Raw genomic sequence first — 144,179 nt, forward strand, 5'->3', positions numbered from 1 at the left:
CTACCCCATCTACTGCTAGACACACATCTGCTGCCTCTATTCTGAAGTCTTGGGAGCTTCAAGTGCTCGGTATCACAACCAGAAAAAGCACCACAGTGAGGGCCATTACTCTGTACCTGACCAAAATTATCACTTCTGCACAGTGACTTTGATTTTAATTATTTGTGTGATGCCAGCTCGTCATGTTTTATCGGTTGTATGTTTTAATGATTTATAACTTCCCTGTAGCTCAGGAGAGGAGAAGAAAAGCTCTGTAGACATGTATTATGAAAATAAAATCTTCCTGTTATAATAAATACTAGCTATAGTGGGTTGACCTTGGCTGCAGTCCAGGTGCCCACCAAACTGCCCTAGCAGTCCCCTCTCCATGAGGACAGGAGGAGAAAATAAGATGCAAAAAACCCTAATGGGAAAAGATAAGGGCAGTTTAAAATAGCAAAAGCAAGACTGTATTTATTTTTTACTTCCCATCAGCAGGTGATGTCCAGTCCTTTTCTGGGAAGTAGGACTTCAGTACATGCAGCATTTGCTCCAGAACACAAATGTCATCAATAATTAATCCCTCCCACCTCCTCCTTTCTCTTATCTTTCATGTCTGAGAAGATATCATATAGACTACCCCTTTGGTCATCTGTCCTGGCTATATCCTGTGCCAAGATCTTTCCCATCCCCAGAGTACTGTTGGGAGTGGGAGTGTGCATGGAATATTGGGGAGGCAGCGCTGATGCTGTGCCAGCCCTGCTCAGCAGGAGCCAGAACAGGGGTGTGTTATCAGCACCTTTCCAGCTACCAGTGCAGAGCACAGCACTGTGAGGCTGCTGTGGGGAAAATGAACTCCATCTTAGCCAGACCAAATACCCTGGCACTTACACCGATTTGTCTGGGAGAAAACAGCTCTTCAAAAGTGTTTTTATTCTGTTTCCAATCTTGATTGAAAAGTTGTGTTTTTAAGAAAAGTAAGAGTGTTCTTTGCCATTCTCAGATTGCTGTATTATTAACATCACTGAATAGAGTAATTGACAGATGTGTGCAAGTGTTGCTAAAATGATTAAAAGCTCTGGAAATCATAACCTGTCAGTGTTCCCTGGGAAACAAAGACCTTTCCGTGTGTTAGGGGACTCTGTAAAGGAATGTAATGAGTCACCTTTAAAATGACAGCTGTCGCCCTTAAGATTTGAGCCTCAAAGGAAGTGCAAAAAATATAAATACATATAAACTGTCAATCAAAATATCCTTAATTTGTTATTATTTTGATCACCTCACTCTGGACAAGGTGTGATAACTTGTAATTTTTCTATGATCTCTAGTGTCTGGATTAGGTCCCAGTCAATAGGAAAGCAGTTATGTTTAGCAATGTCATAGTTTGATAAAGCACTATATCCCTGCATATGTCTTTGCACATTTTCTGTCACAGTCTTCACAATGAATAAAATTTTACAAGGATAATGGCATGTGATAGCAGCACATTTGAAAATTATTTCTGAGTTTTGGAAACCCAATAAAATGGTAACTGAGTGATGGAACCGAAGGTTGTGAGGGGATTGGAACCCTTTTAGTTCACTTGCAAAGATTGTATACTCTACACATACCGCTACACCTTCCCCTTTTATGTTTAAGTTGTTTTAGTAAATGTAAGTGGTTGTCATTCTCTGCTTATACCATTTTTCCTGTTTCTGATACGTTTTCTGAACTAAGGCAGGTGGAGTCATAACATTTTCTGTGAAATAAAATGCAAATTCTGTTATGCTAATGGACCACTAAGTACTGAATTAGATTAAGCAGTGGTGGTAAATCAGCAATTATACTGCTTTTATTTTTCATAGAAAGATTTCAGCAGAAATAAAATTCAGTGGTAGTCACAACCAGAGGAGAAAGCCTAGGGCTGTTGATGTGCTTTACTGAATTTAGTATACATTTTACCACTACTCAGATGCAGTCTTTAAAACCAAGGATGCTGAGCAAAGTGCTTTGAGTCAGCTGGTAACACAGTATATTAATTACAGCTCATAATAACTTCCATTTTTACATAATTGTTGCATGGTTGTACACATTGTACCAAATAAAATCCTCAGTCTTGACTGGTGATTGTGATTAATATTTATGCTGCTGTTAAAAATGAACATGCTTTTAGCTTCACTGATGCTGAAGATTTTCTGGATTATTTATAAAATGCAAAAAAAATAATAACTAAAGAAATTCCCAAACTTAGGAAACAGGTGGTTCTTCAAATAGAGGTCTGATTTTTTATCTGTCTGCAAGAAAGCATTCTCTGCTAACAAACACAGGCATTGAACCAGGATTGGTCTTTCTCCAGACCACCCTTCAAGGCTTGGAAGTGTCAACTAGCATTTGCTAGTATGCCTTATAAACACTCAGGATGAAGGAAATAAAGTGAATGAGGGGAGCTGGCACGCACTTACAAGAAGCTATGGGATTCAAGATTTGGCAGCTGCACCTGGTGGCTCCTTGCAGTTGTGTGTTGTCACTGCCCATGGAAGCTTGAAATTTTTCCAGGCAGGAGGTGATGTGAACATCACCTTAGACTACAGGAATTACTGGTTATCAGCGGAGCTGTCTCAGGTTTACATTCTTGATCCCACAGTAAGCTTGGCAAATCTCCATGAAAGCTTTTGAACAAGAAGTGCTTGAATCAGACGTCCTCCAATTGTTTGTACTTCTCCTCCTGCTGCCATAATATGATGGGCCCCTGACATTTCACCTCTGATAAAGGGATAAGATGTAATAGGAACTGGAAGTCTGCCTAAAGCATAGTATTCATTTTCCTTCTCTCTCTTGATTTGTACTGCCAGCCACACTAATAATGCAGCCGCAATAGTTTTACAATTTAGGAGTGCACAGAAGGTTATTAATAAGTGCAGAAGTAGGAATCGTTTAAAAGAGATGATTCATTTGGAAATTAAAGGACTGACTGTGCTTGCTATCGTTATAGAGGGTTTTTTTTTTCTTTTAAAAATGTGGGTGTTCTTTTCCTTTAGAAGGATTGATGTGTCTTACTTTGACATATCCAAAAAGATAGACTAACAAAATTGACCTTCTGTCCATATTGTATCCCTAAACGTTTCACCTAAACAGACTCTGCTAAGGTAATGTCAGAGTACTGAGTGGCAGTGTGGCAGTAAGCTGGTATACACCAGGGAACTTGCTTCACTTACTCTGGCTGATGGAGGTGCAAAAAATTATTATGGAAGCATAATTACCAGCCTCGAGTCTCTTCCAGAAGAAGACAGCACAAAAGTAATCTAGAGTCTGAGCAGAACCCTTATTGTGGTACTCTCCACTAGTACTACAACCCTTAAAATGAGGCAAAGCCACAGTGCTTTTAAGAAGCTTATCTTGTGGTCAAAGATAAAGGCTTATTAACAGCTGCTAATCTCTGTTCTAAATCTCTTATAATACAACGGTACTAAAATGGTGTTAAAATAGTTTCACATGTAGTCTTCTCTGCTGTATTTACTATATTCACATGGTATTCTACAAATCCTTATTAAATGATATAGGAATGCTTATATAACTGTTCTCAATTTAAAATGAGGCACAGGAGAATACAGAATCATTCATATAGCCAATGTGTCTTCAAGCACAGACACTCAAAGGGCATTCAGAGTAAATATAATTTCTCATCCGGTCTAAGATAAGTCCCTAACATATGCTCATAATGAAATACCACTACTTTGAACTGCATTATAATTAGAGGATGTTAAATGTATTAGTTATCCAGAATACACATATCAGATTTTTTTTTCATAATTTCAGTACAAAAAATCCCAAAATAAATTATTTTTCACTGAAAATGAAAAGGCTATATGTTTAGTTATCAAGAAAAGATTCTTATTTAGAGCTGAATAGTTTATTGCAATACTCCTAATGAGATTCCCTATGGAACTCACAATAGTGAATGAAGAATTTCTTCGTAAAAATATAAGTATTTTAATCAGAAAATAAAAATATAGTTTCAATATAGTTCAGCGGCTTTAATCAAATTTTAAATCAAAGAATTTGAAGAAATAAACAGAGGTCTTATCTACAAATATTATGATGAATATTTTTTATTATATGGTAAGAAGTTTGAAAACAAATAAGAAATCTACTTTAAATTCTCTACATTAGATAAATTTTCAGTGTAAAGAATTTTAAATTGACATATAAAAAGAAAGCAGTGGTGACTAATAGGGTCACTTGTAGAAATCATTACAGCATGCAGCACCATAATTGATGTCTGTTGTAAAAGGCTTAAAAAATATATGCATGGAACATTTTCCTATAGACAGTAATAACAGAAATAAATGTCATTTCCTGATGGTCAGACAGCTATGGTGTTTTTATTTCAATGCTGATGCCAGCCTAGTGATCCATTTTTATTGCTCTCAAATCAACCCAAAAAGTCTTCTGTGTATGATTGTCCTCAAAAAGATGAAAAATGTATAGGTATTACAAAATCTAATTGCAAATTTTTTAAGGAGCATTTCTTGTTGCAGACATTTATATATTGCTACAGCAATCAATTGATTTCCAGATACAACTTGAGTATTTCTTTTAATTTTGAAAACATTGAGGATTACTGGCCAACTGTTCCCCTAGTTCTCTGGTAGCAGTTCCATAGGTGCACTGTAATAAAATTTCCATAATGTTAGTGTTCAAAGTATTAAATATGTTTCCAGAAATTGAATTTTTACTATTTCTTTCCTCAGTAGGTCAACATCTGAATCTGCTGTCCAATCATCTATGTTTCAAGCTAGTCCTATACTATTAACTCTTACCAAAATAAGTTTCAGAATGTTTACAGAAATTCTGTAGTCTTGCCCAAATCAAAGGTATTATCTCTAATGTAAAGAATCTAAAGGGGGAAACCATATCATAACACCATTTTCACAAAATAACAAATGCCCCAACATTTTACTAGTCTGTATTTAGGAAAAAATAAATCTTAAAAACATTAAAAATAATTTGTGTCCCAGACACAGAAAAATGTTTCCCAAAATTTGAACTAAGTATTTTTGTAAGCCAGTCATTATCAGGAACCATCAACAATAAATAAACCATGATGCTGTGCTCTTTTCCCTGAATCATAACATATGCATTATGGAGTATACATCTCAGAAAATTCTTAGATGGCTCATTAATTCCCTGATCCATTTCTTCATGCACTACTGAAACTAAGGTGACCTTTCACAAATCAAACTATGTGCATAGCAGACAGTCGTCCTTTCTACTGGAGAAATTTCATTTTTAGGGAAACATTACTAACTGAAGAAATCAGCTTTCAGCTGCCTTCATGTGTTAGACTCAATAAAGGATAAGGATAGGGTATTTATCCCATGAGTGAACACCCTGAAGCAGTAATACGTGGTTGGCTTAAAGGCGATCTAAGAATCTCTGTCTGACGGACTGGACACTTTCCAAATGAGAAATCAATGACTCTGTATTCTGGGTAAAGAAGCCAGGATGGTTTATGACTTGCTTTACATATACTGTGGATCCAGCCAAGCTCTGAATCACACACAGTTGAAGACAGTAAAAGTAACATCTCATGTCCAGTGAGGTCATTAGCAGCATAAGGTACATTCTGTCAGGACTCTGCACAGACAGTGACTTGCTAGATTTTAGAAATTAGCCTATAGGAAGACAGATATATGTAGTTGGAAAAGGGGAGATAACATTGTTGGGTTTCAGTGCCTAAGATGGGCAGCTAACTAGATGCAGGCTGGTTTTGTTTCTGGCGAGGAGATTTGCAAAAAAAATGAAATGGATAAAAGGTAATTCTGTCTACAGGAATAGCACGCACCTTTATAATTCCTGTATTATTCTGAAAAAACTGAAATTCTATTTAGGTGTCCAAAGCAATGCCTGTATACTATTTTTTTAATTACTTTAAAAAAGAAACACCCAAAAAATCAAACAAAAGTCAAAAAACTCTCCACTGGGGAAAAAGAAAAAAAAATACAAACCCCTAAAAACCTAAAAATTCTGGTTTACAGCCTTTACACTATTAGGTATGTCATTGTTACAGTCACACAGGAGCAGACAGAGAGGGCCAGATATTCTGAGGTATTGATCATAATGCTCAAATACATAAAATCCCAACCAAACAAAAGAGGTTAATGAAAGTGTTAAATTATTACAACAAACTCAAAAAACAGACATAGGACTTAGAAATATTTTTCCCATCAGTTTGTCACATTGTTTACAGCAACATGAATAAAATTACTCACACTCTTAAGAAAGACACAATTAAAAAAGTTAAAAAGCAAAAACCAATTCCTTGCATTCTTCAGGTTGTCCTCCACTTGTATACTCAAGCAGTGTTTTGATCTCTCTTCCTAGGCTGACAGTCTGTAAGAACTTACAGCCCCACCCCATTTATGTTTCTGGTGAACTCACCAGTGTACTAAAGCAAAATATCCTTTTTCAGCTCTATGTTTCTATGAGCAAATAACAGCCTGTAGGGATTCAGTGCATCAACTGCTTAAAAGATAAACCTACCCAGCTTGATGAAAACTCTTCTTCACTTTCCTGTTGAGAGAAAACAGTTACACATTTCCAATAAATGAAGCAGGAACTGTCATTTTTTTGGCAAACTGATAACTAGCTGTAACAGCCGCATTGCCACAAGTTGCTTTTCCAAAGTAATTACCATCAGACTCCCTGTGGTATGCAGTGTTTAACACATTTCTTCTGTGTTAATGAATGCAAAAGCAGGCAACACCACTATTAGTAATCGCTTTTTATTCGTAGTCCTCATTTTCCAGATAGGTCACATTAAACACAGCCATTAAACAATAGCGGTTGAGAAAATCCATACAATGTATGCTGCTTTTGTTTGGTTTTTTTGTGTCATTCACCAGTCATTGGTGCAACTTTGAGCCATATGGGGAGACAGGGGCTGATAAATGAGAATGCCAACCTGTATCACAATTGGGCCAGAGAAGTCAAAACCTTAATCAGATTTCATTCAATTACACTTCAAGTCAACAAATCTTGATAGCCAAAACTCCCATTTAAATTAATGCAATAATAACTGCTGCCTGATGTCAAAAGAAAGTAATTAAACAATAATGAGTGGGTGTATGTTATGCTAGGCTTCAGACTGCCCCTTGACCTCAGCAATTTCCCTTCCATTTGACAGCAAGCAACATGAAAGCTTGTTTGAATGGTGTATCTTGCTCCACAATGAACAAAGTTTGACTTCTAGGGGTAACTTGGATTTGGAAACCTCTATTCTTAAGTGGCAAATCACAGTTCGGGAGATTTTTGTTTCCTGATAAATACACCAATTTTTTAAAAAAGGGAAAGCAGAAAGGTCTGATTTTGAGTTCTGATTTGATTGGCCAATTGTATAAGGAACTCCCAATTGCTGCCTTTTTTTAATTAAAAAAAAAGATACAGAATGCCTTGTTATTCACAGTGTACAGTACAAATTTATTAGTTGCTTTACTTGATTCCCTTAACTCCAACTTTCCTTTTATAATTTTGTGACAGATATTTCCTTTTAGTCTTATAAAGCATATGTGTAAAAAATGAGAGAAATAACTCATAAACTTTATCTTTCATTGCTGCCTCTTTCTCCACTGGTGATAGTAGAGATACCACAGAGAAAAAAATACACTTAAAATTCTTCTGTGTGCAGTACGTCCTTCACACACAATCATGTTAATTTTGACTGAACCAGCAAAACTCACATTGTACAAGCTCTTCTGGTTTGCTGGTTCATTATGTATCCATTCAAAATTGTGAAATAAATTTTTTAACCTGGGATAATCTTATACTGGGAAGCAGTATGCCAGAGTTCTACAAAAAAAGGCAGTTGAAAAAGAAATTAAATAAAAGCAAGATTTCCTAAACTCCTCTATAAAGCTGTGAGTCATGAATTCTGAATTACCTCAGTGGTAAATAAATAATCACTACTAAATACAGATAATGTGTTAAACAGCTAAAGCTAGTAAATCACTAGTGACAGAGAGCCTTAAGGTAAATTCCTCTTACATTGGCACAGCCCTTTCTCAGAATGTTGTGGTTTTATGTCTTCAGAAACATACAATGAATTGTACAATTGGTTACTCAGTGTTAAAATCATTTATAAAATACACAAATCTCCATCACTTGACTGCATTTACATACTGGCGTAGATTTTGCTGAATAATGGATCTCACTGGCAGAGCTAAAGACTTGGTGCACGGACACTGAAGTGATGGGCACCACAGAAATACTCAGAAAAGACTGATCAAACAATAAGAATCCTCTCTACTACGGAATTTCAAGCTATCAAGCTATCAAGCAAAACCAATCTCAGGTCTCCTGGCCAAAAAAAAATAAACAAAACAAAATTATATAACACAGACAACACCACGTTTTAGATACATAAATTGTCCAAAACATGGAGAGTAGCTTGATAAGACATGTACAAGATCCTTCATTTTGCATGTAATTGTAGACATTTTTTAATAGGAGGTAAAAGCAAACTGTCAGAATTGGTATCTCCCAAAGACAATTCATTGTAGGACTGACTAGCTAAAATCACCATCTAAATGCAATCCCAAAAGCAAAATAGGCTGTTGGGTCAACTTTTGTTCTTGAACTGAAAAAAAACTATGGCTTGTGGTATTTCAGATTGCCAACCCCTTTTATAAATGTTTTTTATAGTAAAGATTAAATTTAAGAAACCAAATTCATAGTTTTTAAACAATGTGCCATAGTGGTATTTCCAGCAGAGTATCTAAAGTATATAAGGGACAAATCCTGAGCTAAACATTTTATTCTTCTGCTCCTTATTGTGTTGTGGAAGTTCATTTGTTATTTTCCAAGTTTCATCTGAAAGTAATTTTGAAATTTTAAAATGCAATAAAAACTTTCTTAGGAAACAATAATAAAAAGTAGAAACGATATCCCAAGTTGTAAGTTCTAAGTTATTCTGCAAATATTATTCAGATCAAGTGAAAACCTGACTAAAAAAAAACCCTCAGAATAAGCAGTATTTATCTAGAACTGCAGTAAGCTATTGCACACTCTAAAGAATCAGATAAAATACTGCTCATGCCACATTGACACTGATATATTTTTCAGCTCTATAAACTTAATACCAAAACTTTTAAAATCGTGGCATCTCTGAAGAATTCAATCAAATATCCTACATTGAACAGGCTGGCTGCATGCGTTGGGGGGAAAAAAATCCCAAGGAGGTTCCAGATGTTGGTTTGAGTGTAATTTTTGTTATTAAACACGGGTTTGCAATAGAAGCTTCTACAAGGACTTGCACATAACCATGACTGATGGATGTATTTGTAGGCTGTTCAGTTAGCTCCATCAGCTCACTCAAACATATTTTGAACAGATTATGTACTGGAGTACTTCGTAGACCATACATTAAACAAGAGACTTTGCTCTGAGGCACTGCTTCCCATATTCCATAGGGAAAAGGAAGCAGGAAAAAACAAAACTCATAGAGTTCGACAGCTACTGAGGCAACACTTGCCATTTACAATATAAGCCCAAATATTTTTGCAACACAACTATATATTAATTTAATAAAATACACAATATAGCTCTTATACACTCAACAATTTGGCTCATATGCACTGAATCTGCAATAAATCAATAAAAATATGTCATTTGATGTAAACACACTGAATCTTCTTACATTTGCACATTTAAATGACCATGTGATTTTTTGTGGATGTCTGACATTTTCACTTTCCTGAGCTATTTTAGTGTCCACAAATGAATAAAAAAGTGTTAATAATGTTAATTTCTTTTTTGTATTACCATTAAGGTAACACTTTTTTTCCCAAACATTATTTCACTTCCTTTTCTTTTTTTTTTTTAACTTATCACTAACTATTTATAGCTTTGTTGGACACTAAAATGCTAAATAGATATTAAAATCTTTTTTTTTTTTTCATTTTATCAAGTGAATTAGCTTATGTGTGTGCAGGACAAGATGGACTATATAATTTTACATTTAACCTTAATATGATATGTAGTGTTTCATTAATGATGAGGATATGTTTTTTTGAATAATGATCTGGAATGGTTCTTTTTGTTTTATTGTTCTTTTTTTCTTTTTTTTCATATTTCATATTTGTGGCAGATAACTTTGTACATAAATGTTTACCACAAATGAATGTTAATGTTTGGTGTCACTTGGACTACTACAAGGACTCTTTATAGGACTTTCAGTAGAAGCCTGTGGTGGCTGCTGGAAATTCACCACAGATCAACATTATTCAACCCTGTTTTTCTTGGGGTTTATACGTAAACAGTAAAGTCAGCATCAGCTATTGAGGACAGTCTTAAAGTATCAGATGTATTTCCATTCCATCTTTCTCACACCTTCCTATCAGATTGTCAAAATGGCACTGTCTTTCCTTCTTTCATTTTTGTTCTTGGTGTACTTGACTCTGTCCTAATGAAAGTTTGGTCAAAATGAAACCAGTGTTATCTGTCGAAAAGAAAGAGCAGTGAAAAGAACATACTTGTGGGCACTTCAGATGTTCACTAAAAGCCTTAAAGCAGCATTGGTCTTCCTTCATTCCTGTAATTCTGTTACAACCAGGGAATTTATTTATTTAATTACTTTCAATCAGCAGAAGAGGAATGCAACTGCCAGCCTGTCCTTATTTTCCCCCTCACTTTCTGATGGCCACAGGGTCGCTTCCCCGACAGTCCTGCAAGAGCTTGTCTATTTCTCTCACAACCTCCTCGGCATCCACCGACTCCCTGCCTAGATCCCGGGCTGAACGGTCTAACTGCTCCAGCACAGAGTCCATCTCACTCGAGTCTCGGCTCACTCGGGAGTGCACGTCTCCAAAGGCCCTAGCCATCTGATCTGATGCAATGAAGGAAGCGTCCTTTGACTGTTTACTGGGCGATAGATACTGACTGTCAGTTGACAAGTACTGGCTGCTTGGTTCAGCCAAGGCTCCTGATTTCACTTCACAACCATCCAGTGGTCCTTTTGTTGAGGTGCAAGGCTCAATGCATGTCTTGGTTGGGCTGCTCGATGCTGAGGGAACCTCCTGAAGCAGAGGACTCAGGGCACGTTTGGCTTTTAAGTAAGGTTTAACATTGGCAATGAGAATAGTGTGCTCTCTCTTGTCTTTCCCAAATGTACAAAAAGTCTTTTTCCCAGTGGGATTCACAGTTTCATATGTCTCAGTCTCAACGTTAGCTTCAACTGTGGGTACAAAGAGATTTGTGCGATAATCTGCATTCTCAGCCTGACTGGCTGCAGGGAACTGTGGCATCCAACACCTGTCAGAATGACCAAGCACTCTGCATTCATCTGTGCAGTTAACACATTCTTCTTGTTCTGCAAAACAAAGGAGAAAGAGAAAAAATTCTAATTAGAGGTGGATTTATTTAGGCTAATGGATAGTCTATGATCATCATATGATGGGCTTACTTGACATCTGGTTTCTTAATTATGGAGAAAAAGAAGAAGCTGTAATTAAAATATTTCAGAAGGTTTGCATAAACCTGTTAGTTGAGACAATAGATTTATTTAACTCTGTTCTCCACATATTAAAGCATTCACACAGCCCAGTGGAAGTAAAAAGGGGTCATTAAATACTCATTCTCAGTGGAATTGAGCTTCATCTGTAAACTAATCTGCTGTAGAAATCTTTTAGGCTTTATTCTGTAAAACTCATACTAGAAAAGAGTGAACAGTACTTAGGGAACTCAAAAGGAATTATAAGGATTAATTTTTCAAATCAAATAACTGAGCAGTGACTGCCTTTCTGGAAATAAAACACTTCATAAAAATCAGCAAGCTGTTTTTTCTTTTTTTGTCACCTCCATTTCATTTGTAATTGTTATGTTGTGTGACAGTCACAAAATAAAAAGGTTTTCTTGAAAAGCCTACTTTTCCTGCTGAGAACAGAGAACTAGATCTTCCATCAGTATGCATTAAATATAAGCTTGTCAAAAGTGCATATTGCAATTTTATTAGACATGAGTATGGATCATGTAATCAGTTTTCCCCCTTTTTGTTTTGGTGCAACTAAGTGAAAATGGATTTGTGCAATACATACAATTTGGAAGAATGACAAATGGTGACACACTATTTGAACTGATGATGTTTTCAAATAGGATTCCTATATCCTTGTTTCTTTCAAATAATATAGTTAAATGAGATTCCTTTGCTACACTTTTAAAACAGTTTTGGTACTTCCTGTTCTACAATTCAAAGACAACTTTCTGTTTTAAAAAGCTTGGCTTTTGTGTCATTTGCATTAAATAGGTTACATTTGGGCCAGTATTTACTGTCTTACAATTGTACTCACAACTCTAACCAACTATCAGGAATAAAAAAGAAATAATAGAATAAATAGTTTTATCATCTTTAGGGTTTAGTTAACTATAGATTTATCTTAATATATTTTCTTTCACAAAATGGAAATATGGGTTCAATACTTATTCTTTTGAGGAATTTAGTATTTAAAAAAATGCTTTGTATTCCAGTTAGACCAAAAACTGTTAGCATACCTTTAAATATAAGGATGAAACACACATACAGACAAGCAGAACAAGTCTTCAGAAAAGCAGAACAAACATTTTAACCCAAAGAGGGGGAGAATTTAAGCAATCATCATCTTTCTAAATTAGAAAATACATTCCTAGTAATCTTGTAGCACCACCTGATTAATGGATGATTGCACTGCAGAAACATGACAAAAGAAACATCAAAGGTGATCTATGGGAATCCAAGAGTATAAACTGTTTTTTAACATTTCTAAAAAGATATTAATAAATAGGACTTAAATTATGCTAAAATTCTATTATGTCAAAGTGCTGTTAAATTAGGATTATTTGTTCAGAACTGATACTTGTTAATGATCCTGTGGTGTGGAAAAGTGTCATTCTGTATATTTGCTACCTTCCTTGAAGACTTTAAAATCTAAATCTGGTGTAAACCCTGAAAAAGTACCAAAAGCAAGAAAGAATTAGGTACAAGGACAGCAGAGAAAAGTGTTCAGGAAAAGGATGTAACACAGAGGCCTTAAATATAAAATTCATAGAGGTGAGTCAGCCTCAGATGTATACCTGGTAAAATAATGGAACAGAACCTCCTGGAAGATGTATCAAAACATATGGAAGATGGGGAGGTGATTAGACACAGAAAGCAAGGTTTCATTGCGGACAGACTGTGTCTGACTAATCTGGTGGCTTTCTACAACAGAGTGAATGCATCAGTGGTCAAGGTAAAGTCTTTTGTAAGGCCTTTGATATGGTCAAATATTGATATGGCCAAAATATTCTTGGTGCTAAATTGGAGATTGATGGATTTGAGGATGGATTGTCAGATCAATAAGGTAGTAGCTGGATGGTCACATAAAAGCAGCTGTAGTCAATGGCTCAGTGACCAAGTGGAAACCACAATGAGAGGTGTCCCTTCCAGGGTCCACATTGGGGCCAACATTATTTATTATCTGCATTAATGAGATAGCCAGTGGAACTGAGTGCACCCTAGAATCACAACAAGATGAGGGATGCATCTGGTTCGCTGGAGGGGAGGGATGCCATCTAGAGGGACTGACAGTCTTGAGAAGTGGGGGCCATTATGAAGTTCAACAAGTCCAAGTGAAAGGTCTTGAGTTGGAGAAGTCAGTATCAATACAGAATGGGGAATGGACAGATTGAGAGCAGACCTGTTGAGAAGGATTGGGGCTACTGGTGGATGAAAAGTTGGACATAAGCCAGCAAAATGTGTCCTGGGCTGCATAAACTGAAAGAAAGCAGATGTAGACCGTACATGACATAGAAGCTTTTTTATATAACAGGGAGACACTGGAATAGATTCCCCAGAGAAATTGTGGATGTCTCATCACTGTGAGATTTCAAAGTCAGGTTGCACAGGACCTTGAGCAATGTGATCTAGTGAGGGACATTCCTGCCCATGGTAGATATTTCAAGGTCCTTTCTCACCCAAACCCTTCAATGATTCTATAGTCTCCAAGGAAAGTTAATCCACATGCTGCTTTTAGTATCCTATAAAACTAAAATTATCATGATGAAAAGCAGGAGTAAAATAACCCAAACTCTAGGACTGTAATAAAGTGGCAGAACTGAAAATATTTTGAGGAAGAAATTTAAGTTTGTTGTAATTGATTTTATTTCACTTGAATGAGATGGCATTGGTATGCAAAACCGCAGAGACAACATATGTGTGGCAATTGCTTACTGAAATGGGAGCCATACAAATGAAGGACATAGCTATACACCTCATTCCACCCATTAGTTCACCTCCACTAAAATTCTCTGTATCTAGTTTTCTGGAGTTTCTACAGCATCAAACAGATGCTGCTTTAAAACAGCCAAGGGAAACTGCTACTCTCATTCTCTCTAAAAAAAAAAAAAAAAAAAAAAAAAAAAAAAAATCCCCAAACCACCAAACTACCTCCTCCTGCTCCAAAAAAAACCCACTCAGAAACAAAAACAACCCAAATCAATATATTTTTAAAAACACCTTCATCTTCCTTCAGAGTAGACTTGTGGCAAGCTCAGCCTCCAACTTTAAAAGTGGATTTACAGAAATAGGATAAACAGGTGTTTTCTTCCAGATTTTCCTTAACAATATGTAAAGCTATTTTTTCTCTCATATGGAATTCATGACAATTATGAGTAAAAGCTTTCTGGCACTTTTAAAAGTTTACCTAAACAACTAATCAGCTTTCCAACTAACTTTTATGATAGTTATGTAAGCTTAAGCTTAACTATCCTTTGTATGGATATTTGTAAACTATTTTGTTGTTTTATAAGAAAAGACAAAAATAAAACCCTGCTGCATGTTATCTACCATAAAATTCTCAGAATTGCACAATCAATGGACCAGTATCTGCTCCCGTCTCTGTCAAAGCAAGATCCCTCTTTGCTCCTTTCTTTCTCACAAAAAAATAACCCAAACATTACAGTCTATTTCATTATACCACAAAAAAGCCATCTATAGCAGAAAAATTCTTTCTGTCTCTCTGGTAGTAGTTCTATGTCATATTATCTTAAAATAAATTAAATAAATATTCATATATATATATATATATATATACACATTAAAAAATCTCTACTTTGTACATTAACAACACACATATGTATATATGCATATATATATATTTATATTAAATATAGAACTAGGAATTCTATTTTGACACTGACTCTTTTTCTAAAACTTGACTGAAGTGTATTTTTTAAAAAATAAGTATTCCCTGAACTAAGATTGAAACAAACAAGCTCAGATGAAAGGTAAAGTTCAGAGAAGTTCTTACTCACTGGAAATAAGTACTGCAAATTTATTCAGTAGGTATTCTGTTCTGTGCCAAAAACTATGTTTTGAGATTTTCAACACTCATTAGGTTAATTTATTGCAACCAAGTTATGTTTGAAGATCTATATTTTTAGCTCTCACACATGTGCATACACGTATACTGCTGTGAGGAGGGGCCTTCCACATTGTTTAGATTATTCGTTACTGCCAACAAAAATACAAAATTTGCTAGCAATCTCTAAGTAAAAGAGATATATGTCATATAGCATATATATGTTATATATATATATATATATATATTGCATGCTCTATATTCTTTCCTCTTCTCATTTCCTGTCTTTTTAAAAGCAATTATTATACTTGCATTTTACTCACTGTATTGACTAACTTTCTATTTCTGGTCCCTGGACATTGTAGCAGTGATTGAATTAAATATGAAGCAAAAAACAAACAAAAATACACAAAGTGACATTGATTTGAAACCCACCAACATTGCATGAGCTTTGGTTCTCTAGCCCTGAAAATCTCTGCCTTTGCATTTCATTATTTTATGTCACATCATGGGGAATGGATTTTGAGTATTGATTATCATACATTATAAGCTGCTTGTCTCACCATTAGCCTGTAATTTTGACTGCTACATCTACCACACAGTGAAGAAAATCAAACAGGGATTTTTGTACTAGTAGCAGAAACTGCAAACACAAAGTGAACTATCACCACCAAGGGCCAAATTAGTATATATGAGAAAATAGAATCAATTTAAAGGTAAATATATAAATATATATATGTAAAATATGCTATATTCTGTGCTGTACAGCAAGATGTGCTGGTAGAGTGATATGCACCATCAGTCTTTATCTCTGTGCTTGTCTCCTGCCTGTTGAAAATAAACCCTTAACAGTGCATGTGTGTACAATAAACAGAAACAGTCTAGAGGTTTTCCTAACTCTCTGGAGCATTAAGGGTAAACAGTCAGAAGTGCTTTGTGCACTTAGGGGAGAACATACACTAAAATAGAACTGCTAAATTATCAGCAGTAGAAAGAAAAGGGAACAAGATATCTGTAAACAACAGTCGCCTAGATAGGAAGCGTATTCTGGATGGAAATTGTAGGATGAAAGTTATATTGGCAACATATAAAATGTAATGCAAGGTATGTATTTTGGCACAGCAGAAGACAGATCTTACATAGTTCATTCTATTACCAGATGAGTTATAATTAATATCTGCCTTCTCTAGCAAGTTTAAGAAAAATAATATTTTATTGTGGTATCTACAATTTCCTACATTTTCTTTATAAATATTGAACAAAATTAATTATGGGCACTGATTTCACCCTAAATATATTGCACTATGAAGTTAATTAATTAATGCTTTAGATAGCTGTCTGCTTTCAATGGCTAAACAGATATCTTATTTTGACTCACTAATTATAATAAATTTGCATAATGATAAAAAAGAGGAAGTTCAAGAATTATTATTTTTTTAAACAGTAACTCGATGGAAAAATCAAGTCATTAAATACAATGTTTACTGCAATTTAACTGGTCCCTAATTATTTAAATTATACACACATACAAAGCAAAAAAAACAAATCTAAGGTAAACAGCATGCAAACAATTAAAAAATATTTAATGTACTATACTTTTAGGATGAAGAACACTATAGTATGTATTGAAGTACTCCATATAATATGATACTAAATGTCAAGATTCCCATATATGGGAAATCAGACTATAAATATATTTATATACACATATACATATATGCTTTTATATATATGTATGTAAATAAATGAATCTATATATATTTAAAGTCTGATTACCTCTATAAACAGATCTGGATATAGAAATAGTCATAGACTTAGGCCTACAGCTAGATCTATGCCATCCTATTCCTCACAAAACCTGAAAACTGTTTTATCAAATTTTATTCAGAATTAAACAAGGCAGACAGAGTTAATATCATTATAATTTATAAGACTTGAAATGATTGTCATTCAAGTACATTCTTTCCTAAGAACTTCTTACGAGATATTTAAAAATGTAGCTTTTTATTGCCATTTGTTCATTGATGAAGACTAAATAAGAATATGGCCAGCTAAGTACATGAATAACACTAAATATTTTTAAATATTAAAATTTTTGTTATTTTTAATTGTCCTAAGAAAGCCTATCTTTCAGATATCCTTTTTTTCCTCTTTCAACAGGGGATGTGTAATTTTTGCTATTGCATAAACACCTTCTTCTAACTGACTATTTTTTAAATTCATTTCTATAAATGTGGAATCTAAAAATCTCTTAATTGTCAGGGATGCTTCATAGGTTAATTCCATTGAGTGGAATGATTATCAATTAACAAGTCCAAATAAAAAATAAACCAGAGGACCCATTTCAAAATATATGCTGCCTTCTTTTTGAAAGCATGCAGTTTCACAATACTTTCGCTCTTTAAATGCTCTATTCTTCATTGCATTGCAGAGAATGGTAAAGCACATCTTTGATGACCCTTTTTTCACATGACAAAGATCTGTCTATGAATGAATACATAGAGAATGCATACACACTGATTTGTGTAGGAGATCACCCTTGATGTTGTGAATTTTTATTCATTATTGAAAGTATTTCCATTTAGAATTTACTCAGTTATGAAAAAAAGTGCAAAATTCTCTGCAGCTTATATTTCCCTGGTCTAACCACAAACACAGTATTCTTTACTCTGAGGGTGGTGAGGCATTGGAACAGGTCGTCCCATTCCTGGAAGTGTCCAGGCTGGATGGGGTTTTGAGCAACCTGGTTTAGTGGATGGTGTCCCTGACCATGAAAAAGCAGTTGCAACTAGATGACCTTTAAGATCCTTTATAACTCCAATCATTCTATGATTTTATTTAAAAAGCTTCCTCCAACACCAGTAGGTTTTAGGCTTATAAAATAATGCTATGCTTCATATTTTTAATACCTTAAATAGATATGAAAGATCTCTATTTTCTGTACATATGTGTAAGCAGATGGACAACAAATGCCACATAATATCTAACAGAGGATGTAATTAACTCCGTTTTTCAGAACTTCAGTAATTCCTAAAATATGACCAGAAAACCTTACAGAACTTGCATGAAATTTTTTATTCATTTTTAGTTTTTAATTTTTAAAAAAATTTGAGACAGGCAATTGCCTTTACTATAGAGCTGGAAAGGCTATAAGTAGATATTTATTACAGGAGATAAATCATGTGTGCTTCGGCATGTCCTAAACACTGGGTCTATATGACATTTCTATTGAGAGCAATCAACTAAAGCATTACCTCTGTGGCTGGATTTCTGTTTAATTACAATTGATTTTGACATAAATGAGCAGAGATAAACAAATACTTCTATACTTCTCTTGCTGTTATTAAACAGAGCTGTCTCCTATCTGAGTATTTATATTGGCTTGTCTGTTAAAAGGCTCCTTTCAGTCACTCAAAGCAATTATGTAGCTCAGATTAGCAAAATAACTGGCAGTAAAATGAGAGTGGACTGCAACATTTGTAAACCTCTTGGATCTCATGTTTTTCTTCTGATATTATAAATACAACTTTCTGAGGTCTATAATCCTCACACAGTTTACCACAGGTGGTGTAGTTTTTGTTTAGTTGGCTTTGTTTGCTTGTTTTCTAGACACAGTATAAAGACAATATATATTTTATATTATTATGACATAAAACACTTCAAAAGCCATAAAAGCATGATGACCTATGGATTTAATTCTAGTTCACATTTGTCCCAGCAATAACTATTGGAGAAATATTTCAGGATTACAGGGAGCAATATGGAAAATTTAAAACATTTCTTACAGAAGTATGCTTTTATGAAATGATTAATGACAGTCACATATCTATATTAAAAACAATAGAAGAGAAAGAAAGTATTTGTGTTACCTGAAAATTTTCCATCCTCACAGCGGGCTGGTCCACAGATCCCAACAATGGGTCTTTGGCCTCTGCCTTGCTGTTCTGGAGGCAAATCAGACCTGTGAGTCACAGACAGGGATAGGCTCTGCTTCCAAAATTCACAACAATGTCAAAACTTCTTCAGCAGAAAAACAGCTTCTACCTGTGATCCAGACACAGCTCATGGCCCTCGAAGATTTTCATGAATTTTCTCAATGGTACAAACACACAATTCTATAGTTGGCAATGAACTGAAAATGTCTAACTAGTAACATACTAAACATACTAAAAAAGTATGTCTCATTTCTTCCTAATAGAGGAGAAAGAAGAAAATAGACACCCAGTCTTGATTTTCACTGTTTTCCATAAGTTGACAAGCCCTGACTCTAATTTGCAGTGAAAAGACCATACAACAGTCATGAAACAGTCATTTTGATCTCTTCCCCATCCCACATAAGAAAGTCTTCCTAGCCCAGGGCTGCAGGTAGAAAATATACAAAGGCTAGTTGTGCCAGCCCTGCACTTAGCTGAGAAGCTACTGGGAAACTTTAGCAATATGACACATTGATAGTTTTAAAGAGTAAATCTTTGCTGTAGAGACCCAAGGTGTTTCCTGAGAAAGAAGAATAACTAAACTGCAGTAATTAACAGAAGAGGACAGCATTGTGTATCTTTTAGAAAGCATATTTTTAATATAGCATATTTTCAGTCTTTATCAAGGCAGTGCAAAAAATATTACAGTGGAATTGTTTCAGCACTAGCATCTACAAAAGCAATGATTCTTAAATCTGAAACTTAACTGAATTTGTGTAATCATTTGCACAATTTGCATGATATTCACATTCTTTTTACTAACTTTATTCTGAGCTAGTCATAATTATAGTATCAATGATTTCCATATCTAATTTGCAGCACTTAGTAAATGCTTCATATTGTAATGTGGCAATGCTTATAATCTAGTCATTAACCAGGACCATTGTGAGCCCGTCTATACAAATATTAACAGATTGTATAGTTAGAGACAAAAGGTAGCAATGATTATGACAAACAAAAGCAATGAATGGGAAGAAAAGACAACATTAATGAAAATATAATCATGCTATTGACATTTCCTAAAAATACCAATATAAAAGCTCCATAATTTAAAGTAGCTATCTCCATCTGTCAGACCATCAAGCCACCAGCAATGAGCTATATGCTACACCACTGAACTTTCCTTGCCAGTTGCCAATTATCTCAGCATACAAATCTTTAATTAGAAGGTACTAAGCTTTTTGCTTTGTAAACTTGCCTCAAATTTGGATATGACAACTTGTTTACAGATATTGACTGAGGAGGGTGCCACTGAGGAGAGAGACATGACAGGTTTCTGAAGGAATCTCTATGTTCTTTTGATGGGTCTGTTTACATCCTGACTGTAGGTAGACTCTGTTGAGTGGAAGTCTGTCAGCCTCTCTGTAAAAGCCTGGTTTTTCCCAAAACAAAATTAATTCAGTAACGCTCTTCAAATGCTACCTGTTTTCCTTTGCAAAATCTCATAAAAATAATTACAAAAGCTGCATGGATGCTGAACCATTCAGAATCTGAATGGCCACTTTGGTGAAAGAGAGTATTTTTCCTCCACATTCCTGCCAGTATGCCTGGATTTACATTCAAAATCTCTTTTAACAGCCATAATGAGACGATGTGGGCTTTATACAGACAGATGGAAAAACCTACTGAGTATCATCCTCTGCTTCAAGGGTTGATGTTGTAAGCGAGTCTTATACTTTGGACTTCATGGAAGGTTTACAACGCAGAATAAAAGGAAGAACACTTTTCATGATGCTGATCTCAGAAAAAAACTTTAGGTTGTCTAGACATTTTAAGGAGCTCTCACTTGGACATAGAGATGCAGAAACACTTTATAAAAGAAATAAACTTTTAAGAGTTTCATGTAGAGCCCTACCCATGCTAAGTAACGTATTCATCATCATATGATTAGCAGGTCCCCTAGACTATTATTTAAAAGATTGCTGCTGTGTTGTTACCTCTTTCCAAAGAGATTTACAGAATGCGATTACCCTTGTGTCACTCTATGAAGAACCCAAATTCTCTTAGCAATTTAAGTTTCATAATGCTATCCTACTTAACTTTCTGCCTGGATAGTGCTCCAATTAGATCAATCAGAAAGGATAATTAAGGATGTCTTTTTCAAATCTGACTCTTTAAATATAACCAGTTTGGCAAGAAGAATTATACATGTAAACAGATTCAGTACCATATTTGCAGATTCTCCATGAACAGTGGATTAATTTCTGAAAGACACTCTCTGAAGATATCTTAAGAATATTCATATCTTCCTTTTCCCAGATCCTTCATCAAGAACTGTGGTACAGATCACCTTCTTATATTTCAAGGATTGAGGAGATTATAGATATTAACACCATTAATACAGAAGAATCTCCTCTACTAGTTAGTTTTATGTGCAGCAGTTCAGCTGCTCAACTGAGACTCACCTTTTTACATGTCACCTTTTCATTTGTAATAGCTTCAATTTCTGTGCTGATGTCAGACTACTTTGACACGACAAAAGACAGCTTTAAGAAAAATTGTCAATTTGGGGAATTATTTCCAAAGATGTTGTCATTATGTATTTTTTGTTTTCACTAATATCTTGACTTTTTAAGCCTGGTATCTATTGGAAGCTATTTTTCTGGTGTCTAGCAACCTCTAATCTGAGCCATGTTATAAAAAGTGTGTTCTAGTCTTGGAGATAGACTTAAAAGCTAATTACAAATATCACCACCAAGTAAAATGCAGTCAGGGTAATTTCTGTTAGCTGTGCCCTCAGCTTACTTATCTGAACATCCTACAAAGGAAATCAGCAGTGAGGTGTTAGATAAGTTAAACACTGCTCTGGTAAAGCAAGCAAAAGATGCAGCTGCTAAGTTTAAAGCCACAGAAGGATTTGGAATAAGCCAGTTAACATCAAGCTATTGTCATTCTTTAAGAAAATCTTTACTCTGTAGAGATGATGAAGATACTACATCCTAGGAATGGGGAAAACTTGCTATAAAATGCAGTAAAACTTATGCTCGGTATGGATCATTGTCAATTTTCTCAGTGTATTTTAATTTTAAAGCAATATTTTAATTTACTGGAATTCATCACTATAATATTTACTTCATTTAAGGTTTCATGTATACTTTACAACATTATTTTAATGGGTCCCCGTCCTTCCAGACTTACTGGGGATTTTTTTGAGAAAAAAAGTAAAAGACCTGTGCAGTTATTATTAGCTTGAATTCTGATTATTGTAGATAATGAAAAGCAGAGAAATCTGAGCCCAAGTATTCACTGCATGGTTCTTCAAAAACAGCCTCTGGGTTTCCTAATAAAAATGTAACTTTACTTTGTTTTTCCTTAAGAAGAAGAATTTCTTTAATTCCCAAGGAGACAAAATAAAGCACCATATCTGAAAGTAAGGCTCAGACTGACCTTGAACAAATTCTGTAAGGAATTAAAGTAAAAAAATTGTCTTATGGGAGAAAGAATCAAACTTTTTTGTTGTTGTTTTGTTTCCACCTGTTTCACAGGTGCCTTTGCTAAGGCTCGGTATGTATGCCACTTCTCAGGTACATAAGAAACAGTCTAGCAGAGCTCTAAACTTATTTGTAAGCTCTCAAGTGACTCTGCAGTTCCAGCTGAAGATGGATACAAGGCAGCTAATTTGCTACCACCAAGGGAAAATGTTATAACATAAAAACATTCCCTCCCTTAGCTTCAAAACTGTGGAGTGCCTAGGGAGCCTGACTATTTGCAGAGCTGATACTATGCATATGCTTCCTCTGTAACTGTTACATGCATACATCTGGCATCTGTCTCTGTGTTAAACAGACTTAATTGTCCCCACTACCGCTATGTAGAAACCCTCTAACCTAGATGGGTAATGTGAAAGAAATAAATGAAAGGGTTGATATGTTTTGGGGTGTTTTTTTTGTTTGATTGTTTGGGTTTTTTTTGTTTTGTTTTGGTTTGGTTTGGTTTGGTTTTTTGTGGCATTGTTTTTGCATTATTGGCAAGATTTCCAATGACCTCTGGACTACAGCTATAATAAAAATATTTTAGCTGTGACTTCTGAGTGACTTTGGGTAGAGATTATGTTCTTGTCTTAGCATGACATTTGTACTTTGAATAGTCTTTTAATAAAGTGGGGTTGTTTTAACTGAAACTCTTTTTATATATTTATTCCTCTTTTATTTTTTTTCCTTTCTTGGTTGTTTATTACCCATCTTTTATCCACATCAGACTTCAGAGCTTTTAATCATTTGCTACACATAGCTGAACTGATTCTGAAGATATTTCATTTTTTTTTAGGTGTTATTGGGGTACTCTACATGCTGTTATATTATTCAGGTCACTGTTGCCAGCAGAGTCAAAACTCAGGCAAAGCACTTGATTTCAGATTTCAAGATATTTTTAAAAGATCAAAGAGCATGGAAAATCTTGTTATTTGGTTAGACAGACCATGCAGAACAGTAATACTCTGAAAGATGGAGGTGGATGCATAGTACTAATACTAAATTGAAGGCCTTTTGAAGTTACTTTAACCTTTGTGCCAATGTTCATCACAAAATCCCCCAGCAAAGTAAAAAAAAAAAAAAATATTCTAATTGAGAAAACACATAGAAATGAGTTATTCCTGTAAAATAAGAGAGGAAAGAAAACAAAAAAAAAGTTGCTGGTTTGACATCTGAAATTAGTCATGATAGCAAAGATGAAATATCCTAAAGGTGCTTCTTCTACTAAGATTTATTTCTTTGAGCAAGACTATAAAGCATAGACGTTCCTAATCAACTGTACCTGCCCAAGTCTATTTAGGACTTAGAGTAAGGCTATTCTTAGAACTGAGATTCTCTGACGAGCCTGACTTCCTCCTAGCATGCGCATTAAACTGTAGGGAGTAGGAAAACAGGCCTCAAGTTTTTCACCTCTCCTGTTAACTTTTATTATCATGCAACAGGAAAGCAAACTAGAGAAGAGCTTCTATTTAAACTCCTGTTTAAGGGAGCATTCTTGTCAGTCAAGGGATTGAATAAAAGCCCACAGGACATAGATTCAGACACTGCATATTCGTTTCATCAGTGATGTAGCAGCAGCTATAAACAGAATAATTTCATTCAATAAACAGAGAGCGCCACATAATCTAATTTCTGACAATTAAAATTAGGCTAAAATTCTTATATTATGTCTGGAGACAATGGAGAGGGATGGATTCAGAGAGCCGTTTAGAATGCCACTGAAAGGCTCCAGACCTAGAACACTTCATAGGCAGGTCTGTCTATCTTCACATGCATAGAGTTGACGTCCTGAAGTTGTCTTTGTGTTAGGGATATATACCAACTGGTCTGACTTTTCCTATAAGCTAAGCTTTTCAGCACTCAGAAAATTGTCTGCTTTGAGTTTAAGAGCCCAATATTTCTTTTAGGAATGTAGGTGGGATTGATATGTGTAACTCAGCAACATGAGTCCCCTTTTCCACAATGTGCTCCTAATGAACATTGTCCTACCATTGGTAAAAAAATAGTCCCTTTGCAAACTAATAGCTAAGTGATACCATGCACATATAAATCCTGGGAACCCCACAGAATATTTGTCAGATCAAGTTTGATGGTATTTTTCCACTGAGCTATTTTCAGGAAAAAGCAAACAAATTTTCTTCTTCCGTTATACTGTGCTACCATGCTTATAACAAGCTACTGCTTTTTTGTTTGTTTGTTTGTTTGTTTTTGTTTGTTTGGTTTTTGGGGTTTTGTTTGTTTGTTTTTTTTTTTTTTTTTTTTTTTGTTGTTGTTGTTTTTTGTTTTTCAGAATTAAGACTTGTGACAAATTGCTGCACTTTGAATGCCTGAAGAAACACATTGGGATCTGATGTTCTTCATTGAGGAAAATTGTAGCTGATCCAGACCCCTCCTGCAGCTGCAGCCCTAACTCCAAGTTCATACCAGAACATAGCAGGGAGTGACTTTGCTGATGTATAGATTCTTCCACAATTACAAAAGATATTTGACATGGTGTGAAGTGGCCTTTTATTTTAATTCCAGAAATTTAGTGAGAGAAGTCCACATGAGATGATTAATTCTGTCTCCAGAGCAAGCCAGTGTAACGTTGCCAACTTAACCAGAACATCATCCTGTCTCCTGAAGGAATCTGGGGGCAGAGCCAAATATTCCAGCCAGCCATACCTGCTTTGCAGCTTAGGCTGTGCTGGCTCACAAATCTGGCCAAATCCTAAACACAGCAGAGTATTGGACATTTTGCAAATCTATTGATATAGAGCAGCATATTTGGAATTCCTATAAGTCACTTATTCCATTCTCAGAAATCCAGTCTCAAAATTTTTATTTTAAAGGCTGAGTGGGACAGAGCTCTTTTATTCATTAATTCTGTTGCTTTCAAAACCAGCCCAAGTATTCCTTCTTTGATAAATTCTCAATTAACATTTGGCATGTGATTTTGACACAGCAATGTTAAGATGGTATTTCTCAGAGAGTCAGACTATGATGATAAACAACTGTCAACAACTTTGCTCATAAAATACCAGTCACAATCCTCTGAAAAACTAATACACTTATTTAGCAGTTAATTTTTCTTTAAACATAATCAAGTGGAAAACCAACGATGGTAATCCTGTAAGCATATCTGCATTATCAAATGATCTTGAGAAATGTTACCACAGCTAGATTTAGGCACTCCAGCCTATTGGTCTTCTTGATATACAAATAAATTCAATTCCAGCTTGATATTACAAACTGTCTTCAATGAGTTCATTTGCAGTTCATTGCACCTGCACTTCAAGAGGCTTTTCGGAGCCTTTACTTGACAGAGAAATAAGGCTAATATTCACAAGATATACTGGGATAGAATCTGCCAGGGTAGATATTTTCAGGTTTAGACCATGGTTTTTTTGGTAGCTAGGGGGTATTAAAAAGAAAATAATCATTTTTTTAAAAAGTAGAATTAGTATGGGAAAAGAAAGGCAATTCTTTGTTAGGCTAAACACTGGATAAAAAGAATGTCTTAGTAAGTCTGATTTTTAAGAAAAAAGAAAAGAGAAGAAATAATAAATTTAAATGTTTCTGTAAACCATCATCCCTAAAGTTTACTATGACTAATTAATTAGAAATTAATTTGTTTGAAATCTTTATTTGAAAAAAACATTCTAAAGTAATATATTTATTTTGCTTACATTGAAAATGTTTTATAAAACCATGAGCAAATGTTGTTCTGGAATGTGATTGCCTATTAGATTTCAAAGAAGTAATCAAAGAGGGGCAAAAATACAGGATAAATAATTTCACACAATGAGGGATATGTATATTTCAGTCACTTTTTATGTTTTGACTTTGGAGAGGAAAATACAGTATTTTCTATAAGCTTTCAGTGTCCCAGTTAGTCTCCTCTAACTATGATGACAACATGCATCTTTGATGACATGGATGAATACATCTAAAATTCAAGGCTTCCTTCTAGCAAAACTGTAATCCAGTACAGAAGGTCGATGACAACCTGCCTTTTAAGGCCAATTGTTTGGGAGTAATAAAGCAACATTTTTTGTTAAGATTTTTCCCTCTGCTTTGCTTTCTGATTTCTGCAGGGACATGTATCTATTTACCACACTAAATCCTGTCATTCATCTTTTGTATGTAACATGTTCTTTATTCATTTACTAGAAGTAGACAAACAGAACTGGCTTTTTTGCCAGAAGTCCCCAAAGACATAGTCAAGGCAGACCTAGCTAATCCCCTCCTACTTATTATTCAGCAATCAGTGTCTGCCAGTAGGATTTGGGAATCCCAAAAGACAATGTTTAAAGGGAAGGGTTAAATTCAGCCTGTGTAATGCCATTCTCTGTTTGTGGGATAATTCATCATATCCAAGGAATCTGTTCCATGGAGTGACCAAAGGCTGCCAATTAAAATAAATTAAATTAGATGGACAGCCATTTGAGTAAGTGAGATTTATGCCATGATCTGAAGCAACTTTATTAATGGTGAGAAGCTATGTTGGTAGAGACAACTATTTAAATCTGCTTTAAAGGCCCTCATATTCCTTGCAGAAAGTTGCGTTTGGGAGGTCTAGAGTTAAGCTCCCTGAGAAGCAAGGATATTAAGAGAAACCTGCTGGGGTATTTTATTTAACATTAAAGTGAATATATCAGCTGCTATCAACTTTTTGAGAGACTAATTGAATTATCAAAGGCTGCAATGGGGAATGTAAAACCATCTGAGAACAGATTTGTAATATAGATAAAATCCTTAACTCATGCCATGTGATTATCTTAAAACGTAGAAACAGCCCAGGTGCTAAAACACACCTGAATTTTAGATTTCTTTTTCCTGCCTAAAGCCTCTCTCTATCCACCAAAATTATGGGAAAATCAAGTGTTTGGAACAGGAAAAAAGACAAAATTATTTTAAAACATCTATGTCCCCTTTCAATGTCTTCAGGTGTGCTAAGTGGTGACTAAGGTAAGGTCTGTCAAATTTGTTGCTCAGCTGTTTATGGCACAAATTTTAATCTTTCTGTTTTTAAAGCTTTCAGAAAGAATATACAACTTCCCTCCTTTTCAGTGAGACCTCAAATGACTAAAATCAGACATGAATGCATCATCTGCATGTACTTGGGCACATAATAGTGACAGAAAAGCTGTTATTAGACTGGACAATTATTTTGTCTGTGAAAATTCAACATTTTTTAAAATTTTGAAAGATAATTATCTGAAAATTTATTTTTATTTTTTAATTATGTCGCTTCCATATACATAATGGTGTGGAATTGTGGAACAGATCCTGACAAAAAAAAGACTAGTGCTTGGGAGTGTGTGAGTCTGAAAAAGTTAAGGACCAAGGGCAACTTATTGTATCCCACTGACATTTTGAAATAGATCACTTTCATATGCATGCTCACAAGCATGTTGTTGGATTTATATCATCAAGTCAAAGCTTTTTGTACAATACCTAACTTGTCATATGTTTCTCAAGAAATGTATGACAAGTACTTAATTATCCTACTAACAATTATAAAAATACCAATAAAAGTAGAAAAAAAGTAATGTTAAAATTGAAACTATGAGTAAAGCTTTCAATCCTTGCATGGCAGAACAAAAGATAATTTTGCACCTGTTAGCCTCCTATGCTTCAATCAAGTGCAGTTACAACAAACTGGAGGAAATCTCTGCATGAAGAGGTGAAAAGAGATTATTCTAAGAAGTGTGAATACAATTCTGGATACATAATAAGTTCATTTCAGAGTTCAAGGATATTTGTTAAAATGCTTTCTCTTACCAAGCAGCTTTAGAGATATTTGAGAAAAAGCAAGTAAAGAATCACAAGTAGAAGATAATTTAATAAGATGCTAGAAGGCATCAGAGAGAACATATACTGTAATCTTATTTAATGAAAAAAGTGCATCCTGTCCCATGAATACAACTGGTGATAATTGTAATTACTAATTATACCAAGAACCAAAAGCTTATCTCTTATGCACAAAGCAAAGCAGTCTCAACACATGCTGTGTTGTTTGCATTGTCTCTTTTATGGAGACCTTTATTTATTTCTAATTTATCTCCCTTCTTTTATATCTCCCTTTTATGGAGACCCTTTTATTTATCACCCTCTTATGGCAATGTCCTAGAGAAGTGCAAAATCCATCATTCAGTAAAGAGGACCCGGGAGCATATCAGGAGAAGTTGAGGGGCTATTAATATCCCCATTTTTTTCTTATAAATAGAAATATTCTGGTTTTATGAGAAGGGAAAGAAAGGTGCAACAGCCCCCTGAACTCAATTCATGTGTATTCTTTCAATATATGTAAATCAAATGTCTTTCCAGAGTTCCAAGAGCCTCAGAAGTAAGTTTACTTGTTCCTGATTTTTGGAGAGTCATTTCACTGACAATTACAGATTTCACAGAATATTCTCAGTTGAAAGGGACCCACAAGGATCTTTGAGTCCAACTCTTAAGTGAATGGCCTTTACATGGATTGAACCCAAAACCTTTGCATTATTAGTACCATGTTCTGACCAACTTCACAAATCTTAGTGTCTCATATCTTTTGACTTTCCATCTGTCACCAAAGGGAAATTAAACTTTTTCAAAATTTTGAACATTTTTTGCAAGGCTGGGTGGGGCATTGAGCAACCTGGTCTAGTGCAAAGTTTATCTGTCCATGGCAGGGGGTTGAAAGTAGATGGATCTTCAAGGTCCCTTCCAGCACAAGGTATTCTATGATTCCCTGATTCTACGATCTTTGTCCCACTAATATACCTATTCATGACAGTTCTGTCCTCCTTGTGCTGTTCCATGGGACTGTTGGTGTCCCTGTGCTTTGTTCTGTTCCCTAGACTGGTTTCTGTTGCACTGTCTACAAAGATAATGTGGTTCCAATAACACATAGTGCCATGAGCAGCGGAACTAATTAAAGTTTCTCTTCTGAAAATTTTTGTATTGACTAACATGTCTTGGAAGGCACAGTCTGCTTGAAGCTTTCTAAATAACTGAGGCCTTGTTAATGACTCTCTTCAGTCAAGAGGCTTCAGCATCTAATAATCTGTGACATCAGTTTTCCACTGATATTGAACACTTATATAGTCCATTACAGCTGTCTATATCCACAAAATTTGTGGAAACTTACTTTTGTGTCCTGTGTCCTTGGATAGATACTGGTTCAGAAGTTATGAGTAATCAGGGAAATGTGCAGACACAGAATGTAATTTCATGGATTTATTACTAAAAACCCCTGAAAATATATCTTTAAAAAATCATGTTTTCTTTCCATAACTGCTGTTGAAAGACTGATTTCCCTACATAGGATTTATTTTTTTTTCCTTGAATATCTGGAACAGACTTAGAAAGTCATTAATGGTACCACAGGCTACTTATTGGCTAAGTTTTTCAAATATGGCTTTCTAAGCAAATCAATGTAAAATATGTATAAATGACTATTTATGGAGAAGCAGATTATCCTGATTATCCTGAAGAAACACACTAATTATCAGATTGCCCTGAAACAATTCAAGAAAATGTCCAGGTTGACTCTGACACTGTGAACAATCTCAGACACTTCCACTCAATGTGCAGTACTACTTTGTGTTGTTTAGAGGTACACACATTTACACCTTGACAAGGAATGTCAGAGAGAAACAGCACCAGATTCTGATCCTTGCATGCCTCTTAGGAAGGTGTCCATGTGTGAGAAAGCATATGGAGTTCTACTCAAGAGAATCAACATCCTGTGCATGCTAATGTAGATATTTACAGTTGATCTAAATTCCTAATTAGGTGTATGAATATGGATCAAATTGGCACTCCAAATATCTAAATATAGATGTAGGTTACTATCTTTTGGCAGAATTACTTGAAAATACTTGGTTCCCTACCCTAAATACAGTCTTCTGTAATAAGACACTTTGCAAATATTTTGTCAGTGATTATGAACAGAGCTGCAGAAGTGGCTTTCAATTGGTTTCTTTTTGTTTCTGAGTTAGGCAAAGTCCTATTTTGATTAATCACTCTTGCTACAAAAATGTGCTATTTTTTCCACAGCAGTTTTCAAGAAAGCTGTCTTGAAATTTCTTAGAAGACATGCTCCAGCTTGTTGTGCCCATCTGTTTTACATCACGTAACAACACACTCACACATGATTAATGAAAACCGTAGCATCCTACACAAGTCAAGAAAGAACTAATTTAATTCACTGAAAAATTCTTTTCACTTTCATAAGGAAAAAAGGTCTCCTAGTGTTAGTTTAAAAATAAAGCACATTAGCTTTTATAGTCGCACTTGGAGCAAAGGACAAGAAAGAAGTTTCAAGAAATAACAGGGGAAAACCACAAGAGGCCAACATATTTCCATGAGAGCAAAACATAAATATTAGGGGGAAGAAAAAACCAAAACCTGAAGAAATATTTCTGCTAAGGAGCAATTCCAGCCTTCAGCATGAACTATATTATAGAACTCCAGCCAACAATAAATATCACTTTTTGGATACAATTTTAATTAAGTACCATCCAAGATCAGTTCAACCAAGGAAGGAAAATTTATTAATAGAAATGTTCAGGACAACAATTTTTAAATCTAACAAGCTTAAGCATGCCATTTTCTACATGAGTAAAAAAAAAATTACTTTTAAAATGGAGAATTTGTATTTGGTCAATATAAAGAATTCAAAGCACAAGCAAAAATGTACAAGTATGTACACAACATGTGATGGCAAGCATGCAATAAACGGAATGTGGAGTATATACCTGCTTTGTTTAAAGGCAACATCATATTAAAACCAAAATAAAATCAAAAAGGAATCTGTGATTATAAAAATCTTATAGTCTGCTTCATAAAATATTTTAAACTAAACTTTTAGTTTATCTAAATGGTACTGGTTAAGTTCAGCTGTGTTAAGTATGGCTTTGCTTGATTGTTTGGGATTTTTTTCACCAACTGATATTGAATAAAACTAGTGAATAAAATGTTATTTGTCTAATTAGCTCTATACAAGACTGAATTTCAGCACATTTTAACTTGAAGAGTGTTTTACCAACATTGGTTCTGTCATAAATATATAGTGAAATTACATGTCTGTAATCACTTCCATAATCTCAAGTAAGGAATTAATTCTTGGTGGAAAGGAAAAAAAATGTCTAAAAGTGGGCTCTGGTTAAGGTCTAATTGAAGTTGTTCCACACATCCAGAGTTTTAGACAAAAGGAGGTGAGCTGAAATAAAAACATCAGGAATTTTTATCCTATGCACATATAGAGGATCTCCTTTTAGTAATAAATTTGGATATCTGTGGTGATGAACAGGAGAAATACCTCCTGAAATGTTTGCTTTAATGAAATATAATCTATTGTCAAATATGTAAAAGAAATATGTTATTAATAACACATTTAGCTTATATTTTATTCTTCAGTCTTTTGTTTCTCATCTCGATCTTATGTTTTTTCTGCCCATGTTTCTCTTATTCTGTTCCTTCTGCAAAATGTGTAATGTTCTATGAATGCTATTTAGAGATCTGGCATATGGTTTTCTGAAGTCACCACAATTTTATTTTTTCATTTAAAAAAATATCCAAAACTAAAATAAACCATAGAATTAATCTCCAAATCTGAACGAAAGCTTGAATGGTTACTACCTTTACTTATTTTATTTTGACTACTTTAATGAATTCTGGGGGTTTCCCTCATGAAGTACAGATTTAATAAACTCATAATTGTATATTGCAGCTAAATGACACCAAATGAGTCAGTCACATTCACTCAAATAAGGAAAAAGCAGTAATACTCTTTTCAAGCTTTATGTTTTTGGTGAGGTATAGAATTTCTCTCAGCATGAATAGGCAGGTTGTAAATGAAAAACTTTCTCATTCTCAGCTGAAATTTGTGTCTTTCAGTAAAGTAGGTAATAATAAGACAAAATATTTCATGCTTTAGCAAAAACTGCCTTTTCACTACATTTAGACTAGGTAGTAATGAGCTATATTGTTCAGGGTTTAATATGTTCTTAAAAAAAACTGGGAAGTCATTCTTCTGCCCTGCTCTCAGGTATTAAGTCCGTACATCTTTTATGTTGACAGTTCAGCTTCAGGCTATAAAATAGAAGAACCTGTTCTACATCTACTATTTAAAACAAGAGCAGAAAAACTAAACCTCCATCAATCTGCTGTCTTTGTCTTATGGCTTATCTGTGGCAAAAAATGAATCATAAGAAAGATTTGTTCTGATTCTACAGACAGATCCATCAAGCTACCAGTACCCGTGAACCATCCATTCCTGCAGAGATTGGTATTAATCGTATAGCTGGAATTTTAAACCTAATATAACATCAAACTACTGCTATTCACTTGCAAGCTGTAATAAGAATATATTTAGAGAAAGCGCATGCACACAGCGCACCCAAAGTAAATGGGTTCGCATGGTCTGTTTTACACATTTTTACTTCTTTCAAATAGCATGCTTTCTTTTAGACCTCTATCAGGACCAAAACAAAGACAGAGATGTCCTGTTGAACAGGTTTTTTATGTTCAAATTTCTTAAATGCAAAATTAATACAAATATGCCATTACTTCATGAAATTATTTGTAAGGTCTTCAAGAAATAACTGTCTATCAAGCTCTGATGTGTGGTTTTTTTAAGCTGCAACTTTTCAAAAAACAAACCCTACACATCTTTATAATCTCACACGTAAATTTTGGATCGTATGAGAAGACTGCTAACAGATGAAGTATTTGCTCACCTGAAAGAAGCAGATCAACAGAATGAAGTCTACTTGTGATGGTATGTAGGGTGAGGATAGCAAAGGAAAGCAAAGTCAGGAATGCTTGAAAAATAAAATATTTTTCGTTAACAAGAAGAAAATTAAACTTTGGAGAAAGGATTCATTTCACATCTGAATCCCTCTTCCAAAATGGTCTCGTAGCAGTTGCAATAAAGCACATGATTCTTGCAGTCAATACTGCAAGTGTGTATTCAGGAAAAACTCTCATTCAGGTAAATAATCCGGGTAAAACAGAGCATACAGTGTAGCAGTGATGCAAATGATTTAGTGTAGTGCCTACATGTAGTTTCAGCCTCCATTTTTAGACAGCACTATCCAGAATTTTTTTAATGCAATCAGACCCAGTACCAGAAAATACATTCTCCACTCAACTTAGTGAAGAAAAAGAATAGAGACATTCTTAAAAAACTATAGTTGCATTGGCTTTAAAACATAACTTAAGTGTGAGAAACATAGAAAACACACAAGTATAGTTTGATGGCATTTATTCTGTAAAGATTGTGAAAAAATAAATCTTGTATGGATTGTTTGGATACTTGCAAAGGATGAAAAATATAGCTAATTACATAAGGTATCAACAACTTCCCATGAAAAGAGCTTATAGGGTTTCTGACCTGATATGATATTCATTTAATCTAATTTATGAAACTGCTTGAGGAAACATTCAGCTGCTTTCTTGAAAGACTGACTTGGGGATTATTGGAGCTGTATAATTGTTCAACTGATCAGACTTGAAAAGAAACATTTTGTTTTACATTAATCTTGCAGAAATGGGCAATGAATTTGAGAAATAGATTGCTGTCTAAAAGTCTTGCCAAAAAATGTCTAGCTGTGAGCAACCACAACTATTTCTTTCTAACAGTCTCATTTTCTTATTTTCAATCTTTATTCAACATCTGTTTCCCCCCTCCTCTGTAACGCAATTATGCAGAAATCCAGCATAAAACAGGTTGAGCAGTTAATAACAGGCAGCTTAAACATTTTTTTCCTATTGATGCACTGCAGATGTTTCCTTCTCTTTTTTTCCTTTGGCTTGTCATCTAATTTGTATACATTTTTATCCTGATTTTGAATATGCTCTCATAACATATGGAAGCACCTGAAAGTAAGTCTGGAAAATGCACATGTTTATAAGGTTTTATTGGATATGTAGCACACTTAGCAGGAAAGCAGAGTTCATCCAGATAACTTTGAAGGAATTTGACTGAGATCGGTAATCTGCCACAATAAGAAAGACTTCCAGACCTTTTAAAGATATTCTGTAAAAAGGTTTGTAGTTGTTCAGTACATATCTATGTATATGTATTCTTTTTCCAAGATAAATTACTTTGTTATTTATTTGACATAAACTTATCTCAAAAGTAACCATGGCTCCATGACAATTATTTCTCACTTTTGAAAACACTTAATTTCAGCAATCAGAACTTGGCATCTAACTTAAAAGAGACAGCAAAATCTTATACTGTCAGATATTGAAAGCTTCCACTAAAATATAAGGGCTTCTCCATACAGAGGAACAGGTACAAATGCTGTTTCCCCCTTGATTTCCAAAGGGTATTCTTATTAGGATAAAGAAAGTATTCTAATTCACCTGGAATTTAAAAAAAAAGTGTTTAAACTTGTTGAAGCTAACTTTGGAAAAAGTACTAAAATTCTAGGAAATCTTCACTTCACACAAAAAAAAAATACCAAGACACAAATTACAAAAGACAATACTATGCAGAATTAGAATTTATTTCATTTTATGTGGTACATGTAAACAAAACACATTGAATGTAATTCAATGTACAACCTATTTCAATTAGAGGATTCTATATTCACGTTCACATAAACACCATAATTGGAATTATTCCTTCAATGTTGAATGAATTTATATGAGATGAATCCTAGCAAGCCTGGTAAGGAAAAAAGTTTTCCCTATGGGTTTAATAATGTGTAACTGCCCCTGTTTGAAAACTGAGGACTGAACAACTTGTGGGTTTTATTCAAAATGTCACTGATTTAGTTCTATATTCTTGGTATGGCAGAAAACTATTGAATATTTTCCATATATTCTGGATGCTCGTGCAAAAATGTTGATTTTAACATTTTTCAGCCTGTCTACTGCATGAATTTTTTACATTTATTTGCACTCCATATTTAATGTATTATATACAATATGGATGAGATACTACCCTTTGTTACTGAGACACCACATAATTTGATGGCTGCTGCTGAAGGAAAAATACTATTTGCTTTCATTTTTCCCACAAGACATGATGAATTGTTAAAAATTAGCTCAGAAGACACGTAAGTTCCTAGTTTATCTATGAAACATTTATTCTTTAAGAGGGTCACAAACCTGCAGCTTCCAAACTCTTGTTTTAAAATAAAAGAGAAAATCTGCCATTGAGTAATGGCATACCTAGTAAAGTAAGTTTGACAAAGATGAATAAAAGGATGGTTCTTAACTAAATATGAGTTTTAAAGAAATCTGAAACATTAGCATCTTTTTGAGGGACAAAATTACGTTCAGGAAAGTTACAGATTATGAAATTATTTAAATTGCCTTTGTTTCTCTGAAAGATGGCTAGTTTGTCTCCAAGGCATAAAGTTAACAATAATTTTCAACTTAAGAAGAAACTCCAAAGAACAAAAGACCAAATCCAAAAAAAAATACTCAACCAAAAGCAAACTCCAATTTCAAATGTCCCTATTTCAAAAGGTAAGAAAAAACATTTGATATTTTTAACAGCTATCTAATGCTAGAAGCTGCTTTAATAATGAAAGATTACATGGATAGCTTTTGTAATGTGCCCAGTCAAGTTAGCCATAAATATGTGCATACAAAACAGAAAAATTCTTTTGTAATGCAAAATATTACTTTGTGAAAAAACATTATTTTCATGAAGGAATACTTCAGTGTACTTGAAAGGCCCATCTTGATAGGTGCACTTTTAAATTATCAAAGTTGCATAAAACTCTTGTTGTTCCACATTGTCCTCACCTGCCCCCAGCGAAGGAATCAAAGCAGAAGAGGAAGACTGGAAACAGAAGTGTGTGGGAAGAAAGTGAAAGACATCCAGCATATCCCAAAATTGCCCTGGAAATCTGCTTAGAACTACCTGCCATGGAGTGTGTTACAACTTACAGTGCCCTCCTGCATGCCTAGAAAATTTGGAATCTTGGAATTAATCCATCCTGCAGACTGCAGTTTAATGAAGTTTATTAGATCAAATGGGGGGTAGGGAGGGAAGAAAAGTGAGAAAGAGAAAATAAAAACCACGTAGCAGCATTTTCAATACAAACACAGAGTTTTTTATATGGGATTGACAAGACTGTGCTATGGGTTACGGTAGAGTTTTTCCTGCACACCACCATCATACCTGAAGGGAACCTCCAAGAAAGATGGAGAGACTATTTACAAAAGCATGTAATGACAGGACAAAGAGGAATTTCTTCAAACTGAAAGAGAATAGCTGTAGATTAGATACAGTCTTCACTGTGAGGGTGGTGAGGCACCAGCACAGGTTACCCTGTGGATGCCCCCACCTTAGAAGTGCTCAAGGACAGGTTGGATGGGGCTCTGAGAAACCTGGTTTAGAGGCAGATGCCCATGGCAGGGGAGTTTCAAGTTTTCTGATTTTTAAGAACCATCCTGAACCATTTTATGGTATTGTGAAAAATATATTTTACACGGGTTTTATTTATCTGTTCTTTCATTTCCCTTCTCTTTCAATACATGGAATTCAAGATTTTTTCCTAGTATTCACCAACAACAAAGATTTTGTAATTGATGCTAAGTAATGTTTCATGCACAACGTAAAAATATAAGTACTACATATACACAAGATCACTGCAAGGTTCTACCAAGACATGATAGTTCTCAGAATAATGTCTTCCTGTCTTTGCGAAGGGAAATTTTCCTGACTTTGAAATATGCTTTTTACAATATTGACAAGACTCAGTTAAAGTTTGCTGATATTTAATTTAAATTATTTTCAAATTTCAATATTTGTGCTGTTCTATGTATTCTGATAATTCTCTCCCTCCTCATGAGACCTGATTTGTTGTCTTACCTCCAGATTTCACCATTTTAGGGTTTTCTGACATTTTTGTAAAAGTTCCCAGGAAAAATTTTATCTGGTATCTGTGGCTTGAATCTCTAGTCTTGTAAATATAACATTCTGCACAACACTGTTTTACAATATTAATATTAAAAAATATGTATTTATATACAGAACTAGCTGTTCTGGTATGGTACTTTAAAATAATAGTGCCGATTTACAAATCTTTTAATAAATAATAGAAAAAATAATTTAATTTATGTGTTGTTTATAATTGAATCATGCAAGGATGCAAGGTATGTGTCTACCAAAAGTCTCAAACTTCAACATGGCTATTCACAAAAAAAAACAAAAAAAAAAAAACAAAAAAACAAACAAAAAAAAAACAAAAAAACAAAAAAAAAAAAAAACCAAAAAAATCATGCCTAAATAAATGTTAATCAAAAAAATCAGAATTATGCCCTTTGCAGCTCAGGAAGACAAATAATGTTGACTGGAAGGTGGCTGGTTCCAATCCTAGCTGGAACCGACATTCAAATAAATCATCTTTCTTTTCTTTACAGAATGAGTATTCTAAAAAATGCTGAGATTCACCAACTCTATCCAGTCATCTAAATCTTGAGTAAGCTCAAGAAGATGTTAATTAATTAAAAAAAAAACTAAACAAACTTAATATTCTTGGAAACTCAGCCTGGACTTGGGTCAAGGATTAGACTTGGCAGTACACTGGGTGTTGATCTAAAGAGAAAGATAAGACATTAATTCTGCTTATACTTCTCTACTTCTGTGTTGTTAAATACTTTCAACAATGAGATCTGTCTAGCTTCCCTGATCTAGGGAGAATGTGCTATACCTTTATGTCAGAAATAAGCAACCATATCTAACTAAGACCCACACTTGTAGTGAAGAGTATAATTATCAGTGTACCTTCAGGTCTTACCTAACTATCATCATTAGATCATATATCATGTATATTATCTGATATAATTCACGCAATATGGAGTGAAAAGTGAACAGCTTGCATTAGATGACAGCTTTTTCTGTCTTTATCTCAGGAAAATGATGCTACCTTCACCAGGGATATACGTGGAAAACATCAGCTTATGAAGGCATATTTACTAGTTCAGCAGAGCAAATGGTCCTAAAAGACTCACAAAGGTATTGTGCAACTCTCACAACTATATTCTAGTCTCCTGTGTGGAAATTCTACCAGAATAAAGAATTAAAAAAAAATTGTGTTCTGGAAGGGCTAAATTGCTTAGGTATGTAAATTGAGAAGTTGGCGTTTTTATGCTCCCTACCTAGTATGTGGAAAAAGAGAGGCTCTGTCAGAGAGAATTTCAGTTTAAATCCTTAATATAGAAATTCAAACACTATTTAAGTAATATCTCTCTTTTTTTTTTTTTTTTTCCCTTTGGATACCAAAACTTAGGAACAAAAATCTTTAACCTCATGAACTTCAAAAAAGCAAAATGCAATGTATCAATACTGGGAGATACATGGGTTGAGAGCAGCCCTGCTGAGAAGGTGGATGAAAAAGTGGATGGGACCCAGCCATGTGCACTCACAGCCCAGAAAGGCAATGGTATCCTGGGCTGCATCTTGGTAGACTGTGGCCAGTAGGACAACGGAGAGGATTCTGTCCCTCTACTCCACTCTCATGAGATCCTACCTGGAATGCTGTGTCCAGCTCTTTTATCCTCAGCACAAGAAAGATATGGACTTGTTAGAGAGGGTTTAGTGATGACCCAAAAAAAAGTCACAGGGCTAGAGCACCTCTCCTGTGAGGACAGGCTGAGAGAGCTGGATCTGTTCAGCCCGCAGAACAGAAGGCTCTGGTGACGCCTTACAGCAACCCATCGGCATTCATATGGGGGTTTATGAGAGATGGAGAAAGACTTTTACCAGGGCCTGTGGTGACAGAACCACAGTTCAATGGTTTCAAACTGAAAGACGTGTTCAGATTAGCTGCAAGGAAGAATTTTTTCACAATGAGGGTATTGAGTCCTGCTTTTGTTAGAGAGGTTAGACTAGGTGATCTATAAATGTCCCTTCCTACCCACACCATTCTATGATTCTCTGACTACATGTCATGTACCTTAACTTTTATGTTCTTTATTTGTATGAAGTTGTCACAAAGAACAGCCTATACAGCCTTGGCTACAAAACTGTCTCAGCCAAGGAGAAAGAGGTAGGCCCTTGATGCATTCTTCAGTTTTCTGTATGACATGCCATAGTTCAACCACTGCTACAAATTCTAACTAGAGTGGGAGTCCTTTGGGACATAGACTACCAAGAATACATTAATTTAATGGTGAACTCAGCTGTTTCCTCTTTCTGGAGAGAAAATGAGAGAACTTAAGACAAGAGCTTAATACACTGCTGGGAGGTACTCAGAGACTGCTGTGATGAGTATCAACAGGATGAAAAGAATACCTAATACCTAATAAAAGCAGTGTAGGAAAAGGTTAACTTTCAGAGAACTATCTGCTCTTTTCATGATAACTTGGTGGTATGTGTGCAAGGCGTGCACATATATATATTGATATGATTTCTTCAGAAATAGATACATGACTCACTTCCAGATTGAAAATATGGCTGAAAGGCCTGGATGCTTTTAAGTTACTACATGTTGCAAGAACAAACAAGAATACAAATCATGAACATGAAATAAGTAACATGAACAAAACTAGCAACCAACCATCCTGCTGGATGGCAACACACTGGAATGAACACAGCATGAAGATTATTATATAAAAGATAAAGAGTGACGTGGATCAGAGTGCAGTTACTGTTACACTTTTTTCTTGTTGGACTCTTGTTTTGAAAAGTAAATGTAAGTAATCTGAAGAAAAAAAAATAAAACCAAACCAAACCAAATCATTAAAAGACGGTTAGTGCAGAAAGAATTTGGGGCCATTAACCTTGACAGAGTTGTCTTTGCCTTAAGCAGTATTTGTGCTTTTATAACATGAGCCACCAATGTTCATTTGGAGACTGAGATGAAAATACAACCACATTTCACTCATGGATTAGTACTCATGTTTTGTTAAATGCATCCACTTTGTCACTGACATAGACTTGCTTTCCTGATGAACCTCTAAGACAGAGTGCAATTATTCAAATGTGAAAACACTATAGAATTTTTTTTAACTGATGTATTCCAGCAATTTAAGCTGTGTCCAGGGTGTAACCACCTTCAAGTGTATTGTATACAGAACTGTATATTGTAATCACCTTCAAGTGTATTGTATACAGAACTGCCAAGAAGTTGCAAATTTAGACTTCTAAAAAAGGAAAGCACATTGTTGTAAACAAAGACAATACAATATGCAAAATATTTACTGGAAATTAAAAAAAAGAATATTAGAAGTAATGTTTCTGATCAGAGGGGAGTGTCATGGCTTAACTCCACATGGCAACTAAACACCACTCAACTTTGCCCAGTCACTCCCCACTGCATCAGGATGATGGAGAGAATTGGAAAAAAAAAAAAAACAAAACAGGGAGAAAATATATGGGTTGAGATAAAAGCAGTTTAATGGGTCAGAAGATGAAAATAAATTGATACGTAATGCAGCTCCTCACCACTCAATGACTGGTACCCAACCAGTTCCTGAGCAGCGGTCCCTGGCCAGCTTTCCCGACAGTCTATATGCTGAGCATTTTGCCATAGAGTATGGAATATCCCCATGGCCAATTTGGGTCACCTGTCCTGGCTACGCCCTTGCCCAGCTTCTTGTATTCCTCCAGCCTTCTCCATTGTGAGAAGATGAAAAGTCCTTGATTTTGGGGAAGCATGACTTAGCAAAAACAAAAAACATCAGTATGTTATCAACATTATTCTCATACTAAAAACACAACATCGCACCAGCTACTAGAAAGACAATGAACTCTTTCCAAGCCAAAAGCAGGTTAGGGAGTCAAACTAATGGAATGAGGTTAGCCATAAAAAGTAAAAATAAGAAAGGCAAAACTGTGTAGGGAAAAGTGGTGAAAAGATTAAAAATACATACCTTAAGCAAAATGAGACAAAAGGTGATCAAAAGGAAAAATGCTAATTATAAGATCAGAAGTAGAAACAACCTACCCTAATTAAAATGTAATTAGAGGAAAAATCAAATAACAAGGTGAAAACAAGTATGTGACTATAAGGAATGATTTAAAACACTAAATAAGGAAGATAGAAAAGGTGATATTGTAAGAAAAAGTTAAGCAACTCCAAAACACACAAAACTAAAGGAATGTTGAAATGCTGGGGGAGAAATGTAATGTCATGATTGGATCAAAGGATTGTGGTAAAAGTCACACAAGTGTGAATAAGAATAATGATGAAGACAACTGTACAGATTTTTTAAAAAAAATAAAAGTCAGGAACTAAGAACTGCTATGATGGAAACAACATAAAAACCACAAAAAGAACAATTTCTTCTACTTCAAAATACCTCTAGTATCTGTGCAATCTGATTAAATGTATCTTTCCTAATACATATTTTAGTGCCCATCAATAGAAGATAAATTATTATGCAGAAATACATGCATAATACTAACACAAGCTTAAACCATTCAGCTGTATCACAAACAATAATTATCTGGGACACTAAAAGATCATGGCAAAAGCTAATCTAATAAGACTTCCATTATCCTTTAATACTTTAAAACTGTGCCGTGAGCTAAACAGTTGTCAAAAATGAGTTCTGTTTACACCGAGCTGAGTATCAGTGAAACAGAGATCACTGCTGAGCTCTAATTACAAAAACAAATTGTTCTCTATGTAATCGAGCTGCAAAGGTTAGTCTGCTTCTCCTTCTGCCCATCCCTCACTCCCCCAACAGATTTTATCCTTATTGGAGACACAAAGATGGATGAAAGATCATACGTCATTTGTTGATCAGATAGGAATTGTATGAGAGGAGACATAATACAACCCCACCAGATAACACTGATTAGCTGCAGCCTTGCAGGGATGAGGCCACAGAGAGCCCTGGGACACTTTAACCCGGATATTGTATTTCATTTTAACTCAGCTAATGGCATACTCCCTTTTTTCCAAAGTGCAGTGGCTACCAGATAAGTGCAGTCCTTGGCTATCCTCCTTCTGAAGGGAAGTACAGATGGAATAATTTATCCAAAGAGGCACAGGGAATGTCCACTGCTCAAGTTCACATGGACTTCCATCCTTCATGATGTATATATAAGAACTGCAGTTGTACACACTCCGCCTTATGCAGATGTGAGCTAGCTAAGCATTTGTAGAAAGCTGACTGGTGTGCAAGTCTGCATCAGGATTGAGGTCAGATTTTGTATAGTGAAGAGAACTTCACTATATACATATGAGGAGAAGTCCATACGAATGTCCAACACTAATGGAAGTAAGAGAGCTCACTAATTATCACGTCTTCTAAGCATTTATTCATTCCTGCTGAGAAGAATTAGGGTTCTATTTGCTTTGCTGCAACAAAGTCTTGCATTCATAGGCAGTTTGATATCCAGATTCCCATTTCCCAGCCCTCTCGCCAATAATTTCCACTGTCACAATCTCAGGTTAGATAGTGTCTGGCACCAATACAGATATTCATGTCTGAATATAAAATGCTGATTGTGTACTAATAGCCATGGTTTCCTGTGCCACCACATCTCTACGATATGCAATTCACTTGTTGAAAGAAATGCTATTACAATGCAACTAAATATAACACTGCTCCACAGCAGGTATCACTGTGGTGAGAATAGCCCATCATAGTCAGATGGTAAAAATTTGTTTTACACAAGCCAGTCTCTGCTTGTTCACTGTCAGAGAAAATACATTTTGCATCATCACTTACGTTGTTTTCCTTTTCTGGCATGATAGCTACAATCTATATTTCTCATCTCTGTGCCCCAAGGACTGAAAGTATCAAAGTAGAAGGAAAGAAAATATGCTAATAAAAATGCAGTACCAACCCATCTCATGAACAAAACTAGAGTAATCTTTGATTTCCAACATGCTCACAGATCTTTCCAAGACAGCTGCTAAATTACTACTTTAAAACACTGAAAGCCAGCATGAGAAAAGCTCTTGTTTTATGAATAACTGCTACCTAATGCACATAGCCTAGCTCAGGGAAGAATCTTGTTTCATTATGGCTAGTACTCACTTTTGCATCTAGAACTCAACTTTATTATGATGGCAAAGCGTACCATTCCTTTGAATGATGAATTACTAAAACGAAAACAAAACCTGAAAAAATTGCAATTAAATCTACTTAATTCAACATTCTACAAAACTCACCAGATATAAAAATCTAAGCCTCATTTAAAGCAAATGGAGTGGGTCATTAACAGCTTATTGAAGATGTCAATCAACTGGAGATGTGGTAAGAATTTAAACACATGTATGTACTGGCAGTCTTCATGCCTGATTTTTTTCTTTTTGTTCTACTACAGAGAAAATTTCTATCTTCCACCCTGTTGGAAATAGAAACTCCTCCTAATGCAGATTTGCATTTGTAATTCTTTCATAATGTATCTCCTCTAATAGCACAGATGTTTAGAAACTTCATGCCTTAGGAGGAATGTCTACTTACTTTAGCTAGGCTAACTAAATAAAAATATTTTTGCTATTATAAACTTCAGATTTTTAAGACTTATGACTAGGCACATTGCAATAGCATGTGTATTTAATTTGTAAAAATGATTTTTATAGATTTAGGAATTTTTAAAATTCTTTTAATTTGTTTGTGTGTAGTACAAGTCTGAATTTTCTACTGGGAAAATAATTATTTCACAGTAGCCATTTACAGTTGGCAAGAAAAATGCATTATTGTTTGCTATACCTCTAATAATTTTAAATAGTAGAATAGAAAGTCATTACTCTGAAAAAAGTAAAAACTGAACAAAACTGTGCATTACTTTCTCAGACTGGAATGATGAATTTTTGGGTATTTACTAGCAAAATGGGACTTGTAATCTGGCTAGGTCTGTAAAACAAACATAAATCACTACATAATGAATAAGAGTCGAATTTCTAAGATCTTATCTGTAAATACATTTTATAAATAAAATATGTACTTTTAAATGCAAAGTAATACATACACATTCATATCAAGAGTTTTATGTTTTATCCTTTACACAATGATAGTTTCCATCTTGCTGTATATCTGGTTTGGTAAGTGGAAAATCTAACCTAGTGCTTAGACTTTAAGGCCTACGCTTTTTGCATATGCAGAATGAACGAACATTCATTCATTCTGTGTGCCAAACAAGTAGCTTACATGACAAAGATAAAAAAACCCAAAATGCAGATAATATAATTAGTTGGAGATTATCTTGCAATAATATAGATACATATATCTTGCCTATGTATAGCACAAATTATTATTCAAAGCCTGTGATTATTTTAGAAGACATAGGGAGACATTTATCTTTTTTTTTTCCTGTTGCAGCACCTGTGGAAAAAGAGATAAAAATCTCTGTGACAAGATGTGCCTAGTTTCAGAAAGCTGTTTCACCTGTAACAGGCTAAAGTGATTGCCCACTTCTTCATTTCCTCAGATGTTCTGATTATTATTTGCTCAGTATTTTTACTCAGATGTGGAAAAAAATCCATGCCATTTGACATCTCTGTTTTACTTTAAGCAGTTTTACAGTATGGATTCACAATTTTTTGGGATAGGAAACATCTCTAGTGAGACCTACCTTTCAACTGAAGCAAGCTTCTCTTTTCTTTAGGTTGTAGTTCTACAATATGTAAAACTAAGTCAGATAATTTCTGCCCGGAATCTGCTCTTTGTTTCTACCTAGTTTCAGTTTTACACTGAGTAGGTTTTAGTGTCTAAAAGAACATATAAAAAAAATTAATTTACCTCCCTAAATCAACTTCCTGAAGGAACATAAGTTATCTGTCTTTAGAAAGTCTCATCTAGAGAATGGAAAATGCACTGTATGGAACTAAGATGGTTTAACTGATTTAAACCAGATAAAATTGTGAAAATAAGTTTCTAATGTTGAAGGGTCTAATGAGAGATCCCATCCTTGCTATCAGGATCCAATATTTATGGAAAGTCACTTGTATTTTATTGCTCCTTTTAATGTTAAAAGTTTCCTTCTTCTTTTGAACACATTAATGCCCTTCTAGCAACGATCCTTCCTGGGACCACAAGTTACAAGTGTGCCCACATGCGTTACAAAGACTGTGTAAATGGAGCTGCTATGGGACACAAACTCATGGACCTCAGTCTTATATCTTCTGAAGTAGGGCTGTCATAAAACTGTCACAAAATCTAAACAGTAAAGAAAGCTGATTCAACATCAGCCAGATGAAGAAGGATGTGATGCTGAAGGAAAAAAGAACATTCTGAATATCTGTATGTTAGGAATGTTTTCTGTTTCCTTAAATTATACACTGTATGCTTACTCAAGTAGTTCAAAGTCTCAGTATCTCATCAGACATCCTTCTCATCAGAGAAAGGAACTGAAATTCTTTGGTTTTACCTCAATAAGCACTGTCTTTTTTTTTTTTTTTTATGTTGGATTGGATAGCAATCATCAATTTGATAATTTTGTCTTGCTCGTACTGTTGTACTTAGCATTATGCAGAAAACAGGCAGGGACACAAGCACAGAAAAAAAAAAGTTAATTGTTTAACAGGACAAGCCAATTCAACCTGTCATATCAAGAACTCATATTTTCCATCGGTTCTCCATTTATTTTCAATGCCAATTCAAGAACCTGGCCATAATATTTATGGCTTTACTGAGAAGGATGCATCCAAGAATAATTTTCTGTTCACTGCACAATGAGACAGCTGTGTCCCTCTAGGCCACTTTCATGAGTGTGAAGCTCTCAAGACTAGAAATAAAATGTTCTCAGTTGATGTCCGTCATTTGATGGAAAAGACACATCACAAGAAATAAAGAGGGGCTCCAGTTAGATTCTCCTGTACTGAGGAAGAAATCAAAGAATAATAACTAAAGTAAACAAATCCAGAAGTTTAAATGCAGTTAAAAGCAGAAGTTAAAAGCAGCCTGTTAGCTACAGGTTGGAATGTCAAGCCTCTCATTAACACCTCCATGGCTACATCAAACTTGAATGGTGTGGATCTGCTGGGATACACCATGCCTCCTGCTCCCCATTTACATACCTAATTCCCACTCTTCTGACAAATCAGGGTGCAGTGAGATAAAAATTGTTCCAACAGGGTTGTGGGGTCCCATCCAGGATACTGTCTCAGTAGACAGTTGAGCATAAGCAAGTCTCACATCAATCTCTAAATGTCTGAGGTAGTTGGCTATTACAGGCTACAAGAATAAGTGCCTGGATTGTGATTAAGGATGAGGTAAGATCTGAATCCTATGGCCTTCAGCATACTGAACTTAACAATATTAATGTCCTATACCTTTCTTTGTCTTTTCAAAAGAAATATGAATTTTTTTTTTTTTTTTTTTTTTTTTTTTTTTTTTTTAACATCCTAATGCTTTTCACAAGGAAAAGGGATGGATTTTGTTTCCCTTCATATAACACTACTGTATTTTTATTTTTTTTCCCAAACTCACCCTGCTTGCATACTATTCCTTGAAGTATTTGGAAGAGCTTCTTTGGAATGAAACCCATTTCTGCTGGATACAACAAATGGCAGGATATGCTTGAAGAGTTACATGGCTGGCAGTCACCGCTGAGAGTAAAGCATATAATGCTAACTCTCAGCATGCATCAGGGTGGTATTCAAGCTTAGCTGAACAGAGTTGCAGGTATCCTTGTCTACCTTTGAGCTGTTCAATCTGACAGAGCAGTGTACCATAACTTTACATTCAGACCTATTTTGTTCTTTTCAGTAAGGAAATCCTGAATATAGCATTGATGGTATCGCTTGTTTGAATCAGCAAGCCAGCTATTAACAGGACACGTCTGGGTCAAATATTCCACAATTTTCAGCTGTTACTGTAACCTCTGTAAAACTGAAATGGAAAGAAGTTATATTTTCCTAAGGTTCCAGATGAAGGAATTTTAAATAAATATATATTGTAATTGAATGAGAATCTGAGAAAAAAAATGTTAAGCCCCTTAGATAAACTGCAAGACTCCTATTCTTGTCTGAGCATGAGTGACACTCTGTGGAGCTCAAAATATTGATTCCTTTTCTATGGATTCTTTGGCTGAATCTGGCTTAATAAGTGTAAAACTGCCACAGGAGAAAACTGTCTAGTGTAAAAGCTGTACTTATAATTTCCATACAGCTGAAGTCATGCTGAGCACACCTTTGGCCTGATCCAGCTCTCATGCTGCAGACATGATTCAGAAGTCAGCATAGCCAGGATTCATGGCTGTGTGATCCTTCTTCTTGGCATAATGTTCTTTTTGGATTTTACCTTGAACCTTTACAGAAATTCTGTGAAATGGACCTTTGGTGGTTACAAAAGGAGGTGACTTTTCTGTACTACTGGGTAAAAGAGACTACAAGCTGTGCCTGTGGCCAGGCTATTGAGCTCAGTTTCAGGGTCAGAGAACCCCTGACATCAGAGTGCCTTGGTTTATTTGCACAAAGTAAGAGTATGAGGGTGTTACTGATAGGATCTGAGCAATGGGTGAATGAGAATACATTACCAACATGCTTCTTTCATGTGTAATGATGACCTTGTGTTCACCAGACTTAACCAAGAAGCTGCAGCAATCCCCACAAAGCTATGGCAGCCTAATCAGGAGCTACGGCAACCCAAACATCCCATTGCAGTCCATAAAGGAGGCTTGGACATCAGGTGGAAAAGCATCTTAAGGAATTACTTTGATGAAAGATCTCCATAATGAACACCAGAGCATGTAAAAGTACACTTACTTCTGTCTGAGGCTACACTGAAACAGTGAAAAATTAAAGAAGAGAGACAAAGAAGATTTGTTCAATTGCATCAAACCACTAAGTTATACTTTTCTTACACTTTTCTTGTTATATTCTTACTCTTTTCATTGTTTTTTTTTTTTCCTAATTCTTATTCAGATATAAAATGTCCTGATTCTCTTTACTCTTACTCATTTTGACACTTTGGATTCACTTTGGATTGAAGCTCAGGCAAAGTGACTGACTGCACTTTAAGCCTAAATAAAGATAAAAATCAATAGCTTTGCAATGTTAATTTGGACAAGTTTTCACAGCTGCCTCACTGTGGAAAAATAGAAAAAAAATATTTGTGCTAGATTGAAGGGAAAAAGGTAATAATAATTATGATTGCATTCCTAAGTGGAATTATGCAACAATAGGGTATGAAAGATCTCTAAAAGTATTTTTCCAAGGGTGAGGAAAGCCAAAATTACAAGAGGGTAAGGTACAAGTCTAAAATAGGCATTTGGAAAATTGTGTAACAAGGGAACAATAAAAATATCATTGTTGCCTTTGATTTGTGATCTTACTAGTATACCAAGCAAAAATGGACATTGTCTGTACATGTACATAAAAAGGTTATCCTTAGTTGCCAAAACTCCCAGGAAGAGTGAGAATAAAACCCAGAAGGAGCTGAAAATAGGAAATTGGTGGCAGTCATCAGAGACAACCAATATATGGTGTGGGTGTTTTTCCAGGAAAAAAGGAAGTGCAACATTGAATTTTACTTGAACATTAGTTACAGGTATAACTATCAAGTCTCTCTCTTTCTCTAATAAAAATTCATTATGAAGAGGCAGACTTGAGTCAATTGAATCACAAGCAAGAGATAAAATTCAAGATGAAAAAGAGACAGCTAAGGATCTCTCTATAATTGATTTGGAATAAATGTGTCTTCTTTTTTTTCTTTTCTGTCTTACTGTAATAGCCTAAGAAAGAACTGAAAATGACATCACATTTCTGCAGGACTTCCACATTTCTCTAGAGATTCTGCTTCTACTTTCTGAATTTTAGTTGCAAAAGCTCATATACTCTTTTTGGTTGAAAATAGGTAAGAGGAGGGTATATTTTAAATAGCAACCGAAGCTATGTTTGCTATGAATGGTACATATTCAAGAAGACTAGGCATTATGCAAACCAGCAGAAGAAAAAGGCTGGTGACATCTGAATTTTCTATGATAATGTTTTTTAGATTGAAGGCAAGTGACAGGTATTGAAAAGCCTGTAATCTCAGATAACTTATCAAGTAGAGTGAAGTCACAAACTGTAAAGTGAAAAAGGAAAAAAAAACCAGGATTGATTACAAGTTGATGGTATTTAGAGAGGGAATACCAAAAAAAACCTTCAGGAAATAAAATCCTAATTGAACAGAGAACATAAAAATTGGTAGCCAGAACAAAATCAAGTATTTACTTGATTCTACTCTTCTTTTTTTTAAGTCTAAAGGATAAGAACTCCAGCAGCTTGTTCTAGGAGAGGAATGTGATGTAAAAGATGCCTCACAAAGGTAATAGAAAGAAAACAGCCAATGCAATCCAGCATAATTATAATTCCAAGATACAAATTACATAGGAGTGATGAAGTACAATGCACTTATAACAATTAGTCAAAGAGTTCAGGAGAGGATAAACAGTCATACTTGATTTACTTTTTAGTATTCAACAGGCCAGGTGAAAAAAGTAACTATAAGTTACAATGTAATGTTGGCCACTAAACTCTCAAATTTAACTTCTACAGAAAAGAGGAAAAGGAAAGGAAAAAAAAAAACAAACTACAGTATCATTTAACTAAAAAAAAAAAAAAGGGAATTAACTGAACATGACAAAGCTTTTTGAAAAGAAATTGAAGAGGACAACTAAAAGACTAAATCCTTGCAGACAGCATGACAGACTGCCTAAAGATACTATATTAGGAATTCAGAGAAACTGTATACCACTTATCAAAAATGCTTTTAAAGGACAAAAAAATAGCCAGCATGGTGAAATAGCAGACTGAAGAAGGCCATTAAGAGTAAAAAGATACTCTGAAAAAAAGTCAAAATTGTGAGCAAATTAGGATGAGAAAAATGCATTAAGTCCAACACATAAAATGCTACAATATTGCAGGGAAGTATGAAAAAGGTTTTGAAGACTATTTGTTCATGACATAGAAATTAATGAAGATTTTTATCTAAAAAATCAGAAAAAATGAAAGTCTGCCAGAGGATCGGTGAGGCTAACAGACAATCTGCAAATACAGAGTGCTGAAAGAAAATAAGGTCATAAATATCCACTCCTAAAAAAGATAATTTAAAAAAGTAAAAAAAAAATTTTGAAAAGAATCCAGGGTGATTCCTACAATGCAGATATTTTGGGGATAGATATGAGTCATTAAAAGTGACTGGAATGAAAAGATTAATAGGGTAAAGTGACTCCTAACAAATCAAAGACCATATGGAATCCAAATATGAAATTCTAGCATTGTAACAGTATCACTTAAATTAGCTTTGATATAAAAAAAAGTGAGTAGTAACATCTGACACTGTGAAGAGCTGCAGATAGATGTCATGCAATTGAATGACTACAGTAAAATGGCACATGAGATTCAGCGTCAACAAATGCAGGTAATATACATGATGGAAAACAGTAACAACTCTCAATACCTAAGCAAGGCGCTCTAAAATTAATCTCTGTATTAGTCTGGACAGTTAAATGAAGATGTCAGCTTATAATTCATCAAGAGAGCTGTTAAAGTAAGAAGGTATTTTGGAAAAGAATAAAGATTAAACCACAAAACATCACTCTTTTAATCCATAAGCTGCTGTGTCTAGACTTCTGTATTCAGATCTGTTCATGCCATGTTCAAAAGAATAAAATAGAACTGCAAAGACAAAAAAGAGCAGCAAAGATGATCAAAGTTATGAAAAGGCTTTCATAAGAGAAGAGATTAAATAGACTAAGATTTTTCAGCTTGAAGAAGGAACAACAAAGGGAAAATACGAAAAGATTTTTGAATCATGATTGTCACTGAGAAGACTAATAGAAAACAATTATTTACTGTCTCTCCTAAAGCAAGAACTAGCAAGAACTCCTCTAGCAAGAACCAGTGAAATTATCAGGTGGCAGGTTTCAATTAAAAGCAGTGTGTTTGTACACGCACCAGTGTTGTAGAGATTGTTGTACAGGACAAGCTAAGGGTCCATAACACCGTTACACAAAATCACAGAACAAAAATCCTCACAGGTTTGACATAAAAATGTCCTTTATTTTTTTTATTTTCGTGTATTCTTTTCTTTAGACCCTTAATTGTAATTGTCCTGAAGTCTTTGTGCAAATGCTAGAGTAACAAGAAATTCCACAAGGTGACTCAGATGTGGCATTTGGGTAGATGATTGAATTACCTTTGGCTGCTGTAAGTGAAGGGCATACATATAGTACTGATGCCGTACACTGCACAATGAGTCGGAGTCTGTTACTCCATGTGTAACTTCCACGTCTCAACCCTTTCTAGGCAGAGTTTTCATATGCTTTTAAACCCCTACAGATTAATATCTTATGTACCAAAAAAAATGTTTAAATCAGTGTGGTAGTTGCTGAATCAGTGCTTGCACTGCACCTTCCCAGCAATTTTTATTACTCCTGCTTTCATATCCATTATTCTGAGTGTCAGGGAGCTATTTTTAAGTACTAGCTTAGTTCAGTTTAATAAAAGATATTAAATTATCTGTACAAAAAAATTAAAATAATTTCTTATTAAGAATTTAGTTTCATAAAATCAAATGCATATGTAGCTACCAGCATGACTGCTCCTGACAAGCTATATTTTACAATGTACATTAGAATAGTGAAATAGAAAAAGAAAGTGGAGACCCAAATTATGAGAAGTTACAGAAAGCATACAGTTTAAAATTTCATATGGCCAATAGAAAATTTACCTACCTCTTCAATAATTCTTTTATATGTCTAATATTAACACTAAGTTACTGCTTTAAGCTTAAAGTCCTTCCTTTTGAAAATTGTTTTTTTTTTTCCCAGGAATACAATAATCATTATATTGAATTATTATCTTTTTCAGAGTGAAATTTTCTGATGGTAGTAAAAAAAACTTAGCTAACTTTCAAAAAGCTGAGGGATCTAAAGCCCAAATGAGAAAGAATATTGAGAGTTAAATTGGCCTGTATTGGGTTTATTGATACAAGGCAAGGAATCAAGATATTAAAAGCTGTGTAAGGATGTAAATTGAAGAAATTGGTACACTATTTTTAGTAATAAACACTTTGGCATTCCTGTTATGCAAAATAGATAAATTAGAATATTTTGTAAACTACAAATTTGGCTGTAAATAGCAAAGCATAAAGTATTATATGGGACCTTAATCTAAATTATATTTCCCATAAATTCTGAAATAGCAATCTCTAGTAATTTAAAACTGTCTATTTAATATTTTCACAAGAAATAATTTTTTATCTTAAAATGGGGGGGATTTGTTTGTTTATTTTATAAACTGATTCTCTGTTTTCTCATCATTTGTAAAAGTGTTAAATATTGAAGAAATCAACCAAACAAACATTTTTTTGTGGGTAAAAAAATAATAAACTGAACCATCAGAAGAAAGTACTCAAATTTCCCAAGGTAAAGGTACTGCCTTGAGAGAGAGTGAAAAAATAAACCAGGTGTGATTGTTACTCTGCTACTTCTTTTTATGTTAACAAAGCTGAAAGAGAAAACACAAAAGCAGAATACAGTCTTAAGTATTTGAATGATGTACAATATAAAGGATTTACTTTCTGAGATAGTTCTGAGAGTCACTTATAGAGTTAAATAGTTGTTATTAGCATTAATCTGTACATGAGAAGGTGTGTAACATATTCCTGACAACAGTATTCAATTTGCCAAAAATGCAGTTCAATCTTTCTCTGTGTGAGCCTTGCAAGAAAGCAGACTATATTCTCTATCAACAACACTGATGCTGAATAGCAGCTTGTGAGACCAGGTCTATATTGTGAAGCATTGCTGGCAAAGATATGTCATCTAGAAGTGTGAAAAAATATATGACAACCCCGTTTCTCACAGCTATTTGGCAGAAAACTCTGACATTCCTGTAGTTCTATGAATATATATTTAGTTGATTTTATCTCTTTCAGGGCCACAGTGCAGAAAGGTTAGAAGCATACCTCTTTGTGCCAGCATGTTCAACACCTCCAGCAGCTGTCTCTGGTGGTGGAGTTGAGAAGAGAGTGGCAGGTGTACTCATGCAGAGAAACCTCACCTTGCCATCATTGTGGCACACCCTACAGTGGGTGTGATAAAATGGGATAGACTTGAAGTGTCTTAAACAAATATTTACTTAGGTTTAATAGGATGGCTACTGTATGTTTATGAAATGCCAGTTGATTCTTAAATGTATTTTCTGGGGATTAACAGCTATTCCAGAATACATTGCTGTTTAATGAACATATAAGTACTGTCTTAGATGTTATAAGGAGCTAGGCTTAACAAGTTCATTAATTACTTCCATTCACCAAATGATAAAAATTTATTGAAGATTAACATTATGTAAGGTACAGATATGTTACACAGAGATTAATCCTTAAATTAATATATTTCTTCATCCCTTGATATTTAATTAACTTAAATTAAAATAGTTCCAGCAGTCAGATAAATAGGTTAATTTATTTTGATTTTAAGAAGTCCATATAATCCAAGACCATGCCTTTCTTTCCTTGTGAGTCATTTCAGTAAGGCATTTCAGCACATAGGGCTTTTTAGAACATTGATATCAGATTCTAATTTTAAACCTCCAGCACACTATACTCCATTGCTTCTGGCACTACCAATTTGGCCATACAAATCCAAAACAAATGCCAAGTGGATAAATACTTAAGCAAAGCATAAAAAAATAACGCGCCTTAAAAAGTCACCTGACTTTGTGAGGGAAAAAACAGTTCCCATCTACAATTACATGGAAGAGGGAATCATAGGCATGCAAACAGAAATCATATTTCTGCTATGGAGGAGAAATCCAACAATTCTACAGCATGACTGCTGAAATGGGAAAGATTTGCTAAATAAATTTGTGATGATGTCTCCAGAATAGACTTGGGCTGGAACAATTAACACTTATAACACAAATAAGAAACATGGAAGCCCAAAACTGGTAATAAACAATAGTCAGTTTGCAAAAAGCTCGTTCCCTCAAAACCTAAGAAGAAATTCTTCTTTCATAGGTTTAGGTACATACAGTTATTTATATCAGTTAGTTATCTTTTACTGTAAAGAGGATGTGATTCATCTTAAATAGATCAAAAGAATCATACTCTGGAAGTACCTCACTCTCCACAGTAATTCTAGAGAACTCATCAGCTAATTAACTATAAAGAATTAGGGCAACTAGCTCAGATGTAGGCAAGATAGCAGGTGAAATGAGAGGGACAAGGTTCCTGAGAACATGTGGCTGTTCTTTTCTTCAACAGGGTTAAAAATGTAGAAGTTTGGGAAGTGTTCTTTTTTTTTTTTTTTCTTTGTACTAACAAAACCTTCAGGTCATTCCATCTTGTATTTATAGAGAACTAAATACCTGGAAGAAAATCTGTGACTTCATTTAGACTAAATGTAAAATTTAGTCTAAATGAAGTTGCCATTAACTAGAATATACTGGATTTCATTAAGATTTTGAAGAGTACTTTTAGCTGCCTTAAACATTTTTCTTATTTTTTTTCTATTTTCCAGGGTATTATGTTCACACATCTAAAGGAAGAATATCATCCAAGTTTTGTGAAAACTTTTTTTTTTAATACAAAGGCTTATGCAAAAAAAAAAAAAAAGTATTATCTGACATTGAATTAAAAATACAAAGTTATATTTTGTAGATTTATACAAAGCAAAAAAAAAAAAACCACATTCTGTGTTAATTCAATATGGGCAAGGTGGTACAGTTCTGCTGACCATGATGAATTTCTGCAAAAAAAACAAGCACCTGTCTGATATATTTCCAGTTTAGAAATATTTAAATGCAGCTTGACTCTAAGAAAATGACAAATTTTTGTCACTTTTTTCAGAGAATTAAATCTTAACAAAAGAACACTACCTCTAACAGTTTATTACTTTTTATGAAATCTGAATATGTTTTGATTACTGGTTTGGTTTTCTTTCCTCCTCTGTGTTACATGTTATGTTCCCATACCCTTAACTTCTAAGTTAATATTTTTTATTTTTCTTCCTCTAAATGTCGCTCTGTCTTTCCATACTTCTGCATATCAGAAAAAAACATTTAATAAGTTTACAATAAATCTGAGCTTCTACTGACATCTAAATCTATGTCTTTAAAGAATATAAAGTAATCTTTAGGTTCTAAGCAGCAATGAAGTTCTCAGGCTTTAAATACTGGCTTATTTTGAGACTTTAAATACTGGCTTATTTTGCCATACGTATGAAGGTTGCATATCTCCTGAAATCACTGTAAAATAATGGTGAATTAGTAATTAGGGTAAGATTTCTATATAACAAAAGCAAAGTGAGTTCACACTAATCAGTCCAGCCTGTCTTTGGGAGGCTCTTTTTTGTGCCAAAATTTTAGCAACATATTTCTGCTATTCTCCATATAATAAGAAAGAAAAGTGAGTGAACAGCTTATAAAACATATAAAATAAATGTAAAAGAATGAAAATACTCATTAATAATAAAGAATGAATAAACAAACTCTAATTATAACAAAAATATAAATATTATCAATACTTTTGTATAAACAAAAGGTATCCATAAGAAAAATTCAGTTTTATATGCCATAGGCTTAAAAACCTTTTGGGATTTTATTTTCACAATCAATATAATGAATAAAGGAAATTTTGAGAGAAGCTTTATTTGGAAGTCCAAACTACTTGTCATATTTTTTAATTGCAAACATGAATGCCAAAAGAATTTAATTTTGTTTTGTTTTGTTTTGTCTGGGTGTTTTGTTGTTGGATTTTTTTTTTGGTTTGTTTTATTTTTTGGATGTTTTTGGGGTTTTTTTGGGTTTTTTTTAGTTTGTTTGTTTATTTGTTTTTGTTTTTGTTTGGTTTTTCCTTTGACTGGCTTTTTAAAAATAATTTTTATGGTCCAGTTCAGCAATGGGTCCTGGTTCTTAATGTACTCTGGTAATCCTGAGAAGCAAAAAAGCAGCCACAGAACACAGGCAAGTAAAGCTGCATTTAAAGCTTTCCTCACAGCAGTAGCTTCCATGTTCAGTGTAGCTTTTTGTCTCCATCCTTCTCTTCTTTCTAAGCCCGAGCCTGCCCTGCTCTGTTTCTGGTCACATCTCACAGCACTCATATGAGAAAAATATATTTTCACGGGTGCACTGGCATTGTGCCAGCGTCAAACCATGACAACTCCGTGCACTTCTTTTTTCTCCTCAAAAAGCAGTAATTTATGTGAACCTTTCTAACAACAAAATACCACGAAAATAAGGGACAGAATCCTTGCCTCAAGTCAAATTAACAACGCTGAAAAGAAATATGACTTGTTAAAACTAATCAGAGACATGAAATGCAGGAATATTCCATAAAGTGCAGGAATACCCCACAGAGCATGACAATATTCATATCCAGCAGCACACAGGTCCAATATACACTTCCCAGGGTCATGAAGATTACAGATGTGCTGCAAAAGTCTCTCCACAGGGTCAGAACAGACACAGTTCTGTTTCTGTTTACTTTTTTATGTTTGATTTGGACCTTGAAAAGTTGTCTGGGCTCTGTAGCTGCCTAGAGGTCTTGTCAATGTGTAACCTAAACTGCACGTTTTATGTAAGAAATGTATTCATTTGTTCAAATAAAAATTGGGTCAAACAGTGCTATACATTTTTAAATAGATATTTCAAAACTTTATTTGTAAAGTACCGCTTTACATTTATATACTCTATTTTATTCTGACAGCTTTTGCCTCAGAATTATTATTATTTCCAAAACAACCTTTATGGTGAAAATTGAGTGCTTTATGTAAACAGTTTCGTGATTTTTTCTCATAGTTGTGGTTTTAAAACAAGCAAGCATAAAATATTGTAAAGCATTAAATTTTCTATAATGTTAAGGTATAGATTTATATAGATTACAAAATTAAGTTTTCAGGGACATCAGTTAATGATGTCTTTTGTATTTATTACTATGAATGTGGACATATATAGGCATGTACACTACACATATGTATACAATTTTAATAATACTGCATTAATAATAATAATATATAATGAAGACTATTAATTTTTGATATGTAAGTATATGAACATCCCCACTAATTTATATGAAACAATTTATGTACTTAAAAATGGGAAGAATAGGGTCCTAAATTTAAAAAAATACCTATACCTTTCTTAAATAAAGGGGTATTATCTGTGCCACAGTGTGACTTGGGGTTATACTGGGCATATGCTTTTCTCCATTTCACACTGCAGAGGGGAGTAGATGGAATTAAATATAGCTTGGCATGCAGCACAGGGGCAGCCATGGAGCACTATTTTTTAGTACCATGCAGGCATTACCAGCTCTATATACATTAGAGATGAAACACAAAAAAGGGGATGTCACCTTCAGGAAAGGGTAGTAGCCAGGGAACATCTGTTATACATGCAGTGTTCCCTGTAGAAAGAACTGAAACATGATGAAATATGCATCAAAAGTTCCCTATGCTCTGAGGTACATTAAGTCCCTTTTCAAACCATATGAAGCCCACTTGGGGAAGAGAGGTTATTTGAGTGCATCAGCTGGAATAGGAGAAAGCAGCAGCAGGGAATGAAAACCAGCTGTTCTGCCATTCTGGAGATCTGGCTGGGCAGTAGGTGCGCAGAGGTTGATACATGGCACCGTGTATCATGTGTGCAGAGACTGTCTACAGAGACACAGATTCACTAAGTTTCCTTAGTTGATCATTCCATAGCTCTGTCTCTGAGCCAAGAGCATGCTAAATGCTGCATATTATTGTTGGGAAGCACTACATAATCCACATTCCCTGAAATTCTCCAACACAGTGAGTTCTTCAAGATGAAGAAGATGTTAACAGAGAGGAGGATGAAGAATGGATCAGAGCAAATATTCTCTTTCAGTATGTTTTACTCCAGATTAGATAGTGTAACACAACCCCATATTTAATTTTGGCACCATAAAAAGCAGGACTAGGGTGGATCCTCTGGCCCTGGACAGTTTAAAATAAATGTAGATTACTACTGATAAATGTGTATTTTACCTGTTTTTAAAATCTCCAGGAAAGGGTATTCTTTAACTTACAGGGGTAGACTGCTTCAGCCCCTACACCTCTTTATAGTAAAGTTGTCTCTCAAATATAATTTAAATACTTCTCCTAGAAAATTTAAACAAAAGAAAATAAAAAGCCAGCACTATCCTATTTATAACAACTTTATATATGCAAAGATCTTTATTATGCTTCACTCCAGTCCTTGTTCATTTAAACACACAGAGATTCTAGACACTTCTTTTAAACTTCTCCTAAAGGTGATGCTTCACAAACATCTATTTTCTGTTATTATACCTCTTTTTTGATTTTGAATTCTCCCACATCTATCTCTAAAATATGCCCACAAACTGCATACTGTAGCTGTATCCCTAATTAGAGATGCTGCAACTCTGGCCAAGATTGAATGAAACCACATTTCCCCCTCTGTAAACCACAGCATAGGAGAAAAGTAGTATGTAAACAGAAAAAGGGCCATGGAAAGGACAATCTCTATTAGAGTACACAGACATTAGGAGACACTTTTTGTTTCAGAAGAACAAAATAGAATTAGTAGTGTTCCAGCTAAAGCATTGATGAATGGAATAATTAATTCTTGTCTCTTATTTAAGACACTTCTCTTTTGTCTTCCCCAGCTGGACATAGAACTATTGATAAATACAATCATTCAGATTTCCAATTAATATGTGTCATCTAATAACATGTGTCATCTTTATGGGAACTCCATCTGCAGAACATTGCTTCTTTTTGGTGAAAAGAATGTGGCTGCAATATGCAATGGGATTTTGTTAAATCTTGTCCACTACTGCTGTTTATCAGATCTGTATTTTCTACTGACTTAATAAGAGGAGATGCATAAATCATAAAATGATTATTTAAAATGAGGAAGAGAGAAGATGTATTTATTTTAACTTTATGTAACTGAATAAACACATATACCTTCATATGTCCGGGTTTTTTTAACTCTAATTTTGTGTAAGCGTAATTAACAGAAACCTGTCAGTACACCGTTCAAGGATGTTTTCAGACATAGAGCAAGAGGAATAGATTCTCTAGTCCTGTTACATTAGTTTCCTTGATATTAAGTATTCATCCAATATATGAATATATGCCCTAAAATATTCATTAACAAAAGTAAGCACAAGTAGTGAACATCCATTTATCACCCAGGGAAATGCATAAAGCTTGATACTATGAAAACTCTCTATTTTCTGATTTCCTTGTTTCAAAAGTTGTTGATCTTTCTATGCCCCCACTTTTCTTTCAATTTATAAAAAGAATCTGAAAAGAAGAAATGTTAGCTGAAGATAATGATTTTGACATAGAAGGACCTCATCTTACTGAGAACTACAAATCCTTCTCTTGCTCTTCTGGTGGGAATAAAGTGAAAAGATAACTTATGGATTCTAAGCCTTTCAAGAACAAACTGCAGTACAATAACTGTGCTCAGCCCCAGGAAAGGCAGTGTCAAAACAGAAAGTACAGAAAGGATGTAATGAGATTTTCACTAGTGACAGGGGAGGGATATTCTGCTTTGTTGCCTCTGAAGTAAAACAGAAAGAGACAAGCACCAAAGCTACAGCACCCAAATATTAGAATCTCAGATATGAGACTTATGGTAATAGACTTGTGATCTTGAAGTGCATGGTATGAATTAATTTGCAAATAAGCTCATCAAAGAAAACTCTTCTGAAATTTATGAATACTTTTATTGGTGCAGTCATGAACTTTTCAGATGTTAATAAGGGCATATCTAAATTGATTCAATAGTGAAGAGTCCACTGAAAACAACACAGGTCAAAAATACATATAATTTTCAACCACTGAAGTATTCTTTAATTATAAAATAAGTAGAAATAATGTGGAGGAGAAATGAAATTACCTAAAAATGTAGCATAACACACCAAATGGTGCATAGATGAAGTTGTGCTGAATGCCTGTAATCCCTCTCTGTCATAGTGACATGTTTGTGTATACTGATGGAGAAAGCTCTTTCTGTATGTTTTGAAAGTCATTCATGGAAATTTCCCCCCTAATCTTTGGCTAAATGCATTAATTGTGGGATATGCTGTTCACAAAATTTCACAGCTACCAGATATATGATGGCAATAATCTGCCAGGTGATGAAAAATGCATCTGATTAAAACCCCACTTTGTCAGAACAAGCACCAGTTGAAATGCAGGATAAAGGGTGGTTAAAGGCAGCAATAATAAGATAGACAATCTTATGCAAACTGTATTCACTGTCACTTCAGCTGCTAGAACTTTTGCACCACTCCTAGTTCGTATCAACAAAATAAAACCAGAGAAGTCATGAGACATTAAGATAATCTATCCCTTCTCTGTTAGGATACCACTTCACTTCCTTTTCTGACTTTGCTGTTGTTTTAGGACAAACCTTTTCTTCCTCACACTTCTCCTTCCTTACCTGGATAGCACTGCTTGAAAACCAAAGCTGCTTGTGTACCTCTAAGAAGAGCACACTATGGTGAAGCTGTGCCTGGGAGCCCTCCCACCTGTAATGAGGAAGCACCAAACAAACCGGATTCTGCTTTGAAGCAGTCACACAGCTTCAATCACACATCTCAACTTGGTATAAAAATAGCTGAAATCTAAAAGATGAACTTAAATTGACAGGTAGACTAAGAGATTGTCTAAAAATAGAACCTAAACCATGAGAGATATTCAACATAATACTCTGAGTGAAGAAAAGTTGGCAGATATGAGTTTTCTCTTTGTTTTGTCTGAATCCATCACATAATTTGCTGTAGACATTATACAGCAAAAGATATGTCATAGATTACTAGGTATTAGCATGAGAAAAGCTGACAATCATCTGTTCAGCAAAGGCAACTGACCTGTATTTTTCTCTGTACTTCATTAACTTTCGTTAGAAGGTTGAATATAATTCTGATCTCTCAAAAAAAGGGAACTATTGAACATTTGCACAGTCTAGCTCAGCCCAGGTAACAAAATCTTGCAAAAGTATTGCCTAGATCATCTTAAAATGCTTGAGATCAAGACAGAACATTTGAAACTTTTATTAGTTTCTTCTGACTAAAAGTGAAATATATAAATTTAAAATTTTAATCCCAAAGATTCAATATCACCATTCACAAGGATTTATAAGTAGTATTAGACCAATAATAATGCTGGTAATTATTGGTCTCATAAAAAAACAACTTCTGTAGAAGCAAAACATAAAGGCAGAGAATGCTGATTCTCTAAAAATATTTCTCATACATTTAGAAGTACTGTTTCACTGAACCAAGTACTCATAGTAGAAAAAATGAATAGAAGTAATGTCAGTGTCTCCAATGTGATATTGAACTTGCTATACACCCCAGAGTAGATATCAAAGAATGGTATTATTCTTCATAAACCTCTGCACTTCTACCTACATATTTAATCTTAAAGTCTCATTATTAGAATAAGGCCAAAATCAAATATCTCCAGCTTGTTGATAAGTAATTTGGTCAATCAGAAACAGTTAGAGTAGATAAGTTTGCTTTGACCTATGCTAGTCCTCGTCTAGGATCATACATGTGCTTGCATAAAACACAGAACCAAAATAAAAAATGAGAAAAATATATAGAAACTAATAAACAGAAGCAGAAAATGAAAGACCCAATATCTCATTTTGTGTGGGCTTCACCTAAAAATTTCCAGAATTTAAAGTTGTAGAAACAGATTCTACTACTGAGACATACCAAGAAAATAAAAAAGACCCTCAATACAATTAAGTTGCTTTTATAGCTTTCCTGGAAAACAATTAATCAGATGAAATTGGAAAATGGATACTGTGTGTGAGTAAACAGCAAGTTAACATCTTACCTGACTATGTTAGAAGTAAGCAAGTTAGAAAGGATGATAGTGCTGGACATAAAGACTTGTCAGAGCAAGAGGGGCAGTCTGACAGCTATTCTGAGCACAGAGAGAATGCGATAGATGTTCTGTCCAGATGAGAAAAATTATGGGAGGAAGCACTGTTGAACAAAAGACTTCACATGTTGTGTCAGTTCCTGGAGAATCCCGGCCTCCATCAGTTTCTCAGAAAAGTCCATCACCAGTTCTGCAAACTTTGAAAATAAATATTTCTCCACAATCTTCTTTTCCTATTATCTCATTAAGCTGGTGTATTCATAAAAGAACTCATCATCCCCAATGGCATGGAAAGCATTGGTGATGATGTCAGACAGCAGAATTGTGCTTGATGAACTTTCTGCACTTATCAGTCTAGACTGATTCTAACTCAGTTAAACAGAATGGATTTTAATTATCCAACAGACTCTAGCAAGATTATGCCAAGAAAATTAATAGATAGTCTAGCAAAATTGTGGTAAAAAAATTTTGTAATTTCTGCTCTGCTGCAGATGGATAATGCAGGATACTTGATTTCTAGGATCAGTTTGGTTTAAAAATGGAGACTAAAAATGAACAAGTTACTACAGACTTGTTATGTGAGCATGTCCAGTGGGCAAATACAAAGGATAATAAACAGTGTTCATAGGGAGTCTCTAGAACTGATATAATTTTAATTCCTAAGACTTACGTGCAGAACTGCATCAGTTGTGATGCAAATATATTTTTGTTTTTATGAAGAAAGAGCTATTATACTTTCAAATTACACTTAGTATCACTTTTTCATGTAGACACATTAAATTTCTTTTATACTAGTAACAAGACCCTAGACTAAAATGGTGCTGTTTTATAGAGAAGCCTGATGGGCAGCCTTGGTCCTAGAAGAGACTCTGTCAACTATGCTGAAGAGCTTCATTTCACCCTTCCTCCAAGCAGTTGCCTCTGCTTTTTTCTTTATTGTCAGAATCTACAGTATTGTTAATGAGGAAACCGAATATGCAGAAATGGTTTTTCTATGGGATGTAGGTGTGAATGGCAAGAAACTGTGTTGAAAGAAAGATGTAACACACAGTGATTAAGCAAAAAACTGGCAAAGCTATTGAATTTGCAGATATTTAATCCCTTGGAGTTTTTTCAAGAAAGACATGAAAGTATAGATTTACAATAAATTAAAAGAAAACACAGACAGAAAAAAAGAAAACAAAATAAAAAGAAACTAAAAATTCCTGGGAAAATCTAACAAAGACAATAATTTATGAGTAACTACAGAAATGTCCATTATTTGGTATTTTTTACTGATTATAAAGTAAACTCACTAAGAGAAGTATAAAATTAATATCTTGCTGTTTTACTGCTCCCTTGTCAATATTATTGTTTATGTTTTATGGGTTATAATACAATTTTCAGCCTTGGATACCTTTAAAAGAAATATAGATTATTGCTCTTATTCTTAAGCCATACCAAACAAAATAATTAACCTGTTATTTAAATGCAAAGAGTAAACACTACATGCTACAACTTAAAGTGAAATAAACAGAAATTGGCAGATTGGCAGTGTCCAAAACTAATAATTCCTGTAAGACTTCTAAGTAGAGTGATCTCAAACTGTCCAAACTAGTGATAAGGTTTAAAGTATCAGCAATGGAAGTGGAAAAAAAAGACAGGTAAACAAAACAAATTTATCCAAAACCATTCTATTAAAGGAGTAGCAGGCATATGGAACAAGCTGTTTAGTAAGACAGCTGATTAAGATAAGCTAGAGAGACAGCCAGATATTCTTATGCAGAAAGCGGCTGGGATATCAAAAGAGAGTGTAAGGCTGAGATAACTAAAGTGAGACGTGCATATTGTAACACAAAACTTACTGTCATGATAATTTTTACAGTTTGGGGGGGGGGAGGGGTTCGGCTTTTCTTTCATTAATGCCATTCCATAAGCATTTCATTAATTATGAAATTAATTATATCTAATTTGCATTGTCTTTCTCATTTGTGAAAATGTTTAAAATCACTACCAGACAAAACTTGTTATCTGGATATGTTTTCCTTGAAATCAACTATTTCAATAGTAAACTGACAGGCTCTATCATTCACTGTTTTCTTTAGTCAAATGAAAATCATAAATAAAAATCAAAAAATCATTACATGAAAATAATAAAATTGATTAAATGAAAATCATAAAGTAAGCTTGATTGCTTCCCATCTCATGCTGAAGTCACAAGATTTTTATATGAAAATTTTTTTGTAAAATTTCCTACTTTGTTGTTACTGAGAGAAGCGCAATTGCTGCAGTGCTACCAACACCCTTTTTTGTCTCAGTATAGCCTTTTAATTTTCAACCATCTGGACTAGAGTTGCTCAAAACTGTAGTCAAAACACTGGTACAACTAGAGCTCTTGTTACTGTCATTGGCAGAACTGGATGCATGACAATTACGTGAAGAATATGTCAAACTTAAACTTAACTCATTTTTAAATTAGGATTCTCATGTCAAGATCCTGACTTCACAGTTAATCCAGATAATTTTTCAATAATTTAATAAAATTTAATTATTAGTGTTGTTCTAATAGCAAAAGCTAAAGTATTTTAAATATCATTAAAAGACAATAATCAATCCTAGAACCTGGCTACAAAACAGTGAATTCCCATCCCTACATAGAACCCAGAATGATCACAGAACTGCAACTTCTGATATTGCTTCAGGCATTGCTGGAGAAAATTGTTTCTAGCAAGCTTTCCATCTCCTTTTCCCAGAAAACAATTTTTCTCTAAAGAAAAATTCAATTCTTTTTCTATCCTAATCACATATATCATATTTCTTACCCTCCTTCAACCTGGCTTATGACTAGAGAAAACAATTTTATTTATCTTCTTTCAAAAGAGAAATATTACGTTGGGCTAAGAACCCTAATCATACTAAGCTCAATGACAAGTAGTCATTGATTTCATTTGGAACACCACACAGAACCACATTTGTTACTGCAATGACCTGAAATCCCATAAGGTGCTTGGTGCTGGTTCAGTTTTCATAATATAACAATGATTTTATTATAGCACACTAGATATGGAAGAGTTCATTCAAGCAAACAAATTTATATCATTACTATTTATAATTGTATTTGAGGGGAAGAAAAACTTTAAAAAAAAGGAAAAAATAGTGTGTCTCTCTATTCCCATAATTTTATTTTCTGCAGTAAAAAAATTCGCATAAACAGGCACTGCTGTAGATCAGTGGCTGACAATACTTAATGTCCACAATTCAATATATGTTTCATAAGAACATGAGGAATTCATCTGAGTGATTGGAATAAATGTTCTTGATGAATAGGGCAGCTCAACTAGGTATAATGACAAACGTAAACCTGCCTATAACTCTTTGCATTATAATGAAATTAAGCAATGGGAATGGGGGTTGGCTTAATTGGTTTACTAGATTGCATATATTTTGACCAGAATTGAGTTTGATGCTGCTGGACAAACACCAGTATTATAAACAATGGCCATATAGTCCTTTTCCAAAAGACTACACATTTTTAATCTGAGTACTAGATAGTTTCCTAGAGAAACTTTAAAAATTTTAAAGCTTTTTAATGGCTATACTTGATAGATGGAAATCCAGAATTTTTGTCTTTGTGTCACACAAAACTGAGGGAATAAGACACACACTCAGATAGCTTCTTTGAAAAAAATCCTGCACTGCATCTTTATACAGATCAATGTCCAATTATAAGCAGAGAATTGCTGTGGCAAAAGGTCAGGAAAAAATAATCTTTCCGGCATTTATTACTTGGAAAATAAGGTCACATATAAGGTCAACCTCCAAATGTATACAGAATAAATTATACTGCAGCATTCTAAATATTTTGAACTGCAAAAATTATACTTCAATCTCAACATAATCATAAAAATGAAGTTGAACATGTATTTCCTGACAACTGTACTACAGATCAGACTAAGCTAAGACATGAAAAACTGAGGTCCAATTAATCAACAATTAATAAAAAGCTTATCATATATTTCTGCTTAATTAGAAATTTAACTTCTTATTAAGGCTGACTGATTTAATAATTTCCTAATTATCTTTAACACTGAAACACCTTCCCCACAAAAAAGTAAAATACTGGAAAACATACAAAGCATTTAAAAATCATTCAGTGATGCACTTCTTTATTGCTTACAGTGTAGAAGCAAAACATAAAGGCAGAGAATGCTGAACTGCTTTGTCTGTTTGATTCTCTAAAAAAAAAGAAGTGTCTCTTTTGAAATAAAAGACCACCTAATTAGATAAAACACATTTGGGAAAAAAAAAAATATTTGGACACAGTTTGAGGAAAAATATATGTTTTTTTGTCAGAATGAATGTTGGTAAAGAACACTGTCATTGTCCTGATCTAAGTAATTTTGCTGTTTCATAGATAGTCTTAATATTTTCTCCTTCACAGGATGTGAATGAAAGTACACTGAAAATAAGATTATATTAGCATTTAACACTTCTCACAGTACTCTTAATTGTGAAATCAACATTACAAACAGGAAAATGCATCCGTGAAATGAAAACATCTTCTGATTCATTTTTACTCTTGTCTTTTATGCAAAGCATTTTCTTTTCCTCTTCTCCAAACTATATGAGGAATATAAATGACTGCTGTTCTTTTATCTGTTGCAGTCATGTCTAGTTTGAATTTCCAAATTAGGATTTGACAGCAGATTGTATATTATATATCATAGGCAATGCCAGTGGAGATAGAGTATATTCTAATCATTTTCAAAGATACTAACTTTTTTTTTTTTTTAATCTGCTTTGGACACTTGTGGTTTTATTTCATGTTCCTTCTGAAAGATACTGTGTTCTTTGCTCTGGGCTAGTCACAAGACTTACTGTGTTCTCTGATAATATTATCAGTGGACTATTCCTTCATGATAAACCACAACTGCAATACTAATAGGTTGATAATGACATTTTAGTTTATGCTTTTGTAGGCATTGTAGGCTTCACTCACCTTGTTCAAGTGGCTGGCTTTTAGTTGAAGTAGTTTTCATCTTGAGTGCCTCCCTAACAGACATGTCACAGCAGGAGCCTTTGTTAGTGTCTTGGTCACTGTCAGCCTGATCACTGTCCCCATGCCCGCTGTCCCTCAAGCTGGCTCTTTCTGGATCCTTGAACGTGGAGCTACTGAAATACATATTGAAAAAAAAAAAAGAAAAAAAAAAAAAAGAAAAAAGAGAGAGAGAGAGAGTGTTGTATTTACTTGTTCTAAGTTGAATTGTACTCTCTGGCAAAGCAATTTTGACAAGAATGCAAATGGGGAAGCCAAGAAAGTTATTTAATAGGCCTTACCTTTGAACAAACTGCTGCCTGCTGCCCATGTAATTGGGCTCTGCGGGAAAATTGTCTGTCTGTGAAAGAGAAGGAAAAAAATACGTATAGTTGTACACTGGACAAATCTCCTGCAGAGCAACAAGATTTCCTAGAGGAGAAATGATTAATAATTCAAAAATTCCCTTAATCTTCAGATTTGTACATTTTAATTAAATTGGAAAATGCTGGCATGTAATTATGTGCTCAGAACAATTAAATGATTCCGGTCCACAAATTACCTGCTAAAGTAAACAATGAAGCTCCAATAAGTGACATTCTCTGTTAGTAACCTGACAGATGACACTGTTTATGTTTTTTCATTAGATAGATATTAAGACTGATAGTTATTGAAAATGAGAGAAAAAATTACTCTTGCATATTAAAAAAAGTGAATTATTCAATAATACTAATTTTTAATCATAATTACATCATCTACTGGGATTCTGAAGCTCTTACTGCTGTAATATAGTTTTGTATGCTGCTATATTACACTTGAATTGAAAAAATAAACAAAAAATCAAGAAAATTTATGGCTGATTAGCTGTGGGGTTTCTCAGATGCTACTGGAAAAATGCAAGTATGAAAATATTTGGATTTTCTCTCTTTAATTTTCATCAGTATTAATATCTATGTCAGAATAATGAGAACCAAACATGCAAATGAGAATATTGAATGATCAATATTGTTGACAAGTAGTTTTTAAAAGAAGATACTTTCATTAAGTCTGTCATGTATATTTTTAGCAGCATGAGCCAAGTAACTGTAGAAGCAGAAGTATTAAAAGGATCCAGACCAACATGGAGTCCTGCCAAAGGGAACTGAATTCCCCTTGTATCATTAGCTGAAGTTCTTTGGGAGAAAGAGAGACTGCATCATTCAGAAAACTCTACATACTGTACATTCATGCACGTCACTTCTTGCAGCTGACCTAGCGACAGAGCTTCTACTGTTTTCTGCATCACTTCACATCACACCCCTCTGCTCCGCAGCAGCTCCGGCTGTCGCAGCAGCATCCAGCCGATCAGTATCCGTAACACGGGCAGCACTCAATTAATGGAGCTGAGGGCCCGAGGTTTAATGTCACGCAGCAAGTGCTTACACAGTGACTGGGATCTTAGATATTTGGATTTCCCTGCCACTCCCCACACCATTTTTAATCTTTCTTTTGGTTATATCAGTAGGAGGTAATTAGAAATATTTGCTAGCTCTTGTATGGTTGGAGTATTTGAGCTTGGAAAAGAGGCAAAAAGTTTTATCCAAAATTTAAGTCACTGCTGGTTGCAACAGAAATTGGGCAGACACCTGTTACTCCCAAGGGACTTGTGAAATACATGTGCTTGTATACCGTGGATGTCTTTAGTGCTTTAAAGAAAGGATGTAAAATATAGAACCATCTTCCATTCAGCATGTATGTCAATGTATACTACACTCTCTTCTAGTTTCTAAATCCCTTAGTTCAAAAAATAAGATTATAATATATGCTATGCTCACATCCATCCTAGCTTTAGTATATACAATTAGAATAAAAGTTCATCTTCACATTTAGCATGTATCAAGTTAGAAAAACAAATATTGGAAACAACGAAAAAAAAGGAGGCATATTTCAGCATCTCTCAAATGCAGTACATCATATTTTGGAATGAGCCATACTTCTGCTGTTTCTTTTCTTCTCACAAGTTTTAAGCTAGTATCTGTCTTTTGTGCAGCAAAAAGAGAGATGTATATACACTAATGTACAATTATGGCACTTACAGAACCCAATATTTATCAACCTGAATAAACCTTTACAACTGCAGGACTCATGTCTCTTTTCTATGTCTAGTATCTCAAATAGAGATATCCAGGAAAATTGACCTTATGCTTTTACTTATGTAAGACATCTGTCTCCTCCTAAACACAGCTGCTACCAGAACCAACATTTCCATTTTTCATGATATTGGCAGTCAAAATGCCTGCTATAAATTGCTTTTTCATTAATTCTCTGCCATTAAAAGTCAGACTTTTGCCCAAAAAATAATTATAACTCTTCCTTTTTAATGGTTCTAAGAACTTAACTGTAAACTGGACCACTGTAAGAACTGGTCATACTTTTTGTCTCTGCTTTTTCATAGCAAGAAAGCATTTCACATATCCTGGATGAGCCAATACACAGATATAAAAATAGAAGATATGACTACATCTTAGCTGCTGAGAAATTCTACATTTATAGTAATCATGAAAGACCTTTAACTAGATAATAATTTGACCAATTACTTTCATACTGTATTTTGCCTCAATACAATGAATTGGGTGTCATGTTACAGCAAGTTCATTATTACAAAAGAAAAAATGTAAGTACTTGGTGATCATATACAGACACTGAGCTCAGAGTTGAATATTGTTCTTTCTGCACTAAAAGCATTAGTCCTTCTTCTATGAATTATGAAGGTATGATTCTTGTGTTGAGCTGTAACAGCCCTCTGAGATACAGGCAGCAAAGGGAGAACTGTTTCATCCATTAAAATATCTATTAAAATTGTGATAAATTTAAAAAAAAGTAATTTTAAGGTTTGGCAGCTTGGAGGAATCTTAGAAATGTAAACATCTGCTTCACAATGGATGAGAGAGACACGAGTGTCTAACATGTCTAACTTCCTTAAAATCTTTTTCTTTTTTAATCCTGGTTGAAGTGCGAGGTCATATACTTAAAATTTTTACACTTTAACATTTATGGAAGTGATATTACACATTCCATCTCATGCATTAATCATACTTCTTTAAACCGCATAGCTGTTACTTAAAGAAACAAATGCTACTTAAAAACATCTAAAAACCCTCTTATCCTTCTCTGGATATACAGCCCTTCTAGGACAACAAAATCACCAAAACTCTGGACTTCCAGTTATAAGGTAGGTTGCAGTTCACCTACAGAAAACCACCTAAAATCTGGTCAGCTACTCTAGCTAATCTAGCTACTCCAGCCAAGATCCCTCAATGTGTCTTTGAGAAATACAAAATATCCCATTTGGTCATCTAGTGTTAGGTACATAATACTCCTGGGGAGCATTACTGATATACGGGAATCTTGACAACCAGCAAGATGTCCAGTGCAATAGCTAAAGCTAAGTAAGATTCATCAGGTCAGAAGAGAATTGCCTGGAACTGCACTCTCCTGATAAATAACGAAAAGCTTTTCAAATGCCAGCATCATTAACCTCCTGAAGAACAAAATACAACAAACTCCACCCTTGTTTTCATCCTCCAAACAAAACAATCTCCAGGATCAATTTGTCCCTAAAAGTCACCAGAGTCAAATGGTAAAGAAACGTGAATTTTTTTTATCTCTGTGATTCAGGATTGAGGGCTGGAGTATCAATTAGGTCACCAACAGCTACCACAGCACAGTTCTCCAGTAGGACAAATGTTATCTAAAATTAAAACAAAAGTGGGAATGTTCACTGCCACCAGAAAACCAAAGTCTGTGATATCAACCTAACTGTCCAAAGCCACCTTAGAGAAGTGGCCATGGTTTTATGGCTCATTTTCACAGATTAGTGGAACCAGCTAATTTCCAATGACAGGATGCTGTTAAACCATTCAACAGATATTCTTTTTTGACAGTTGCTATAACAAACCTTTACAAATACTTTCGTCTACCTATCTGTTCTAATATGTGACTCTGGATCAAATACGAAATTTTAGGAACACTGTCATTAGTGTAATGTTGCAGAAAAATGTCTGATGATTTCTGTTCAAGCATTTGATACAGCTTTCTCAGAAGTTGAAGCTCATTAAAAAAAGCCATTTAAAAAGAGGTCAGAATGCATAGGAACCTTTCAAAGCTGCAAAAATTTAAAATAAAAAGGATTACTTCCTTTCAGAAAATATCATACAGTTTGATTTTGTTACCTTTTACTTCAGTGAATTGAAGGCAAAAGAAGAGGCAAATTAAACCTGTGCAAAATATACTTTTCATAGAAGCAAAGAACAGTTTAGATTGGAAGAGACCTTAAATTTAATCTAGTTCTACACATTCCTTCCCCATCATGGGTAGGGATACCTTCCACCAGTTCAGCTTGCTCAAAGACCCATCCAGCTTGGTGCTGAACACCTCCAGGGATGGGGCACCCACAAATTCCATAGGCAGTCTGAGCTGTTGAATTTACTGGTATGGAACTTCAAATGCGACAGTATAATTGTTAAAGTCCAATAATGGGACTTTGAAAATCATTAACTGGCCAGTGTTTCCATGAACAACGCATAGAATATCTTTCCAAGTGCATCAACTGTCTACAAAAATATTCAGTTGATGCACCTGTCAGGACTTGTATATTATGACCACACCAGGACCTAGATAAATTAAAATTGTTGCCAACTATAGGTCTCACATGGTGTATTTGGAATACTAAATTTTATAGACTCAGAAATAAAACCATTCAAAAGTTTGAAAGTCAACTGTTAAGTTTCTAGTAATTAATTCTGGAATTGCTATGGTTTCCAAAAGTTTAATTTAGAGAAAGGAAAATGAAAAATTATAGCCAAGAACAGAGTATGAGAAACAAATTCTTCATAGGATCCATTAACCTTAAATAAACTCATAAGAAAAAAAGCAGTAAAAACCTCATCACTGGAAACAGCTTGAACCAGCCTGGGCCAAGAATTACACAATGAATTATAGAGAATATTTTTAGCAATGGGCTATATTCATCTCTTATTCCTTTTTTATCTTTTCATAAATTCATATTCACGAGGTATATGTGTTTACTTCTGTTGAAATATTATGCTATTTTTATAAATACAAAGGAGTTCTACTGTGGCTCTGCACACACTATTTTTTTTAATTCAGGATTAGAATTACAGCACTGTATTAATCAATCAGGTTTCAAAAATTTTGCTATTTTTCAGTAAGAGAACAGTAGACAACTTCACAAATCTTCTGCTTTCAAGAATTGCTGCAAAAAGCAGACTTTCTTAAAAATTAGAGGTTCCTCACTATTTTTCTCTTACTCTTTACTTTTTAAAAAAAAATTTTTTTCTGTTACAATTTTTAAGATTTCTAGCAATATTTGGTGTATTCCATACTGTTTGAATAAAATTAGAGGAAAATTTAAAAAAATAGAGTTTGCAAATCAACACTTTTTTCTAATAAATAAAAATCAACACCTACAAAGAAAAAGAAGAAGTGAGAAAGAAAGAGACAGAGACAGGACAGACACAGAGAGAGAAATTCAATATTTAAGTATTCTTGACTAATTACGCCTAGAAATAATTGTCATATAAGGGAAAGATGTACTCTAAAATATTAAAAAAAAAAAGACTTAGACATTAATCACATTTATGAATATTAGACGAGTAGAATTTTCATATTTTTTCTCAGAATTACAAGAAGAAGTATCATATTTTCTGAAATTATTTAATGCAGCTCCATTTTATGTAGGTGTTCATACCTGGAACTATAATAAAGCAAAATGTCTTTGCTGACTCTAACTTCTTTTTAATTAAACATTAAATGCAAAAATGAAATGAAACATCTATCACCTTTATCAGATTGCCACTTAATATCTAATTCAAGCATCTTTTGTGCCTTTTCTTGAAAAGCTGAATTCAAGTATTCACCCTTCCCCCATGAAACAAAGATTTATATAATGGCAATCTCTTCTGGAGGCAAAAGAATTGTATTCTGCCAAATACTGCCAAATTGAGTTTTGAAAGAGCAGACAATTGTCTTCATTTTGTTAGGAACAGTGTGGGTTCAAAACAGTACAATTTTTCACAAAGACTTCTCAGTATAAGACGGCCAGTGAGTGTGTATACTTAGCCTGAAATAGTGGTTTTTGCTTCCACAAGATTTACTTCATTAAGAAAATTCACTATCCCAATAGCAAAAACAAAAGAATAAAACCAAAAACTGGCCATAAACCTCTCATAGGTTATTCTACCATTTTCAAGAACAAAATTAAATAGGCTATTTTTAAAAATATTATCCTACTACGTGCTCTCCACTCTCATTCCTTTGAAAATGCTTTTGATATATAATTTATATGACTTGTACATATTTGGGAAATTTCACACTTGCTGCAAGATGTGTATTTTGGTGTTAAAAGTCCTACAGTGTGTTTATGTGAATTTCTGACATATATAGCATTCTTCAAAAGCACATTGAAAACACAGGGCAGTAAAAACAGTCAAATGCACAAGGCAATATCATTCACGAGGCTGTTGTAGTCTTTCTTAAAGTGTTGATTGGTGTCTCATGTTTTCTCTTCCTCTTGAATGAGAAAAACAAAGCTGTGAGAGGAACAGGTCCTGAGATCTTCAGTCAATTGCACAGTGATTTCTGAAAAGTGAAGCTCTGAGGACAGACACTACCACCCTTTCCCATAAGCAAAGGAATGCAGATCTCCCTGTAGATATCTCCCTAATCTAGGCACTGTTTTCTCTTAGCAAGTACCATATTTGTTACCAAAATAAATTATTGTTTATTTATTGGTTAAGGTGTCATGCTAAGGCATTTTAGATTATTTCAGTTGTTTTCACTATTTGTTTAGTAAAACAAACTATTTATTAAATTTTTATAAGAGTTTATTCTGCAATGCACAAGATACTAAAGGTGGCAGAAGCCTGGACTGTGGGAATTTAACACAGCTCAAGGTTTAGAAATCACAAGGCCCAGACAAGGCTCTTCTCATCTCACTGGTGATTGCACCAAGTCAGAAGACTGAAGAAGCTAAAAAGGTCACTGCAGAATGACATGATTTTAAATGATCCTGGTAAAAAAAGTAGACCTGAATGGCATTCAAAAGATGAGGTGAAACCAGACCCAGATCAGACTTTTTGATATGAAATAAAGCATTTAAGTATTTCAGGAACAAGCTTGTCCTTTTGTCAGCAGGGAAGTCAGCTCAACAGAAACCTTCAGCTTCTCTACCAGTGCAGGATGTGTGTTTAAGGTCAGACTTCTCTCAGTAAGGAAGATGGGACAAAGAAAAACTGAAAAACTGTGGAAGCTGAACCCAAAACTTTCTCCTATAGAAAAGGGAATCAAGATTTTCCAGACCAAACTCAAATTGCTGGACTTTTTACAATGAATTCAGGTTTCTGAGCCTAATTTTATTTTGTTTTGCAGAAACATGAAATCTAATGAAATTAGCATGATCTCAGAAGAGAATGTGGAAAGTTGTCAAATGTGTTTAGGAAAAAGGAATTGTAATATGAGTTCTGAAGTTGAAATACATTTTGGAGAAGATGCAAGATAAGAATGTAGGAAGAAGTGCCAAACATCACGCCACATAAAGAGCTCAAGCTGAAAGCACAATAACGCTATCACAGCGTCAATAAAAAAACATAATGAAATTCATGACACATTATTGCATTGCTCTGCACTGCCGCTATTCATTTAAAAATGATGAACACATTTAAAATAATTCGCAACTTGTCAAATGCCTTTGAGCGCTGCAGTTAGACTGGTGCTGTAAGAGGTATTACAAGAGAGCTTCACACAACTTACAGCAAAGATGGAAGTATGGGAAGACAAAACAATAACTGCACCTCAATCTGCTAGTACAGTTGCATCCAATATATTTACACTGCTCACCAATGATATGTATTTACCGAAGCTACTCTGTCAATAAAAACCACATTAAGAACCTTTTGAAAGAGCTTCCCTGTCAATTAGGATGTAGATACATTCTATCGCTCCAGTTTTCCTGTCAATTTAATATACTGGATCATATTAACAGTACTGGCTTGTCAATAAGGCAAATCTGAATCCTATTAATAGAGTTACAGTGCCAATATAATCGGCTTCCCATTTATCGAGCTTCCTGGTATTTGGGAAAGCTGCGAAATGGGATTATAAGGTTAGGTTACATACATCTGTCTCTATATTATATAAATATTTCAGGAATTCTATCCCATTGTGTAAATAAATACATGTAACCACTTTTTTCCATTACAAAAACTTCAGATGACAGAATAGTATAATAGTTTGCCATTGCTGAGAAAACATTAAATTATCCTCATTTATCACATTGTTTCCTGCTTTCACTAAGTAAAACTGCTATTTTACAACACAGTCTACTTGAATGCCACACATATAGAACTGCTAAGAGAAGTAGGCACTTCACCCACCCCCTCTCCAACCCCTCTGCAAAAGATAATATCTGCTTCAGAACACAAAAGGAAAAAGATAAATCATATTTTGGAAACAAAATACAAAGCACTCCACAGTTTCAATCTGTATTTAGCCCTTGTACTGTGCTGCATAGTCTTTGTGGATATGAAATGTAAGTATAATTCTAGTGTAACAGAAACCCCCAGAAATAATTACTAAAAGGTATTAGTTCATGAATTAAAAAATAGCAGAAATTCAGCAAACCTTGTATTTAATAGAAGTCTTAATGAAGTTGAACATTAGTTTCTTTTAACCACATTCAATATGAAATAAGTACTTTCACTGGATTAGCAGAACATACAAGAGACCATTAAACCTGATTATATTAAAAAAAATAAAAATAAAAAAAAGTAATTGCATTAAGAGATACTGGGTATTCTCTTATCAAATTGCCTCTCTGGATCAGACTTGAAAATATAGATTTAAGAAAACATGGTTCAAAAATGACAGTTAAGGGTCAATGAATCAAGCTGCCCATTATATTTTCTGGTAGCAGATGGGTGCAATGAAACCTAATGATTGAATTTGAAACGCTTTAATGCTCCTTTTATCTATGGATCCCACCATGTTCAGACTACCTTAGTATTCCTAACAGCTACTATGTTTACTGCATAACAGACTCAATTACAATTAGCTAAGTAGAATGAAATCTGTGCTTATTGCAATATCCAGCTTATTCTAGTATCATACTATGAACTCAAAATAACAATACACATAGGAGTCTGTTTTTGATAGCATTTGTCAGTCATGTTTTTTTTTGGTTTTTCATGTTAAATATGAAGTCTAACATTTAGAGGGAAACTTAAAATTAAAGGGAAAACTTTTGAAATAGTGCCTTGAAATGTAAGAATATAATCAAAGTACTTGTTTAGAATTTCAGAATGTTTAGAACCTTTTTTTCTGCATGAGAACGTGTCCTTTGTTTCTTTTTCTTTCTTTCTTTCTTTCTTTCTTTCATTCATTCTTTCTTTCTTTTCTTTCTTTCTTTCCTCCCTCACTCTCTCTGTCTTTCTCTCTTTCGCTCTTTCACATTCTGGAGTGCAATGTTGCTCTCCTGGAATTTTTTTTTTTTTAATTTTGAGACACATCTAAAAGTTCTTACTTAGCAGGAATTCTTAGTGAAGCCAATAAGTAGAGTGAAATTTGTCCTATTCTTACCACTGCTTATTTCCTGTTACTAAGAGCAACATAACCCAAATGTTTTCTGAACAGATAAAAGTTTATAAACACTACAGTACTGGATGGTGGAGAAGGTGAACAAATTATGGCCTTTAAACACTATTAATCTGCTTTGTACTTATCATATTTAGTAAGGAGAAAACAGAGACACTGGATATTTAAAATCTGTTAACTTTGTGTTAACATCTATCCAGTATGTTTACCTTTTTCTGTCCAACCCACACTCGCACTAAAGACAACAATAAAACTCCCACAAGCCATGACCTGAGGTCCAGTGAAATCAATGGGTGTTTTCAAACTGGTTTCAATAGCCCTTGGATCAGTCTGCTTACTTCAATTACCAGCTAAGCGAGCTTTTACATGGTGTGCTACATTCCCACAGATACATATGTTATATGCTGAAGAAAGCTGTGTTTGAACAGATTTGTAATGGCAGTGACGGGGAAAGGTGATTAGATAGGCAGCAAATGCTCTATGCAGCACAAAATTCCAGTTGTGTTTCTTTCCTACAGAGTGAAAGAAATTAGCAACAAAGATGGAACAGGATTTGGTTCTGAAGCCACACTGTCTACACAGAAAACACACACAAAGAGGAACACTGAAGCTTTCTTCCTAGGTGGCGATCAGAAAAAAAGGGGTAAATCTAGATCACCTCCTTTTCTTTAAAGCTGCCACCTTATCCCCTTTCTCTTCCTAAAATACCACACCAGAAACACAATGATTCCCTTAAATTCCCTAGGAATTCAGAAGAAAATCACAGATGCTGAAATTTACATTATAAGTTTTTGTCTAATTTCTTATTTAGGTCATGCAACTCTTTATATCAACTTTTTTCTTGAAAATACTCAACAAGGTATTCTCTAAACATTTGTGGCAATACACAAAGCCCTACTTTCACACAAACACCTTCACATAATTATTTCCTCTAAGCACTAGGAAAGCACTAAATATGCTGCCAAAATAATGACAGAATAGTAGATCATCAAGTTTTACAGACTCACACAGCCATGCAAGGAGATTTTCAACTGAAAATGGTGATGAGTTGATTTATTATTTGTGACATAAGATAAATAATTTAGACTTGCACAAATTTAGCAAGAGGTTCTGTCCCTAAATGTATTTTAAAGTCATAACAGTCATGTGTCTATGATGAGGTACCTCATAAAATGGAAAGTTTGATTGAATACACCATTATACCATGAGCATAGTAGCAGTGGTCAAGTAGATTTGGACGGAAAAAAATAAGGCTGTTCTGATACAGGGCTGTGTGCATGCATCCACAACTCTGTCACTTCAATGTTAACCTACTACAATGTTCTTCTGATAATACTCTCTATTAAATTGATATAAAACAAGCAAAAGAAAAAATAGCTGCCTTTCTTTATAGGATCACCTCATCTAGGACACAACCACCACTTAACCACAGGTAATCTCTAACTTAATAGGCATTTAAGAACTGACTTTGATCTGTAAATTCTTAAAGAGCTGGAAATAAAATGTTCTGGATTGCCCTTCTCATTATGGCTTGCCATATCAAGACTCTGAAATCAGATCTTTCTGTAAAATTAAGAAGATCCACATAAGATACAGTCTCTGCAGATTCCAGGATTAGATAAAGTCATTGTTCTGTTCCAAAGCAGTGTTTGTTTGTCAATATCTAGGACAGGGCTGCAGGTTTCACCGGGGATAGAGTGACTGAACATGAATGCTAATATTTGACTGAGGGGTTTGTTAGAACACAGGGATTTAATTATGGACTCTCTATCTAATTAGATAGAATGCTCACCCAGTATGTGATCACTTTTTTGCAAAGTGGAATGTATTGAACACCAACTGAAAGATGAATATATATTTTACTTTTTAAAAATTTATTTGAGACCTCTCAAAGAAAATAGTTAATGAAAACTTCTCTAAATAATGCCCACATCACAGATGTTCCCAAGTTGACATTCAGAATTGTGCATATGTAGAAACCTGTTTCAAAACAGGAAAAGAAAAGAAAACACTACAGGTACAGTGCACAAAATTTCAAACAAAAGTTCATGCAAAATGAAAAAAAAAAAAAAACCACAAAAAACTTGGGATTGTTCGTACTGCTTTTCCTGGATACTCAAACCAGATCATGTGTAACACAGACTAATGCTGCTCCCTGCAGGTGGATCATGACCCCATGTGAAGCCACATCAACTTCCATCTTCATTGGAATTCAACATGGAGTTAGGTTCTTCAGAGAGTGATCTCCAGAGCACAGCCTTTGCATGTAATTCATTTACTCATATGCTCTCAAAACTTGTTTACAGGTAGAAAAACCCACTGGAAGATGAATTATTTCCATAGGAATGTGTTCATTTAGATAATTCAGGGCCATCTAACTTTACTGGTGTTTCATGCATTGTGCTATTTGAAAAAAAAAAAAAACAAAAACAAAAACTATAAAGCTGCAGCTTTATTCATGTCTTAATAAATTCCTAAGAATGATTAAACTTGACTTTGGTGTTTTTATTTAAATCTGTTGAAGCATAAAGCAATAAAATTTGAAATGCCCTTCTAAACAATGTTAAAATCAACAGCAAAACCATCCACTTTCCATAAAAACAGAAGTGGTATCTTGTTCTAAGGATGGTGTTGATCACACTTCAGCAGAGAGACTTTGCAAGGCAGTGGTATAGCATCCTAGTTTCAAGGGTTTATAGTAGCATTCCTTCTTTAACCTTAGCCAAAGGATAATAAACAGCATCAATATAATGATAGTCCAACATACCAGTAACCTTAAGAATGTGCAAGGAATAGACTGGCAGGAATTAATCTGCCATTTTCATATATCTGCCCAAGGGAAGCATTGTAATTGCAAAAATTTACTCTTAGACTGCTGAGACTCATAGTAATTATGTTTCTTTTTTAATAGAAATAGCCACAGGTAGTAACAAATTGGGTTTTGAGATGGGGAACTGGGCATGCATTCTAACCCAAATTACTATGTAATTGTCTTTATTATAAAACACTATAGAAAACCCAAAACTTAAATCAGAGCAAAAACTTTCCCTTAAAAAAGTGTTCTCCTCCCATGGCTATTCAGCATGTGTGCCTATTTATTCATTCACATGTATCAGCAAGACAAGTATGACTGCACGTAATTTATCTAAATACTCTTGCCATTGCTAACCAAAATTCTTGAAGCTTACATTTTTTTGTTTAATAGAAACAGCTTCCTCTTGCTTTACAAGTAGGTCAAAATCTAAAAATCCAGATACACATTCCTAAGTTTCCTTTGCCACTATCAGGGGATGAAGGAAAGACTATTTGTGGTCTACACATATATCAAAGGAACTGAAATTAAAGTTCTCGTCAAAATTTTAGAAGGTTGTTTGAAATAAATGAGCCCAGAAAAATACTTAAAATTAGTTTACTTCATGCTTGAAGAAATTATTATTTTGTTATGTCACATTGTTGCAATAATGAGAAGTATACTTTTGGGAAAGATCATGTATGTGATGGCCAATGAATACATAACAAAATAAATGGATACAATTGCTTCTGCTCCTTGCAATACTATCGTCTGTTACACCTGAAAAGTAGAATATGTGGTTTAAATAGACAAAAACACATGTACAGATTTAGACAAAATAAAAACTGTATGTTGAAAGAAGTAGCAGACAACATCTTGTTTTCACCTCCTTTTCACCCAACAGCTACAAAGTTGACTGATATATTTCTCACCTTGGAGCTATGAGATGCAAATTATCATGTGCTTTTTAATAACTAACACAGTCTATGGAATCAGTTAAGTGCTGTTTCTTTTCACATTTTGCATGAATTATACTTCCTTTTAATCATCACTCTCAATCCTGAAGTTTGATAGCAGGATTCCATCACAAAGTGGAAAATTAGGTCCTTCCTTACCAATACTCTTACCTCAGGAGAAAAATGACAACATAATTTGTCTCTAAACTTGATGCATTCTAGTTTGCAGCAAAAGGCGCAGGTTGACAGCATCTTCCAAAACACTTCTACACAGCTCTGTTCAGATCATATACAATATTAAAAAAATTATATATTAGATGCACATTTCTCATTAATAATGGTTTTTTTTTATCCATCTCAACAGTTCTTTTGCTTCCATTCTGCTCTCTTTTCTGTGTATATCCATGTATGCATGTGTACACACAGTTACATATCTGGCCCATAGCCTAGAAATATAATAGTTTCTAAGGGTTCGTGGTTGTCATTTTAAAAAGGCTTTTAATTTCATTATTTCTTAAGCACTCTAAATTCCACTATATTCTTATTGTCATTTGATCCACTGAAATGATGAAGAGATCACAAAAGAACACACTTGGTACTTTACAGCTGTGGCTGGATAATCTGGCTCATGATCATCAAAGCAGGATTGTTTTTATGATCTTCAAATCTGCATATCAAATTACTCAAGTCTCTGCAAGAAAGCAAGACATCAGGACTATCTCAACAGAATACGAGAAAATGTAGTTCGAGGCTAAGTGAAACTAACAGCTTTTGCAGCTTTGCAGTGTTCTTAAAGCAAAGGAGAGAAGCAACAGGGAGCAGTTCAGGTAACACAGTCTAACAGATTCTGGGCTGAATAATGCACATGCTTATGCACATCAGCAATCCCACAACTGCAAATGATCTATTTAATTTTATGGTTCTATTGACCTAAATTTAAATGATTACTGATTAGGTGTTTTAAGGATCCTGCCCTGAAATAAATAATATTAATTGAATTATATATATATATGTATATTTCCACTGGCCTCAAAATTACTCATGCTCTAAGGACATGATTTTTTCTAAATTTGCACAAAAAGAGCATTTTTTACTCTGCTGGCAGTCACTCAAGTGCTGAATCTGAAGTACATCAGTAAGACAATGTTCTTTTCTTTGTTACTTTTAAAATTTTATAGAATTTAAATATTTTCATTAAGAATTAATGAACATTTGTTTAGCCCACTTCAGCTTACTTTTTTTTTTTTTAAACTGATTTGTAGCTAAACAATCATAAGTGGTTGCTTAGCAATCAGCAAAGAGCGAGACAGAAATATAGTAAGTAAAGAAACTGACTGACATGTTCTGTGTTTGAATCATGGTATTCAGTAAAAACAACAGAATAACACCAAGAGAAGTTTAAAATAAAATTCTCTTAATAAAAGAATACAAAAAAACTGTCTTTAGGAACAAATTATGCATTTAAAAGCTACAAATTGTTATTCACATGTCTCTTGTTATAAAAAATTCCTGTAGCTATTATTAAAAATACATGAAAATCCTTCAAATGTTCATGAAACCATTATTTACCTTTTGTTTTAATTCAATTGTCAACTGTGCTTCCAATGATTTTAAAAACAGTATATATCTACAAAGCAACCAAGAGTTTACAGCTTTGAAGACTTGAAATTGATTTTTAATGCACCAGCTTTCAAACACTACAAAGGCTGCTCTCTGCTGATAAAGACAGTAAACAAGAAATTGTCCTTTAAATGTTCCCTTTAATGTTTTTCTTTAATTAAAAATCAATCAAAAAACATTGCCACATAAAAAAAAATTAAATTAAGACATTAAAAATGTTTTATGTTTTTGACACACAACACAGTCAAACCAGAATGAAAACTTATGATGTTACTTTTGTTCACTTGTATTAGTTTAGACTTTTTTTTGCACTGTAAACATTGTTAATCAAAAAATAAAAGCATGTATAAGTAGTTTATCATTTAACTCAGGTCTTTTTATAGAGTGGAAATGTTAAAAATATGATGAAATTAAACTACAAATTATAAAAATATTAAAGTAAAATACTTCTAAAACACTTTAAGATTATTTTAATATATTCCTATCCTCTAATCAGACCAAAGCTTATTTATGTAGATTGGTTATATCTAGAGTCTCATTCATCTAACCTGTATTTATTCTTTGATCACAAACTTGTTAACTTAAATGGTCTTTTATTGTTATGATTCATTTTCCCATAATTATGTGGTTTAACTGCCTGATTTTTTTTTTGTTTTAATAAATATATGCACATGCACTAGTCATATTCAAAGTATTATGCTGGATGCTCAATGAACTGTAAGAGCCATTTCAATATAATAAAAGTGCCTGGAAATGTTCCAGGGAAAGGACTGGAAATACGAGCAATCACAGTGTCACTAGAGCTAGTACAGGCGATACACACACGTCGTACGCAGACCAGGTCTGAACTGCTCTCAGAAAATAGCTCTGCATGACTATCACTGCAAGAACCTACAATGTATCGATCAGAGGTCTCACCACACAGCTGAAATGATGCATTTGCATCCCATGACAAGAGTTTTCCTTTCCCTTTTGGAGCTCTCCTTTGGCAGGCCACAGAGACTGCAACACAAAGCCACCCAGCAGGAAACAGGATGAGATTAGGAACTTTTCTGTTACGGGTTAAAGTATTTTATGAATGTAAGAAACTCTGAGACATTCTACAAAGCCATGAAAGGTCCATGGTTAAAATCAAATATCTTAATTTGAAGAACTTAAGATGCCTCAGTTGCTTATATCTTATTCTATTGAAAATAGACCAGTATGGGACTGATTGTCTTAAGGATTGGAGAAGGAGACACACCCTCAGTGAACTAGAGTGAGATACAAATTGATCTTTATGCTGTTCCTCTGTACAAATAACACTAATATTGGCTGAAACTATGCAGTTTTGTCTTTATATGTAGAGGGACTGCTCAGTTTTCAGGGCAAAAAAAAGACACCTCATGTCAAGCAAGTGGATGAATTGCTCTGCTATCTTTTCTGCGAAGGTAACACACAACTACCTAGTGGAAGAAAACCAGTAGGAGAAAGAGATGGTTCTTGTGTGATCTTATAAAGAAGGAAATGTATAAGCAGCCTCTGGGATTTAGCTAGAAAATATATGACTGCTCAAGAAAGTTATTTAAAGCACTGTTTAATATCCTAATTAACAGGGACATTCATAAGAATTTGCTTGTTCTTGAATGTAGTACTTAATACTGAGTATTTTATCAAAACTGCTTAATAATTTCTGTTTTTTTCTTTCTCGTAGGATTTACAGTAATTAATCCAGAATCTTCTTTTATTTAAAAAAAAAAATGTCTATAGCAGACTGAAAAACAAAGGTTGCACTATGACAAATAGATTAGTAGGGCTTAGAATACACCCTGGGTAAGATTTATGGCAGCTGCACATTACTCTGTTTCATCTAATCAACAAAAGCAGTGACTTGTTAATATCCTCGATGCCCCCTTAAATACGTAACAAAGAAAACACTTAAACTCAAGGAATTTTTTCCCCAGGAATTTTGCCACTCTCTTCCTAGTACTTCTTTTTTTTTTTTTTTTTCCCTCTTTTTTCTATTAAGGCAAGAGCCTGCAGTCCCCTGAGAGTTTTACTTGTTTCCTGTATTTTTGAACACTTTAGCATTAATTTTACCACTTCTCTTACAGCTGAAGTAGCCATACAATTGAAAGCATAAAGCTTTCAGGCTGTCTGCTGCAAAAATTTGTCCCAACTGCTCTACACTGACCTTTTGGCATCAGAGGATTGCTTCTATAATTTAAAGATGAAAACACAGCTGTGTTTCTGCTCTGGTCAACAAATCCTTGTTTAAGTTCTCATCACTGATTTTTTTTTACCTATTGGAAAACATTAATACTAGTGTTAAAATATCTTTTCTTCATACATGCAGGTGTTCTTCAGGCTTGAAGAAATATCTGAAGAATTCTGCCATGCAACATATATGCTTTCTTCAGATAAAGACCAAAAACAAATCCAAAAAACAACCTACATACATCCACTTTTTGTATGTGTGCCTTGCATGGCAAAACCTAAAACTAATTTAACTTAAAAATTTTAACTTTTGTAGAAACAACAAAAGAAAAAAGAAATTAGGCATGATACTTAGAAACATATGTAAATATTTGTTGATATGTTAATGCTTTCTAGGGAGGAAGGTAGTGAAGTGAAAGAAAAAAATGTGCTGGGGAAAAAAGACAAAAAAATTATTTTTTTTTAATAAATTAAAGCGTCTTCAGATCCAGATGTTGTGACTTGGGAGAAACTTTTTAATGACACTTTCATCTTATCAGAGAAACCAGACTGTATCTATGCTTTCTTAATACCAAGTAATATTTGTCAGTATTTCAAATATACTTATTTCCAATTTTCCATGTAAAAATATTTACTGAGTTTTAATAATAGTGCTGTATTCACAGTTTCAGAAATATATGAAAACATGTGGTAACATGTTCAGCAATATGTTCAATGGAGTATTTGATTTCTTTTCCACTGTACACATGATTACTCTGGGTTAACCATTAGAATCCTAAAAGTATTGCCCAACCTAAACCATTCTATGAAACTGTGTTGCAATTCACATAATTTAAATTCCAGCCTCCTTAATTGTTTGTAAAGATGCAGTAAGAAAAAAAAAATCACAAAACCCTCAAAAATTGAGAGCCCAATCATACTGTTTTTAGCTGCATTCCACAGAGGTCTTTGTCATGATTCACTCTTGAACCCCAAAATAATTTATGAAGTCAAACTTATGCTATTGACTGAATTATGAGTAAGAACTGCCTTTTCATCAACATGGGGAAGGATAAAAGAAACTTGAGAATAGATGTTGTTGAAGATAACTCTTCAAAGGATTGATCAGTCTTTGAAATTGCACTGGTAATCACAAATTTGTAGGGATCTTTCCAGCTAAGTTTAGGTAGTGACAGTGAACACAAAGATGTAGAAAGCCTGGATAACTTTAAAAGCAGTTGAGAGCTGTGGCACTCAATCTTACATAACTGTTTCACTGTTTCATGTCTTTTATAAAACAGCAAGTTCTACAGAGGTATTATTATTCTTATTTTTTTGTTAACATGAATTTCTGTTCTGGAAAGACTGTTTTCTTTTTCATAATATGTATATTCCACTTTAGACTCTTAAATTGTTTTTTTTTCTCTATTTTTAATTGTTCTTTATTACAGCTTTTCATCTTGGAAAGTTCTTTAGATTTCAAAGAGACCAGTATATCAAGAATTATCGTTTTAAAATAATAGTGCTATAAATATCACCAGCAAGGAACTCAGATCAAGATCAGAATAGATGTAACACAAAAAATTAGTTCAATTCTGCTTCCTCTGTCTATTTCAGCAGCCAGTGCAGATGCCACAGTAAGTGGTGTGTTGCCAGATCTGGTCCTAAAATGTATGTACTTTGTGCCACTATACTATGCAGTGCATCTTGACTTGAAAAACAACAAAAAAACAACAACAACAAAAAAAAAAAACCCAAACAAAAAACAAAACAAACAAAAAACTTCATGGATTAATAGGAAAGCTTTCATACTGAAATTCTTCCCTAGTCAACTCTAGGATGGACTTCATCCAGTGAATGAAACTAAAGCTGAAGAACTATATAAAAAAAACCCAGACTGTACACAAAACTGCAGACTGTATTAACAAAATGCAAGCATTCAGAGGAATTATTTTGCAAAACATCTAGCCTTGTAAAACACTGTTAAAGCTGCATCTCACAACTTAGTGTCTTTAGATACAGCCCTAGAATAGGTAGCTGGTAATCTCTGGAATATATAGAGTATAAACCTGCAAACTTGCAAATGTTTAGAACTGCTCTAGTATCCTCTTGATGAAAAAGGTTACCTTGCACTAGTTCTAGTGAGAACAGAGAATAATACTCCTCAGTTGAAGTAGGAGATATATAAAAATATATACCTCTATTTTCAGATAGGAATTTAAATCACTGAGGATGAGTGCAACTTCTATGATGAAAGCTGCTTCTCCTTATATGCAGCAGCTGCATATTTCTTTTTGTAGTGTTGAAATTTCTGAGCAGAAATTTCTAAGTATGAAATAGCATATTTAAAGACAGAGCAGCACTAATATGGCTCATGCTTTTTATTTCTCTTGAAGACTCTTAGGTACTACTAGATACCTGGCAATGAAGCTGCACTGGGACTTGACATTAATCTATTGACACATCATAAACATCAGATGCCTGAAGTATTAAGAATGATCTGTACTTGAAATGATGTAGGAGTGCCTGGTACAGCAGATACAGCAATTTCCAGTTTGAGAGCTTCTTTCTACACAGCCATTCATTTTTAGCTGTTGTTTAACAAAAGCTGTGACCACCTCTTTTTTTATTCACACCCACCTTACTCCTGATACATTTACAAAACTCCCCAAGTTTGCACCAAAAGTATAGCAATAAATAATCTCCAGGATGATCAACACTACTCTTGTATATTGCAGATAGTTTTCAACACTACTGATATTTCACTCTGAGGAACCTATTTCTGGAACCTACTTGTGTAAAGAAACTAGCAGTTTTCCTTTACCCATCTACCTTACCTATTGGAAATCTGCAAGAAGAAGTTGTGACTTGTTCACACAGGGAAATGCAAACTAACTAACTCAGAATTCTGGTAGGAGAAATACACCTATATGTATGTTATCTTTTAGTCAGGTGAGTAGGTCACCAGAATGAGATAAACTAAATTTTTCCAGTAGTTTTTAAGGACTAGAGTGAACAGAAATCTTCTTTCAGCCAAGTCTAGTTTCCATTTGCTCCTGCTTTCCCTCTTCCCAATAAAAATTAATAGTTTGGCTCTTACGTGATTCAAAAGTCACATTGAATTTTGACCCTGGCAATGAGAATTGTACAGCACTCCCATATTTAAATATTTGTAACAGGCTTTTTCTTGAAAGCACTGTTTCTAAACTATCTTTAGAGAATGATTGCTGAAGTTAAGAACAATAAAACATGGGTTGGTGAAGTATAAATGTTTAACTTCCCAGTATTTTGTTAAACACTGTTCTTAATACACATCAATCTCAGGTGCACATCAAATCAAAAATGGCCAATTTTCAGAGGACTTAAGAACTTACAAGTCTCTTGCACCCATAAAAGCTGAATGTATACAGCATCCCTGTTTGTCCGTCCAACATTTTATACATGTATGTTTGTATGTTTAAACTATTTAATTTTTATGGTACTGAAGATGTTCATTGGTTCATATATAAGTAACACAGGCAACTGTGGTGAATAGGTAGGCTGCTACAAAGTAATGAGCAAACACACAAACTGTCAAATTGTGTGATTAGTGTGTAACAGAAGTCACTTAAAGAGAGGCAAGATTATACCACTCTTGCTCATATCAGGAAGTATTTCATTCAACTGCTGGTCCTTCTGGGTCAGTCTGAAATCCTTAGTCACTAAGTAACACTTTACTCCACAGGTATTTGTTGATATAAATTGGGTTATCTGTATAGTAAAATACTATTCATGTGAAATAAGGGAACCATAAGGCCCATGGGCTTCACTACGTCTAACTAGTAAATGAAAGGAAAAATAAATATGCACTCATAATAAGAGTGAGAAAATTTGGATCTTACTGAGAAAAAAGTTTTTTGCTATTAAATATTTATAGAATAAATTGGATGTACTAAGTAATAATATAATATTTAGCATGTAAATACATCTCCATAGATATGTGTACATGTGTATGCATATGTATGTATGTACATATATATATACACATAAATATATACATAGTTTTAAAGAGAATTGTGCCATTAAACGGTTGCTGAGAAAATGAGTATGAAGAAATGCAGTTGCATTGTATGAATTGCATAGTATGGGATTATCCTGTTTCAAAAACATATCTGTAAAAACTAATGGGAACATTTGTCAGAGAATCCTTACACAATTTTTTACCTTCCCCTTATTCAGATACTGAAGAAAACAGTTTAACTGGATTGAATAATTAAAAGACATGATAAAACAGCTGGATTTTCTTTTTTTTTTTTTTCCCCACTGCCGACACCTTTGATTCCTAGCTGTATAATTTACATATGCAGACACAGGTTTCTTGGAGTGATTCAAGATATAGTAGATCCAGAGAGAGGGCTGATCCTTTACTATTTCTCCTTAAGTCTGCAGTTTAAATTTTACATGAGGCAGAAGTACAGAACCAGACAAAGTAGTGCTTACATTCTAAATGCAAATTTTATATAACATTTACTCCAGGGATGTGGAGATGGAGAATACAAAATGTATTTTAGTAATGCAAAAGTACAGTGAAGAGGATCAATTTTCCCCTCTAGATACTTTAAATCTAAACCTTTTCTAACCAGAAACCTACTACACTGTTTCTTACCTGTTTTGCCAGTACAACTACAAAATATAGTATCAGTAAGTATGTTTGAACAGGCTGTACACTAGGTAAAACTGAATGTTTTCTAATCTACTGACTGGACCATGAAAACTTCCAAAACATTCTGTGTAGATAATGAGGGAATACAAGACCAGCATTAAATATACCAGCATATGTTATGAGGAGTTTCAGTTAACATTTTCCATAGTTGTCATAATGAAAACTCTTATAGAAACCACAACACACTTTTTAAGGGAGTAAATTCCTCTTTTAGCTTTATATAGATTTCAGGAAAAAAAAAAATCATGATTGATCTTATACAGTGAACACTGTAAAAAAGAAGGAATCATATTTTCCATAGGGATTTTACACTACAAGTGAAACTTTACTATTGAGTAGCATCAATACATTAATTAATTGCTTTATATGACATTACATGGTTGTAGGAAAGTATAATTTTCTGTCTTTTAGTAACTATTACACTTGTCAGTAAGAAAAAACGTGGAGTGTTTCTTTTTTAGCTTTCTGACAACTCCATTTCACAGTAAAAAAAAAGTTGACATTACTTAAACAAGTGTCATGGAAAGTTATTTGTTTTTTAAAGCATGAATAATAAATCAAATTATCTCTGGTTGTGCCCTAACCTGAACTCTTTCCTAAAGTGTCACTTTTTGTTAAAATCAATTTCAGATTTTAAGTATGGCTCCACTCACCTGATTGATAGCAACACAAATTCATGATAGGCATAAAATAAAATTGTTTCTGTAACACAACCCAATAGTTGCTTGAGGATTAGTTTACAGTGACCTTGTACAGGCAGGTTTTTTTCCTTTTTTTTCTCAGTTATAAATGTTCCATTTCTAGGTCATTGATTACTTGAATTTTTTTTTTTTTAATCTATTCAATTTTTTAATTTAGTCAATTACCACTGGCCATTTCTATTCAGTTTAAAATATTAGATACAGCTGGCAAGTAGAACATTTGGTGTTCACAGATCACAGGGCATGGTAACTCCAAGGTATTATGAATCTTCTTTAGGTACATCAAGTGACTACAGTGCGACTTCTTTCCCACTAGCTGCATACACAAAATGAGTCTGTGTCACTTCTCATACACTCAGCTCATTCCCCTATGACTCAGAACAGCATATCAGGAGAACCACAGGATAAAATAGATATGACATTTCAAATATATTTAATAGTCATTATCCAGAGCCTGCTTTCAATCCGAACGTTAAAAATCACTTTGGAACATACCTGTAGTGTTTGAACATTAAGCTGCATTAATCATGAAGTAATACTTTAAATTAAATCAACTGGAGCCAATTTCTGCCCTCACCTTCACTCTGCAAGTTCACTGCTCTGAAATAAATCTTCTGAGTTTGGACTTTAAGCTACCTGCTAAAAATTAAGTCATTCTTTGATTAGTACCTTATATCCAATGGTCCAAATTCTGCCATTTCTCACATTCACAAAAGTCAGTAGAGGACAGTGTGGATATAATTGGCAGCAGAATGGAGCCAGCTACAATTTCTAAATGAGCTTTGGTAGAAGACAGAGCATGTAAGTCTTTCACTATAAAGCAATCATCAATGTTGACTCAGGCTACTGGAAATCTGTTTGCTGGTTTATGACAGGATGTGAATTTTGTTAACATCTGGAGGTAGGAGGGAGTCACCACATAAATTTTCTTTCTATTTGACTAAGCAGAATTTTCAGCACTGAAAAATTAGTTATTTATGGGGAGAGGAGGAGGCAATGGGGCCCAAATGATACTGTCAAAAAATATATTTATGGACATATATTCTGGTGAAGAAAATTTTTTAAAAAATTAAAACATACATTTTGGAACAATAGCTCATATTTATATACAAGATTGGAGGGCTATAATACACTGTTGCAATAGATGTCCTCAGTGTGCAATTTCTTCCCTGTCCTGTTAGTTACTGCAGGAGGTATGACCACTTCAGAAATGCCCTCCCTCTTCTCCACCCCAAACCAAAGAGAAGTGAAACCTGTGGAAGTGCCCACCTCTGTCTGACAGTCTCCTGGGAAAATACCCCAGCATGCCTCAAATGAGCTAAACTCCTGCCCACACTCTCACATGCACCTCTTTGGCAGTGCCGTAACTCTGTCTGTGTTTCAGTGGGCATTTTCTTTTGAATCACACAGGAAACATGAATGAGACAGCAGAAGCAGACCCACCAGATGTGGTCTGGTTCCACTTTCATTAAGTCCACCTCTCTTTAGTGACTTGTGGTGGTTCCTACAGTGGTGCCTTACAGCAGACTGCACTGCAGACAAAAGGGAAAGTTAAACCATTGTCTAAAGTGAGGTCCAGGGTATTCTAAAAGTCTCCTACCTGAATTATGGACATCCGGCTCGGGGGAGCCTCGCTGGCGTTAGTCCCTTGCCCTGTGAAGCTGGTGTGGCAGCCCACATGTCCCTGGGGTACAGTCAGGTTGTTGGAGGCGGGCTTCAGGTACATCACCTCAGACCTGGGAGAGCTGAGGGGCAGGCGGGTCTGGTAGTCAAAGTACATGGGTGAGGTGGCCAGGGATGGGCTGCTCACCACGTTCATAACATTGAGGGGACCCCGGCTGTCCTCGCCCTCACTGGGCACCAGCATAATGTCATTCTTGCTGATCTTCTTCTTCTTGCCCTTGCCCCCTCCACTGCCACTGCCTCCTCCTCCCCCGCCATTGCCTCCCCCTCCTCCCAGCTGAGGGTGGCTATACTCGGCAATGCGACAATTATAGGTGCGGATCTCCTTGTTCTCTCTCTTGCACTTCACAGCAATAGTGATCATGGCAGCCAGCAAGATGATGGAGACAGTGCTCAGTGTCACAATCAGCGGCAGTGACAAGTCCCAGTGTGGCCGCCGATGCTGCTCGCCATTTACCTGTGGCTCGCCAGCCTCGGGCAGGGGCCCCGCCAAGGCCCTGACTATGAGCTTGGCCACAGCAGAGAGGCTGGGCTTGCCATGGTCACTGACTTTTACCACCAGTTCAGCCACAGGGCTGAGCTCCTCCCAGTAGGGGTGCAAGGTGCGTATCTCCCCACTGGTGGGGTCCATCTCAAAGAGGTGCTCCTCATTGCCTTCCACAATCTCATATGTGAGGCGCCCACTCTCCCCAAAGTCACTGTCCAGGGCGCGGACGGTGCCCACAGGGTAGCCCACCCCAGCATTGCGTGGCACCTGCAGCTCAGCAGTGTCGTTGATGAGGGCAGGCAGGACGATGAGGGGCGCATTATCGTTAACATCGAGCACAGTGACACGCACTGTGGCATTGCTTTCACGGTGAGGTGAACCCGAGTCTTTGGCCAGCACACGGAACTCAAAGTGCTTTGTCTGCTCATAATTGAAGCTCCTCAGAGCATAAATAGCACCATTCGTGGGGTTGACAGAGACATAGGTGTAGATGGAGACATCTCCAACATGCCCAGGCAGAATGGAATAAGACACTGTCCCATTTTGGCCCAAGTCAGGATCCTGGGCCAAGACTGAGCCCAGGTACTCTCCAGGGATGTTGTTCTCAGGCACCTGCAACACATAAAGATTCTTGCTGAAGCGGGGTGGATTGTCGTTCTCATCAAGGATCCGGACAGAAAATGACTTGGTGGAGTTAAGTGGGGGATTGCCCCCATCACGTGCCACGATGGTCACATTGTATTCATCCTGTGCCTCACGGTCCAGGGGTCGGTCAGTGACCACAGTGTAGAAGTTGTCATAGTTCTCCTCCAGGGTGAAAGGAATGGCACCAGGCCCACCGCCACCGCCCAGCACCCGACACTGGAGCTGCCCGTTCTTGCCTGAGTCACGGTCGGTGACCCGCACCAGGGCAATGACAGTGCCTGGCGGGGCAGCCTCACTCAGAGCTCCCTGGCGAACAGAGACAAAGCCTATGGTGGGAGCATTGTCATTGCGGTCGATGAGACGGACAGTGACCTTGCAGTGAGCAGGGATGGGATTTGGCCCCAGGTCCCGAGCTTGGACATCAATCTCAATAAGGCCACTCTCCTCATAGTCCAGGTTGCCCTTGACACGGATGAGGCCGCTCTGTGGGTCAATGCTGAACAGGTCACGGACACGCTCTGGTGCGTAGCCACTGAAGGAGTAGAGCACCTCTCCATTGGTACCCTCATCAGCATCAGTGGCATTGAGGTCAATGACTGCTGTGCCTAGTGGTGCATTCTCTGGCAGCTCTACCACATAGGAAGCTGCCTCAAAGATGGGGCTGTTGTCATTGGAGTCAATGAGGCGCACATTGATCTGCACCGTGCCTGAACGCGGTGGGTCACCACCGTCCAATGCTGTCAACACCAGGGTGTGGTGACTCTGCTCCTCACGGTCTAATGGCTTCTGGATTACCAGCTCTGGAAATTTAGTGCCATCACCACGGGACTTCACATCGAGGGAGAAGAGGCCGTAGTCATCACGAGTGAGCAGGTAGGTGCGCAGACCGTTGTCCCCAGCATCTGGATCGTGGGCGCTGGTGAGGGGAAAGCGGGTGCCTGGTGCAGCATTTTCGGAGATGTCCATGTCCACTTGGTCAGAAGGGAATGACGGTGCGTTGTCGTTCAGGTCCTGAATCTCCACTTTGATCATGCAGATCTCCTGGTCATTGGCGAACACCTCGAGGGACAGCTGGCATTTGGTGCTGCGCCGGCACAGCGCCTCACGGTCAATGCGCTGCTTGGTGTAGAGCAGCCCGCTCTCCCCGTCCACGTCCAGGAGGTGCGGGGCTGAATTCTCCAGAACTCGGAAGGTAGACTTGGGGCCGCGGCCGCCCCCGGGGCCGCCACCGGGAACGCCACGCTCCGCGGGCAGCATCCCGCCTCCCGCTGCCAGCCGCGCATCGCGCCCGATGTTCCCGATGACCGTGCCCGCTCCCTGCTCCTCTGGCACCGAGTAATTCAGGTTCTTCAGCGACAGGGCAGGAGCCCAGCAGAAGAAGAAGCAACAAATGGAAAGGTACATCCCCGAGCAGGCGTGGGGGCGGCAGGAGCAGCGGCGACGACCAGGGTTGTCCCCGTCTTCTTTGCCTCCTGCGCTGGGGTTGCTCTTCCTCCTCCGACCGTTCTTTCTCTCCTTCCTTTTTGTTTTTGATTTTTTTTTCCTTCTCTTTCCCCACCCCTATATTTCAAGTTCCTGAACCTGTTGCTCTAAAACATCTGCAGAGACACAGGATGAGAGGCAGCAAATAGACCATGTAGCTCAGAGGGAGGGAGCAATCGGGGGGGGGGGGGGTCGGGGGGGAGGGGAGGGAGCAGCTTCGGCAGCCTTTCAGCAAGAGCTTGCCGTGCTTGCAGTCCCCTCGCAGTTACTTCGTCTGTCCAACTTCGGCAGTGGAAGGGTTTCAGAAATCAGAAAATTTGCAAAAGATCTTCTCCTCCGGGCAGGCAATGTGTTTCCGATCTTTGAATCCCCGCAGATGTACAAAGAATAATAATAAAAAAAAACAATAATAAAAAAACCGGCGGCTGTGGTTCTTGTTCTAAAAACGATCAGAAATATTTCTTAAATATGTGTATTTATATATACATAGGAGAAGGGGATGGTCACAGGTCTGTAGCAGAGGTAAAAAAGCTTATTTGCTACTCATCGCTTGTAATACGATTGATGGAGTGGAGGGGTAGAAGAGAGACTGAAGGGAAAAAAAACTCTCAGCTTGTTGTTGAAGCCCTCTTCGTGTGCAGTGAGCGGCAGTGAAATGTCTGATTGCACCGCGGGGTTGTTGGTTTTCAGGGAGTGTTTTGCTGCATTTAGAGATCTAATCTTGCATTGCTTGCGGCGGAGAGCTGCATCTCGCTGCTGTCGGTATTTCCCCCCTCTCTGTCTCGTACACCCTGGGTCACTGTTTCCTTCCCGAATCAGAGGGAGAGGGAATGAGGATTGCAGGGCAAAAGGGGAAAACAAAACACATTAAAAAAAAGCCCAAACCCCAAACCACTCCGCCCCCGCCCGCAAAAACTAGTGTTCGGATTTATAGCTTCCTTTCTCCCCCTCTACTACCAGCCTCCCACCCGTCCTTTTGGGGTGAAAAAATTAAGAAACCCACCATCAGACCTTCATCATTAGCAGTAAATATATATTTTGAGAGAAAGCTCAGACCGTGCTCAATCAGCAGCACAGTTCGGTTTCTTTAAGACAGGCCAGTAGCCGCCGCCACCACCACATCCTTTCTCTCCGTGTATCTATGCGTGTGTGCGTATGCGTGTCTGAGGAGCTGCACTTTTCTCGATGCAGTTTAATTCCAGTTTGCTTTTCTCTCCAGCCGAGAGGAAAGCAACAGGCAACCCATGGCTGGACGCATAGATTAAAAAAAAAAAAAAAAAAAAAAAAAAAAAAAAAAAAAAAGCAAGAGAGGGGGTGGGAGGGCGGGGGGGGGTGGGGGGGAGGGAGAAAGAAAAGCCACCACACACACACACTCTCTACACACTCTCTCTCTTTCTTAGTCTCTCGCTAAAAGGGAAACAGTCCCTTTATTCACAGGGCTGCGCTATCAAGTGCCTCTCTTTTCTTTCTATTCAGCGTCTCCTTCCAATGACACTGCCGCCTAGCTCTCTTCATTTAGGAGAGGTGAGTGAGGAGGAAAAACAATCCTGGTGATGAAGAAAGTAGGAGATCTTTTAATCGATTAATTCGCTTATATTAAAACCTATGCAGTTCCACGAAAAGAGTGATGCATTTTTTACAGTCCTTTCAAAGCTTTAACAGTCTCTCTGAGCATCTTGGTACAGAGGAGAAGAGCGGCAGCAATGCCAGATGCGTTCCCCCTCTCTGATACACACCTTTCCTAGTGATATGGTGTATAGGTAAATACTGGGGAAGGGTAGCAAAATATTATTTCAGGTTCTTTTAACAACCTGAAATAAATGAATGGCAAATCCAGAAATGCAGGTGTTTCAATCTGCTTGGATGAGTCAGATCCAGCGGAACAAATCACATTCACTATCTCCTCATGTTCCTCCCTTCATAGGCATTAGTTACAGCTTCTTCCTAATGCTTCTCTGACTCACTCTATAGACAGGAAAGAAATTAATCAGATTTATATTTTGGAGAGGAAGGAGGGAAGAAAGAAGGAAAAAAAAAAAAAAAACAGGAGAAGGTGGGGGTGTCAGATCCAGCTACACTTTTACTATACCTCTTTCTCCGGGAGACTGAGGATCAGGAAAACAAGGCTGTTATCCACTCACTGGCACAGAGGCGCGTCTGTCTCCTGCTTTGCTGAGTGTTTTTAACCACCTTTCCTCAGTGTTATGTGTGAAATAAATCAGAGATCTTTCACATTAAAAGAGAAAAAAAAAAAAAAGGCAATAAAAACATAGGTTTCCAATACATAGCTCACAGATCTAGTTCCGAGTCTCAGTTCTGCACTGTTTTTTCTCCTTTATTTGAGTCCGGACCCAAAGTACACAGTTAATTCTGCAACGTGTGGCAGGGAGGCTTTCAAACGCAAAAGAAGAAAAAACAATTATTCTTCTCTGCCTCATTGATGGGTGGCCCCTTGCAAACAGACGGTCGCCAGTCTTAGCCAGGCAGCACGCGGAGCGAACGCCGATCCCCGATAAACCAGATCCATTTCACCAGCCGCCCGCAGGTAAGTGGAGAATTCAGTGAAAATTCAACAGTTGGAGCCGCGCTCGCTCTCTCTCTCCCTCTCTCCCCCCTCCTCGCCTCCCTCACTGCAGCACTCGCGGGGCCGCCGCGCCGCGCTCGCCCAGCGCCGCTCTCCGACTGCCTCTATTCACCTCACGCCGCGGCTTAAACATTGATACGGATTCCCCGCCAGCCAATGGGCGGCGGCGGCGCCGGCGCGGCCCGGCCAATGGGAGGAGGCGGGGGGCGGGGCCGCGGCGGGCGCTGGGTGTCATTGATTAGATCGGCTCCGAGGGGGACGCGGGGCGCGCGAGCGGCTCGCGCGGGTTGCGGTGTCTGGCCGCTCGCGCGCCGCAGCGCCGCGACCCCGGACCCGGCCCCGGCCCCGGCCCCGGCCCCGGCCCCCGCCGCCCCTCGCCCGGCCGCCCCGCCGCCCCGCCCCCCTTATTTATTTATCTGTAAGACACGTTAACAAGTCCTCCGCGTTGACGGGGGGGGAAGCAGTGGGGACGCGACGCCCCCGAGCTCTCCCAAAGCACTGCGAGGGCGAGGACTTGACTCCGCCGCAGGCTCCCCCGGCGACCGCCGGGCCGAGAGAAGGGCGCTGTGGGTGGGGGGCACCCGCCGCCCCGGCCCCGGGAGCCGCCCGAGCGCGACTCGCCCGCCGAGGGGCAGCTGCCGAGGGCGGGAGCGCGCCCCGTGCCGGGAGCGGGGCCCGGGACCGCGGCAGCGCCGCCCCCGCCCCGGCGCAGGGGAGGCTCCGGCCGGGGCGGCGGTGGCGGGGGGAGGACTGGGGCTGGAAAGGTGCGTGCTCGGATTGCCGGTCTCGACCCGTGCGTACGGAAATGAAGCTGCCATTTGTGACGAGCGTGTAAGTAGCAAGAATCATTTAAAGAAAAGAAAAAGGAAAAAAAAAGAGAAAAATATATTTAAAAAAAAATGAAGAAGATAAACACTAGAACAGTTAAAAGTCGCTCTTGAATTATTTTAGGAGCGTCTCTTAAAAGAGACAGTTAAGGCAACTGCTCGTTTGCCTTGCTCAATAGAATAACCTTCAGCCCTGAATTATTATGTCCATAAATATAATATGACTTGGAAAAAGTCTTGCGGATTTATAAATTCAAATGAGTGTTCTTTCCAGACCCATCTTCTCGTCCTGAGGACCTCTTTGTAGCTGTGAAACAGATAGTTTTCCATCCAGAGCGAGTCTGCTGGTAACCGTTATAGAACTAATGCCGTGTTAAAATGTAGTGTATAAATAAACTGTACATACATTAGTGGCAACAGAAAACCACTACTCTCAGCTGAGCCAACTTTCTGTGTGAGGGCGACGGAGAGATGAAATAAAGGATATGTTTACAAAATGGGCTTTGCTTTCTGCATGAGGGCTTCAGATTGGCTGAGGGAATTTGGCGTGTTTCGCTAAGTCACGTATTTGGAGAAGTTCCCTATAAAAGCAGCGCAGTATTAAAAGTGGAACAAACATCAGCGTAAGCCCCTGAGCTATCAGGAGACCTCGGTTGACTGCAGCTTGAGTTCTCTGCGTTCCTTTCCTTATTCTGCAGCTTATGCCAAACCTTTAGGATGTCTCAGGATGTCCAGTGATTTTTCCACGCCAGTTCTGCTAATTGAGGAGGGGGGAGGCAGAAGGGTCACTGCAATTATGTAAGGGCTCCCTCTAGCGTGCCAGAGATACTGCTGCACTTGGGGTATATCCCGTGTGCGTGCGTCCTGTGGGGGTGTGTGTGTGTGTACCTGTGCGCATGCATACTGTGGGCCATACACTGTGCCCAGGTGTGTACCTGTGTGGTAACACTAGTTTCCTTTCAGAGCATGAGAACACCAGCAGGAGTAAAAAAAAAATAAAATGGTTTGTATTATGGTGGCATATAATATGTAATATATTTCTGACAATGTTTCTCATGTTTACTTTAAAAAACAGCCTCTCAAAGCCCAGGATGAATTTTCCTCCTTTTTTTTTTTTTTTTTTTTTTTACGAGTTTAGTGTCTTCATCACTTTTTTTTTTTTCTCTCCAGCCTAGTGAGTACGTTTTTTTTTTATATGACTCAGCATTACACAATAAATACTCTGACTCCACAATGAATTCAATACAATTGAGGGCACTCTGCAGTTTGTAAAACAAGTACTTGGGACTCAGAATTAAGAGAAAAAAAATATATAACCCTTTATACAAGTAACTGGAGTCTTTGCTTGTAAAATCTGTCTGTTTTATCAAACATCTTGCAGCTTACAACAATCCATTGATACCAACAACATGCATGGAATACTTAGAGGAAAAATAAAATCTGAAACACTAGCACTGGATCTTCCAACTGAGTGCCAGGTGATAATGATAAATTGCTCTACAAGTCACTTTGATTTTTGTGGTACTAAGTTCAGCAGAGCTGCATACTCATTCTCAGGTATGGCTGATTTATTAATTATTTCTAATGATTTCTTGGAAATCATGCCATCATGCCATCTTTACAAATTGTGGCTCTTAAACCCAATAGAAACTTAGATGCCTAACTGGAAAAATACACATTAAAAAATAGTGCTTGCATATGAATATATGCCTCTGCCAGGCTGATGTTTGTTACATCAGACAGTTTGTAACAACAAATCGGCATTTATTGATTTTAATCCACCTGTGCAAGTAATGAATATTTTATTAGTTTGATGATTTTACAGTATATCTATAATACTTTTTTTTGTCAAATTTTTAGCACACATTACATATTTGATAGCTTATACTGGCATTATAATTTCATATTTATCATTCATCAGAAGTCGTTGTATTTTTCACAAAGAAGTTGGAAATTAAATGTATGATGGTAATGCAAGTGAATGCAAATAATACCTATATGTTATGCCATGTCAATATATGTGGAATATATAGTTCGTATTTGTTGCTGAAAAAACAAATGAAAAAGAAAATAAAATAAAAAAGTGCTTATTAACAGCTTGGACAGAAAGCTGGTCTGTGGAGAGGCTAATACATAGAAAAATCACAAATCCTTAATTATAGAAATACACATGTAAAGGACTTGTACTGTCTGCCAAATCAGTAAAAGCACATCAAATACTCTGTGTAGGAGAAGCTCAACAGAGGAGCAAAGTCCAGTGTAACAGCCCTAACAACTATGTATGGAGTTCAATTATGCTTTGGAATGCTACTTTTCAATATTTTGTTTGTTTATTGGAAGTTATAGTTTGATGTTAACCTAAATAACAAGTAGTAACAGAACACATCGCCAAACATTTTTTAAATTTATTGAAAACATAACAACAGTATTCAGTCTTTTTTTGTGAAGTGTTAATGATAAAATGCAGTACTTTATTATTCTATCTTTAGAATGACAGGTAAACCATTCTTCTTTCAAAAAATAAAAAAGGAAATAAATAAGAAATACCCTCAGTCAGAAGTGTTGAAATGAAAATCTATTGTCTTGGTGTGGAGGGTGTTTAAGCATAGCACAGAAGTCTCAGAACAAATAATCCCTAAACAACTAAAAGAAAATAGGAAGGCAAGGAAAAGATCAATATAGTTAAATGTCAAGGTTCAGTATTTAAGTTATTTGAGCCTAAAATGTGTCATTTGGAAAGCCCAAATCCAATCAGCTTGAGAACAATAGAAAGAAGTAAAATTAGAAAGGCCAAAGAGCAAATTTGAGGAACAAAGAATCCATATATAAGACAATTAATTACCTGCTAATAAACAAACGTGTACTTTACCTGTGTGAGGAAGCCATGACAAAACTGTCCAACCTATTATTTAGTCATAACTATAAACCAAAAAGTACTGCAGAGAAATATTTCTGTACTCTAATACTCATATAAAATGAAGACATTTCCTCAGGTCAACCTTTTTTTTTTGTAACAAAGATGAGATGTGGGTGTGTATAAGGTGTCAATGGTGATATTCTTAAAGAGCAGGAAGCATCTAACTAAATGGTGGTGTCAAGTGTTCTTACAGAATGTGAAAATGAGGTAAATGAACTGTTAAAAATATGCAGTCATTAAGATCAGTTACTATGTCTGAGGATTAAAATGTACAAAATCTGTTGATCTTTTAAAAAAAAACTAAAAGGGTGATCAACAAATTGTGGTGTGGCAAGATTTATTTTTTGTAGCAGTAATATAAAATGGATTAAAATAACAATTAAAAATAGAAATTATATGGCACCTAGAGAAAGGTAAGAGAAGTACTTCAGAAACTCAATGAAATCAATAGAAGCCACTGATTTGATACATCCCATAGTAGCAAAATAGTACAACTTGCATTGACTAAAAAGACATTCTTTCTGTTTGTTAGTATTGTTTCAAAGCTGTAGCAGAACAACAGGTGGAACCCCTTTTGTTGCTCTGTATGTAAGCAGTTTTATGTCAATTTAATTGTGAGGTCACACCAGCAAGACATGTTGAAGAGAGAATTGCTGAGAAAAGGAATACAAAATAACAGGGCAGGAGGTAAAGGCAAGAGAGGGTAAGTGTCTGCAAATGATGTTAGTGGGCTAATGGGAGGATAGGACCCAAGAAGAAAGAGCAGGAAAAGGCTGCTGAAGCAGAGCACAGGACTTTTTAAAAGGCTTCAGGCAAACTGAATTAGTGAGTAGGAACTAACTGTGAAATTCTCACTGAAAGAGTTGATACTTATGGCTTCTATGTAGCCAGGAATATTATGGTTACAGTTGTACCTGTGTCATTTTGGAAGCACAAACATACACCCACAAACATTCATTGGGCTCACAGAAAGGGTGAATTTTAGGCCAGACATGAGGTCTTAGGATCTGTATTCTTATGCCTCTCTTCAGACACATTATTTAATGATTATTTAGTACAATATACAGAAACATTTTTTGCTTTTTTATTACAGTGAAAACAGGACACACTGAGATAAAACCCAGCGTGTTTCAAACAGACTAAGAAGTTTTCTTAATGAGTTTTTTAAAAACAATTTCTTTAAGAGCAATTGAAATACTGAAAACTGGTTTCATACAGGTGTGTCTTTTAATTTTCTCTCTGCCACTACTACCAGATTCCTCCTGTGTCTAATGGTTGCCCTGCAGCTATGAGTGGCTGGCTGAGAGGGACATGCTGCTAGGCTAGGCAGCAGCAGCCTGGAAAGGTACAACAGCTACCTTTACTTCTCTCAGGTATCAATTTATATTGCATACATACTCACTCACTGAAATGAAATTTAAAATAAAACCAGCTTTAAACCATTTGCAAATTTGATTGAAATTGTCCAGTAGCTCACAGAGTTGCTGGGCAGAATGATAAAGAGACAGAGACACTCAGATAATGGTCAAGGGGGCTGGTGTTTTTACTTGCATAGCCTCCTTTAAAAAAGAATAGCATTTTAAAATAAAACACTTTAGACATTCCATTATAACATGATGCCAGTTCTGGAGTTAGGATATGGCATAGTAATATGGCATAGTAATATGACTTGGCATGTTAACATAATGCACGCACTGTCAGTACCAGTGAGATAGGAATATACTATAAATATAGACACTAGATCTTGTAAAAAAAAAAAAAAGGAAATATCTGCATTTTCAAATAGAGAATATTCTCCAAAGCATTTTAATACTTTTCTGAAGCAAATATTACATGGATTTTTCTCAAACCTGACAATTTTTGTTTCCACAGTAAATTACATCAAACCATACAGAAATGAACAATATGCTTTGCCTCACTGAATAATGAAGTACTTCACTGATGAAAATCTGTTTTATGAATTCTTTGTGACATGTTTGTTAAAGATTAGAACACACAGACCTGTCATTAATATAATAATTTAATTATTTCTTTATAAATTTATAATCATAATTAAATTTTATTAAATACTTGGTTTAATAGGTGGAATTAATTTGATTGCAGTTATTGCTAATGGTTAATGTCTCCTATGTCTTTTAAAGATTATGTGGCAGGACAGGACAAGTTTTTGTTGTCTTGTTCCTCTTTGGCTTAGGCTGCACTCTGGAAATATTGTGCCTTCTTGAGAATGGTCAAATAAAAAAATGTATGGTAATGCAGGATAAAAAAGGAGAAGGAGGAAGGGGGAAAGAAAACAAAATCAAGACTGAACAGAAACTCCAATATATGCTGAGAAAAGCAGGGAACAGAACTACTGTATAAGTCTCAAAGGGCAAGGAAAGAAAATATTCTCTTAGGCTTGGAGAATAGACTGTGCATAATCTGCAAACCTGAAGAGCTGGCAGACTGGGACCATGCATGGACAAGAAGACCTGGCATCTTACATCAGCATGAGGCAATTTATGTTCATTTGTACCTTTCCTATTCTGTCTAACTTTGGATGTTTTATCAAGCTTTGCTTTGGGTAGAATCTTATCTTTGAGAGTTAAAACTTTCTTGGAGTGCTGATAGTGCTAGCTTTAAGGAAAAGGTAGAAGCAGATCAAACTCAAAGATCTGGCTAAATTATTTATATTTTACAGACAGAAGTACTGATAGAGCATAAAGTTATAGAAGTCAAAACCACAGAATCACAGAATGATTTGGGCTGGAAGGGACCTTAAAATTATCTAGTTCCAACACTCCTGCCATGGGCACAGACACCTTTCACTATGTAAGGTTGCTCAAAATCCCATTCAGCCAGGCCTTGACTGCTTCCATGAATTGAGATCATGTTGTCTGGGCCACCTGTACCAGTGCCCCATGTTTGCCATCTGTATGGCAGTTTTCTTCTGTGAAGTGGGCAGTTTTCCTTATCTCTTCCACAACCCTCAGGGGAGACATCTGCTGCTAATGGGCTATTGAATGTCACTATGGAACTGGTAAGAACTATAACATTGTGAGATGCTCAGCCCAGAGGGAGGAGCCAAGAATTCCTGCCTGGATATAATATTGAGTTTCTGGAGCGCAGCATGGCTTCTCCACTGGATTTCCCAGAGGAACAGCTGCCTCTTCCACTGGCTCTTCAAAGGAAGACTACACCCTTCTACAGGATCACTGCTCCAACAGAACCACATCTGCCACTCCAGGAGAAATGCAACCACAATTCCAACTGGACTACTGTCAACACCCTGACAAACAGGGTGTCAGGTTGTATTCTGACTCTGTCAGTGTTGCTTTGGTTTACTGCATTGTTTATTTTGTCTTTTTATTTTCTTCCCTGATAAAGTACAGTTATTCCTGCCCTCATATTTTTTCCTGAGAGCCCCCCTTAATTTCAAATCTATAACAATTCGGAGGGAGTCAGTTTACATTTTTCCATTTCAGGGGAAGCTCCTGCCTTCCTTAGAAATAGCTATCTTTCCAAACCAAGACACCCATAACTCTCACAGTAAAGATTTTTTTCCCAATACCTAATCTGAACCTACCCACTTTTGTTTTAACACCATTCCCCCTTATTCTATCACTATAGGCCTTTGTAGTTCAAGTAACATTTCTAAACATATCTGATTGTATGAAAGATGAGGGAAATCAAAGAAAATAGAGACCCTAACACAACCATTGTTTCTCTCATGAAATATATTTCATGAGAGCTGTTTAAGGGCAAAATCATGTGCTGGAACTCTAAGAAAAATACCCTAACTTTAAGTGAGGTTTGGTATGGAACAAATATTTTCCTTCACTAACAGGAACAATATATCAGACAAAATTACTGACCCAACAGCATCTAAGAAAGCTACTGGATACTTCTCATGCTTCTTATCTAGGAAGGCCGCTAAGACTTTGTATTATATTATTAATAGTAATTAATACATTGAAGTTCACTGAAATCTCAGTACAGTGTGTCACTGAATCTCTTCTCTCTTCTAGTATTTCAGTATTACAATTTCTTAGGAGATAATGTTTACTGGCTGTAGCCAAGGAAGTGTGGTAAAGTTCAGTGCATCAGTTCTCCTCACAAAGCACTGCTTAGAGATTTCACTGAAATCTGTAGAGATACACTGACAACTGTAACATCAGTCAGACATGTGAGCATCAACAATTTTCATGTGAAGGAAGACCAGTGTCTTCAGAGCTGATGCTGCCACTTTCCAGTATTGGTAGAAAACAGAAGATTGAGGAAGATTCCGGAATAATTAACATGTAAAGCACTAGATAATCCTGATCCACAGAAATTTACCTCTGCCAAAATTCTTACAAATACTCCCCAGGTGGGATGAAGTAAAACTTTAAAACTTTTGAATTCCAAGTGCAGCTGGAAATCAAGTTCCCTGAAGAGAGTAAGCCTGAACTGTAAGTGCCAAGTAATCTGTGTGTATTAATTTGCAGGAGATAAAGTTCATACTGGAAGCAAAACCAGTAACAACAACAACAAAGGAATTAAGCCAGATTTATGGTAATTAGTTATTTCCATTTTTTTTTTTCATTTTAGTTTTTGTAAGCTAACATTTTGCACCCCCTGACAAAATTTCAAACTCTCCTAAGGGTGTATGAAATTTCTTATACATTGGACACTAAAGATTCTACAAGCTAAATTTAGCTGTTATGCAAGCCTTTTGTTTCCAAAGTATTCCCTTATTTAGTTATGCAGTTAGTAGCTTTACTTTAAACATGACTGATTGCAACTCTGTAAACAATTCTGTTGCTAAATCTCTCAGAGAGATGGAATCCCATTTACTCTCTCTTACCTGCAATTTCAGAAGATTAGAAGGAAAAACCCAAAACCTTAAGTAAAAACAAAGAACCCAAAACAGATAATGAAACTATCTTTGCACCCCATGCCAAAAGTTCAGGGACACAACTAGGAATAAATTATGATAATTAAAAAAAAAAAAAATCTGTCGAGTCAAGTGTTACATTTGTATGCTTTTTAAAAGGGAGCAACATCTTTAGACTTTTTGTAATAGGAACAAAACTGGGTGGTTAGTTTCAATAGATGTGTAAGCTGGCAAAGAAAGGTTTCCTTGCCAGCTTACACATCTATTGAAACCAGCCATCCAGTTTTGTTCCTACTAGCCCTTTTCATGTGTATACTCCTATGTGAGCTCCAACATAAACAAGACTTGTAAACAGCAGGCTATAGATAAGCTTTCAAAATGTTGTATGGTATTTTGCCCACATATCTGTCAAGTAAAAGGTTAGAATCTTCACTTTTTAAAGAAAAACATACCAATTAGCAGCAAGGCAAGGCTGTCTAGAGCATGAGGTTTACAAAGTTTGACGCGTCTGTAGGTGCTTTGTACGAAGCTCCCTTTCATCTCCTGATGACAAGAGAGAATCCAGGGAGGGGCCCACCTATGAGGAATTTGCTCTCAGGAACTACAAAATGAGGTTCTTGCCCAATGTGTCCAGTATATCTGCAACTGGGTAATGGGGTAGGAAATGATTGTTTTGCCTTGTTTGACTACCAAACCAGTCTCTGTACTGAGAAATTGGTTTCAGTGGCATAATCCCCAAATAGGATTGTCACACACTCATCCCCACAGTGCAGCAAAATAAGGGAGACTTGAGGGCTTGCTTCCTGGCATGGGCAATTGTGACTTCAGGTCACAGCAAAAGCTGGAGAGTGATGACAGCAGCCTATGAGGGGCCACTGGTTCTTGTCCTGATGGGGAATTGGCAGCTGGTGCTCAAGGCCATGCAGGACTTTGGCTTCATCTCCTCAACACATTGGCCATCTGAGATAAGCTGAACTGGCAGTTGGCTGCCAGCACAGAGCAGTAGGGGTTTGTGCCCCCCTTAGAGCCAGGGGTAAGCAAGAGAGGAAATAATGTTTCTAAAAGTCATAATTCCCTTCTCTGTTTGCTCCCGGGATGGTTCTACTATACATCCCCCTTTCTGCAGGCAAACTGTTGTCTTACAGTCTTGTCATAAATGATTAGTCAGAAGCCAGTGCTATAAAAAAGCCAGAACAGAATGTAATAACCAAGGTGCAAAATTAACATTTAAAAAATCGTAAAACCTGCTGCAAAAACAAAAACAGATCCTAAAATTAAAATATGAAATACTGTATCCTTGAGACCACTAAAAACACTTAGTGATTTTTTCTATCTTTAATAAAGAGATATTAAACAGGCTTGAGTTTTAAAAATTGTTTAATGTCCTTGTCCTGGAAATTTGGTCCTTTAAGGCATCTTAATGATGAGTACATAAAACTATTTTTTACTCTTTAAAAAAGAAATGCATATTTTTGGATAAACTATACAAAAAATAAAGACAAACAAAGAAATCTATGCAAATATAAATCTTGGGCAGTGCTTCTGTCATTAATGTTGATGTGTTAGGTACCAAAACAGGTTTAGTTTTATATAAGAAAGTGTATTCATAGCTGCTGCCCTGAGGAATTTAGTGTCAGTAAATTAACATAAATGAATTGCTACAATTCTCTGTTTTATTATAATTTCTAAAATTGTTAGCAGACTTAACGGTTCTACATACATCTAGAGATAACATCTAAATTGCAAATAAATCATTACACAATATATGTTGCAGACAGTTTTATTTAATGTGCAGAGGCATTAAATATTTAAACGGCTAACTTCTGCCATTTGCCTATTTCACTAAGTGCATCCACTGTGGTGTATAAAGGAGAATCTACTATATTGAAAGAGGTAATGTTTTAAGGTAAGATTTGTTTTACACTACAGGTATTTAATTTAGACCTAATGAGTCAGTTATGTTACTAAAATAGCACAGTTATGTTAAATACATTTATTTAGATGTAGGGACTATATAATTAGGTTTTTATCCTTGTTTTACTCTGTATTTCTCAATAGCTAGTTCCTGTTTAACATGCATTAACTCGTATCAAACCTAAATGAAATGATTTTTGGAGGATTGTTCTTTAAAGCTTTACCGAAGAAGTAAAATTTGCTTTTTTTAATTAAAAACTTATTTGAAAAGACAAACAAAGGGCAGGTAAGCATCTCTAAGGCACAAGAACACACCATTTGGTTATGGTGAATGATGATCCAGGATTACTTATATCCTTATTTGTGTAATGCTGTAAACACACCCTCACTACATGGGAAACAGTCTGCCAGGGTGCTGCAGTGCAGCCCCTCCATAATGCTTGCTGCCACCTGACACTCTGTGAGGGCACAAAGCCTGTCTCAAGAGTGCACCAGCCAAGTTCAACATCTTCCCTATTTGAAGGTTCTTAATCACTCAAGGTATCAAAAAGATTGAGTTCTTTGTGATGATTGTTTGACAGTTTTGGGGTTTTGTCTCATTAGAATAGTCTGACATAAATACAGTTTATCTGGAGAAGGACTGACATCTTTGGTGGACAGACTTGATGCAGTGGAGTGAAATCCCACAAGAAACAATGACCATTTTACACCTCAGCAAGTTTCTGCTTCACTTGCAATGCTTTTCTCTTTAGCTTGCTTTGGTGAAAATATATGCAAAATTTGTATGTAGGTAATTTTAGTTTCTAAAGATGAAGCAGGTCACACACTTCTCTTTTAAGCAAGAGTGCCAGAACAAAATTAAAGTAGATTAATTTGTAGTGCTTGGTGCACTAGTATTAGGTGTTCTCATCCTACAGTGATGAATGTCTATCAAAAAGCCTGTGTATTGGAGAAGATCACATACAACCACAAGAAAGATAAAATAATTGCAGATATTATTGAACTCTTATTACAATACATAATCATATAGAAAACTGCTGAAGAAATACATTTTCAATTGCTTTTCTGTTTTCTTTAATGTGGTGCTCCTGATCATTGTCTCTGATTTTCAGAGGCTGTAGCCATGTTAGTATAGCATTCACTTCTTCAGCAGATATAAATTGTGTCTATGGTATTATGACTATAGTCCTGATCCTGGTCTTGCAGACCAAGATGCTGCTTATTGCATTTTCATACTAAAATTCATCAAAGCATAACCAGATCTCAGCCTTCACCTGTGTGATCATCCTGATATCATTTGGCTCATATGATGTGAAAATCACAGAACTCCCCAGGCAATTGAATTTCTAAAGAAAAAAAATTAATTAATGAACTTTTAATCACAACTTCTTTCAGGGGTTTTGGTTGGGTTTTTTTTTTTACAAATGAGTGAGAAGAATTCTAAAGTTTTGCTTGTGACTTTTCTAAAACATTTCATGTAGCAAGTTCTTTGGTTTACAGACTATGAGAAAGAATTCACAAACAGGGGCCATTGTTTATTGTCCTGTTGTAAACAGCAACTTTCTTAAACAACTGGCTACAGTCCTATGGGAATTGAACCCAAACTTCTGAAAAGCCACTTATCATAGAGTAAATGCCTGAAAGAAAAATGTTAAAAATTGACAGGAAGATTTTGAAAGACCTCAAAGAGATCAAATTATTGTCTATACTGTCTAGCTCAAAGAGATTAAAATAAGATACAATACAAAATTACACCTGGCAGGTCTAAACATCACTAAATGCCCACATACTCAAAGTGTAGGGCCTCTACTAACTAAAGTAAATTTGAATATTAATCTCTTTATTCTGTTTGGAAACAATATTCTTTTTCAAGATGTTCATTTAGAGTTGAAGCTGTGGATGCTCTCTAGTAGGTTCTAATACATGTTGTCCTTCCAGTCAGTGGACCAAAAAAGAAAAGTGACAATAATTAGTGTTCACACCTTAGCACATAAAGGGAACAAAGGTGGTTAATACACAGAGTTAGGCAAATACCAATATGTTGAGGAACTTACTGTTGTGCATAAATGGCATGAATTTGAAATTATTAAATCTCTTCATATTTGGCTATAGTATAACCAAGACCTAGCACTTACCCTTCTGAACAGAACAAATTCTCATTGGGTTTAACAGGACTTTTCCAGTATTAAACATATTTATGCAATTAATTAGGAAGAAAGAGATGATAAAAACATGACCTTTTTTACTTCTGTGAAGTAAATATCAGGTGTCAATAATAACAGTAATGCATTTCACATTTCTAATGCATCAAGACAACTATTTGGAATATTGACCTATGGAATAAACAAGTATTGAGATTTTGTCATCCATTCTAAATGTCACATCACTGAAAATCACACAGGGAGAAAATTGCAATGTTAAATGGAAAGCTGCTGTGTTCCACAGTAACAAGGAAACTGAGACCCATGGGCTAAACAACAGTGCTTCACTATTTTCATATCCTAAACAAGACTTTTCCTTCCCGCCTTCCTGCCTTCCTATAGAATTTTGCCATTCACTATGGAAACAGCAAAAGTACACTGTGGTACTCAAAATAGAGGTGATTTTTAAAATCTTAATATAGGTGAGCATGACAATGATTTTAGTTTGGGATTACTAATTTGTAAGATTTCTACCATACCAGACAGTAAAAGATTATCCTCTTAAAAGGTAATGTAAATTATTTAAAATTAAGTATGTAAATATACTTGGCTGCCAAACTTAAATTTTTCTTCAATCTGGTTCAGAGATATCCTTAAAACAAAAAAATAGATAGTTTGTTTCAATGAAATTTGATTTTTAAATTTCTTTTTTCAAATATGGTACTTACAATCAAAATATTTAGATTTGGTCATTATCAACACTAACTCACTAGCACCACAAAGTGGGAGTAGAGTCTCTGGTACATTTTTTACTAAAACCAGTGCAATTACACCTGACATTAACAGGTGTGGTTGAATTTAACAACATGTTTTCATTATAGGTGTCAATATTTCTAGCATTGTTGGAAAGAATAATAATAAAAAAATCTACCAACAGCAGATAGATGAAGTTGGCATGTGTCTCCAGATGTGTGGAGTATGTGTCACAAATGTGAAAGCGTGTCTGAGTTTAAGCAGCTAGTGACCAGTGTTGTATGTTGAGTTCTCAATCAGATTAATTCATATATCACTTTATAATGACACATTTTTATCTCTTTTGCTGTTCAAATTACTTTGATAAATTGGAGACGGGGATTGTTTTCCCACATGGTAGCAACAGATAGAGAATTTTTAAATTTTTTTCTCATTTGTCTACATATTACAGTTTAAGAAGCATAATTCTAATTAATCAAGTTAATTACATATCAGTATGCAAATCTTGTGTGGCCAGGTTTTTTTTTTTTGTTATTTCTTTTGTTAGTTTATTTCATAGCTAAACTAAAATAAATTTATCACATACACTACATTTGCTTCAGAAAGAGTTACTGATTTGCTGCTGCAAGTTTTTCTGTCAATTTCCCACTGCTTCTATCAATAAAACTGATAGAATTTGCCCTTAGATGCTTTTGGTATTATACCATCATCAGTAAAAATTTACAAATATTAATTTAACTGACAATAGACTATAGAATCTTGTTGCTTAATAGCTGATTTATGAGGAAGATCTGTATGATAAACATAATGAAATGCCCCTTGCCTGTGGAATTCCTAGGAATAAAAAGTTCTGTTGTGTCTGTGGTGCTTTTTATTTTTTTTAAGGAGGAGAGAAATAAAACTGCTCCTGTAAACTTTTGCCCAATATTTTTAATTGTAATATGCCTCGCCTATGAGTTCTTTCCATTATCCACTTTTTTTTTTTTTGTGCTTTACAGATGTGGTGTACCTGTTTTGTTTTGTTTTGTTTTTTTTTTCAGTAGGAGCTGTTTTGTTCAAAGGTAGCATATTTATTTCAAAATTACAAGCTCAAGACTCTTGTGAGAAAGTCACAGAGCTCATATAATTTTTCAGGAGTCACATTAAAGAATCAAAAGTTTACTACATCATAAAGTCCAGGCTGTGGTTTAAATACATACCAGCTGGTTGTGGTCAGCTTCAAAAGAAAGGCAATCTGATGAAGGAATCACATTTGTCAATTATATCTGACTCACACATAGTAACCACTACTCCTTTCCTTTGCTGCACTATAAATCTAGAGAAGAAGAGAATTGGAGACATTTCTGTTGTTTACTTAGTATGAATATATTTAAATGCTACTTTGTATATTTATTTACAGTTTGATGCAAGATGAAGTAAATTTCATAATTATTTTGTCAACTTCATTGTTGTACCTGCAACTTCACAAACACTTTGTATTTTCAAAAACAAACCTCTGGCTCCAAAGCACTCATAAACAAATTTACACAGAATGCGCAAAGAAACATGAAAGAGGAGTGTTAAGTTGACTGGCAGGTTAGAGCAGAGAGGATATTTTAGGCACTGTAGACAGTTTGGGAATAGAAGAAGGAAGTCATGCATGAGACATGGATACACACAGTAAGCAGGACTGTATCAGAGCCAGGAAGGAGTAAGGACTCAGTCCGCTTGTGGAGTAAGGCAGGCTCTTGTAAAGCCTCAAAATTGAAGAGGAGAAATTTGACCTTGTAGAGTAATGAGACAGAAAACCACCTGAGGGACTGAAAGAGGACTTGACATGATCAAAGCCATGAACAAGAAAGATAACCTTGGCTGCAGTGTTTGGAGTGGACTGGAGGAGAGAGATTAGAGGGAATAAGTTTACAATGGCTAAGAGGTCACAGCAGGTGAGAGATAATGAAGGCATGAAGCAGGCAGGAACATACTGAAGATACTGTAGATAAGACAGAAGAGATGATTTGGCCAAGGAGCCCAAATTCAGATATTTGAAAGTTGATTATATAAAAAAAAATGCAGTCAAAGCTCCTGCTGTGTTTATTTACCATCCTATTGACATGCGGCAGCCAACTTACTGTAGAAAAAGTCGCAAAGCTGTCTAGATCACCTATTTTGTTATCTGTTTCTATACATTAACAGGTATTGATAGACACCTCTTTTTATATTTTGACTGTAGAGAAGGAATATGGAAATCAGGTGATGCAAGTTCATTTTGCTGACCCTACTACTGAATAGGCCTGTGGTTTTGGATAGGTGTTTTCTGTTTGCTGTGCTCCAGTTTCTCTTTCTGTACAACAGTGAAAGCAGTTCTTTCCTTTCTTTGTACATTTATAGGTGAAAAAGGATAGATACTATTCAAAAGGCTTAGAATTCTCTGTAGAACTCAACTCAGTTAGGAGATGCATCAGACCACTTCACATGGACACCTTCACAACCACCACTTGGGTAGCAATGGTCATTTTTTAGTGGCATCATCCCAGTGCCTGATACTAGGGTGGGTCCAGATGTGTTTGGGGTTGCAAGAAAGTTGAAAATGACTGTGCCAAGTAGGTCGTTTTGACTGGAGCTGTCTGAAGCCATCAGAACTAAAATATATTTGCAGACACACTTCACCTACCAGTTGGCTCTGTGGATTACATGTGGCTTTGAAACATGCAGTCAACAGACAGTGATGGTATTCTTCCCTGAGAATGCTTCATTCAAAATGCCAAAGGGCTTTTTAATATATTGGCAAAATAAGACATAAAGAATACAAAATACTTGGGAATTTCACTCCAATATATTTGGAGTGTCACAATTCTAGTTCAGAAGAACTGTAGACAACAAATGATCATTCCATAGAAGACAGAAAGAAAAAAATATAGCTAGCAGATTAACCATAAACCTAGAAAGAAAGAGCACCTCAGCAGTAAACACAGACATAATAGTGACTGTAATTTTTGCTAAATCACAGTTAGACTCTTCACTGATGAAGAGTGTGAGCAGAGATGAGGAGTAGAAGCTGGTAAAGAATATTCTTTCCTCTGAGGCACTTCTGCCTTAACAGTCTTCTTTGTACTGCTAGTACTGAAGCTAAGACCCCAAAAAGATGAGGAAAAGGGGCAAGGTCCTTCACTATAGTGCTGAATGTGGCTATAGCTGTCAGCTTTTCACCTACTGAAATTCTGAATTCCAGAATTCCTGTGGAGATAATTTCTGTGGCTTACTCCTCCTGGTTGTCTCCCTGTAAGCTATGAATATAGAAACCTGTTTGCAGCATTCACTGTTCAGATAAGTCAATACTTAAGGAAAAAAAAAAAAAAAAAGACATAATGTTTAAATGCTATTAATCTCTTTTTCTTTTGAATTTACCATAGGAAATCATGTTGTTAGCTGAAAATTCTTAGAGGGATATAGATCACTCGGGAAGAGATCTTTCTAATGTGGTAAAGTAATATAATACAGAAGAAAAAATTGTTGAACATTTAAGATAAACTTTTTCACTTCCTAAATTAAATCATTGCCATTTACTGCTGAGACATTTAGCAGGTGTCAGTTAGAAGACACAATAGATTATGTACCAAATTACTTTCTCTTTTTAGACAACAGTTTGCAGTCACAAGAACGTGTGAGGAGTTTTAATCAAAGATTAGAACTTTTTAATTAAATACGACCGTATGTGACTAGTCATTTGACATTAATTACTGTTTTAGTTGGATTCCTTTTGATTTGTAAAAGGCCCTGAGCACTGCAAAAATTATGTCACATCATAGAAACTGCTGATTATTAAAACAAAAAGTTTTCTTCATCAGCCCATCACTCTCCTGAAAAAGAAATGTAATTTCAAAAGTGAAGCGGCTGGCTTAGAGGAGACCAATGAGTTTTGAAAGCAAAATAGCAGATGGTACTTCAGCTGACTTCCCTTAGAAGGGACAGTCTGAAGGCACTTAATTGTAATGATTGATAAGGTCTGCTGTCAATGCTTAGCAAAACTTTCAAGGGGCTAAACAGCTGGCATGAGGTTCATGTGGAGTTTTAACTAGCTGACTACCCTTTGGGGTGTCTTAAAGCTAACTAGCGTCACTGGTACAAATAGAGGACATCAGTCAAAATGAAATGTTCTTGCAGAAACTGATCTGAGACTTCAAGTAATATTTTAATTTGTTGGCCTACAGAGAGGAGGATAAATGTTAACAGTGTCCTTGTGAGATAACTTTAAATTCAAGTCCAATGGTGGCATCAGTATTTGTGAGTCCTTTTGTGATTTTGGCTTTTTCATACATACCACTTATTCAGAGCAGAGTGGGAACAATGACAATGAAAATCCTTATCTGAACAGCCTGCAGAAAGAGAAGGGGGAAAAAAAGAGAGAAAGCTATAAAAGGAGTAGGAATAATTCTTAGCTCATGTAAAGATTAGGGGTGAATTTCACATAAACACAAACTCAGAGTCACTGTGCCTTTTGTGGTGAACTTTTAGAGAGATTTGTCTGTCTGAAGGTGAATTAAGAAAGTCTAACCTGTAGTGGCACAGTGCAGTTTCTGAACATGGGGCTTGAGTTCATGTATCTGTATCTCTTTTCTTAGCATACCAAAATGGTGCTCAGTGCTGAGCTACAGGGTCTATCTAACGGAGTTTGTTCCTGGATATGACAGCTTGCCTGAAACTCAGAGTGGGCAATTAATATCTCACAGAGAAAGTTTAGAAATGTTTGAACCAGTGATAGTCTGATTGCCAGCAATGTCAAATACAAATCTGGATTTGTGTGTCCCTGTTTTGCCACAGTCTAATCATACTCACAAGGTTTAAATCGACAAAGCAATTAAAAGCCTGTTTCAGACCCCAAATTTAAAAAGCCCTGTGCACTGAGACTCTTTTGTGTGCAGAAGTATTGGTATGATAGAAAGAAATAATATTACTTCAAACTAGTTAATCTCCACAAATTGATACTGGATTTGCATGCAAGTCTGTCCCTTCTGGCCATCAGCACAGGAGGTTAATCTGCAGTTTGAGTAATAGTTAAATGGGGTAAATTTACTCAATGGAAATATGAATTCTAGTTTATAACCTGGTCTGAAACTCAACAGATCAGAGTTCATTTCTGTGGCAGTCTTCCTATATGACTGTGAAAGAAATGTCTTTCAATGCCTTTGTAACTCAATTTTCTAACTATAGAAAGATGGCAGTACCTTTTTGCTACACTTAGTAGATGGTAAGACTCTGAAAAAAAAAGTTATCTGTTACTGCCATTGGTGCAGTGCCTGGGACAAACAGATGCCCCTAAATACCATCGTTATTTCTCCTATAAATTGTATTTATGCCTATTTTTCTCGTTTAGCCTACAGCCTGCTACAGTCCTAAAATCACTATGGAAACTGTGATAGTAAATGTGGTATTTAGCAACCAATCTTCATACCACATCTAGGTTAAATCTTTTCCTAAAATGGTCTGAATCACTGTGTATTTCCTATAGGAGTGCAACCTCTCCTTTCCTGGACAGAAGAGTTCACTCCATTCAGAAAAAAAGATTCCATTTAAAGTGAAAAAAACTATCAGTTGTGTATGAAGACAAGCACTGAAGAAACTTTAGCTATAGAATGAATGAAAAAATGTGTGCTTTATTATTGAAGAGATATTATTTTTCAAAGGAAAAAAAAAATCACTGAGGAGAAACACAAAATTATCATAGCATTTTGTATTCACTGCATCAGTTATTTCCCAAAGAAAGCCTATCAGTTAAAATGATGAATTTTAACCTTTACCAATTCTTCTAGAGAACATTCAATTTATATTCTTCAGGCACTTTGCTACTTGTTCACCATACTGATGCAAAATTATTGTTTTTGTAATATTTATAAAGATCTAGTTACAAGTTTTCAAGGACATATTTCACTTTTTTTTTTTTTACCCAAATCTAAACACTTTAGTATAAGTTAAGAAACAAATGAAACAAAAGTTAACATATGGTATTCTTATATGCATTAATACATTATTATTTAAATAAAGCATTATATTGAATACAAGTCTGCTGATCAATAGAAAATACAAAGGTCATATTATCACACAGTACAGGAAGCTTTAAGAGATGAATACCAATGAATAAACATTTCTGCATAGAATCCTTTTTCCTCATTGCTCCTATGGGATCAAATAGTGCCCATATGAAATCAATGCTTTCAAACTCCCTTTATGAAACCAATCCTGTAACTGCTGTTGGCAAAACTAAACTTAAAAAAACAAACAAGCTAGCAAAGAAAGAAACAAAAATCAAATGGATATAGGTTCAAATATTGAGCTTTTCTTTAGCCACTTTAGGACTCTGGGCACCCTTTTTAAGAAAGCAGTGGTTTTACAAATTAATACTGCAGCTCTTGATTTCTGCTGCAGTGTTGCAGAATTAGTTGCTATCCTTGCTCTGCAGTCTAAGGGTGTGCTGAGTGATAGGCCTGGGATGCAAAACTACCCACACACTGAACTAGGAGATGGTGTGTAAGAGGGCCATGAAGAAATGGGATGACCTAGACATTTACTTGTCTTCTATTTAGATCATTTTTGTAAAGTTAACAATTGAAAATTCTTCAGAGAATTTTCTTTTACTTTTTTCTCATTATTTTCTATTAATTTACTTTTCAAAATTGTATTTCTGTTCCTTCAAAATGAATGGGCCATGTGGATTTCTGTAGGGGATTTTAGATTTTTTTCTGGAGAGCATTGTGAGTAAGCACAGAGATAGGAAAGGCAGGGGTTTGCCAAGGGTGAGAGAGAAGTAGGAGGAAGCAAGAGTTACAACAATGAATTAGCATCCTGCAGGTCAGAAATACTGAAAGCATTTTTAGAGGCTTCAGGAATGACAGAAGCAGTGTCCCTAACTAACTACAGCTCCAGCTGGAAATCTTCCAGAATTACTTAAATAAAATATAGAAGCAAGGACCTACCTTTAAGATCACAGAGGAACTAAAGTGGGGGGAAATAGTGTCATTTATAAGTTAATTATTAATGATCTTTTTTTTTATCATCCTAGTAATTTTGAGTCTTTCTGTCCAAAAATTTAGCTATCCTAGTTGAGAAAAGTGATGAAGCTTGTATTTTCAGTTTCTTTCAGAGAGGTCACACTAGGAGAAAGATCTAGTCTGGTCCTCCTCAAATATTTGGCTGATCTGAGGTCCTGCCAAAGTTTTTTTAGATATTCCAATATATCTGAAATACTCGGAATGTGTTTCAGGCTTTGCTGTGAAGCCTACTGAGTAGTCTGTGTTTTATGAAATTTTAATCTAATTAGCAATATACCTACCAGTTTAATGCTGTGAGAAGTTTGGTGCATGGCCTCTGGCAAAAGCTTAGTTATAAGGGGGATATTACCAGTGGAAATGTTAGTCACCTCCTTAGTGATATTAGAGATTTGCAGATGTCACTGGTACAAAACCTTCCCACATGGATACCTAAAGCAGTAGTTGTAGCCTAAGAATGTGCTCCAAAGGAAAGCTTGTGTGCTAGTATATGTTATTTGCTGTATACTAGGAACTGAATTTTGCTGAATTAGACGCATAAGAACAGAATATATAGATACTAAAGTATTAAACAGAGAGATTTAAAGATGAGTCAACTTGAAATTATGAAAATAGATGTCTGAACACTCTTTCCTTTCCAGTCTGAGAAGGTAACTCTGAGACACACTTAGGTGCCTGCATGAAGCTGGACCTCATGTAGGAGTCTGCCTTTCATATGACTAGCTCAATGTTTAGAGCAATTGCCACAACAGCTGGAGATTGCAATAAAACCTAGTTCTCCTATTCTGTAAGGCACTGCACTGAGTAGAGTCAGATTTGCATTCTGGTCCATAGTCTTGCCGTCACCATAACTTTTTTAATCTAATGGCACTTTAATGTAAATTGGGTAGGAAAGTCAATGCCCAGGTCCCCCTGCTACTGAGTACTTTGAGCACTGTGCTATATTCTTCCACAGCTGTTGTATGTAAGTGTAGAATTTTTGCTTGGCACCCATCTTTTGAATTCACTCCAAGCTCTTCTGAAGAAAAGGTCTGAAGAAAAGGTCTGATTTATGTCTCAGTTCTTTCCTAAAGTTAGTTTGCATTAAGTTTGAGAACCTGTCTTACAATGAACAGCAGTTGATTTGACTATCAATCATTTAAATAAATTTTGGAAAAAAGTTAATGTGTATTTTTTTCTATATTTCATTATTGTGCAGTAGGAAAAAATCCTTTCTGTGACAATGACAAAAGTGCACAGATCCATTTTAAGCTTGGCTAACTGACACAGGAAATATTCTATATCTGTAAGCAGGTAGCCAGCAATTTTTTCATCCACATTAGAATGAACAAGAAAATGAAATAAAAATTCCACTGCAGAATTAATGGAAGTTCTCAGTTTGACAGAGGCGATGCAACTATAAGACAATAACATTGACCATAGTGATTTTCTACTGCATTTACCTCAGGCAATAGCACAGTGATATTTAAACAAGTTAGTAATTATATGAAAGATGTCAAATAAAAAACATTCAAAATTCAAATTTATATAAAACTCTGAGAGATTTTAGGGCTTCTAACTTGTATAAGTAGATAACACAAATCCAAAGACAATTCTTTTTACAGGATGTAAGAATTGTGGGTGTTGCTGGTACATCTTTGGCAAAAAATTAAGAGTTCTTAAACATAGATTTATTCTGGTGTCTCTCATTACATATCAAAGTCAGTACATAGTACATCCCTTTATCTCTAGGGAGATGTTTCACCCTGCATTTTTGACAGTCTTTGTAATTATTAAAGAGATGGATGAAGAATGCATTTTAATCCCTTATATGGGGTACATAGAAGACAGGTGAAGAATTGTGCCATAGTAGCACACCCCTGCACTTCAGGGGGTGCAAGTAATAAAAGTCTGCAGCTTTTCTGAAGTACCCCATCTGAAATGTTTGTACTGCAGATTGCTTGAATTAATGGTTTCACTCCACAGATTGATCCCTATCGCACTATACTGCTTCCTAACATAGACATACCTTCTAAGCACTAAGTCTTCCGTCAATTGTCTTCAGTCAATTGCAAAGTCATTACATTTACAAATATTGTTCATGGACTGCTACTGGGCTTGTAACTTTTATTTAAAAATAAGTAATAAAGAAAAGGTTATATTTTCTTCCTTTCATAAGCTGCTAAATTTGTGCTAGGTACAACTGAATAAACAGGGTCTCTCAGTGACATCCAGGCAGTGGTGTATCAGAGCTGCCACTTGTTTACACATCTGGAGAGGTTTTTTTTCCTCAAGACAATCTCTTCTGCAACTTGGATCATTGTCTGAAAATCCTTCTGTGAATCAAAACAAAAGAGATTCATGCTTTAGAAAAATGATTTAATGTTAGAAGGAAAAGTGTTAAGATCCAGGAACATCATTTATGGAAAATTTATTGGTGTTCCATTGAGGAACTTGATATAAATATCATAGACAGCATTGTGAGGGATCACCAGTTCAATGGAAGATTGTGATTGGAGCAAAAGAGAATACTGTCAATAACTACAATGTTGAAGGAGAATAAAAAATAGTTGTATCAAGTGCAGTGTCATTATATTAGAGGACAATAAAATGGGAGCTAAATCAGATGTAAGAGAAAAAAAGAAGCAAGAACTAGCTGTAATAGTCTATCAGGTAACAACACTCCCTCATGAAGCAATTACAAACCTACTATGTATCAGGTAAAATTACTTCAATAAAAACAGTGGAAACAGATAGATAGTAATGTCTTTGTACAAGGACCCCTAAGTTTAAAATTTTAATTTGTATTTAAATCCTACAAACTGCTGAAAATATTCTTATATTCTAAGACATTGTGCAGGGTTCTTTTTTCTGAGAAGCAGATTGTTGCACTATGACATGACTTGGAGTCTTGAGATTCTTTTCTTGAAGAAGTAGAATTTCCCATGTTGAAATACCAGTTGAATTCCTCTATTAGGATAAAAGAACTAGGAATATAAATATTTGATGTGTAGATTGTTGAAGACAAATAAAAACCATAGATCATGTGCTGGAGGCAAAAGGATAAGAAAAGAATCACTGATAGAAATTATCACTATCCTCATCACTATCCTCCTTTGCTTTCCATCTGCTGGCCCAAATAATTTAAAATTGTAATAAAAAGTAAACACATATGTGCTAATTCCATGTAGGAGAAAACCACCAAAAATTAACATTAATAGTGGTTAGGTCTTCTGTCACTGGTTGTGTATCCTTATCCCTTTGCCCTTAGACCAGAAAACCTCTGTATGCCAACTACGAGTAAACAAAAGACACAGTCAAAAATATGTGGAGTACAAATTAATTATCAAATTAGAACTCTCATTATTCATTTGTAAACAAAATACTTGGAGTCAAAAAGAGCTAATGTTTGAATTTCAGTAATGAAGACACAGCCAGTAAGAGTGACATCTTCCACCTACACAGCCTTGTCAGCTTTGGTGCATCTAGCGTATGCATAATTCAGAGCTCTGCAATAACATTTCTCTCCAATAGGTTTCTAGTCTGTCTAACATCAAGCCAGTATCAGGTTAGGAACTACTGTCATGCATGAGGTGAGTCATTTGCTGCTGAGATTTTGAAATTAAGACTAGTCATTAACACATATTTTTGGCAGCCTTAACTGTTCCTGTATCGTAGCTCAGAACTCTAGGAGATAGAATCTCTCGGCTTACCCAGCAGAAACTTCACTGTTCCCTGCGTACTCACTGTGGCATCCCTCACAAGACAGAATGAATTGTGTTTGTTCAACAGAGCAAAGCCTTCAGGCCAGCCCAAATTGTCAGTGTCTCAGAGAAATTCTTTGGAGTTGCCTTGCCATGAACATTTTATCTTTTTTAGAGGTAGGGGACTTTTCCTCTTGTGAACAAATCTTATTGTTCCCTGATTTGGAACAACAAGGTTCAGAAAGGGAATATGTTTCAAAGAGCTGCAGCCTGTAGGCAAGTGGACAAGCAATAAAATGCTGCTTATTCCCACCCCAACAACTGTTAACACTAGTTAAAGTCAGGCAGACACCTACGCTAAGTGATTTCTTTTAGACAGCATATTATGTTGCATGCAAATAATAAAGCATTGCTACAAAACTCAGAAATAGTTTTCATTGCTAACTTCTGAATAGATAATCATAGAATCATAATTATATCATCTGTATTAGAAGGGACCTTAAAGGTAATCTGGTTCCAACTCCCCTGCCATGGGCAGGCGTACCTTCCCCTAGACCAGTTGCTCAAAGCCCCATCCAACCTAGTGTGTTGCCCCTAATTAATTTGTAAAACCTGTTGCGCTTTCTTGTTTCTGTTTTTATTTCTTTCTCTTTAATGTCTTTTCTTTATCACAATATTTTGTGATACTTATTTTTTTTCATTTTTCTCAGAATTAAAACTTCACAAAGTAGTCCAGAGGAGTCAGGATTAACTGAGTACTAGAAATACTGTAAATATTTTCAACCCAAGCAAGTAAATATTTTCCAGATTTGAAATTATATGAATGTATATCTACTGAAAATACTTTGTCAAACACGGCATGGAGTAGAAAATATTGAATAAAAGATTCATTTTTTTTGGACTCAAATGTTGTGATATTTAAGACTTTCCACATTTTAGTTTATTTTGTTCTAAAATTGTCTAATACATTATTTCACAAGCATTAACATAAAACTTTTATTGGAAGCTACTAATTACTCTTTTCAGCTAACCGCATGGGGCCATAATTAAAAATGGTAATCCATTTCAAAATGTACATGCATATAATGAAAACACAATTCAAATATATTGTCTGATAACTGGATTTTAATACTTAAGCTTAAGGAAATAGCTATATTTTCTAAAAAAAAATGCTCAGAGAGCATGATATTTCTCGATGTTGCAGTTGTTCTCTGCTATCCAGCAGTGAAAACAATAATTATTATGAGTTCTTCATGTTCTTAGGGTTGGCATTCGTATTTGTTTGCATGAAGAATGCAACCATGCAAATGCACAGTAGCACTTTAGAGGAAGAGAGGCTGCCAAAGTCTCTGGTGAGGCTTGCCAAAAAAACACTCACAGTAGGGTGTCTCTACTAGCTCTCTCTGTGTATATAGGTCCTGCTCTTAAGGATAATCACCTGCTACTGAATAGAACTATTCATTGAGGCTGAGGGAGTGTCTGAAACAGTCTTAAGCCCTTCAAAATTGCAAAGTTGCCAACATTCTCTTTTTCTCAGGAGTCTCCTGATTCCTGGTTAAGTTGGTCTTGGTGCCATGTTAATACTACCAATACTACTAATCCAACCAGACTTGGAACTGGAGTCAGCCAGACAGGTAAAATTTGAGATTTTTATTTTTTTTTTTGAGATGCATCTTTACATCTGTCTATGGAGGTATGTCCTCAGTTGTAGAGTTGTGTTTTCACTGTATATCCCCTCATGATGGTTTGTCCCTCCATATCCCCTCTTTGTACCTGTTTGGGTCATCCCAGCTTTCCCATCAGTACCTGTATGTCCATCAAACCCCAACCCATCCCCCTGCCTCCTCCCAGGGGATGTGTCCATCACCTGGTGACCCTTCCCCTTTGTCCAGATCCTTCCCCCAGGGTCACCAGGTAACTGGACCCTGGCTGGGACTCCTCCCCGACCCCTCCTCAGGGGTCACTCTGAGGCCTTGCCCCCCGAGAGCCGCTCCCATGTCCTTCCCCATTGCCTGCTCGGGTTTCCCCGCCCCCCTATATCTGGCTGCTCCAGGCAGGGACACCCTCTCTCTTGCTCTGGATGTCCTTCAAGGTCAGATGTGGACTGGGATCTCTCCAGGCCCTCATTAAACTTTGGAACTAATCCTGAGGGAGAGCGCCTCTTTCCTTTGCTTGTGGGACCAGCTCGTCTTTGGACTCACGTGGGAGCTTCTCCAAGCCCCCGGGATCCAAGGAGAAGTTCCTTCCCTCTGCCCGACTCGCCCCACTGCCCAGCTGGCCGGGCTCCACAGGGGTTCTATCCCTGTGGATTCAAGGGGGAGACACAGCACTCAGTCTTTCATTGTATGTTTAAAAAAAAAAGAAAATCCAGTCTTCACAGAAACTTATGTTCTGCTCATGCATTCATCCTTCTTTTTTTATTTTATATGAGACAAGGTTAATTGAGCCCAGAATGAAAAGGGTATGGTGAACTCAGATACATGTCATTCAGCTGAGAGTAAGTAACTAGTTCCCATGAATAAATTCAGATGAAAAGAGTGAGATGCTGATTTTGAGAGCCTACACACCTTGGGGGAATAAGCACCAAAGGGAATTATTTTGAAAAGTGATAAATTGTACTTCCAGTCTTTTGAACTGTAGGCTGGCAGTTAAACCATTGGTCTACTAAAGAGATTTTTAAATTTTGGAGCAATTGATTCCTCCTCCATACAACAGTCGCCTAAATCACTAAGCTTTGCGACCACCTGAGACTCCATCAACAATTTGGTAAGGACAGTTGCCAAAAAATGTTTGCATTGGCTCTTTAAATTAAGCCATTGTAAGCAGAAAAGACCATAGAAAGTGTTCTATAACTGTCCTTTGAGTGGGACAGAAATTAAATTTTTTCTCTATATCAGAAATGTATTGTCTATGCCATTTGGTTGTGAGGACAATAGTTCTAGAAATAAAGACCTGAAAAAGCATCATATTTAACTTTTCCTGTGAAAAACAAGGAAGGAGTTACCCATAAACTTTCTATCTGTTCTAATACCCTACCTCTTGCTTCATGGAGGTCCTACATCTGCAGGCAGGTGGAACATCCTCTTTCCTGTGGCTACTGTAAAATTTATGGCTAATAGTGGCTCAAGGCTGGTAGCAGGCCTTCAGCTTCTGTGAAGAATAATTCTGTGCATTAAGCAGATGTAAAAAAAAACCAACATAGCAGTATTTTCATACTTTTCTGGAGTAGCAGACAGCTCACTGATTTAGAATCCCCTGATTAAGCCTAGACTTTATCTGGGCAATGGGCATATACATTCAGTAGCCACAGCTGAACAAGTATGGCCACTTTTAGCAGTAGTAAACTTTAAGCCTCACAGGAAGGCATTTTATAAATTTAGGTATAGTAAGGATTAACAAGTGCTGAAAAGAGATGACCTAGATAATGATCTGGGCTGCAGTCAAGTTTGGACTTCTAAATCCTAATTTAAACTAACCTTAAGTGATCCCTAAGTTCTCTCAGTTTCATTTTGAACCTAAATCTTATATTGAGTCTGGACCATAAATTCTAGTTATTTCAGATCTGGCTTGTGATGTTAGGCACTTAAAAAGATTTTTTTTTCCTTTGAGTTGTGAACTTTTTTCTTTTTTTAATGTTTCTGAATGGAAAACTTCTGTGATGATTTATATATTTTTGTAGTAATCCCCTAATTCATTAGGAGCTGTTTCTCCATTCAGAGGATTCCTATGTAAATATATGTGCATAAATCTAGGGAAGTTTATTTTTAAAAGGGACAGACACTTGGATTTTAGAACCATTTTTTATTTGTAGTGTTGTTTCCTGCTATGATAAATAAAGGTCTGAATTGCAGCAGAAAATGTGGAAATCAAGACCGTTATCCTGCTCTGAATTCCAAGTGGGCAGGAGGTTTGCTGATGGTTCGGTGCAGGATCAGAGCCTTAAAATCTGAACTTACAAGGGCGAACTTTTTTATTCTGCAGTGTTCAAATGGACTGCTTAAAAACCCTATAAATGCTTCATCTAGACAGCAGGGCACCATTTCAGGAACTGATTGCCCATTATAGTGCTGACAATAAAACAGGAAAATACCCTAAGGGAGAAGGAGCAGGGCCTTATGACTTTACCATTGAACTGAATGTGAAACTTATAATTTCCTGGCCCCACTTTGCAGAATGTGTCAGATTTCAGTGGCCATGTCATTATGCTCCTAAGTCTCTTTCAAGGAAATCTGAAATGAGGAGACTTAATACAGTGGAAAATGGGATAAAATCATGGCATAAATCTGAATTAATATATACTAAAGAATATACATTTTTTCTTTATATTGTCTTCCCTCTCCCCCAGAATTAATCAGCTAGAAGTAATATTTTGATTTAAATTTTCTATGCTAGACTGTGAAAATGTGCTTGCAATATAGAGAAGTAAGCATGTCTGTTTAAAAGATCTTTTAGGGTTATTTTTTGTCAGAGATATTTTTAAAGAATCTCTGAAACAATATATTCAGGGAGAACAAATCAGACTCATATACAAAGTCATACATTTTCCCTTTATACATCACAGCCAAGAAACCAATATATATACTCTGCCTCCCCACGCTGAATCTTTTCCATGAAACTTGCAACACTTTGGTAGCAGAGAGCACCTGTCTGGATAATGTGAAAGGATAAGGGAGTATGTTAAACAAGGGCAGAGGGAATTGGGGAGGGATGCAGGAGACACAGATCTAATTGAAGCAAAGCATTTTATTAATCTAGAGTGCTGTCTCTAGGCATGCCTAAAATCTAAATAATGATACTGAACTTCAAAGGCCCTATTCTTCATTCCTTGTGCACTCACTACTCTTGTTTAAGTCAATGGAACTTCTAAGTGTATAAAATGCAGAATCATACTGTGAATAAGATGTTAAGAATCAATTAGCAATAAAATGCTGCTTTACAAGGAAAAAAAATACAAAAATCTCACTATCTGTTTGGTCAATTCTTTCCTATCTATTAGTAGTAGCATGAGTAGCTGGAACATCAAGGTGTGTGATTTTGACCCTCTGGAGAACCATCTAAATGCCTGAATTGCATTTGAGACTCTATTTTTTTCCAAATTATTTATTCCACTAGTCTACTCTGCTGCTGTTGGACAGTCAGTTTGTGTAGCACATCAAGGATAGTATGAAGTTGTGCAGCTTCTCAGGTGGGCTCAGTATTTAACTTGTGTGTTTTAAAACCCCTCTGTTGTTTCAGCACTTTGCATATTGAATTATGTTAATTTCACTAAATAAACATTAATAACTTGATTATTTCAATGGTTTCTTGCTTTGAAGCTGTAAGGTATTCTGAAAGTGATCATTATTAATTATAATATGTACTATTCTTATTTTATTTTTATTTTTTAAAAGTCAAAGAGACATTTATCCTCTCTTTCTTAAAGGCATGCACTTAGAGAGAGCCAACCCAGTTCTCTATGTGCCTTTTCAAGGGCTGTCCATGAGGAAGTCATTTACTGAGACAGGAGACACGGTGGGAAGTACTGTTGTACCCAAAGCCCAGTTATTATTTTCAGAACCCCATATCCGAGATATTTCTCATTTTTGCCTTCCTCTAGCAATATCATCAAAATGGACAATTTAACACTTGGCTCTCTGAACTGTGGAAAAAAGGTTTTTGTCTACTTTCATCAGTAATTTCATGTATTAGGTTGAATGTAATCACTGAATATTCTGCGGGCACCATACTGAGCATGATGTGATATGGTCTGGAATGTCCTCTTGGTCTATGCCCCCTCCCAACATCCCTTACACACCCAGTCCCTTGCCAGCATAGCAATACAAACAGCAGGAAAGGCCTTGGCTCTGTGTAACCCAGCTCAGCAATAACAAAAACACTTCTGTATTATCAATCCTGTGTTCAGCACAAATACAAACATAACCCCATATCAGCCACTGTGAAGGAAGCTAACTACTCCAGCTAAAAGCAGCATAGTGTCATTCTTAATAGCATTTAAGTATTAAAATTAGCATGAAAATTCTGATATTGATTTAAATTTTTTTTTTTTTGTGGTAAATTGTTTTAGAACCCTTTTCTATCATTAAAGAAGCCTAGTTAGCCTGCAGAGGTTGGCATAATACATTGCTAATAATTGGCTGCTTTTTATAAAAATAGTATTTCATGGCGAAATGGGAGTTCACCCAAATCAATAGACTTTCTGAGAAAATGTCTTTTAATTAAATTGATTAGGTTTTGTGATCACAACATACAGGAGGAGAAAGTATTAAGATTTATTTGCTTTGTTTTATGACAAAACCAAATTAAACCAAAATTGCTTTCTATATGAACCAATGTATTTGGTGTCCAGGCACAGGCAGTGGGAGCTCCAGGGACCTCTGTGAGGACTGCTCAGGGCTGCCCCAGGCTGCACACAGCTGAATCCAGGTGGCTCCAACACACCCACACAGGGCACAGAGCAGAGGTGGTCTCTGCGGCCACGGGGTCTGTGGCACCTTGGGAAAGACATGTTTAAGAAAGGGTAAAAAGTGTTGCACAGCATCTGTGTGAGAGAGGAGTGAGAACATGTGAGAGGAGCAACCCTGCAGACACCCAGGTCAGCACAGAAGGAGGAGATGGAGCTGCTCCAGGTACTGGAGCTAACACCCCTGCAGACCCTGATGAAGACCATGGTGAGACAGCTGTGCCCCTGAGGACCACAGGGAAGAGAAGATCCACAGCACTCCATGCAAGGGCAGGGGGATGTGTCATGGAGAAAGATTAAACTGCTGGAGAGCCACACTAGAACAGGAGAAAGCAGGAGGAGAAAGGGGTGACACAAAGGAGATGCTATGGGCTGACCCCATCCCTCCATTCACCACCTCATACACTGCTCAGCATGAGGAGGAGGTCCAATAGTCAGGAACGAGGAAGAGAGTTTTAACCTGGAAAAAACGGGGAGTGGAAGGGAGGGGGATTGGTTTGGTTTTGTTTCTGAGTAACTGAGTCTATTTTTAATTGGCAGTAAATTAAACTTCCGCAAGTAAAATCTATGTTGGCTATGATGGTGATGCCTTGTGAAGGCTGACCTAGAACAGAGACTAGACAGAGCTAAAGAATAAAGTAAGGATTTGTTAAGAGGCCTCAATGGATCCACCTTGGGCAGCACAACCCAAAATGGCCACATAATGGACAACCAGTCACAGGGGTCTCACACTTTTATAAGTTCCGGTCCATAAGCATATTGTGCCGCGCTCCCGCCCCGGTTCCCTTTGTCTCAGCCCCGGCTAGCTCTTCTCTGGGGCGAGGGCGGGCGATGGAGGCACCCTCCGCCGCTCCCAGCTGGGGTTTGGAGAGTGCCTTTGTGGGTTCCGGGCAGCGCTAGCAAGCCTCACGGTGGTAAATGAAGAGCGGATCCTGCTGGGGGCTAAGTCCGAGTTTATTGTAGCCCAACGGGGACAAATATCCTAGAACGGTGCCAGCCAACAGGAACAAGCACAAGGTGCTTGCACTGGCTTATAAACTGTAAGGGAGGGGTATCCAACGACCAATGGGGATAGGGATAGGGGGTGGCTCCGGGATGGGGGGATATGGTGGGGTCCAATGGGGGAAGGATATGGGGGGAGCCCCAGGTCCTCGCCCAATCACCCGGTGCCCTGAGTAGAAGCTTCTGGATGGATGGGAAGGGGCACCGAGTGATAGACAAGGCACCCGGGGGGGGGTAAAATGCCTCTTTCAGGGTGATGGATAGATACTGGGAAGGCGGGAAGGGAGGACAAGGCGGGAAAACTGGGGATAAACCAAGTTGCACACGGGGGTGCAAAGGAATAAACCAATACATAATACAGGGATAATAAAACATACAAATAACACAACTCCACAATATTGGAGTTAATTGTCCAATTACAGACCATGAAGTCCCATCCTTCTTGGTTTCTCTCTTCCGTTCACTGTTGTTTATGCTCTTGGGCCTGAGGTCTGGATTAGCTGTCCTTGGGTCCCCAGCTAGAGGAGGAATTGTCTACCTATTCTGTAAAAAGAACTTATTATCCCCTAATACGAAGCCTAGACTTTCACACTGAAGCAGAACAGAATCTGAAAAATATAAAAGCTAAAACCTGAGGCATCAGTTTCTCAGTAACTGAGTCTATTTTTAATTGGCAATAAATTAAACTTCCTCAAGTAAAATCTGTGTTGACTGTGATGGTAATTGGTGAATGATCTTGTCTTCATCTCAACCTATAGGACTCTTAATCTTATTTTCTTCCTTGTCCTGCTGAGGAGATGAAGTCAAAAGGGGTTGTGTGGGCACCAGGCAGCCAACCAAGGTAAGCCCACAGTAAAATTCAGTATTTTTGTCTGAAAAAAAAATGGGGATTTGTACTAATTTCTATGATTCTAGGAAAGCTTTTCTTTATTCATAAAAAAATAAAATCTAAATTATCTTTTTTTCTCTTTTTTTTTTTCCTTTTACTTTCCCCCCCGAATGTCTCTTCTTCAGTATTCTCTAAACAGCTTGTTATTCAATTATTCATGTGCCTGCACTTGGGAATTTCATTCTGGTTTCAGACCTCTCTTGCCTTCTTCACAATAGAGGGCAGAGAATCGCATCTCCAATCTTCAAATTTCAATGGTCTTCTATATGCCATTGAAAGAATGAAAAAAATAATGTTTTCCCTTTGTTCTCAGTGACAAAAGAGCAGCTATTGTTTCACCAACCTTTTTCTTCTTAGTGTAAAACACACTGGAAAGGTATTGGAAAGTGCTTCTTTACCAAATGCTCTTTTCTACAAACTTTTTCTCAGGGGAGACAAGAGAAGTAAAGAAGCTGCTAATGCTACATTTCTGAAATATTTCCGTAAGCAAAACATCTAAGAATAGTACAGCAGTATTTGTTAGCCAAAAAGGCAATGTGGAACTAAAACAGTCCCTTGGACTGAATAGATTATTTTACTATCACAGCTGACATTTCTATACTTGATTTTTTTTTAGGTACAACCTGACCAAAAGTTTTTATGCGGTAGTTAATATAATTTGCACATTTAAACAATCCTGTGAAGCTAATGAGTCCATTTCAATGGATGAACACATTCTTTGTTCCCTGCTGCAACTGAAACTTATTAAATAAAAAAGACACTTTATCTACAGGTAACTTCAGCATCACTAATGGAGACTTATTAATATCAACGTGGTAGAAAACTTGGGCAGAGGAAGTGAAAAAATGATCATTACCTTTTAAACTACAAAGAATATATAAGGAATACCAGCAGCGATGCCAGTGCATCCAAAATATTTATCAACACTGATGTATTTCTTGGCTATATGGAGATTACAGTATAGAGAGAAGTTTCCATGAGGGTATATTGGAGAAGACTGTATGCTGGGAAAGAAGTTCCATCAGAGAAAAGTTGCCTGTGGTAGGTGAAATGCATGAGCAGAAACTGGTGTACTGAAAAGTTGTAGCTAAGGTCAGCAAAGAGATTTTTTTTAAAGGTTGTTGGAGTTTTTCTCATGCAGCAGTAGGTCACAAAAATTGAGAGCAAGGCTACTGGGGTCAGGTGTGGGGGAATAAAGTGTTAAGAGATTTTCATTGGAAAATTCTTGTGACGTCTTTCAGGGCCAGTAAGAATTCTAAACTTAGTCATTGCTGCTATAGAATAAAAGATTCACTGCAGATTTTAAAAAAAATCAGCCTATAATGCAGTTGCATTCCAATGAAATGTCTCTGTTTTTGTTAATATGTGCTTAATGTCTTCTAGAACAGTAGTTATGTTGTAGAGTAATAACTACTTAAATTATAAGACATAATACAATGTCACGAATAGATTTTTAAATGAATTTTTATGCTATTATATAGATATATAAAGAAGTAATACTTATAGAGTTACTTTTTGGGCATCAGACTACATTACAACAAGAAGATAACTAATTAAAGCTGGTGGTCTGTTGTTTTTGCTCTGCATTTTTCTATTAATTTTCCTTATTGAATGCTAGCCCAGATCTTTTTTTCACAGATTACCAGTCTGAAAGAAGCATCTGCTTGGAGAAAGAAGAAACTAGATATTAAAAAGGGGAAAGAATTTAAATATACCCAGTGATACAAAGCACTAAGTGCCTTTGTCCATATTCACAATTCTTTATATTCATGTCAATCTGCTTCACAGGTTCTTTGAGTAGTTGAAGGTGTGCATACTCTGGCTGTCTAGCATTGAGCACACTGATGCTAAGGTCAGGGCTGAACTTCCTTGTTACTGTTTTTTGCACCCAGAATTAAGAAGTTTTTTATGGAAAATCCTTTTAGATACTCAGTCAAGAAGACACAGTATACCCTACTACCATCCTGGATAAATTGACACATTATACTGGTGTGCACAATTAGTGCTGAATATTAGATGCAGACACCGTCTGGAATTGTCTGGGACTTCTCACCCTACAGCAGAACATTCTAGACATTTGGATACAGAAATATACTCTGGTCCAAAGTACTTTCTAGCCTGCATTATTTGGAAAAATGAAGAATACTTCTTTTCAGAAAGTGTATTAAAGAATCCTATTAGAGAATTGTATTCTATTTTTTCTCCCTTCTATCTTATGAAGTCATAAAATATTTAATCTAATATTCAGTTTTTGTGACACATCTATTTTGAATTGCTTATGAGTTACACAAAATTTTTGAGGTGAAGAGTGCTCTAAAGAATATTTATTTACTCCTTATCCCAACTCAGGCCCTCAGAGAGAGGAGCTTTGCATTTCTCTACAACATGTTGAGACAATGTACAGCCAAAGGAGAATTTCAAAGCCTGTAGTCTGAGCTATTTCAATGGTTCACTCTGTCAGCTGTTTGAGCAGTTTGCCCAGATTTGCTAGATTTCATTGCTGTAGAATCTAAATACTGTTACAGATGGAGTAACAGTTTTCTTAATTTTTTTTCACTGCAAAGAAGTAGTTCTTTTTTGAAAGATAGAATTTTAATAGCTTGTTCTTTTCAAAGGCAAACTAGCAGCAAAACTTGAGTTTAAATTATTGGCATTTCTACAACTGGAGGTTGTAAGTTCAATCATGAGAGTTGAACATGAAAATTTATGCAATATATTTGAAGTTCTACACATTGTGCAATGACAAATATATTACTAAATAAAAACTACATGCATGACACAAAGTACACTTTAAAAAACAATGTTTCAGTTCTTTTCTTTTGTGATACAAAATATAAAAAAATACCATTAATTTAATAATTTTTCAGCCTGCTTAAATGTTTTTCCAATTTATTATTAGACTTGCTATGAGAAAGAATTCTATACGATAAAAATATTTGTTCTGGTTTTAATAAAGAATTCTTAAGTTATAACAGCACTTAATTCTAACTAATGTTAAATTAATACAAGTTTTTAAAAATTGTCTGGAATATGATGCCTTCTTTGTAAAGTTTTGTCACATCAGTGATAAATATTTGACTTTTTTTTTTGTTTTACCTTTTATTCTTTTATTTCTTTACAAGCCCCAAATGTTATTGAAGATCGTCTGTAGCTGAAAAATATGAGCAGAAGTTTCTCCTTTCCTTTGTCCATGCACATCAATGCACTGCATAGGAGCGGATGATTTTCTGTGACTCCATAGAGGATTTCATATGACTGTCATATATCTCTTTGAGTGTTCAAGTACTTAATCCAGGTAGTATAATCAATAACTAGGAGTGGTTTTTATGCAATGAAGTCTTTTCCACATTCATAATGATATTGTTTGAATTAAGTTATTAATCTCCCATTCTGTTTTGTATCAGCTCTTCATATTCACTGATCTATTTTCTGATTTTACTCTTTCCACTGCTCATCAAAAAATAAAATTCAACATTTTCAGTAATAGTAGCATTTCTCTTCATTTAAGTGTTACTATTTATTGTGTTTGCCATAATTACTGTTGGAAGAAAATATTCATTAAAGTTCTCATTCCAAACTTGTTAAACTTTCTTATACATAAAGATGTATACTTTTACATGTAAAATTGTTGTTAAGTGAGCATACATGGATTTCCAGCAATTCAATGAATACTAAGAAAATATGGGCATTATATAAAAGTAAATTGCTCAAAATCTGGATGAAAAGCAAGTGCAGGTTTAAGAAACTGCTCACTGTAGAAAATTGCTAGAAAAGTTATGTTATTGACACAATTTATTTTCAATACTAATTGTAACCTTATGAGTAACCTTATGAGACCTGTTCATTAATGATCATTTAGAAAAAGAAGAAACTAGCCTTGAAAGAATTGAAACAAAAAGAAAAATAGAAAGTTTTATGGGATATCACAGTATTTTTTTCAGTAAACTGCTGTCATCACTTTCTTTTTAATTCTCTGTTTTCTGTAGAATCACATTTACTTTTTTTATTTTGTATCTCTCTTTTTCCTCATTTGCCGATGTAACTAAATTTAACAGAAACAGAAAATCAGAGTCAAAAAAAGAATTACCCTCTTCTGTCTCAGCTTGGAAAGTATCTGTAGCTGTTATTATAAATGTGAAAGTGAAGCTCATAAAGAGGAACTGATTTTGTTTCCTGTGTAAATAAAAAGTAAACTCACCACTGGAATTAGAATCTTTAAGAGGAAAGTACAGTTTTAAGCCAGCATCATAAAATTTCAATAGACTTTTCAGTACCTTTCTATTATATTTTTGTCAGTATTTTAAGCCATAAATCTTGCAGCTGTTGTTATTTAAATGCAAATCCTTCAATAGGAAATTAATATGAAAACATATAAAAGAAGCAAGTGGCCATAACTGCACAAAATTAACATAATTCTATCTGAACACTGTTTTCTCTAAGAACCTTTTTCTTTAAGAGATTTTCAGATTTCCAGGCCTTAGGTGTTTGTTTCACATCAGTGAAATTTATTATGAGTAATTAATTCAATAAACCACACTATTATCAAGGATTGTCAAGAAAGATATTTAATGTTTGCATAGAAAAATAAAGATATGTATTTTAGATACTTTGGTTGTCTTTCCTAGTTATTAACCAAGAGTCAGAAAATATCTGGTAAATCAGTACTTAAAGTATATTAAATAAGACATGAAATACACACATTAATGAGGGAGTAGGATTTTTAACTTTCCTTGTTGCAGAGATTTTTGTTACTTATCTCCTTTGTCTTCCAGTCGATGAAAAAAGCAAGGTAAAGCAAGGAATAAAGGCCTTGATAAGGAGCAGTAACTTCAATTGCAGTTGAAAACCAATTTCAGTATTTTCTATTATTTTGTCTATAAAGCCATGTTTTCTTGTTATAGTTTCAAAATGATTACTCAAAGAAGAATTTACCAAAATTATCAGGCCATATCTACTCTTAATTAGCTTAAGAATAAACAAGGCATTAGTTTTATTGTAACTCAGTGCTGGCACCAAAAGTAATATGAAATGAGAATATAGGATTAAATGTATTCAACTATAATAACTTATACTACAAAATTATAAACAAGTGATGGTGACTTATTTAATTTAAAACATACTTGTATTTTAATTTTATCCTTTCCTTTAGATTCAAGTTTAACTTTTGTTATCTTCACGTTTACCCAGTCTTTAATTTTCAAAATGTCAAACCCAAGAAGTCGTATTTGACTTAGAAATAACACTGGATCGTAATTCTATATGATTGCACACTGAAAATATTTATATTAATACTATTGTTCTAATTCAGAAAAGAATTTTTTAAACATTTTGTTATGGAAGAATTTGTTTTGACCTTTACAGTTTTCCTGATTAGTTCATAAATAAAACTAATTTTCTAATGGAGAGCTAAAATTCAAACTGAGATTTGAAAAATATTTTTTTTTGACCAGTGTCATATCTCACTGAAAAAAAAAAACAACCTTTTTATTTTTCTAGTTATTATTTTTTCATTGTCTTCCTCCCAGTGTACCTGTGTATGTCAGCAGCCTAAGTGAATCAAAGGGGTGTTTCATGTAGACATACAGTAGCATATGACCTTGAAATAGAATCTTATTGTGGTCACATCACTGCTGATGACTTGCAGATAGAAAAACAGCATGGCATGTTGAGGAGGAAAGAGGAAGGGTGAGATGAAATGTTGTGGAATGAAGAGAGACTATTCTTCATAGTTGTTTGAACTTTAAAGAAATACTCAAGTGTTTCCTTAAATGTGAAATTATACTTAAATTTGAAATTAATACTCAATAAATTTCTTCTTATTTTTTTGCCTATGCAGTCTACATTGCTTATTTTCTGATACTCTGAGAATGGAGCAACAGGACTACATTTAAAGAGCTGTAATTCCACTTAAGTCAGAAAATAACCTCCAAATGAATTCTATTTTCCAAAATTTTCATTGATGACAGTTTATAAGAAGCATAGAAAACCCCCAAATTTCAATAGACATTGCCTTTCCCCCACCAACACCTCATTTATATTTCTTACTTACCCTGAGGAGGACTTTTACTTTTCAGGATCTGGCCTTTCCACTATCATTTGCACATCATATTTAGCTGAGAGTGCAAATATTATCATCCTGTAAGGTTAATTGCATTTGCATGCCCAAGTTGTATTGTAAAATGACATTTAGCAGCATTAACTTTTTTGGCTGCCATTTCTTCATCTTGCATAATACATTTTTCTTACATCACAAGATGAGGCCCATGAAAACTGTAAAGTTGGAGTACACCTGTGTGATGACAGTGTGATAGCTGGCTGTGAAATAAATGAAGAGTTATGGTGAGCAGGTTCAGCTGCAGCTCCTTAAATGGCATTTTATAATATGGCAGGCATAAATGGTAGACTGTTGAACAACCACAGAAAAAACATTACATCATGCAAAACTGTAGTACAAGGGGGAAAATGACAACGGTGTGCAAAGATGGAGATGATCCTACTTGCCATATGGGATGTCACTCACTGTAATAACACTTACATTCCCTCCATAAGTGCCCTTAAATATCAAGGAATAAATAAGACATGCAAATTGCAAAAGGAATTTGTAATCATATATGTTATGAACTTTGTACTTTCAGGAATTATTTACTCTTACACTAACAGGATACTCTTTAAAAATGTGCATATCTTAGAATATTCCCACAACTAAATAATTTAAAATTTGCCTGTGCAAATGGCTAGAAGCAAGGCTTCCTTAGTCAATATAAAACAAACAAACAAAAAAAGTCCCAAACCATGAGCCCAAGAACAAATAGCTGCTATAATTTCTTTCCCTCTCTCCTTTCAAGATACAGTGATTTTCACACAAATGCATTTTCCATATGTTTATGTACATTTTTGAGAATATTCTGTTCTTAGAGATCCTGATGAGAAACAACTCAAGTTGTTTGAAGAATGATAATTTAATCTTTATCTCAGACATATGGTAAACTGTTCAGCTGTTTTATTTCTCACAATGCAAAATCTAGAGAGTCCTCAATGTAAGTTTCATACAGCAGTTTTGGAATAAACAAAGGAAATGCTTTGTCATATCATGCCTGTAATTAAATTGTGGAACTCATTGCTGCAAGATGTTTCAGGAGCCAACAGTGTAATTAGAATCCTAAAAGGACTGTGGTCAGGCCCATTTTCTCTATTGAACACAGAAGTCTGCAGCCTTCATCTTAGGTAGTCCCTCGGGCTCTTACTACTGCAAGTGCATGCCAGGAGAAAGGACACTCTAGGCATGCCAGTCCCTCATACTCATGACTGTTGAAGGAAGGATGCTGGACCTGGTGAATCCTTGTCCTGATATGATCTGCTGTTTTATGGTAGCGACACTGGACTAAATTCAGGTCCAGCATTGCATTAATTATTTCCTGTGTCTTTCACTGAATGCCAGAAAAAGGGAAAATTAGAAGCAAAAAAATACTGATTTTGTTTTTGTTTTCTTTTTTTTCTGTCCCTCAAAAAGTACAAAACCAACTTGATTTTGAGGCAAACAGAAGTCATGAGGTTTCTTATTCTTTTAAGAAAAGATGAGTTTCTAGCCATAAGCAAGTAACTTTCTATTCTAGCAGTCTATAAGGGACAAATTCAGTGCTTTATTCATTATGTGGACAAAGGATTGTTTTGACATTGTTTTCTAATTTTAATATCTTCTTGATATACCCCACATGTCCTTTGCATGGAGCTGACCTTGTCCTGTGGAATCATGAACAGAGATAGGAAGTTAAATATATTTTTTTACAGTTTGAAATTCCTAAGATCTTCCTTGATAGGAAAGTATTTTTCCATCAGTAACTTTATGAGAAATCAAGACTTCTCCTAATTTTATCGGTAGTTTGTACACTTAAGTGACAGTCTGTAAACTGTCACTTAAGCAGAAATTTTACTGGTTTATCTGTAACATTCCTTAGTAGCTTTGTGATATATCTAATGTGACAAATCAGTTAATATGCACCACTAAGAAAAATCCTGAAGCAACTGAAAAAAAGCAACTTGACCATAAAAATTTCTTCTATTTCTAGATTATACAGAATTATAATTTTCTAGGTGCCATTTAGGGAAGTGAAAGTGGTTTGAGGTTAGGATCTGAGATCTTATGAGGTCACACTGGGTGAGACATGTTCGGCACACATCCTCACACTTTTCATGTCCTTACTGTCTGTGTGGCTTATGGAAACTTCACTCATTTCAACTTCTTCCCAGAGCTTTTATGACCCTGAGAATTTTCTCTGATCAGTTTGTAGGATTATATTTTTCTACAAACTATTTCCTCTGAAATGACTGGTTTCTTCTGCCAACATTTCTGTCATCACTAATAAAGGATAACACTGGAGAATGACCTTTTCCACAGTTTAGTACAGTATCATTTGTTGCCTCTCTCTGTTCCTCCTTCGTAATACACTGACTAAGCCAGAGCAACTGACCTGATGGTTTCATCATCTGGGATTTCAGACCTGTCTTTTTGGTCACAGTACTTGTAGGATCTGGGGATCAGGGTCAATATCAGTCCTTGGCAGAATTTTTACATTTCAGGGTACTATCTTGTCTGCCTGATTTACAGATAGTTTCTCAGGAGCTGACAAGAGTGAGCTTCAAGTACATTTTCTTCAGCTGTAATATTGGAAGAAAATGTTAGTCAGAGCAAGCAGATTATCTAAACAGAGCCTGATGAATCTGTGTCCCTACTCATTGATCTTTCTTAATCCACGTTTGCTTAATTCACTCTAATCCATGACCTTTGCTCCCACTTTAGCTTTGCAGTGTCCCACATTCAGCAGCACATCAGGCCTCAGCAGAGTGTCAGTGCATTCTTCAGAAAATTGTCATCCATAGCCATTGTCAAAGAGAGGCAACCTGGCAGCAGCCAGGTTAACTGGTGTTTCTTTACAGAAGATTAAAATAATAACAGCGGTAAAATGATTGTGCCTTGTCAAGATTAGAGTTCTCTCCCTAGGTAGGGGTGCCAATGATTTCTTGTGTTTTAAAAATTGTCTTTGAAATTATATAATAAATGGCAATTGAATTGTAGAATATAGCCAATGCATCAGATATTATATATTAGTATCAGGCAGTGGCTTTTTGATAACAATATCATCAGAAGTGAAAAATTTAGCTCATAGCTTGTAACAGAAAACTTTGTGAAACATACAGAAAACTGGAAGCTTTGGTGAAACAAAAGTATTTTTACTGAAAAAAGTAAAAGACAGGGATGTATAACTTTGGATTTTTTTAATGGATTCCACCAGTTAACATAAAGTAGCTTTTTCATTACAGGGTTTCTTGCATATTAGAACATAATAGTAAAATATGGTATTATATAAAAGCTTTATATTATATTTATATTTATTATATAAAAGGTGACCTTCAACCTTGGAAATGCAGATAAGTTTCACTCCAGAGTAGAACTGTGAGTCACTATATACAGATGATCTAAAACAAGAAAAGTTTTGTTGGGGCTTTTTGTTTGTTTATTTGCTTGTTTGTTTTCATGGGCATACTTTGTATTCTTTAGCATCCATTTGAGACACACTCCTTGGAATCTCATTTATAAATTATATACTCTTCTGCCTGCCTTCATTTGCACAGTGTATCATATACAAAATGATCATGTAGCTTCGAGTCTCTCCAGTGTACTTTAAACAGGTATTAACTTATGCATCTTTAAGCACATTGAACTTAGAACAAGAGTGGCCCAACATAAATTGAAATGGATAATTAGAAGAAACACAGGTAGAGCCAGAAGAAAGAAACAACAAATGTAGATAAAAATGTTAGACAAAATGGTTCTGAAGAGTTGCATGCAGTAACTCTGCAAGCCCTGGGGTAGTTGAACAGTAACTTGAACACATAGTACTTCATGTAGCAAATAGAAAATGACACTTGCCAGAATCTGACCTTGACAGAAACATTTGAGTAATATTTGTAGTATGATCAAACAACTTCCTTATTATTTTAGGCAGTAAGAGGTTTTCTAGAAAGCTCTGTCTGCTAGTTTTTATTATGCTCTGTATTTTCATTAATAGAAGGAGAAGCGTGTTGGAAATATATGTCATTTAGTTTTTTACCCTTTTTATTTAGGTTCTTGCTTGGTCTGAACTACATGAGTGTCTGAGCAGTTTACAAATATTGATTTCTTTGCTTTTGCAGGGAAACATAATTATTGTTGCAAGATAGAAAACAGAAAACTGAGGCATAAAGAAAATGAAATTAAGATCTTTAAAGGTATTTAAGACTCTAGAAAACAAACTGGGCAGAACTGATAGGTTTCAGTCTAAGAAAATGGCAGGATGACAAGCTCTCCATTCAAGATAAGTTATTTTTTTCAATTTAATATCCTGCTACTATACATGCCAAGGAGATTCACCAGATTGCTTGTAATATTTAGGCTGGCAGAGAACACAGATGTAAATTCTTCTGCATTGTATCCTATTGGTTAAATCACTTTTCAAAAAAATAATTTCTCTGCCATGTTAGCATAGAGGACCTCCAATTCTGTCTCTTGGAAAAGGAGGAGTTAAGTGATTAATATGGGGGTCCCTTACCACTAAACATCTTTTGTATTTTGTGCTTAAGAACAAAAACATCATGACACCAAAAGAAAATTAAGGTAGAAGAGAGTTGGGCATTCACTGGGCATACAATTTTATTTTACTACCTACTACTATTGCCCTGTTTCTATTGCCTGGGCATTGTGAGGACAAGTCTGTCTTTTAGCTTCTTTTCACTGCACTGCTTCAGCACTCAAATAGATCTAATGTAAAATTCACAAAAAAACCAACTAGATCAGGTTTTATAATTATTCAGGTCTATGTCCTGGCCTTAAAGCTGCCATATCAGGTTTCCCCTTGACTCATTTACTTCCCAAATAATTCTCATAATCTTGGCTAAATACTGGGGGTATCTCAGCAGCTGATGTAGTGGGGTCTGTTTATTGTTTTGCATTCCCACACAGTCTGTAATCTGAAAGGTACATGCCTAACAGGCAGGATTTCTATTGCTTGGATAGAAGTCATGGGACCCTTTTTTCCATTTCCTTCTTAGCTCCTGCCTCACCTGCTGACTCTGGTTTGGGATTTTTTTAGTTGGTTGGGTGGGTTTTATTCATTTTTTTTCCTGCTGAAACACTTGTCATTGCTATGAATCGTGATTGACATGGTTACCCCTGAGATATAAAGAGAAGCAAAAGTGAGGGTTGTAGCACCTAATCACCTCACTCAGGTACCCAACCATCTATAGTTAAAGTCAAGGACTTAATTATTAAGACTGGAGTTGCCTTAGGTTTTTCCATAGTTAGTACAGCAAAACAGGCCTCTCCAGAGACAGTGTCTCTCAGTGTCTCCAGAGAGATTCTATATTCAACCTCTTAATTCACGTTTTACAATTCTAAAAAAAAAAAAAATTAAAGTTAATTAGACATTTGAATCTAGGTGAGCTGAATTCTACTCATATTAAGAAAGGACTTGACCTTTTTATATTTATTGTGTATTAATTACCCTACTACTGATCCTTATAGAAACATCTGATTCCAGTGGCTTACTTGTAGTCCATTAATGTTATTTAAGTATGAGATAATTTGTTCCTCCTGCTCAGTTTTGGTCTTAGTGTACTGGCTGCCTGTGATTTAAAAATGTTTGCTCCCAAGTTCTCTTCTGACCCAAGCACTTCCTTCCTAAATTAAATCCAAGTATATTTCTCTGGATTGCACACCCCAACAAATGTTTCTGTAGACTTTACAGACTGGAGTGGTTTTGTTCCCCCTGCCCTGCCCGGTGCATTATTGTCTACTAGGCTGGGGAACTTCCTACACCCCCTTGTCCTTCATTACTGCCTCAAAATATGTGATACATGGCCACATTTTCATGCTATAAAAAAACATTCAGGTGAGCCAAAACACAATTTGCTCATTATTTCTGACATGTTATTTAAAATTCTTTCCTCAAACCTCAAATCAATAATTATATACACACACACATACACACTGACACAGTCACACCAACAAAAATGTAAATAAGTATTTATATACACACTCCCTCTCTCTCTCTCTTTATTTAAAAATGGTTTGTATAAACTGTGCTAGGCCCAGAATGGATCTAAAGCAAGAACTGCTCATGCAAATACAACTAATCTGCCCTAGAGGAGGCTTTTTCTGAGGCCTGCTGCCAAGATTCCCTTCCCTGGGGTGGATGCAGTTAGAAGAGCAGATCTAGCCTGATTTACTACAAATTATACCCACAACTTTATATTGCATGTCACCAGGCTGTTATTTTTGTTCTTTTTCTATTTTTTATTTCATGTACCTTTCTCATCATTTTACTGCAAGCTCCTTAGGCTACGGCTTATTTTTACAAGAGACTTATAGAGCCCCTTTCCATTAAGCAAGACCATCAAAGCAATGCATTAGTCCCAACAAAATAATCTGGAAACTGCTTTAATTAGCCAAAAGAAATATATATATATATATATATATATATATATATATAGTGTATTAGACATTATTTATTTGAGTAAAAAAGTTCTTTAAAAGATACAAAGGCTAGAAGTTGTTTTTTTTTTTTTTTTAAAGGGTTGTGTTGTTGGTTGGTTTTTTTTTTTTTCAATAATCCCAGAAGAAAATTTATGTAATACTTCATTATACACAATCTAATTTATAATTATTTCCTTTAAAAGTTCTTTATGGATATGTACATACATTGAACATGAATGCCTGTAGGGCTGAGGAAGTCCAACTTCTTTATAATGGATTATTCTTTTGGGCACACTGGAACCATAACTTAAATTTTCACATTCTTAGAGCTAGAACAAATGAAGGTAAACAATGAAATTTGCAACAAAGTTAAAATTATGAGACACTTCTTCTGTCTGCATACCCTTTGGAAAATATTAGCTAATTATATTTAACATAGAATGAGAACATAATTCCTGCTGTTTTGACAAATAACAAATTGCATATTATGACTTTGTTAATAATATTATAAGAAACAGTTGTCCTTGTCTGTAGTCTCTTCTTTGTAAGAAAAAAATTAATTTGAGGCCCGTCATTCACTATGATGTGCATTAGAATATCAAAGAAGCAGTCTGAAGATGCTGAAAACTGAAAATTCTGTACACCCTCTGCACAGAGGGAGAAATTTGGTGTTGTAATAAGAAGATAAAAGTAAAGGTTTGTGAAGTCTGTGGTAGCAGCATGATCCCTTGTGATAATCAGATTTTCAGTCATGATTAATTTGACTCAGTTATTCTACTAATAATATTATCTTGACTATAATCTAAACATAATATTGGTTTCCATTGAGAAATATAAATTGTATATTATTAAGCATTTTTAACTTTTATTAGTTTACTAATTAACTGTATTACTCATCTTTTTTTATTCTTAAAAAATCCATTGAGAGATTAATTTTAATTCTTCATGTTTAAACACATCATCTTTCATCCACAGATCCAAAGGTGCTTCGCTTTACAAATACTAATTTGTACTCTATGAATGATCTCACAGCAGTCCAATGAGATATATTACTAGCTGTTATTTTTTGAGGTTGTTTTTCAAAGTAAAATGTTTACATCCTTCAGCAGGATATAATAATATGAGCATCTACATATTTGCAGAGTTCTTTTCAAGTTGAGGGACAGCACTTGCTGGTAGCACAAAGATTCGATCCATGCAGTAACTATACTGAAAGATAATAGCTCACATTAAAAGTAGGAAGACTTTTTTTCCATTAACTTCAGAGGGGTCAGGTTTTCATTTAATAATAGCTAATGGTAGGAGTGTCAGAGACAGATATAGAAAAGGAACAGTCAAAATCATCAGATATTCTCTCTACTAGTGAGATGAAGAACACACACAGAAGTTTGATGTAGGTTGTTTCCCAATTGCATTCTTAATGTTTGCTCTCTGTTAAAAAAAGCATTCGTGTAAAAGTGTTGCTTCCTTCAAATGCGAGCCCAGACCAAATGCTGGAACAGTCTGGATCCTTAAAGCTAAGAAACAACACAGCAGTAAGAACCTACTTTCATGGGGATGTGCAGTGGAGACCTCCGTTGATTACATGCCATCATTGTAACCACACTTCAGAATTGATGAGCAGTCAAATGAGTCATGACAGCAAGTGTGACTACAGAAAGTTAATAGACTGCTACCATCCATGGCATTTACCTTTTTACATTCAGGTACATAAAAAAGCAGAGCTAAGTTTTATTTTTCTTTAAACAATCTAGAGTAATTTATTTTTCATTTTTTTAATCCACATTTAAACCAAGATAATGGAAACCAGAATGTGGACCAAACCAAAATAATGGAAACCAGAATGCAGATCTTGTAGTTGAGGGAAAACTACTTAAATATGTGCTATAATTGTTAAACGTATGGTTAAACCATACATGATGTTCCTAGAAATGCTATAACAAGACTTTGTGTTAATCAGATCTATGCACAGAGACAGAGCCTGCCTGCAGGCTTATGATTTTACTGGCATCGTGGATGAGGAACTGACTGAGAGCTTATGGATCAGGATTAAAGGGAGGGGAGGCCATATGACCAGCAAGGCTGAGCACATGAGCCCCTCTATAGATAAATAGGAGCATCACAATTTCTGGTCTGAATGGGGAACGCCAACCAGCCCAATGTCTGTTGTAGGAACAACATATCCAGGCATAAGCAATCCAGGAGGTTACTGAAATGCAT

The 144,179-nt window shown here is 35.7% G+C and overlaps 1 protein-coding gene across 6 annotated transcripts; it reads right to left on the reverse strand.

Annotated features, from left to right (window-relative positions):
• Nucleotides 1-6,727: 6,727 nt before the first annotated feature.
• On the reverse strand, nt 6,728-97,113 carry PCDH17 (protocadherin 17). Of its 6 annotated transcripts, none has more exons than XM_021530799.3 (6): nt 96,494-97,113; nt 91,708-95,203; nt 67,817-67,875; nt 67,479-67,651; nt 19,196-19,270; nt 6,728-11,323 (listed from the first exon to the last, which is right to left on the reverse strand). In XM_021530799.3, the coding sequence occupies exons 2-6, from the start codon at nt 94,324-94,326 to the stop codon at nt 10,641-10,643; spliced, it is 3,609 nt and encodes a 1,202-aa protein (XP_021386474.3). In that variant the 5' UTR covers nt 94,327-95,203; nt 96,494-97,113; the 3' UTR covers nt 6,728-10,640. The 6 variants fall into 6 exon arrangements, with proteins under 6 accessions (XP_021386474.3, XP_021386475.3, XP_077637498.2 ...); XM_021530800.3 differs by having other exon boundaries at nt 67,479-67,648; nt 91,708-95,210; XM_077781372.2 differs by having other exon boundaries at nt 91,708-95,210.
• Between the last annotated feature and the right edge of the window lie 47,066 nt (nt 97,114-144,179).

The sequence above is a fragment of the Lonchura striata genome, chromosome 1, assembly GCF_050655825.1.
Source record: "Lonchura striata isolate lonStrDom1 chromosome 1, ASM5065582v1, whole genome shotgun sequence".
In the NCBI taxonomy this organism is placed as follows: Eukaryota; Metazoa; Chordata; class Aves; order Passeriformes; family Estrildidae; genus Lonchura; species Lonchura striata.

Excerpts from the sequence above, each read along its gene's own strand:
- PCDH17 (XM_021530799.3), bottom strand. The coding sequence starts at position 94,326 with ATGTACCTTTCCATTTGTTGCTTCTTCTTCTGCTGGGCTCCTGCCCTG. Across the intron at positions 67,876-91,707 it reads GCCGGATGTCCATAATTCAG|ACAGACAATTTTCCCGCAGA; the intron begins GTAGGAGACTTT and ends TCTCTTTCACAG. Across the intron at positions 11,324-19,195 it reads TGAGGATGGAAAATTTTCAG|AACAAGAAGAATGTGTTAAC; the intron begins GTAACACAAATA and ends TTTGTTTTGCAG.